The sequence below is a fragment of the Podarcis pityusensis genome (assembly GCF_964106645.2).
Source record: "Podarcis pityusensis genome assembly, chromosome: 12".
NCBI classification, from domain to species: domain Eukaryota; kingdom Metazoa; phylum Chordata; class Lepidosauria; order Squamata; family Lacertidae; genus Podarcis; species Podarcis pityusensis.
This window is the reverse complement of record NC_138037.1, coordinates 20764217-20908395: the sequence shown is the minus strand read 5'-3', so window position 1 is coordinate 20908395 and position 144179 is coordinate 20764217. Positions and strand designations below refer to the sequence as shown.

Here is a 144179-nt window from a genome sequence, read left to right as displayed (position 1 = left end):
ATAGGTTTGAAGTGCACATTGTAGTAACGGTTTCATAATATTTGACATGGCAAATCACAATGTGTCCATGTGCTATGTAAAAAAATGTGATGTGGGAAAAACCATGAAGCCGGTCATCGCTTCTCTCATGATTCCTGCTACCCCTGTTGCTCTGTACTGTAAAATAAGAGTTGTAACAATATGCTAAAGGTAAGTGAAAATATATCAGTTTTAGAAGCCTTAGTAGTTGCAGTTGCCAAGACAGTTGCCTCATCGCCTCCTAATAGTTACATCCTTATTTCAGACATTGTGGTATATCAGGATATCACAATGTTTTCCTGGTGATATATCACAATGTTGAAAACAGACCAATCAGCCCTGCCATAGGGGGAACTAGCTCACATGCACAAATCAAGCAGCTTTGAACTCCCCGTCAATCAGCTGATGCATGGGAAGTTCAAACCTACTTAACAGCTGCAGGACCAAGGTACATCTCAACCCAACTCAGATTCTAAGAAATGTATATGCAATAAAATAATTATCAGTATATAATCAACATTTATTAATCAGTTATTTATTAATCATTTCAATCATTGTGACTCTTAGAAGTAAAATAAGGAAGTTAAAAGTAGTGAAACAATACTATTCTTTTTATCTTCTCTAATGAGATGATTGGGCTTTTGAATATTGGGCTGTAAGTTTGTGGATTTGAGCCTTAAGTCACAGCATTGTTTGACATTCAGCCTGTTTATTTGTTCAGAAGAGCACAAACATGGCTGAACCCAGCTTTAGCCATGCATGATGTTGGAAATACCAGCAACAGAGGTTCCTTATTGGCAAGGGAAGTGCACAGTGTACATGCTCTTGCCCTTTGTTCCTGAGGCTCATAGTTCCTATTAAAAATTTTTTTTGTACTGTGCCTCATAAAATTCTTTTCTACCTCAGGCCCTTTTTAACCCCCTTTCAATCCTTTAGTATTTATTTGCCCTCTGCACAGTTCTACTGCCCTCAGGAGGATCAATATTGACCACCTTGGGAAACCCTGCTATAGAAGAAGAAATGGCTAGATAAGGTCTATAGCACATGGAAGGAGGAACTTTGTGCATATTTGTTTGTAATGGGCAAATAGAATTGTATGTCTCTTGCCATAGGCTTTCACATAGTAAAGACCTGCTGTACTCTGCACATGACACTTTTGTAGAATCCAGGAACTGTATCCTGTTAAGCTTTGGCGTGAAAAGGTTTGCAGTCTTGAAGATGCAAATCAGAAAGTTCTTTCTAGGTGAAAATACAAAATATCAGGATGCATGCTGCCTGTTGTGGGATTTGCAGGAAAAATCTGTTTAACTATGTCAAATCAGTTCTCAAAATTGTCTGAATTTTTTAGGACACTGCAGGTCAGGAACGGTTCAGAACGTTAACACCCAGCTATTACAGAGGAGCACAGGGTGTTATATTAGGTAAGCATGCAGCTGGTTACTGCTTATCTGTACATTTTCTGGTATAGGGCATGATACTGAAACTCTTGGCCTCACTGTAATTTTACCATTACACAGGCAAATGGGTGGCAAATTAGAAATAAGAACTGTGGGAATTGCTGGAGGGTGGAGTTCTGTAGGTAGCTCTTGCTGTTTCTCTTCCTTCCCTGTCTGCAGGCTTTATTTTACTGGGTGAAGAAGCTGCAGGTGGTTTTTTTCCCAGATTGAGTGCAGGGTGATGTTTTTCTCCAGCCACTGTGCTCCAGTTCCCCTCCCCAGCTGCTTTTCTCCCAAGGGACAAGATACAGGCTCTGGAATTTCTCCCTGTGTGTGCTCGCATGTAAAGCAAGTGTGGAAGGAATTTTGAGCAGGCACATGACTGACAGGCTCAGGGTTACACATCCTCTAACTGCTATCTGCTCAATCTGATGACACAGGCATCTGCTTCACTTAATAAGAGAGGGGAGAAAGGGAAGCTACAGTGCATTTCTGGGCAGAGTTAGCTCTTTCATAGAAAATGAAGGAACATTCCTCCAGGTAATCCTTGAGGTGCTTGCTTGGGAACCATCTCCAACTTGCTGTAGTAGTACATTTTAATAGGTTCCTCCATATTCGCTTCATTATCTACCCCAGGGGTGAGCAGACTTCAAGCATTGTGTTTTAATAGTACCCTGAGATCCACCAACTGGAGGCAGATTCAAAAGAAGACATGTCTATAATTAAACCATTCTGAGCCCATGAAGTTGTGTTGAATACCAGATCTGATCTGAATGGAGCTTGTACCCCATCTACACAAAATCCACTCCCCTCAATCAACATAATTTAGAGGGGGAGGAAGTAATTTTTTTGCCAATATACCTCAAATCACAGAGAGAGTTTTTGTGCATCCCTGATCTACCAAAGGTTCACGAACTTACAGCTACTGAAACCTTTTGTAAACAATATTGCAATTGTGTTGGCTTTTCAATGAGGAATAATGCAGTTAGGTTCTCAGTGAGATAACTACCTGGATTGGAGGCCGGAGCCATCCCGTCAGACTTCTTTGTCTAAATACATCACCTGGGCTGAGTCCCTTATAAGAGATTAAACAGTTGTCTAGTTGTCAGCAGCTACTTAGCTTTGATCAGTCAACGGCTGGCAATTCAGAGGAGTCTCAACCTTGCAAAATGGACTTCTGGTTCTATTGTTTATTGTTATTAATAAAAATATTTGTATACAACAAATTGATGTAAAATGCCAGGTTGTTGTACAACAACATATACAATAAAATACTATAAAACAATAGAAAATAAACATTAAGAAGACTGGGTGGTAATAATAATAATAAGTTTGAATAACTGCATAGGCCTGTTGGCATAAAAAGGTCTTCAGGTGACAGCTGAAAGTCAGTAGCAAGGATTACAGTGGCTGATTGCAGAAGAGGACTCAGAGGTAATAATAAGGGAAGAGCCACAGATCAATAAGTCATTTACTGGTATCATGGCTCTGTCTAGTTTCTAAAGTTTGTTGTCATAACTAAATTCAAGGCCGGCCATCTCATTAGACAAGCCCCTTCCCTGAGGTGGCATGGGATAGGTGGAGGATTGGTCCCACCTGCAGATCAGGCATTTCCAGAGCCCTTTCTCGGTGCTATGGTGGGGTAGGTGAGTGAGTTTTGCAGTGCTGCAACTAATTTGGCAAGAGAAAGGGTTATAAATTTGAAGGTGAAATGTTTGTTTTGTTCTTAACCTTGAAATACATGCATCACTGACTGCTATTAATTCTTGATTTCAGTTTATGATGTCACAAGAAGAGACACTTTTGCTAAACTAGACAACTGGCTAACTGAACTAGAAACATACTGCACAAGAAATGATATAGTTAAAATGTTAGTAGGAAACAAAATCGATAAGGTGAGTAGCCCTGAAATACATTTCCCCCCTGTGATTCATAAGCTTATTTTTATAAGTGTCTGACAGTTCTGCTTGTTGTAGGAAAACAGAGAAGTTGACAGAAATGAGGGTCTCAAGTTTGCCCGAAAACATTCCATGTTGTTCATAGGTAAGTCCTTAAAAAGGAATGCAAAGTGTGGTGGAATGTTCTGTTTAGCTGCAGTTGTTGTACTACAAGATACAATGGCTGGGGTTGTGGTGGTGCATGTTTTGGAGGATCAAGCTGTATTTTACAACAGCAGGATTAATGTAAGCTAAGTAAAGTTGTGGAACTAAATTTGCAAAGTATATGCCACTGTATTGTTACTTTATGTAGGCCATGAAATATGACAGCTGTACAGCTGATGTCACATTGGTTCTTATTTGGATGCCAGGATGACCATCCACCAGGCTCTGTTGCTGTCCTTTTATTTCAATGAACTGTGCAGAGGAATCTCTCATGGGTCCCATTAATGGGCAAAGGTGGTGAAATGATCGCAGTTGCCTTGATTTAAATACTGTTACATTACCTTCTGCCGGCACGCAGGTGGCGCTGTGGTCTAAACCACTGAGCCTAGGGCTTGCTGATCAGAAGGTCGGCGGTACGAATCCCCACAATGGGGTGAGCTCACGTTGCTCGGTCCCTGCTCCTGCCAACCTAGCATTTCGAAAGCACGCCAGTGCAAGTAGATAAATAGGTACCGCTCCAGCGGGAAGGGAAGGTAAACGGTGTTTCTGTGCACTGCTCTGGTTCGCCAGAAGCGGCTTAGTCATGCTGGCCACATGACTCGGAAGCTGTATGCCGGCTCTCTCGGCCAGTAAAGCGAGATGAGCACCGCAACCCCAGAATCGTCCACGACTGGAGCTAACAGGGATCCCTTTACCTTTTTACCTTTACATTACCTTCTAGCTTGATTTCAAGTCTCCCATTTCATGCACAGCCCTTTTTTGCTAAGAGAGGTAAAGATAAATCTGCTTCTCTTTCTGCATCCCTCTTCCCCGAGGATGCAGTTTCAAAGAGGAAGGTGCCAGATGCTGCCAGTAGCTCCTGTGGGAGTTTCAGTGTGCTTTTCAGCAGAACTGGTATTGCTGCTGTTGCCTCCTCCAGGCACTGACACCCTCCTTTCTTCTGACATGACTTCAGTTAGCAATCTGTCTCCCTGAGAAGGCCTGAGACCATGTTTGTTCACTTACAGCTTGACAGTGTGTTCGTGTGTACCGTTTGATGAAATCTTCACGAAACACAAATCTTGGGGATGAGAAACTCAAAGAATATTCTTCTTTACTTGCTGTGATGCAAAATCCTTTTTCCAAACTATCAGTTTCACTAAGCTAAGTCTTAAAGAATTTTGCACCTACACTGGTGTGCAAATGACAGAGCCATGGTGCTGTCTGCTTAATGGTGCACCCATGGAAGAGGAGGTTGGGACAACACACAGTGACACATGTCTAACATTTCATCTCTTCTCTCCCCCCCCCCCCCCACAGAGGCAAGTGCAAAAACATGTGATGGTGTACAGTGTGCCTTTGAGGAGCTTGTTGAGAAAATCATACAGACTCCAGGACTGTGGGAAAGTGAGAGCCAAAACAGAGGTGTAAAGTTGTCAAACAATGAAGAGGGCTATCGAGGCGGCTGCGGTGGCTACTGTTCTGTGTTATAAACTCCAGAAGACTTATTCTTTGGTGTATTTAAATGGATAGTGGTGTCCTCTGTACATAAACTTACATCTGCTATTTTAGGGACCTTGCGGTTTGCACATATTTGTGTATCACGGCAGTGAACATTTTTCTAGGAAAATGTGCTCTGCAGCTTTTCCAGTTGAGAAGTGTTATGGTTAGCATGCCTAATTTGAAACGTATAGGTTCTTTTTATATGTAGCATAAGAACTTGTTGCAGGAACAAAGACACTCAGATTTCATAATTATCATGGAATTACTTGGGGAAATATTTCAAACACATGTTGGCTTCATTCTGTTTAACTCGGGTCTTTATCTCAACTATGGCACTGTTTGAGGCACACAAATCTCAAATGGTACAAGTCGATACATGTAAAATTTGCACAATTTTATTGGCAAAGGCCTTTTCTTACCAGTTTAACAGCATGGATATACAATCCCTTTTTAGCTTTAAGCAACACTTTTTCTAGCTTGTAACTAATCCCAGTTAAAATCTGTGATCTTGAAAGAGGTGCAAATTACTTTTGGCGGGGGTTGGGTGAAAAGAGGAGATTTTAAATTTTTTCACTTCAGTGAATACTATGATTGTCTAATTGGATTTTTTTTTTTAATCCTGAATGTGTGTGTGCGTGGCACTCTTGCACCATGGCATTTATGATGTAGTGTGCTATGGACCTGCAGGAGAATTTTTTTCCTTTAGGTTACAGGCTTAATGGAGTCTCATTGTGAATCACTTTGCCAAGCTTTGAATGCTTGTTTCTAAATGTTAGCAATGTAATTTAATTTCAGTAACTCAAAACTGTTGCTCATATGTAATTTGAATGGTCTGAACCAGATGACTGCTCAACTTGTGGCTGTTGGTTCTGAAGCTTAAATAATGTTTAAAAGCTCTGTCTTCTGGGTGTGTATGTGTAAGGCATGTGCTATTTCATTGGAATTTGCTGTAACAAACAGCCAATGAATTGCTCGTTTCAGAGAACTTGTATAGACTAATAAATTTTTTTCACAGTATTCACTTTTTTGTAACATCTTCCTCATGTACAGGTGAATTTTGTAAGACACAATTGAAGATCTCTTGGACTATTGATCCTGTAATAGACAACACTAATGACTTAAAATACTGTGGGGTACTGATATTTCGCAGTATGAGCTACTGTGCAATTTCATGTAAATATATACAGTAAACTGAAATACCTTTATAATGTTGCTTTTTTGTACACTTAAGGGCTACACACCATCTGGTCTTTCACCAAGTATATGAGCTGTTGTCACTTTAAATACATTTTACTTAAACCTTTAATTTCCACTTTTTACACTTGTTGGGAAACTATTAGAATTTTGAAGTTCTGTAGCCAAACATTGTAAGTAAAGGTTCACACTTCTTAGGCTAAATGAACAGTTTTCAGATGTATGCCGCCATTTTAATACATGGCACATTTGCTGAACTGCTTATTGCCCAGTGTAAAGATGGCAAAATGCCTCTTGAATAGATGGGAGAGAATCATATATTATTGCAGAGAGGTGTGTTCCTAACTACAGAATAAAGACTGAAAAGCATCTGCCATCTTTTTATCATAGGATATGTGCTTAAGTTTTGTGTGGTGTCTTGTTCTCCGTATTCCTGTTCTTCAATAACCAAAGGAACCTTTGCATTTCACTTGGGATGGAGGCTGAACTGATTAACTGAACTGGTTGTTGTATTTGCAAAGATAAGAGGAGTGGTCAGTGCACATCTTTTTTGGAGGCCATGCTGTAACATCAAACTTGCAAGCACCCAAAAGTGCCTCATTTTGAATTTCTTCTAGCTTTTCCCAAAGTCCATCTTAAAATTTATCTTATGCAGTCATGAATGGCTTGACCGATATGAGCATACCACTTTATTTTGACATTTTCCTTGGCTTAATAAAGGCATTGCCCTAATGTGGACCTAGAATTCTTCTTTGATAATCTCTAGCCACTTGCTTTCTGTTTGGGTTAAACTTTTTTTGATCCCCACATTTTACTAAGGCAAAGTGGAGCAGAAACAAGGTGCCAAGAGTTGACTTTTCCATATCAAAGCAAGTGCTAGGCAAGTAATAAAAAGGTAAAGGGACCCCTGACCATTAGGTCCAGTCGTGACCGATTCTGGGGTTGCTGCACTCATCTCGCTTTATTGGCCGAGGGAGCCGGCGTACAGCTTCCGGGTCATGTGGCCAGCATGACTAAGCCGCTTCTGGCGAACCAGAGCAGCGCACGGAAACGCCGTTTACCTTCCCGCTGGAGCGGTACCTATTTACTTGCACTTTGACATGCTTTCGAACTGCTAGGTTGGCAGGAGCTGGGACTGAGCAACGGGAGCTCACCCCGTCGCAGGGATTCGAACCGCCGACCTTCTAATCGGCAAGTCCTAGGCTCTGTGGTTTAACCCACAGCGCCTAGTTGGTCACAAATTTTCAGCTTGCATCACACAGCTTATCCCTTTGTGGATATGTTTTGGTATTGCACTTACTGCAATGGCTTTTACAGTTGATGAAACTGGATCAAGTAGCTGCATCAGTTTACTTTTGGCACTTATCCAATTCTCTCAACCATTCCTCATAAGGCTTAGTTTTCAGACTCTTGATCATATTGTCGCCTCTCACACATTCCAGCCTTTCAGTATGTTTCTAAATTGTGCCCAGAACCAGACACAGTACTCCAGGTGTTGCTAAGGCAGAATAGAGTGGTACTATTGCTTCCCTTGTTTGGGAACCAATACTTCTGTTGATGTAGCCTAGAATAGCATTTATTTGTTTTTATTTTTTGCTGCAGCTCCACGCTGTTGACTCATGTTAAGCTGGTGGTCTACTGAGACCCCTCAATCTTCTTCACATGTACTACTGGTAAGCCAGGTGTTTCGCATTTGTGCAGCTGGTTCTTCCTGTCTTAAGTGCAGAACCTTACTTTTGTCCCTAATGAATCATAGAATCATAGAGTTGGAAGAGACCACAAGGGCCATCGAGTCCAACCCCCTGCCAAGCAGGAAACACCATCAGAGCACTCCTGACATATGGTTGTCAAGCCTCTGCTTAAAGACCTCCAAAGAAGGAGACTCCACCCCACTCCTTGGCAGCAAATTCCACTGTCGAACAGCTCTTACTGTCAGGAAGTTCTTCCTAATGTTTAGGTGGAATCTTCTTTCTTGTAGTTTGGCTATGGAGTGTGTTTCAAGGGATCCAAGATGGCCACCGTGTAAGTTTCCTCCTTCCAGTTCTCTCCGACCTCTTCTCCTGACTTGGATTTTACAACCGCTGGAGTAAGCTATTTACTTTAGTTTTGCCTTTTGCTAGACAAGTAATTGCTGGACTCTCCACTGGTGTGATGCCAGATTTTAATTAAGTTTGACGAAGGAGGATTGCTTTGGATTGATCTGGGTGGTGCCAAACTTGTGTGCTTCATAGAACAACGATCCTTCAGACCTGCACCGCCGGCACGAAGAGAAACTCCCCTGTTTAAGGTTTCTTATTGCTAAATGATTTTCTCTTCTGGGGGACACTCGGACAATTGACTGAGAATTGTAAGTAAGCAACGAACTTTACCTTATTTTTTCTTCGCTCACCACTCCCCTGCCTCCTGCAATACTCTCTAAGGTGCATTAAGATAATTCCAATTATTGCGGATATTTCTCCTAATCTCCACTATGGGCCATGGCAAGCGGCCAAGGGACCTGGATGAGGCACCCCCGAGGCCCAAACAGTCTAAGATTGATTCTTTCTTTCTTAACTGTAGCAGAAATAATGAGGAAGACAGCTACACGGTTGAAACTCACAATCGTTTTAATCCTTTAATTGACCTCGCACCCGATATAGAAGTGGAGGGGGTGAACTCGAAGGCAACGAATAATGCTAATGATAATGACAAAGAAGTGAGAGTCACCTCGAAGGGGGAGTCCGAGTTGGCCCTGGGCAATGGTATGGGATTCGATCATTTCCAATTAATAACCAGGACCCTGCGCTGCATCTTTAAGAGCATAAATGGGATCTCCATGCAGGTGAATAATCTCCACCAAAAGCTTGAGGCCCATTTGCTGGAGCTGCAGCACAACCTCACTCTGCCTCCGAGGGATTTAAAGGGACAGTGGTGTACCTCCCCTGTTAGACATGAAAGTGGTACTGGTGTTCACCTCTTAAAAACTCAACTGGACTTTCAATCTCTGATCTTACAACCAAACAAAATATGTCTAACTATACGCAGCAGTGACCCCAGGTCCCCAAGGTGGAATAATCCGAGAGAGGTCAAAGATCATCTAAGGCAACTCCTTCAGATTTGGCCTCCGCTAATAGATCTCAGTACAGTGAAACTTTTATACTACCACCATCGGTTCCAAAAAGTACTGCTCTCCTTCCAGTCACCAAAAATTCCCTCCATACTGGTTAGGCGTAAAGCGTTTTTGGCCACCTGGGGCATCTTCCCAACGAGAGTCTTTAATGACACCAGGATTAAACCTCTTTTCCGTAGCATCGTACAAAAAGGTATCCGCTCGCCAGACAGGCGCGACATAGTCTTGAAACTCAAGCTGTCCACCCAGGAACCTCACCCTCCCTCTCAGCCCAAGCTTCCTGGTTTATCTACCCCAGCAACAGAGAAGCATGACCAAAGCGGGCCCAGTCATCTGGCTGCCTCAGAGGAGAGGGACCTTATTTCATCCTATGGCGAGTTGCCATTAGTAGAACAGCAGGAAGTTATAAACAGGCTTGATACACTCAAGCAGCAACTTACACATGTACTTCAAGAGAAAATCTCCTCAAAACCTGGTCATAGCAACCTATTAAATCAAAGGAACGCAGTCGTGAAGGGGCTAACACCCCAGAAACCCCTGCCAATCACTGGGACTCCAATAACGGATGATATGGCAGTCTGCCTGGCGGAAGCTCCTCATACACCGTTGCAACGCAGACCCCCTTCACCTCTACTAATAGATCTGCAATCAACTACCTCGTCCTCCGCCTTAAAGAGCAATACGCCAAACACCCCTCATCCTGGTAATCTGTCAATGTCCTATTCTTCTATGCCTGACCTGGAGTCCTCATCCAGTGCGGTCCAGGCAGATGACTGTATATCCTCGTCCTTTGCCAGTCAACCTCTTTTGGTAGAACCTCATGTATCCGCAACCTCTTCAAGCCAATATATAAACGTTAAGGAAGCCACTGCGCAAAGAGACAGCTCAGGCTTTATTGAAGACCCTGCTGGCCACATCAATCAAATTACCACCCCTTCGATACCTTCGGCTGTATCACGCCTGGCGCTGTCTCAGACCCTTGGCAATGCTTCTTCCACCAGCAACCAGAGTAACTGACTAGCACATAGTCCCTCCTCAAACTGCTTCAATGTGCTATCCTGGAATGTGGCGGGATGGACGTCCAAACAGGATGGCGGGGATATGATAGAGTTTTTAGCGAAATTCCAGATTATGGGTATACAAGAGACCTGGTGCTTAGAATCGTCACCCCCCCCTTCCCTACTGGGCTATGACGCCTTTGTGATTCCTGCGACCAAAACACATTTGTTTGGGCGCCCTAGTGGAGGCCTGGTAACATTTGTTTCGCAGGAGCTTCAACTTAATATCTCTCCTCTCTTTTGGTTAGAGAGTAATTGCATTCAAACTTTACACATCACTAACAGCCCGGTTGGGGACTTCATATGTGTAAACTTGTACAATCCATCTACCTACTCCTCTTCTCATTCAAATCAGCTTTGGGAGGATTTAAGATTTATCCTCGATAAATCTGTGGCTGAATATCCAAAGTCAGAGATCCTTATAATGGGGGACTTTAATGCCAGAATCGGAGCAGATATAAGCTCATTCACCGATAAGTCGCAATTATTCATAGAAGAGGAGTGGTTTCCTACGTGGAATTCACATGATAAGACCATTAATAGGGCTGGCATCATACTGCTGGAGTTTACCATAAACTGCGGGCTGCACAGCTTGCATGGCACACCCAAAGACTGGTCCGGGGGATTCTATACTTTTCTAGGATCTAGAGGGGCAAGCGTTATAGACTACATCTGGTCCTCCTCGGCATTTAATGATAAGGCATATTGTTTCAATGTGTTCAACAGAACCGAAAGTGACCACCTTCCAATCGCCATCTCCTTCCTCCACACACAGCTGGGGCTTCCCAGCTCACTCCACCCCCAGGATCCACTGATCTTAGCTCCCGGACGTAAGAAGTGGGATTTCTATCTGGAGCAAGACATAAAAGTCCTCCTAAATTCCCCTGAGATCCTAGCCCTGAAAGCTCAGCTGTTAACAATGAATGTGAATCATTTCTCAACTTTCCAGCAAATTCTAGCCTTCTTGCTTCCTTCACTTACGAAACCTTCCCGTGCGATTCTAACCTGGAAGAATCAAACTTGGTTCGACCAAGAATGCAAACAGTGCAGAAGTAGGCTTAGATTTCTTCAGTCTGATATGAAATCAGACAGCACCCAGAGCAAAATCAGGGAGTTAGCCCAATTCCGTTCATACTACAAGAAGCTGCTCCATCATAAGAAATTGTTCTTTGCGAAAGAACGCTGGACAGCACTGTCAGTGGCCATTAAAACCCGTGACGACAAGAAATTCTGGAATTTAATTAATGCAGGTTTAAGACCCCCCTCATTCATCGCTAATAACATCACAGCAGCCAGTTGGCACTCTCACTTTGCTCAGCTGTATTCCGCCCCAGATCCCGAAGTAAATGTTGTCTCCACTCTTCCAGCATCTGCCTTGCCCACCTGGGAGCCAGTCTCCCCAGAGAGATGTATACAACTAATCAGCACGCTTTCAGGGGATAAATCCCCGGGGGAGGATATGATACCACCTGAGGTATTCTTATCGAACCAGACGTGGTGGGCCCCTATTTTAGCATCTCTCTTCACCACTATTAATGTTACTCTTAAGATTCCACCTAATTGGAAACAGAGCATAGTCATCCCAATACATAAAAAGGGGGACCCACAAGATCCGCGTAACTATCGACCTATCAGCCTGCTGGACATATCATACAAGGTCTACTCTAGATTCTTGCTAGAGAAATTAATCGAGTGGGCAGAAGAAACAAAGCTATTCCACCCGGAACAGGCTGGCTTCCGTAAAGGTCACAGCACATCTGGCCAATGTCTTGTTCTATTTACCCTGATTGATAAATACCTAAACAGGTTCAACTGCAAACTACACGCGGCTTTTGTGGACCTGACCTCCGCCTTTGACTCCATCCCCAGAGATAGGCTATGGCAGAAGCTTAGTTACACTAACATAGATAAGAGACTCCTCCACCTTCTTATGGAAATTCATAATGACATATCGGCCAGAGTAAAATTCGGCTCTCTGGGAGCTCTATCTGATCCTTTCCCTCTGAATAAAGGGGTCAAACAGGGCTGCCTCTTGGCCCCTTTTCTATTCAATTTCTACATCAATGACATCGTTACAACCATGAAGGCCCTAAATCAATCTGCCCCCTCTTTACAACAGCTCAAGATCCCCATATTACTCTATGCGGACGACATGGTGATACTGTCTTTAACCAAGCAGGGCTTAAACAACATGCTCAGAGGGCTCATGACATATTGTGACACCAACTCCCTCAAAATCAATTTCGCCAAAACCAAAATTCTTACTTTTGGCATGAAAACTCGGAAGCCTTTCTGGAATTTTGAGGGCCACTCTATTGAATATTGTTCAGCATTCAAGTATTTGGGTATCACTTTTCAGCATGGGCTTAGCTGGTCAGCTCACCTAAATATGACCATCCTGGCTGCCCGTAGAACCATCAAAGCTTTGGAGAAATTCTTCTATGCAAAAGGCGGCCAGTTGGTTCCACCAATCAGAAAAGCATTTATCAGCAAAGTCCTCCCGATGTTACTGTATGGGGTTGAAATCTGGGGGTGGAATTTAAAAACACTACAACGGCTGGAGATTCTGCAAAACTCTTTTGCACGAAAGATACTGGGCCTCCCCAAGGGCTCAGTTGCTGCACAGTTAAGAACAGAACTGGGCCTCCCCTCCATTGTTGCGAGAGCCCACATTAGAATCATTAGTTTTTATTGTAAATTAATCAATGCCCCAGGTTCCCTACTAGCTAGGCAAGCCTTTTTAACTTGTTCTCATACCAACAAATGGTCCAAGGCCATGGAGACTATTACTGCACGCTACTCCCTCCCAGATCTCGACACGCTGTCATCTTGGGACCAACATAAAATCCGGGCCTGGATTCTTACAAGAGACGAGGCCATGGACCGGGCACAGTCCACTACAGCTCGCCTCTCCATGTGGCTCCCTAAAGTGAAAGTGGTAAGATCACTTGCCAACTACTTGATAGACCTGACGGAGCCCAATTTGAGAAGAGCGTTTACTATGGCCCGTTTCCATTCTATACCCACGGCCTTCCTGCAGGGGATTTACTCTAAGACCCCTATTACTCAGTGTTTATGTCCATGCACAATGAATGAAGTAGAGGACTTCATACATTTCTTTTTCTACTGCCCTATTTATGAGCCAATAAGACCTAAGCTCCTCCTCTTGATCCCGTCCACCATTACATCTAAGGAAGACTGTTTGAAATCGCTTCTTGTGGACGCAAATCCCCAAATTTCACGTGGGGTGGCAATCTTTATAGTGCAGGCTCTGAAACTCAGGGCTACTCTGACTGGGTAGTGTGTCCTAGACCTGGACCTGTTTTAATTCTTTTTATTACTTTTTCAACCCAATGTGCCGAGCCTATTTTGGGGCCATTTTATGTTTTATATACATCCGCACTTTAGATTCTTGGCGCTGGCAACTAAATCTTTACATTATTGTCTTAGGGTAATTTAAATGTCATTACGCCAGTAATATCGCTTTGAATTTTGTTTGGTTGCTTGTCTCTAGTATTTTTGTCTTATTTTGCTATGGCTGTATGCTAATGCAATAAAGGTTTTATTATTATTATCTTGTAGTTTGGATCCATTGCTCCGTGTCCGCTTCTCTGGAGCAGCAGAAAACAACCTTTCTCCCTCCTCTATGTGACATCCTATTATATATTTGAACATGGCTATCATATCACCCCTTAACCTCCTCTTCTCCAGGCTAAACATGCCCAGCTCCCTTAGCCGTTCCTCATAAGGCATCGTTTCTAGGCCTTTGACCATTTTGGTTGCCCTCCTCTGGACACGTTCCAGTTTGTCAGTGTCCTTCTTGAACTGTGGTGCCCAGAACTGGACACAGTACTCCAGGTGAGGTCTGACCAGAGCAGAATACAGTGGCACTATTACTTCCCTTGATCTAGATGCTATACTCCTATTGATGCAGCCCAGAATTGCATTGGCTTTTTTAGCTGCCGCGTCACACTGTTGGCTCATGTCAAGTTTGTGGTCAACCAAGACTCCTAGATCCTTTTCACATGTACTGCTCTCAAGCCAGGTGTCACCCATCTTGTATTTGTGCCTCTCATTTTTTTTTGCCCAAGTGTAATGCTTTACATTTCTCCCTGTTAAAATTCATCTTGTTTGTTTTTGCCCAGTTGTCTAATCTGTCAAGGTCGTTTTGAAGTGTGATCCTGTCCCCTGGGGTGTTAGCCACCCCTCCCAGTTTGGTGTCATCTGCAAATTTGATCAGGATGCCCTTGAGTCCATCATCCAAGTCGTTGATAAAGATGTTGAATAAGACCGGGCCCAAGACAGAACCCTGTGGCACCCCACTAGTCACTCTTCTCCAGGATGAAGAGGAACCATTGATGAGCACCCTTTGGGTTCGGTCAGTCAGCCAGTTACAAATCCACTGAGTGGTAGCATAGTCAAGACCGCATTTTACCAGCTTCTTTACAAGAATATCATGGGGCACCTTGTCAAATGCCTTGCTGAAATCAAGGTAGGCTACATCCACTGTGTTCCCTTCATCTACCAGGCTTGTAATTCTGTCAAAAAACGAGATCAGGTTAGTCTGACATGACTTATTTTTCAGAAATCCATGCTGACTATTGGTGATCACAGCATTCCTTTCTAGGTGCTCACAGACTGTTTGCTTAATGATCTGCTCCAGAATCTTCCCTGGTATTGATGTCAGACTGACTGGGCGGTAATTATTTGGGTCCTCTCTTTCCCCCTTTTTGAAAATAGGGACAACATTTGCCCTCCTCCAGTCTGCCGGGACTTCGCCTGTTCTCCAGGAATTCTCAAAGATGACTGCCAGATGACATGAAATTCATGTTAGTTTGGGCCTTGTACTCCAATCTGTTAAGGTCATCTTGAAGTCGGATTCTGTCTTGTGGTATTATCTACCCTTCCCAGTTTGGTGTTACTTGCAAATTTAATGGGCATTGCCTCAACTCCATCCAGGTCATTTATAAAGACATTGAACTACAATAGCCCCAGGACAGAACCCTGGGACACCCCACTTGCTCCCCTTTTTTCCAGGATGATGAGGAACCATTAGTGAGCACTCTTGGGGTTCAGTCAGTCAACCAGCTACAAATCCACCTAACCGTTACCTCACCCAGCCCACATTTTACTGGCTTCTCTGCAAGAATACAATTGGGGGCTTTGTCGATATACTATGTTCACAGCATCTCCCTGATCCAGCAAGCTTGTAACTCTCTCAAAAAAAGATTCATCTGACATGGCTTGTTTTTGAGAAACCTATGCTTGGTCTTCGTAATCATAGCATGCTTTCTAAGTGCTCACAGATTGACTATTTGTTCTAGGGCCTTCCCTGGTATTGATGTCAAGCTGACCAGTCAATAGTTACTTGGGCAATCTTTTTTTGGTGGACAATAGACTGAAAAAAATCATTTTCTGTAGGCATCTTCTAGGATGTGTTCTCAGTTTATGAGAAGCTGTCAAGCAGCTGGTTGTTGCCCTGCCAAACAGTGCTCTAGAAAATATCCCATAATCCTTTTTCTGTAGTGTAGGAACTCAGTGGCCTGAAGCGCTGTGTAAAAAGGACTCCCTTTAAGGCAGACAAATTGGAAACACTGAGCTATATAGCATTGTGCTCTCCCGAGAGAAAGACTATGGAGACCTACAAGTCAGTCACATAAATATGTTCAAGCTTTTTGGGTTTTAGTTTTGTTGCCAGAGTTCAAAAGTTCATAATTCATCAACAGTTATTGTAGCTTGCTCTGTTCCGTTGGAGCAGAAACTACCAATTGATATGAAAATACATTAGGGGAAAACATAACTTGGCCCCACACGGAAATGCATTTAGAAGAAAACAGGCAACTCTAATTTCTCTGGCAGATGTGGAGTTGAATTACTAGTTGTTGTTTTTTTAAAAAAAAACCCCACACACATTTATTTTAAATTCTAATTTGAAGAGGACTTCTACTTATTTTGTGCCATTTTTATCTTTCATCTGACAGGAAAATCTGCCCTCCTAATTTGAACAACTTCCCTTCCCCTCAAGATTATAGTCTTGTCAACACTATATAGTTGAAACCACATTAGAATGGTTGCTAAAAATACATTATCAGCCACATGTAAGTAATTAGCATTAGTGCAATGCTTAGTATGGTTGGCGAAAGGTTCCATGCCTAAGTTGAAATAGTAGGAAAAAGTGATGAGAGCAGGAATTGCTCGGCTGCCCAGCCCTCTCCAGCCACCTGAGGCTCAAGATACAGCGCTGTTAACAGTGGTGTTCACCATCTTGGCCAAGGTGTATGCGTCCATCATGCAAATCTTGCATAATATTTACAAGCAATGAGCGCTGGGTTTTTCTCTTTTGATTTACAGTTATTTTGCAATTTGCCTCCTTAAAAAATTAACTAGCATTTAGTACAGCATGGAAAGGTTGGTTTTGTTTTTGGCATATCTGTTTTTGGGAAGAAAAGAGCTGTTTGGTGGGCAATTCCTACACCCCATCAAGAGACCTGTTTCCCCAGGATGGTAGCGGTGGCTTCTTCAACCCACCAGTCTATTTGGGGCTGCAGCTTTCCCTGCCCTTATTTTCCCCCTCCAATGCATTCCAACAAGACCTAGTCTCTCTAGGAATGTATAGGGATAATGATGGATGACAGCCCCCAAAGCAGGTGAGGAGGGAAAGCTTTCCAAGGAGCCTTTTGTCCTCCCCACAATGTCCTTGGCAGGGGTGTGCTTTCCCCCCCTTTACCAACCATTGGGGGGGGGGTTACTGTCCATTTTCTCTCCCCCCCAACCAATTAAACCCCTGTGCAATCTACTGAAATGCATAGGGGTAAAAAAGAACTCACTGTTGCACTGAAGTTGATCCCAGCCTCACAATGCAGTGTGGGGTTGCCAGGGCTGTGTAAGGAGCAAAATGCAGCCCCCAAAACTATGCCTGGGGTGATTGCCCCTTTGCCCCCCCCCCCCACCGACACCACTGAACCCGGGACCTTTTCTGTGGTAGGAGTATGGTCCTCCATTGAACTATGGCTCATCTCTAGGAAGCAGCGAGGGCAAGACAGAATTGCAACTGCAGAACTCATTGCGCGCTATGCCAGAAATGAACTGATCCATTGTCAGGGTTTATTTTTACAATCCACTAAGTGTGTGGCAACTGCCCTTTTCAGCCTGTTTGTACTAATATCCATCTGCGGTGCGCTAAGCTGAGGCCTCTGTGCATGCTGGTGCCCCATGCAGAACTTTGCACAAACGAGCCGCTTGCACATCACCCACCGCCACTTGAGAAGTTGCTCATTTCATGCAGCAACATGCAGAAAGATGATCTGGAGTCCTGCTATTTATCTAGGCATTTCTACGCTGCACAGTCAACTGGGTCCTCTGTGCAGTTTGAAACTTGAAACCCACTAAATGCAAATGCAATCAACCATACTCAAAACAATAATATTCCTTCTAGAAATTGCAGAGACTCCCAAGCCATTCTTCCACTGGCGCTCTTTTCCCATTTGCTGCGGAACAAAAACCGGAGAGGTGATTGGAAGCCCAACAAGGTTTTTCAGGTACAGGAAGCCTGTTCATGGGCTGACATGGGGAGTGTCCATCTTCTCACATAGCACTTCAAGAGACACAGGATTTTGATCACGCTACCTGGATTAATTAGCTGACTGACATCAGGCTATTTGTGCTATCTGTGACTGTTTCTTGCTAATGCTTCCCTGCCCCACTACAGGTATTAATAAATACTCTCAGTAACACTAAGTAAATAATCTCCAATCTGCTGCAAAGAGGTGTACCTATTTAACATCCATTTAAGGTCTACCAATCACGACTGTAATTTTTGCTGGTCAGTTCCTACCATACAATGTTCTCCTTTATATACCTGCCAACTGAGCTTTTACTTCATTCATCTGATGAAGTAGACCTGAATCCAGGAACACATTTGGTGGGGGGGAGTGTAGGGAATCGAACTAGATTTATGCACATTTGAAATTGTATTCCAGTCCTGAATAGAATGTGACAGAAAGACCCTTCTGCTGTTAAAATGCCCTAGAAGACAACAAGGGGCAGATCCATATGCTTGGCAGGCTCTTCCAGATGTCCTCTTTGTGAGGAGCTTAGATGATGCTGTGCCAAAGCACTTGCCAGTGCCTTGTCCTGTCATTTTCCTCATCATGAGGAGTCTGATCATTTGAGGAGACAGGTTTCTTGTTCAAGAGTTCTCAATACCACCTATAAGTAAGTGCACAACCTGAATTTGCAGGCACGCGATGGGATCTTACCTGAAAACAGCGATGGTCTGGAAGTGCCCTGACTTGGTCTGTCTTTAGCTTTGTGTTCTAGCCTCAACTCTACATTGGCTGAAAGCTAGCCTGGACATTGTGGAGAGCTGAGCATGGCTGGTATTTTATAGCCCCCCCCCCCCACTATTATTCACAGGCATTTGCACATTATAGACAAACCTACTCATGTCGTAGTGTTTAAAGTAGCTCTGGGAGACGTGTGTTTGTGTATTCTTTGCTTTTTCTAGCCCCAAGCCTCTGGAACCTTTCATGCAGGCTTAGCTTTGGCCATTTAAGCTTGCCAGCAGTCCTTGCCTCTTTTCATGCTTTTATCTTTTAAAGGGAACAAACGAAAACATACCTCTGTGGCTGTGTAGCACTGATTTTTTTTTTTATTTTTTTTATGAACTCCTGTCAAATCTCTTAATCCCATTTTGGTGCTCTGGAGCAATTTATTTCTGCCCCCAAATCCCCCTTTTCTTGTCTGCCAAAGAAAACACTGGGCACTGTGCAGCCCATTTCAAAATGAAGTTGTTGTTCAGAGAAGTCTGCTAGTAGTAAAGTTAAAAAGGACAAATTCAAACCTGTTTTTCATATCTTAAAAATAAAATAAAATACAAAACCACTCAGTTTTTAATGCCCATATTACAAAGCCTAGGTGGAGCTTGGAACTGAAATTGATTTCCTTACTGAAATTTTATACAGCTTTTTAATACTGGCCCTTTTCTTTTCTTTTAAAAATCTGAATTGAATGCTATTTAAAATACTGTCACACATGAATATGCTGTAAAGTGCATCTAGATTATCGGTGAGAAAATAACACTCCTCCGTTAGTCAAATTTCCAGTGTTTGAAGCCAGTGGCTACTACAATGTAAGTCACACACACAATAGTCAAGCAAGACAATGCAAGAGTAAGTTAAAGTATATACAGTACCTCTTCAGAGCTGCAAATTATCAAAACTTAAAATTGTAAAGTTCCCCAAATCTTTTAGATTTTTTAAAAATCCTCTTTGCAGCTGGCACTGTTGGGGGTCAAAAATGAAAATGAAAAAGTACCCTGTAATTTTCTCACTGCTAGTGGCTGTACAGCTATCCTATAGATAACACCAGCCAGCAACCATCTAATTTTGAAATCATCTGCTTAACCTAGTCTATTCTGAAATACAAAGGGAAATCTATCCCTGAATTATTTAAAGCATGAGACCAGATAATAGTGCACAAATTTGTCTAGCTGGCCTGCTCCAATATGCAAAGACAATGAATTTGTAGCTTTAAAGGTAAAGGACCCCTGACCATTAGGTCCAGTCATGACCGACTCTGGGGTTGCGGCACTCATCTCGCTTTACTGGCCGAGGGAGCCAGCGTACAGCTTCCAGGTCATGCGGCCAGCATGACTAAGCCGCTTCTGGCAAACCAGAGCAGCACATAGAAACGCCGTTTACCTTCCCGCCAGAGCGGTACCTATTTATCTACTTGCACTTTGCCATGCTTTCGAACTGCTAGGTTGGCAGGAGCAGGGACCGAGCAAAGGCAGCTCACCCCGTTGCTGGGATTCAAACTGCCGACCTTACGATCGGCAAGCCCTAGGCTCAGTGGTTTAGTCAGATATTCTGTGGATATGGTTTGAGATATAATTGTCTAATTTCTACAGATTAGATTTAATCATAAAGATTCCAGAGTGCTACTTCTTCAGTTTAGGAAATAGCAGCTGCCTTGGAATTTGTGGAAGGGAATTAATGGGAATCCAGATGGGGAGATACGAGTGACATATGTATCAGCGTTTTAAAATGCCAAATGGCCAGAGTTTGGTTCTTGGGGTGCCCTAATGCTCAGTTGAACCCACACCGAAGGGAATCCAGTTGAATGAGTGGAAGAAGTATGCACAGGGGTCCCTATCCTGTTTGGACTTTTGCAGCCCTTTCTTTTCCTTTTAATATGTATAAACAGTATTTTCAATTTGCCAAAGACAGTGTACGTAGTATTTACAAAGCTGGAAAAGTGAAATAAGCATGGAATTTCCTTTCTCTAAGATCCACCAGCCGCCCCCACCCTTGCCATAAATTAGAGGATACGCAGGACAATGTTATTTTTCATTGTTATCTTACGAGCAAGATCAGAATTATCTTAGAAGGATAATTATCCCAACAAGGCAGAGCACAGCTGTTTTAAAGAAGAGTGTTTTTCAAAGGCACTTCCATAAGATGGCAGCAATTCTTTAGGTGAATTCAAGAGACAGGCGGCGAAGGAAGATGTCATAGGGAGGAGAACTGCTGAAACCCAAAAGAGGCGTTTCATTTTCATGGGCTTTACTTTCCTTTGCTTTCTGACTTTCCTGCCATCAATCAGTCAGGTATCTGACTTATTTATTTCACCTCTTTCCATTTTCATCTCTTTCTGTGTGTAGATAAAAGAGTCAGGCGCTTTTACCATACTATTTTTTATCAGCTGTTGTTGAAGTTGGTTTATCAGCTTTGGGAGAAAGTGACAGAGCAGAACGATTCAAAATATTTGATTGTATCGAGGAAGAGTTTCTTTTGAAATAAATACTGATGCTCGCTATATAACAGCATTATAAAAATACACAAACATATACCAAGGTGAAATCTGATGGTAAAATTAATGTTTCACCAATTAAAAGTCATGTTTAGAGTTAAATATTTTTAGCGGTGAGCTAAAAAAAGGAAACCTTGTTTTTCAGCCACAGAGCATTTAAAGATTTGTTTTCAATATTTCCTTTTAATTTCCCTGTGTAACATTAACCACCCACACAGGCTAGTTCAACACTTATTTATATGTGGATTCATTGCCTTTAATTAATTTGAGTTTGTTCATTTCTTTCAATTTGTTACATTTTATTATTTAATAAGTTATATAGCTTCCATAAAACAGCTGGAGGAATGGATATTGATCTAAGATTAGAAGATTGTGCTCTTTTTAAATTTATGAAGTGCTTGTGAAGAGGTCATCATATGGCAGGCACCTATGCAGAGGGAAAGAGAGGCATGAATTTAAACAAAAAGCAGCCACCATTTTTTAAAGGATAAGTCCCACTGCAATGTGGGTGATTGCAGCCTTAGCCTTAAGGATGGGATGGATAAGAGCCAGCATTTTGAATGTTTCGAAAGTTTCTGGTGTTTTTTTCCTTTAATTTACTAGCTGGTTTTTAATTGCCTCTTCTGGTTTACAGTAAACCAACCTAGCAAATGTACAGGAATCAGTTTTAGAAGTTAATTACGAAAGGGAAAAGTTGGGAATGGAAAGAGACACTTAGAATGTGTATTACAGATGAAGCGTTGCCATTTATTTTGGGAAAGGATCCAGTCCACGTTATAAGCATAAATCTGAAGGAAAACCATTTCAAGATTTTATGTCAATGGCATCAAAATGACATTGTGTATATATGTAGCCTAGTTGTGGTTCAGCAGATTGGAAGGATGATATGTTTAATGCTGGTGGTTATGTAATTGGATTACCTTATAATAATAATATTTTTTCAATCGCTTTCAAACAGATGCATTGTATTGTACAGTGGATTGATTTGGAAATAATAGTTTATGTATCTTAGATTACAAGGCCCTGCTTGTAGGCATGCAATATAAGAAACAAAAAGATAGTCAAAGGGCATGCGCACAACAGGGAAGGAAAAGCTATTTGTGGGTAAGACTTGCAGTATATTTAGAAAATTTATATATATGCTATTCCTATACTCATGCAGTTACCCAGAGACTTGAAAAGCAAAGTTAGATTACAAATCATGAATGTAGTGGTGATGCAAATGGATATTATAAGATGCCTTTATATCAACAGCTTTAAAACAAACCATGAAATGACATGGAAAAGATTTTTAAAAACCCAAGCAAATGAATGCAGAAGTATGATTTGGATAAAGAGTTTTAAACATTTTTTGAAATGCAGGTATATAGTTTGACAGACTAGATATGATATTTCTTTGAACAAACTTGTGATTGTGGCTTTATGTATTTTGTAAGCCTTTAAGGGGAATTTTTGTGTGTTTTAACGCCGCCTCTTTCTTTCCCTTAAAATACATAACGCTCTATGGAATTTTAAAGCAAATGCACAGATATCTAAAGCATATTTAGGAGCTGATAAAAACATTAACATTAGAAATGGTCACACTCCAGCCGTCCACGATCAATCCAAAGTTAATGAGACTGAAAAGCATCAAATTTCAATTGGGAGAGTTAAACACATGCTTAGAAAGTTTCCGAATGAGACAAATGAGGGTTAAGAAGGCTCTTGTCACGTTTAATATCTGATGGGGGCTACAGGCTGTTATTTAGTGGTTTACCAATGGCATTTTCTTTGAGATCTGAATTTCCAGTTTTTAAGGGATTTTCCTAACAATGCTAAGTTACCAAAATAACAATGATGCTTTCCTAATATTTTTCTTCAGTTCACGGTCTGGTTAGCTTTATTAGGATAAGTAGCGCATTTATTTCAAATTCCTGCAGACCGATTACTCCTTGTGGATAACCAGCCCAAATATCAAATAGTATCTATTTCTGTGGCACGTTGTGGACTGTATAATACTTTCTCTAACTGCATGCCATCTTCTAACAGTAGTTCCACCGAATCACTACATAAAGACAATGCTGTGTTTAGCTGCCCCGGTAATTATCTCCCACGTTTTGAAGAACATGAAACAGGCAAGTTTTGATTTTTAGGATCGCGTCCAAAGAACTTGATTGAAATGTTAAGAACACACCCTTGCCGGGTCAGGCCAAAGGCCTATCAGTGGCCAACCAGGTCCCCTTGAGAAGCTCACATGATGGGAGAAGAATGCAGACAGCATTGCTCAGACCACTGGACCAGCTTCAGGGTTCTTGCATTAATAGACATAGCCCCCATTCCTGACCTTTGCATATTCTGGCTGGGACTGATGGGAGTCAAAGTTGAACAACATCTGGAGACCCTATCTCCCTATCCCTTATGTAGACAGTCCTGGGGAGAATCCAGAGATGAAGGACTTGAAGGCAGGAGTAGATGTGTGAAAAATGCCTTCACAGATCTGAATCCACTTTAATGGCAATGCTTTTCAATGGACTCACATGTTCAGGCACTGCTGTGATAAGGCATCAGGTGGTGTCTGACACTTGATTTGTCAATCCATTTACAGGCTGATGCAACAGGGGATGTGAAGGATTAAATGGCTCCTCATCTCCCTTCCAAACAAGGCACATTACTTCAATAAAACTCTGCTTCTTGCGTAGTTGACGGCAGTAATTTTGTTCTCTTAAGTCACTCCGGCAGAATAAAGGACCTTAAGCAAACTGCTGTTGTACATTACCACATGTTACTTACAAATTTGATTCTGAGGTTAAGCCGCAAAAGGGGCGCCTGGCAATTTGAGGTTTTGATAAGGTCCTGTGATTTACTCTTGATGACAAGTCTGGGAGACAAAACTGCATTCAGCGAATACGTATGTTCTTTGGTGAATTTTATGCTTAGTCCAACGCGGTGAATGGAATTGAAAGCTTGAATGTCATTCTGAAAGAATGCGTACACACAGCTTAAAAAGAAGAAGAAAAAGAAACAGACCATGGAAATAATTTGTAATTTAATGTGATCATAAATATAGAGCCTCATTATATGATGCCACAGCAGTCCTTCACTGTCTCCTGCAAACCCTTTTAATAGGGGAAATTCGTATTCCTTCCTTACTACAACACACAGGCTCTCTCTCTGTGTGTGCATGTATGTGTATACATATCTTTTAAACTGCAGTAAGGGCCTTGATTGACGTGGTATTCATTTCATTAAAAAGAAACAGCAGATGTGGAAGGGAAGTCAGTACAAAGCCAAATTTCTTTGGTGGGTTATTTGCACCAAGTATGCAAGCCACAAGGGCATTGCTCTTCTTGTTCTTTTGGTTGAGATTTGGAGAAATAGAGGAGGAGGACGAGAGAGTTTAGTGTCACTGTATTTGGGCCTTTCTTGTGAATGAATGTATTCTCCAGTAGCACCTTTCTGATCTCTATTTAAGGTGCTGACAAATAATAAATACATAGCGCAAGCAATATGCTAGGTTCTTTCTGTCCTCCCAAGTGAATACAGTACCATGTTATGCATGCTTACTCGGAAGTAAGTCCCACTTTGTTCAGTGGGGCTGGCCCACAGTTAAGTGTGCTTAGGACCTGAATCTGTATAAATGCATCTGTTCGCATTTGTCTCTTGCTAGCCTTGCCCTTCTTCCCCCACCCTTTGACGACCCCCTCCTCCCAGTCTAAATTTTGATAGTAAATTCTTACAGCAGGAAACTCTCTCCGTTTTATTGCTTTGTAGATGTATACCAAAGATGGTGAATCTAGGATTCCCTCACCACTATAAGACATTTGATCTGATTCATTGAACTGATTCTGTTCCTAAAGAAATTAATTATGCTTTATCTCTGAGTCTAAAAATAGTCCATCCAGCTGCATGATCTGGGATAACTAAATAAAATTAGATCATAATGCAGCTGCCAGAATTCCGATTAGAGCTAGATGAGATGTATATCATATTATACAAGATTTGCTGATTGCCAGTTTCATTATGGACTCCAATCAAGGTGCTGATTTTAACCTTTAAAGCCATATACAATTTGGAGCAAGAACATCTTAAGAATCACCTTCCTCCATATCAGCCAGCCAGCCAATCTGCTTTTTGTATTTCGATGAGCAGCAAAGACTGATTTATTTGAGAGAGCTTTTGTAGATTATTGTCCTTTGATTGATTTAACGTCAGAGCAGATTTGGGGGGAACACAGGGTGACCTGTAGGGTAGAGGATTGTGGTTCATGTCTTCCCAAACCAGCAGTGGGAGCTTGCTGGATGCAGAGTAAACAGGAGTGTTGTACACAGCCATACTCATGCATCCATTAACTTCAATTGGTCTCCTCTGACTATGACATTGGATATTACCCAATGTTATAGCCACCAAGCTTGACAATAAAGGTAAAGGGCTTCTGACAGTTAAGTCCAGTTGTGAATGACTCTGGGATTGCGGCGTTCATCTCGCTTTATTGGCCGAGGGAGCCGACGTTTGTCTGCAGACAGTTTTTCCGGGTCATGTGGCCAGCATGACTAAGCCGCTTCTGGTGAACCAGAGCAGCACATGGAAACGCCATTTACCTTCCGGCCGGAGTGGTACCTATTTATCTATTTGCACTTTGATGCGCTTTCGAACTGCTAGGTTGGCAAGAAAGCTTGACAATAGTGCAGCCTAATGCAGCACAATACAACAAAATTTTGGACACAATCCATTCGGAGTTTTCTCTGCATTTAATGGATGAAATTTTTTGAAAGCAGCACATATTTTTCACAGCTCTCATACATTTCAGTGGGTCTTGCACAAAAGACATTCCCAATTGACTATGTCCATTGTTGTATACAACTCTGATAATATTTTTTTAGTATAGTGCGAAGAACAAGGTTAACAAGCAAAATGGAAACATATATGATCTCTGCCTACTGTACTGAGAGAGCATTGCTGCTGTTTTTAACCACATACTCATAACTGTCTATCCACGTATAAAGATGGGAGTTCCTTACGGAATCCACGTATGGCAATAAAAATCCAATTTATGTACCCCAAATAACTACATATGTTACATAATTAGAATACCTGTGAGGACTCTTGAAAAGTATCTCGGCTATGGCAAGCTTTTATTTGAATGTCGTCTCTTCAGATTGTGAAGTGAAATGTAGCTCTCTCTATGCCGTGTTATGAGAACCATCTGGAGAGACTGGCAGACTGCTTAGCTTGACTTTAAGAACACTGCTGGGTGCATATTGTGTACCTTTCTCTGATACTTTAATCCAAGATAAAGACAGATGGCTCACTTTTGCAATATTAAAACCATATTTATTAGCGATAACCTCTCTCAAGGAGGAAAGAAAGAAAGAGTAAGTCTGAACAGAGGGAGGCATTCAAGCGTATTTCTTTGGGAAGAACTGGTATCAACAGAGTTCACTTAGCTACATATGGTTAAGATAAGATTGCTGAGCCACCTAATAAATTCATTGGAGAGTGGAGCTACTCCAAAACGTTACATATTCAAATAGTAGGGTGATGTATTGCCCTGCTGGGAATTTTGCTTCTCTTTCCTGATATCTGATCAAGATTTAGCTAACATAGATAAAACTTATATATTCCTGTGAGCCTTAGAGAGAGAAAATATTTCAATTTAATTCAGATAACTCTGCCATCTCCTTATGATTAATGCGTCTTGGATTAGCAGAATTGGTTCTAATGCAGTCAGAAAGATGGGATTTTAAGACTATCCTGGAGATATGTGTGTGTGTGTGTGTGTGTGTGTGTGTGTGAGAGAGAGAGAGAGAGAGAGAGAGAGAGAGAGAGAGAAATACTATAGTTAGTATATATAAGTACCGGTATATATAATAACTATATATTTTAAGAGATATTTTTATTTTTATTAATAGATGTATATTTTTAACTGCTGATTTCGTGTATACTTGAAATTTTGTTTAGGTCTACTCCTTTTTGTCTTCTGACTCATGGATAATTCTAATGTATATAATATTTTCTGTGTAAATTGCTTAGAGGTTCTGACAATTGAGTGGTATATGAATGATAATGAATAAATAAATATTGCTACTTGATAGAATGCCAGTTGAAGTCAGAAAACTCTAGAAGAAAATGTGTTATAAAAATGCTTACACATCAAAATTTTCATTTTGTCCTGGAGGGAGAACATTCAGAGGGTTGTGAACTAAAGTAAGAAACCAGACACTTACTAAAGAAAACTGTACTGATAATTAGAGAGTATTGTAAGCCAATGTTCAAAGCCTTTATTTTTCTAGTTCAGAGTCTTCAAATGAATTTTTAAATGACATTTTATGTTTTTTGCATGGGCGAGACAGATTTTTAAAAGTAAATAAATAGAGTTTATTATATTTAGGAGGATTTTGTGTGTGTGTGTGTGTGCATGTTGCATTCTTCATTTGACCACATGTGATTTCTATAAAAGTGCAAATTAACTTTCTGAAATAGATTTATCAGATAATAAACAGTATCAGGTAAAAGGGGAACATAAGTACTGTTTCTAATTAACACCAAAAGAATCTGTTCTCCAACAATGCTGAGGTGATTTATTTATTCAAGGTTTCCAGCATTTTTCCAAGCAACTAAATGAAGTTTAACAAAGAGAAAATCAAGCATTGAACTGTCAAGAGTGGAAATGCTATTTGCAGCCTTTGGGTGGGGGGGAAGGAAATACAAGTGCTGGAAAGGTTTAATATCAGGGGACTTCCACTTCATTTGATATCCGCGAGGTATAGATTCTATTCTTCAGAGAGTGCAGAGGTAAGAACTGAGTCTGTTCATAGAAGCTGCCAGACCAAATCAGACCATCTAGCTCTCCATGGACTGGCGGCATAAACAAAGGAATCTGCCTTCTAGTGAGTCAGATCATTGATCCACCTAACTTAGGACTGCCTACACTATCTGGTAGCAGCTCTCTAGGATTTCAGACAAAGAGCTTTTCCCATCCATACCTGGAGATTTTGGGGTTTGAACTTGGGATTTTTTGCATGCAAAGCAGATGCTCTACCACGGAGACTTTTTTTTAATAAAAAAAAATATTTTCTTCGGTTTGTGCTCTTGTAATTTTGACATTTGAAAGAAGGTAAAAAGTGTCAACAGAACCTTTTGTTTTAAGGTAGGGACTTTTTTCTGAAGGAAGTTTTTTCTTTAGGATTAGCAGCACAAAACCTATTGGGACTGCATCTGCATCTAAAGCAGTGTTTTCCAATCTTGGATCTCCAGCCACTTTTGGACTACAATTCCCATCATCCCTGACCACTGGTCTTGCTAGCTAGGGAGGATGGGAGTTGTAGTCCCAAAACAGCTGGAAACCCAAGTTTGGGAAACACAGGTTCTAAAGCATCACCCTTTGTCATCTGGGGACTGCATCCTGCAGAATATGCCTGTCCCCATATGATCCTTTTGTTGTTGAAATCACCTGTTGGAGTCTTGCTCAAGTGTCCTGAAAATGATGAGATGGAACTGCAGATATAATGGTGATGGACCCAGGAATCTGGATTTTGCTCCCTGTTTCCACTAGCCTTTGCCATTAGGAAATTATAGAAAGCCTTTCTTTTTCCAGAGGCATAGCTCTGTAGGTCTGCTGCAGCAAAAGCAGCCATGTGGCACCTTGAAGACATAGCACCTTTATTATGGCAAAAGCTTTTATGGACTACAGTCTACTTCATCAGATGCAAGAGGTGTTATCCTGAGTTGCAGAAACATTTTGTTTACATAGGGTGATTCTTTATTTTATTTCACTTTAGACGCAAAGACAGATTTGGGACTCATCGAGTAGCTAAATTGTTAAGGCAGCTCCATTAACAGACAGAGAGCTTGAAATCTGGTATACACATAGTTCCAAGTAGCCTGATCTGAAAATACAACCATTTCCTTCCTATGTTTTGCTCAGAACTTGAAGCATGGGATTAATCAGCTTGTTAATAACAGCAGAAGCCAAGCCACTCATGCAATGGAACAGGTATTCTTTCCTTCTCACACACTTTAATAATAACACATTCATTTAGGGGGAAAGAGGTTTCTAGACACATCTCTCTACATCGTTCTATTATTACAATGCAAATGTGGGGCAGTTATTTAGACAATGGTCTTATGACACCTGTCTATACACCCTAATTCATTTTACTTTGTGGTAGCCCTCCTGTAGCCCTCTGCTGAGTGAGGTCCTGCCCTCTGCCCTGAAGTCCTTCTCTGATGTCCCCACTGCACAATTAATGTAGCTCATGAACCACCATTCGACAATCCCAACTGAAGAAGAATCTGTAGCAGCGCCGAAGAGGAGGCCCATACCACAAACAGTATAGTTATAGGGTTTTTTTTAAAGGGGGGAACAGTCTGGATGAAATCTGGCTGCTGCTGGAAGCTGGAGACAGAAAGAAACATCTTATTCTGGGTTACTCAAGAGCTGTGGTTTGGGTTTCTCTGGAACCCTAATAGGGAATCAATAACTGGTGGGGTGTTGGGTTCTGTGAGCTCTTCCATCCTATGCTCAGGTTGTATATAAGTGTAAATAAAACTATATCTCCTAAAGACATCACAGTCGACCTTCATTCCAAGGAAGCCAAACCCAAACTCAGAAGTCTCTCGCTGCTTGGAGATCAGGGTGCACGCAACAGTATTTTGAATGTGTGAGCAGAAAGTAAAGGATACATTTCCAGAGAGAGGGAGAGAAAGAGATTTACTCCTGTCATCTATATCCTTTTCTTTGGGTCCTTTATAGCTTTGGCTGAAAATGATATCACCACGGCTCTCTGCATACCACATATTTAAATGTAGTTGTTGATGGTGATTGTACCCAACATCTCTGAGGTTTTGGAGCGTGACTTTGTATTTTGAATAAGTGATGCTGTTCCATGAGATTTCTAAAAACTTGTCAGCTGTTGTGGATTATATAAAATAAATAGATAGATAGAAGGAAATATCCGTTGACAATGCACCAGTCTAGAAACATAACCCTTCCCTGGACCCCGTGATTATGAATAGAGAGGAAATACTTAGACTGTGGTGCTGAATGAACTTATTCAGAAGTGCCAGTGTCTTTGATGGTACTTCCAAGGGAATAGAAAGCTGCAAGATCACAGGATAAGTATTTTATTTATGTGGTTGTCAAAGAAAATCAGTATCTCAGCCTTAATACAAAAGTGAGTGCAAGAATTCTTGAAGAACACTCTAATACCGTATTAGAGACTCCAGTAGTAAACCTCAAGGCAACACAACATCACTGTTTATTTGTAAAAAGGTGTTGTTGTTGTTGTTGTTGTTGTTGTTGTTGTTGTTGTTGCATTTAAATCCTACCTTTCCACTCAGGAGCTCAAGGTGGCATACATGGGTCTCACCCTCTTGATGTTCTTTTTCACAACAAAACTCCCTGTAAGTAATGGGAAATCAAGAGAGTTCAAGATTATGGGGATGTAGAAGCTGCTCTCAGAGGTTTGTGGTGTAATGGCTTGTGAAAGGGCTTTCTTGGTGATGGCCCCCCAAACAGGGAACTCTGTTCTCCCAGAACTTCATCTGCCACCATCATTACAGCTTCCACCAGTTGCTGACAATGCAACTCTTGGCCTTTGAAAACAGAAGAATTGATTTTGGTGTTCTCCTTGTATTGTGTTATATGCATTATTGGGGGTTTTTTGGGGGGGGTATTATGGGAAGGAGTTTCTGTTTTCTTTTGCTGTTTTAATTGTGCTTTTGTATTTTGTAACCTGACCTGGGACCTTCTGGTGGAGAGCAGGAAAGACTATATTAATTAATAATAATACCCGTAACCTTATAGGAAGAGAGGGGAGCATGTAATGGGGAATGATGCATTTATCTTAACACCTTATGCTCTCTAAAAATATAGATGGTCTGTTTCCAGTCTTAGCGTCGGTCATGGAAAATAGATCTTACCGCTTTGATTATGTCAAAATCCAGTGTCTTTGGGATGAAGGCAGGATTCCAGCTTTCTGATTGACTATAAACATCACCATCATGGCTCACCCACAAGAGCTGGCACCCACATTGGGTAGAGCGATTAGGCTTTTAGCGCTTGCAGCTTACTCCGACGTACACAAAGTCGAGAGTCCCATTGGAAACATTGGCTGTTTCAGGAACCCGTGGATAAACATGGGGTCTTCCAGGAGCTGGCAAGCCTTCCTCTACTGCTTGTTACTCTCTTTGTCTCTCCAGCTCGACCTGTAATTGAAGACAACTGCTTTGGCGGCTCATTTTCGGCAGCTGTGAGATGAAGTGGAGAGTGAAAGTTTCCAGACGTGGCACCCAGTTGCCAGTTTTATTCCCCTCTTTACATTTTTTTTAACTGACCAGCTTGGAAGGCATTACTCTATGTCTGACCTGCATGGCCTTCTTGTCCTTAGTCGCATGCGAGTCGGAGACTGGCTCTGCACCTCTTCCATTCTTCTCTCCTCCTGGACCTCCTCTCTTCCTCCTCAGTTCCTTTCCTCTTCATCTTATCTGCCCCACTGAAGAATGTTGTCCTGGCTGGTACCAGCCTGCATTACCTAAAAGCATAGAATTGCAGCATTGCAAAGTTGGAAGGGAACCAAACAGATATCTAGTTCACCTCCCTGAAATGCAGGAATCTCAGCGAGAGCATCCATGTTGCACCCCACCCCACCCCTGGACACACTGAACCATGAAAAGCCCATCCATCACATATAAAGGGAGTCAAATCATTTCAGAAGTCAGCAATCTTTCTGGGCCAGTGAGTACATTTGGGATTTTGAGGTAGTAGTGTGGGTGCTATCACAAGATGGCTGATGCAGGGAGTCATGGACCGGCTGGATCCCAGGAGAGATGGGAGGCCAAGAGGCAGAGATGAGTCAGGCTGGTGGAAAAGCCATGGCGTCTCCCGCTCCTGCTGTGACAAGCTCAACCCCCCCCCCCCGGTCTCCCAGGACCAGGAGAGGTATGAAGTGGGAGGAGCAAAGACAGGTGTGGCAGAGTACTCTCAGCTTGTTTGGGAAAGATCTGGGAGAGGAGGAGACTTAGGTAGCTGTGGAAAAGCGGGGACCTTCAGTCTCTGCAACTGCCTCATAGGGGCAAGAAAAGTTGCTGTGCTCATTAGGCCAGGCATTCCTGAGCAGAACTTGGTTCTTCTAATATAGAATTAATTTCACTTATTCCATGTGATTTATTGCTGGCTCACTATACAAAAAATGGCTGCTGCAGAAAAAGAAACAGGACCACAAAAAAGTAAAGAAACAGGACCACAAAAAAGTGAAGCCCCTACATCATAACCCCTCATATTATTATTATTATTATTATTATTATTATTATTATTATACCACCCTATACCCAGGGGTCTCAGGGCAGTTCACAGAATTAAATCAAGATATAACAATACAAAATACACAATAAAAATAAAAGCAACAACCCAATAGCCCCACCCCCACATATCAGTGTGGGGCTGGGAAGACCCATATATCAGTCACCACCACACTTGTTCACACAGAGCGGAACTATTTGCACCTTGCCTCTGTTCAGATCAGAAGGTAAGGTGGGTGTCTAATCCCAGCAACTGATGAAATGGGGACACATCTCAAGGAAGCATGTTCAACGTAGGAGAGGCCAAACCACTGCAAGCTGAGCAGGAGAAGCATGCAGTCTGTCATGGATTGTGAATTTTTAAGGGGATATATATATATATATATATATATATATATATATACTGTAATGTTTCATATATCCCACAGGATATACCAGTGGGCATACTGGCAACCATTTATTCATTCATTTAAAATATTTATATCCCACCTTTAATCAAAAGCTATTGGAGTGAATAGCAATAACCTCCTAAAATAATACATCACTCCAATAAAATCAACAATATATGAAGCATCCTATGGCTGCACATTAGTGGCAAACATTAAAAGCCTGTATAAAAAGCCATGTTTTACCTGGTGCCTAAATGTGAAAAACAGGTGCCCACTGAATTTCACGGAGCAAGAAGTTTCAGAACCAGGGTGCCACTGCTTGGAAGGCACAACTGTCAATATATTTGCATCCAAATTGCCCTTCTAATTTCAATGGCTCAGTATGACTGACTTTCTCTGGATTGAGGCCACAAAGGCTAGTTCCTGGGACAAATGTCCCATTCATTATATAGGTGGGTTGACCCTGGCTGCACTTCCAGCATAAATGCAGAGGAAAATCCCATGTGATGGTAAAATCCTCTTAGAGCACGAAACATCCCAGCTCACTTGCTTGCTTCTTAGCAAGTGAGCACCATATTCGAAGTGTTTGGTTTACTTCCCAGATCTCAAGCCCTTGGCAATTGTGGGAAATTGCTGGGAGCTGGAAGAGTCATCAGAGACTCTGCATACGAATGAACAGTCTGTGGATCCTTGTCTTTGTTCTGAATCCTCATGCAGTTTCACCCTGACATGGGATGGTTTTCATTTGTGCTTTAAATAGGGCAGGGTTGAAACTCCATGTTGATATTAAGAGGCAGAGGGACAATCTTTCAAATGGCTTCAGGATGCCACAGAAAAAAAAAGCTGCAGATGGTTTAATAACTAAATAGCAATGATTTAGCTGGAGAAAAGCAATAAAAAAACTGGCAGGGTCATCTGGGAATGAGGGTGGTGGCAGCAGTAGTCAGCTGGATATAAATGGGTTTTGGGTATTGTTGAAAAGCTATACACAATGCCCAATCCGTTGTGAATATGTTGTGGAATTTTTGCAGAATAAGACACATAGATGGTTGGGGGACGCAGTCCTGAAATGCATACAGATACTGAAGTGGGAACTGAACATATGCTAAAAGAAGACAGTTTAGTATGGATGGCCCTGATGTTGCAGAGTTTTGTACTTGTGCCACATGAGAGGCATTTATCGGGTCTAAACAGTACCATCAGACCCTCCAAGTGTCCCTATTTTCCAGGGATAGTCCCAGATTTACAGGAGCAGCCCCAGTTTCCAATTTAATCATGAAATGTCCTAGTTTTCCTAAGGATGTCCCTGTTTTCATCAGAGAAATGTTGGAAAGTATTTACCATGTGCACAGTTGTTATGGCAAATACAGCTCTCAGGAAACCTAGGCTCTTGGGCTGAGTTTGCTGCTTGGGTGGGTATGGTTGGTGCAACTCTAGGATCCAGGGACTGCTGGTTCGCTGCTGGAACAAGGGCTCCTGGAGGTACGGGAACTTCCTTGAGTCATGGTGGGGGAAAAGAAGTTGTGCATCAAGGAGCTGCTGAAGGCAAAGACACACCAAGGTAGGGAGAAAGGGACTGGGTGAAGAAACTTCTGGTCCCTCTGTACCTCAGGCCTGTAACGAAAGGAATGCTTACCATGGTACTTACCTGACCTGATGATTGTCCCACCTCAGGGCTGGAAACATTACATGACCCTAGAACAGCTTGGTGAGCCATCCACAAATATGGCGCTCCTATTTGTCAGAGGACAGCCCTGTATCTGAAGGGCTGTCAAGTCTAAAGAGAAGGAACCATCAGAAGGCAGAGCACCAAGAGCCTTGAAGACGTTTATCACCATTTATCACCTGGACAGCAGCAGCAGTTGAGCAGCCACACAGGTCACCTGTGGGATGTTACTCTACAGAGGTACCTCAGGTTAAGAACTTAATTCGTTCTGGAGGTCCGTTCTTAACTTGAAACTGTTCTTAACCTGAGGTACTGCTTTAGCTAATGGAGCCTCCCGCTGCCGCTGCGCTGCCGGAGCACAATTTCTGTTCTCATCCTGAAGCAAAGTTCTTAACCCGAGGTACTATTTCTGGGTTAGCGGCGTCTGTAACCTGAAGCGTCTGTAACTTGAGGTACCACTGTGTTTCTGTGTGAACTATAGTTATTGTTTCTAAATTTGCATCCCTAAATGTACATTAGCATTTCTGTCTCATCTTTTGTAGTCCTTTTGGGGAATAATGTTTCCTCTTTTGTTGGCATTGTGCAAGTGACCCCACCCTTACAAAGCTCCCACAATCCCCCACTGGCAGCAGCCACCGTATTTCTAGAGTGTCGTTTCACATAATTGAATGTGCATTATTGTCTGTTTCCGAACAACAACAACAGCAACAGCAGCAGCAGCAAAAAGACTTCTTCTTTTTTTCAAATCTGTTTTTGTTTATGTGAATATTTGTGCACTTACTAATACTCAGCCATCTGACTTATTCAGTTCTGTTGACATGGCCTGATTTGTTGTTGAGAAGGGCGTGTTCTAATGTGTCATCAGCTACTTATTGTGCGGCTGGGTGTCTGTCTGCAACATGCGACATTTCTATTGTTTTCTAGTAACCAAATGTTCAGATTGGAGGATAACGTGGAAATACAAATATATAACTCAGCAATATTTGTAAACATACATTTGCAAATAAAGCACCCAAACCATCAACCCTGCTTGTTTCAGTGAGGTTTTGAACATGTAAGTGTTCTCTGCTACTTTCCCGGTTTCCTGATTAATACATTTCTTAAATTAGGTGTCCACCATTCATTATGGATGGTAATGGTAGCAGCTGTTCCCTGCCCTGCTCCCTAACTGGAGACTTTTTGAGTTGCGGCCCAGCTGTTTAGCTAGCTGTTCCCAACCCCAGTGGTTCCTAACCTTCCCCCACTCAAAGACCATTGAAAATTGCTGAAGGTGTTAGCAGACCACTTCATGATTTTTCTGCTTGTCGTAGCAGTTGTAATTCTATAAAATACAATATAAGAAATAAAAGAAGCAATAAAAATTGCAACTAAAAATCAATAGGACTATTTAATGTGATGGATGTGCCATCTCCTATCTTCAACCACAAATTCCAGGTAGACACACAGTAGATGCCTTGCAGGAATCCTGAGGACCACTGGATGTTCAAGGTTTCCTTTCTCCTATAAAGTAGCTGCTACTAACCACGCTGATGGCTAGTTTTAGAGTGTTAGAATCTCTGAATTCTATTAGCTTTTGGGGTGGATTAATCTGCCTGTTTTGGTTTCTCTCAATTTATCCTTTTTCCAATCTAGATCTCCACACATCTGCAGCGATTTGCCATTTCCTCATATGCTGTTTTGACTTATGTGCACATTTTGTGCAAGCAGTTTCTCCCAATTCTCCATTTTTGTATGCTGTATTCACTAATATATGCATCTTAATGCAAATTTCTCCCAAACGCATACACTTTTGTACACGGTGTTTGGTTGGGCAATCACACCACAAAATTCAGAGAATAGTGAATTTTGAAGGGCAAGTGTATGTTGGTTCATGTGTTAGTTTCAAATGTGTGATAAGATGGGGCTTAAATTTTTTTTTTTAAGGCAAACAAAATAAAATTTCCCCCCCTTTCTTAAGTAACTCAGATGTAGTTTTGTATATGGTGATCATCACAGGCTATGACTCCTAAGTTGCAGTGGAGATCATTGGCCCAACTCCTTTAAACAGCACTTTGCATCAGGTCCTCACCCCTCACCACAATTTTGCACCTGGCTCTGGCTGGTGCACCTTGGGAGTCTAGTAAAAAACAAAGCAGGTCCCACAAGCTTGATGTCTAGCCACTTCTGCTCCAGGCCACTCAGATAAATGAGGCTTCGCAGTACTTTCTTTGGATCAGAAACTAATGTTGTGTGACATTATGCTGTCTCTAGTACTAGAGGAGACCCAATGAAATGAATAAGGTAAAGGTAAAGACCCCTAGGGAACGCGGGTGGCGCTGTGGGTTAAACCACAGAGCCTAGGGCTTGCCGATCAGAAGGTCGGCGGTTCAAATCCTTGCGACAGGGTAAGCTCCCATTGCTCAGTCCCAGCTCCTGCCAACCTAGCAGTTCAAAAGCACGTCAAAGTGCAAGTAGATAAATAGGTACCGCTCCGGCGGGAAGGTAAATAGTGTTTCCATGCACTGCTCTGGTTCGCCAGAAGCGGCTTAGTCATGCTGGCCACATGACCCAGAAGCTGTACGCCAGCTCCCATGGCCAGTAAAGTGAGATGAGCGCCGCAACCCCAGAGTCGGCCACAACTGGACCTAATGGTCAAGGGTCCCTTTACCTTTACCTTTAAAGGACCCCTGGACAGTTAAGTTCAGTCAAAGGCAACTATGTAGTTGCAGCGCTCATCTAGCTTTCAGGCTGAAGGGAGCCAGCATTTGTCCGCAGACAGTTTTCCGTGTCATGTGGCCAGCATCACTAAACCACTTCTGGCGCAACGGAACACCATGACGGAAACCAGAGTGCATGGAAACATTGTTTACCTTCCCACCACAGTGGTACCTATTTATCTATTTGCACTAGCGTGCTTTTGAACTGCTAGATTGGCAGGAGCTGGGACAGAGCAATGGGAGCTCACTCCATCACATGGATTTGAACCACTGACCTTCTGGTCAGCAAGCCCAAAAGGCTCAGTGTTTTAGACCACAGCGCCACTCACGTCCTCAATGAAATTAATAGACCTCAGTTCATCATGGTCATTAATTTAAATGTGTCTATTCTGACGAGGAATAGCATTGGATAAAGATAAAGGGACCCCTGGCCATTAGGTCCAGTCGTGACCGACTCTGGGGTTGTGGGTCATGTGGCCATCATGACTAAGCCGCTTCTGGCGAACCAGAGCAGTGCAAGGAAACGCCATTTACCTTCCCACTGGAGCGGTCCCTATTTATCTACTTGCACTTTGACGTGCTTTCGAACTGCATTGGATACAGCCCCTTATATTATTCACCTCACATACACACAGAATCATACACCCCCCCCCCCAACACCCTTGGTTAAAAATGCAGAGATATTATTGTTTTGTGAACAGCAATTTAAAACAACGTTGAGTTTTCATTATGAGGAAGAGACAGAGAGCTGTGGTGTGGCTTTTCCAATAACATCTTGAATGTGTAATTTTGCAATATTGTCTGTATGTCATTAATGGGATCCTTATTGTAGGCATAGCCTTGAAGTAGAAAATGGAAAGAGAAAGGCTGCTGTCTCAGTGATTTCTTGACCCTGTGTTCTTCATTATGCTCTTTTGTTTTGTTTTGTTTTTCATAGTATTTTCTGGGGCAGCTCATCATGCTGCTTGATGATCAGAGAGAAGGCAGGTTAGGCATCCCTGCTTCGTCTCACTCTCAAACATTTCAGCCGTGACATTGCAATGTCTCAGTGGAAGCAGAAAAGTGCCTCAGATGTACAAGGCCCGCTCCTGTGTCTGAGGCGATGCATGCAGATGAAAGCATTCTGCTACAAATATTTGATGCAGAAATGCTAAATGGTTTGGAAGAGACTACAAAGAGCCACTTACTGGAATTAGTACCAATGCCAGAGCTGACCTAACAAAAGCAAGCGTTTTCCGTGGCTACTGGCCGGTTATACAGGAGAATGTGGCCTGCATTTATAGTGCAATCCTGTACATTTCTAGTAAGTCACATCTATTTTTCTATTTTTGTGTCAAACATCCATATTTTAGCTTGAGTGAAAGCTCTTTCAAAACAAAACATTGCTACACATCAGGGTTGGCTAACTTGAAGGCCTCCAGAAGCTGTGGACGCCATTTGCCCTCAGCCACGCCCAGTCGTAAGGGGTGTTGAGAGTTGCAGCTAAGCAACACCTGGAAGGCCACAGATTAGGCAGTGTGGCCTAGTGGTTAGAGTGTTGGACTAGGACCTTGGGAGATCAGGGTTCAAATCCCTACTTTTCCATAAAACTCATGGGGTGACTTTGGGCCAGACAGTCTCTCCATCAAACCAGCCTCACAGGGGAGTTGTGAGGATAAAACAGGGAGGAAGAGTGAGTCCCACCTTTTCCTGCGTTGCAGGAGGTTGGACTAGATGCCTCTTGGGGTCCCTTCCAACTCTACATTTTTATGATTCCATACACCGTATATTTTAATCAGTGTTATACCTCAAACAGTTGTGAGGAATTCTGGGAAGGGTGGTTAAAGGGCGCTGGGAAATGTAGTTCTGTGAGGTCAGCACCCTTAAGAAACTGTTATGTACTGAGTTGAATAGGATCCAAAAGGCAGCAGTCTGATTGGTCCTAGAACAATAGGGTCCAGAATGCAGCAGTCTGATTGGTCAACAGGAACCACCCAATCCAGCTCCAGGTGGAAGTGAATCTGCAACCTGATTGGCCTACAGGTGAATCCTGGAATTAGCCAATCACGTGGGGCCCATTGTGTAAATAATGTATATAAAGCAGACATTCTGGGGGAACTTCGATTTCTTCCTCACCACTATGAGCTGATTAAGGAGCATGAAATCCACTCTCGAAACACTGGCAATTTTGACTCCTGTTTTCACTGGAATTCTCCATGAACCCTACACTGAAAAAAACCGTGAAGGTTATTGGATGTCACCCTTAAAAAACAAACAAAAAACAACAACCTGCATCTCAAATAGGGACTCTTTGTCCAATCTACCTAACATTTGGCATGCATGGTGCTCCAAGAGAGCATCTTAAAGCATACAAATTTTATTCCGCTCACATTTGAAATGCCAATGTTATAGGTAGCAGAAGTCAGGCTGTAGTTCCCATCAAAAAGAATGATTCCTGAAAAATGCATAGAAGCCTGAAAAATAGATGAGCGTGTTCTGAAAGCACTAAATGCAGAGGAAAGTTTTATGAAATAAATACGGTAAGCTATAAAAATAATTTTTAAGGCACCCGCCACCCCAGTGCATATGCTTGGCTGACTCACTGAGGAACTTGTAGCCGTGTAGCTTTTCCTGATAATTTTGTGTTTTAATGTTGTGACCCTGAGCTGGGATCTTGGAGTAAAGGGCAGGTAATAAATAGATAAATAATAACAGGGAAAGGTGTTAATGACATTGTAGTACGTCCGGCACAGAAGCTGATGACTTCTTTCTCTGGGAACAGAATCACAGAAGAAGAAGAAGAAGAAGAGTTTGGATTTGATATCCCGCTTTATCACTACCCGAAGGAGTCTCAAAGCAGCTAACATTCTCCTTTCCCTTCCTCCCCCACAACAAACACTCTGTGAGGTGAGTGGGGCTGAGAGACTTCAGAGAAGTGTGACTAGCCCAAGATCACCCAGCAGCTGCATGTGGAGGAGCGGGGAAGCGAACCCGGTTCCCCAGATTACGAGTCTATTGCTCTTAACCACTACACCACACTGGCAGCATTTGTGCAGGTTAAGGCAGTCTGTAGGATCAGGCGTGTAAAAATATACAGTGCTAGGATAAGCATATTAGAAGAAGACAGATAGGTGACAAGACTTCATCAGAAATGGCACAGAAAGTGCAGGGTACCAGTCAGACTTCAGGCAGGCTCACAGTCAAATAGGTGCCCGTCTACGATTTCCCCTTTCTCTTTGCTTCTCGAGTATATGCTAAACTACACAAACCCTGCAGTACATTTGCAACTCAGACTGTTTTACTGCACATTAAGGTAAGAGTGTTTATTTATGCAACCTCACTTCCAATAAAAGCTGAACTTTACAGAGCATTATATGGTGTGCGCTGTGGATGCTGTGTATTGCTAGGTCACACCATAGATCAAGCCTGAGCTGCCAAACACCCAGCGAGGAACTTTGAAGTAAACTCTCGCAAGAGGCGGAGAAGAAAATGGAGCCAGAAACAATACAGGTTAGAAAAATGTTTATTTTAGTTAGCAAAAGAAGAAAGAGTTGGACTTATTAGATGTATTTTTCCTACTGTATTAATTCTGGGTTATGTTCCTGGAAATAATGACTGGCTCAGGACTTCCTGGAGTTAGCCCAGTTCTGTCCTCAGATCGCTGCATGCCATTAAAATGGGCTAGTGGCTGTGCTGGAGTGAGGGCCTGTTTATAGGGTTCTGCACTGAACTCTCTCCTTCAGTTCAGCCAACCTCTGGTCTGTGGTAACACACATACATTGCGCCGGGGCGAAGGTGACAAGTGGTTCCTTCGTTGGGGTGAAGGTCTGTTGCAAAGTGAAAGATTTCACTAGCTCATAACTTGGCTGGGACTTTCCATCCAAGTGGAACAGAGAAAAGTTAGGGGAATCTAGCTCTAGAAATGTCTAGAATAATCAGACTCTCACGAGACACCTCAAGACAAGAAAAGGTAACAAGGTAAGTGTATTGTGTGAACCAGGCCATGATGGGATCACTGACCGAAAACCCCACAATCTTAATCTAGTTGTGATAATTGTAGCATTATATTTGTAGGATAACTAGCCTCATATAACCGAAATGCTTGAGTCTAATTAATGCACGTGCAGGTTTATGCCATAGAATAAGCTGTCCTACCAGGCTTAGCTAGGCACCTTGGGAGAAAGGAAGTCAAGTCTATTGTTCCCCTCCATCTACCATGTGAACTCAGGCATGTAAAGAGGTCTGAGCTGGTTGCTCCCAGCTCAGACCACATAGCTTTCTTATAAAGCCATTGTTGTGTTCCTATACAAATAATTTAGGAACATTCACCACACTGGAACTAATGTAAGTTTTACAGCCTATGTTTTCTGACTGCTGTATGGAAAAGCACATGAACCTGACCTTTGAAGAATTTGTAAGTAAATTATTTTTAACTTACCAAATGTGTGTTTTTTTCTATGCGGAGGAAAGAAGGGAATTTTGGAAGGAACTTAGAAGGACATATTTTAAAGGTCTAATAGCCTATATGTCCATGCTTTACTTTGCTGTATGTTTTGAGATTTTAAATCTCTGCTGGGGTTCTCTCACCGAAGAGTATCTGTCCCAAACCTGGATTTTAATTATCCAGGAAATTCTCCTTTTATACCTATTTTTCTATCCCAACCAACAATATTTGCTATAAAGAATGTCATGTTTGTTTTTTTACACATAATTCAGAGGCAAAACATATGCCTCCTGCCAACACCATTCCCATCCTTTTGCTCTCACTACTAACAGGAGATCTTTCCATTAATCTAGTAAGTGTGGTCATCTGCTTTAGCCAGTTGCTCACGAAATGAAGGCCAAGTCACATGATCACGATGAGTCCCATGCTGTGATCTCATGAGAAGTGAATGTGAGTCACATCTGAACATGTGGCAAAGAGGTCGTTTGATCACTTTGTCACTCATGCAGATTGCTTTTCCGTGTGTGATAAAGTGAGTTCATTTTTCCGCTCACCTCATTACGCACTAAACAGTGATCTTAGTGGGGAATGGAGCAATCAGTGGTGAGAGTGACAAGAACTTCCAGGTACTGAATACTGGCTAGACATAATAGACTTCTGGCAAAACATTCACATCTGACTTTCTGGTGCAACATTATGGGAGTTCCAGAAAACCATAGGTCTAATCCACTTTTGTCATTAAGAACAATCAAACAAGCAGATTTGCCACACAATTTGCTTTGGTAATACATTCTCTTCCTCTGGGTTTTCCACATGTTGACAGTCACATTTCCCTTCTTTTCACTGTCCTTGGGTCAGCTGAAATTTATGGAGGGTGTCACTGTTAGCAACATTAAACATGAAGCATAAAGCTAGCCTAGTATCAGGGTTTACATTTTGATCAATAAGTTCAGATATCTTTGTAAGGGTCTTACTCAAAAATATTGTGACTATTTTGTGGGTCCACCACATATGAGAACATGAGCCTTTTGTTTTGCAAATTTTCCAGCTTACTGGGCTAACTATTTTGTTAATGTGGGACAAATAAAGAAGGGTAAGGATTTTGTTAGTTTTTTCCTCTGATTTCTGCTGGCAATTATTGTAAGGGTTCCCACCACATAGCTGCACATATTTCTGGTTGCATCCCACAGCCCTCTGTCAAATAGTTCCTTGGATTTTTAAGGCTGCACAGTTTTTACAATGACCTTTTTTTACCAGTAGTTGATAATAAATAAAATGGTGTTCACATGAGAAGTGAGCATGAGGCTCATCTGCACATGTGGCAAATGTGATAGGTGAAAAAGGCATCTCATGGAAAAAACACCACACTGTGTTTCTGTCATATGGTGCTGATATATTGACTTTGTTCTAATTTTTGTCTACAATTGAGTTTCAAAGTTATTTTTTTTTTTTTTTAAAGTGTACAACTTTAAAAAAAGAAGTAAATTAAATGGCTTCTAGTTAGCTACTCAATAACAGGAAGGGAAACTATGGGTTGTAGACAACCAACAAACCTTAGTTAGATATCTCCATTAATTTCATGGGGGGGGGTCTAAATAATCTTCATAGATAAACACTGGATACAACCCCATGTTTCTTACTGAGGATCATTCAATGACTACCTCAGGAGGAAAAGAGGTACTTGGATTTTTTTTTAACTGCATGCTTTCAGAACCACCATCTCTCTTGCTATGCATAGAAACATAAGAAGCTGCCTTAAACCAACTCAGATCATCAATCCATCTAGCTTAGTGTGGTCTAACATTGACTGGCAGCAGTGCTCCACTGTTTCAGGACACATTCCCATGCCTACCCTGGAGTTGCCAGAGATTTAACCAGTGACCTTCTGCATGCGAAGCAGTTGCTCCCTGGCTGAGCTTGGGCTCATTTTCAGCACTCCATATCTTTTAACGGTTTAGGTAAGCACTCCACAACTATTTCACATTTCCATCTGTTCAGTTCTGCTCTGATCTAATTAGCTGAAAAATAGCATATCATATTCTCCCCTCAGGTTGAGTTCTTGAGGATGTGTGTGGCATGTTGTCTATCATTTGTGTACTTTTCACATTCTCGTCTCTTTCATAGTTATCAAATGTGCTGTGTGGAGAAATATGCGCTTGCACTCATCTTCATGGCGGTGTCACAGCGGCTAATGATGGCATTTCCCTCTCAGTGTTGGCCTTAGATGATGACATGCACATGTCAGCAAAACCGAACAGAATGGTTTTTGTGAAGAAGGAATCTTGGTTTGGGGTTGAGTCTCATACCAGTTCCACGCAGCTCTTCATTAAGATGCTGCACACATTCAGCAACAGAAGAGAAAATGTTTGTCTAATTCTTGTGACATAATGTCATGAAAAGAAATTGTTTCCATAATACTCTTTTTGTTGATCTTTCCACTCTTGGAAATGTGAGGAAGCACCATCACTATACTTCTGCAGTCTTCTAATGCTGCAATAACTGAGTAGTTTCTCAAAAGGAAAACTATGATATGAATTTGGCTGAAACAGTAAAAAAATAATAATACAGGGTACCTCTTAGGCTTTGAGTTATTTTCAAGCTCCTGGGGTGGTAGGTCTCAACAACCATGCTGTGGTAGCTTGTAATATTTTGTCCTTCCCAGCAAATTCACACTACGGATTGTTTAGGACCATATAAGTTTGCTGATGGTAATGGATCTGGTCTAGTGAGTTTTTTTGAGTTTGGATTTGATATCCTGCTTTATCACTACCCTAAGGAGTCTCAAAGCGGCTCACATTCTCCTTTCCCTTCTTCCCCCACAACAAACACTCTGTGAGGTGAGTGAGGTTGAGAGACTTCAGAGAAGTGTGACTGGCCCAAGGTCACCCAGCAGCTGCATGTGGAGGAGCGAGGAATCGAACCCGGTTCACCAGATTACGAGACTACCGCTCTTAACCACTACACCACACTGGCTCTCTTTTAAAAAGCAGTTTTAAAAAGCAGTCATTTGGTCACGGTTCCCAACTCTATCAATCACGAATCCTTTAGCATCAGTAAACCCATCCTTGAATTTCAAATGTTTGCTAACGTCTGATTTAGGAATATGTTTATTAAAACAAAACCCAGATTCCTTAAGCACAGGGGGGAAGAACCTGCAACCCTCCATATGTTGCTGGAGGACAACTGCTCATTGCCCCTAACAGCCACCTGTCTAGAAACATCTAGAGCAGGGGTCAGCAAACTTTTTCAGCCGGGGGCCGGTCCACTGTCTCTCAGACCTTGTGGGGGGCCAGACTAATTTTTGGGGGGAAATGAACGAATTCCTATGCCCCATGAATAACCCAGAGATGCATTTTAAATAAAAGCACACATTCTTCTCATGTAAAAACATGCTAATTCCCAGACCATCCGCGGGCCGGATTTAGAAGGCGATTGGGCCAGATCCGGCCCCTGGGCCTTAGTGTGCCTACCCATGATCTAGAGGGCCACAGATTCCTCACCCCTGCCAAGTGAGTGAGCAATGGCACATATTAGAGGGGGAAATGAATAAACAAACCCAGAGCTTAGTTAGGGCACATGTATGAGAGTGGGTCACTCTATAGAACAGAACAGCACAGCATAAGTGCATACATTGGTCTCCATGTCTTGGAGCACAACCTGACTCTTTGCAATGCCCAGGCCCTGTCCCATCATCAGACCACAAATGCTCTCTGCCACATGAGATATACATGCTGTAGGTTAGCCCCTCACAGCTTAGCATATGACTGAAATTCGCACGAGGACTTTGCACAGGCCAAGCAACCTGCATGCAAAGATTTGCCGGTGTATGTTGACATGTTAAGTGTGCGTCCTTTGTCACTGCACACATTGTTATCACTTAGCTGGCTTAATTTGGTTGTGAAATTTTGTTTCTGGAATATAGTAGTTTGGTTCTAATTGTCAGGTGTTAGTTATTACTTGTAGAGCTTTGGAAAGACTGTGAAAACTGGCTGCGCACAAGGCTTTCTCTCGCCTGCTCGTTTCTGGCTGAGATCAGGTTTAAGGCTTATTTTCATATGAGTGACTCCAAAGAATAGCTTGAAAAGCTTACATTGTGGCATATTTTATTTGGATTTATGGACACAGTAGATCTATTTACATGTGAGTATGTGTCTAGAATATGCATATGACAATTGGATTGTCCTAGTAAAATTCTCAGTTCGTATCAATTTGCATGACACAACAGTGTTGCTACATTACAGCTTCCAGATGTGGAATAGAAACAATAAAATCACACGTCATGTAAGTGTATTTAGTTTCAATTTGCAAGCTGTTCAAATGCCAGCCATGATCCTTAAGAAAAAGCAAATCCTGAAACAGCCAAAGAGGGGAAAAATGAGCTGACCTTATCAATTTTCCATTTCACCCTGTTTGCCTATACTTAAACAACTTCTACCCACTAGCTCCACTACCAATTTTTTTAAAAAATGTAAAATGTATTATCATCTGGACTTTTCTCAGATTTTTAAAAGCAATTAGTACATATGGAAATAAGCCCTATGCTTGATCATAGCCAAGAGAAAAGGATTTCTGATCCATCTGAGTAGCCAGTTTTCACAGCCTTTGCTTCCCAGTTAATAAATTACACCTGACCACTGATTGCTAAGTTGGTAGGATGCTTCCTATAGCTTGGTCATGATTCAGTTTGACTGTGCAAAGATTGAAGATCTGGATAGGCTGACAGTGGATTTAGTTGCAAAGAACACTAACATTTTTGGTCGTGTTTAGAGGTCTGATATTACATGGAATTTTGGGAATGTGTCTTGTCTCATGATGTCGCCCAGTGTATTCCTGTCTTTAAGAAAACATCTCACAGGAATGTGACTGATGCCTTACTCTTTTGAGTAACTCTACCAAAGGTGCTGGAACATAACTCAGTCCCCACCACCAGCACAGTAACAGCCATGTCAATCATTTTCAGCACCTATTTATAGGAGAAGATGACCTCTAGCTTAGATGCATTTTTTTTAAAGGATTAGGAGTTTCCAGTGGAGCTAAGAGGAGGGAAAATGTACTTTAACCGACTACCCAGCAACATGAGTCAGGATTGCCCTGTCAGTCTATCAGGGATTAGTCAGTCAGTCAGTTAGTTTGTTTGTTTCGTTTGTATACTCCCCTATACCCGCAGGTCTCAGGACAGTTCACAGGATAAAATCACAATATAAAAACACAAAATACATACAGTGGTACCTCAAGTTAAGTACTTAATTCGTTCCAGAGGTCCGTTCTTAACCTGAAACTGTTCTTAACCTGAAGCACCACTTTAGCTAATGGGGCCTCCCACTGCCACTGCGCCGCCGGAGCACGATTTCTGTTCTCATCCTGAAGCAAAGTTCTTAACCCCCCCCCAAAAAAAACATTTTAAACATAAGAGCAACACTGATGGCATCAGTGTGGGCAGATTAAGTCTATTCAAGGCAAGGCATGCTGGCTTTGGCTGTGTATACACTCTAGCTGAATGTCACCCCAATCTCAAAGTAGTGAGAGATTCTAGGGTTTCCAGCACTTATCCTGGGTTTGATTTCCTTGGAACGAGGAGCAGCAGAGACTTTCGTGTCTTTAGGATATACGGTTTATTTACACATATCCACAACTCGAGCCTAAGATGGAGGAGTTCACAGCATTAACACCCCAAGAGGGCTTTTCTCATAGCCACAGGTTGGATTCAGCAGAAAATGAATTATGTCTCTGTGTCCCAGCTCAGCTCACCCGCAACTGTCCTGGTTATTGTGGAGTGAGAGGAAGACGCACACATTTTCCCTCTAGCTCAGAGCAACATCTTTGGTTATACTAATGAAGGTACTTAAGTGGCAAGCTAAGGCTATCTTACAAGTGCTGAATTAGCAATAGAATCCTCCATTCGTTTTTACCTTAACTGGGTACAGGTTACCAAGAATTGGAAAGGGACTCAGAGCATCATGTAGACCGACCCCACAAACCTATACTTTTACAGCACATTCGAAGCACATTTTCTCCCTCAAAGAATTCCGGGCATTGTAGTTCATTAAAGGTTGCTGGGAATTGTGACTCTCTGAGGAGTAAACTACAGGGCCCAGAATCCTTTGAGGGAAAGAATGTGCTTTGAATGTGTTTTAAAAGTATAGTGTGCTTGCAGCCTAGGTGAATAATTACATCCCTTTTGGGAGAGAGTCCTTTTCACAGTGACCAAAATGTCCATGAGAATCCTTTTAGGATGATATTAACTAAATATTCTCAGTTTAAATAAGGTTTTTAACTGACAGTTTATATAAAATGGTTAAACTATTACTTCACTCAGCCTCGTGCGTGGGGCAGGCTCGAAATTAAAATAAGCAAATAAACAGATTATAGCTCTATCAAATGTTTTCTTCATTGAGTGGCTGATGTGGAATCGGAGCAAAATTCCATACATGGCGATAGGCTAAAAGGCCAGAAGGTCAATCCTTTATGCCAGGCTAAACATGGATATTCTCCGAATCAGAAGTAACTGGCTCATGGAGCAATGTTTATATCCCACCTAACCTCAGATTACTCAAGTCACAGCCACTGCCAACCACAACAGCTCAGCCTCCTCTTTTCTAAATCATGAGCTGCCACTCATCTCTGTATTCCAAAAGACATCCAGGAATTTTCTCCTGGGCGTGTTATTTAACGCTGAAAACTGGTGCAAACAGTCACCCTGTTTGTGGATGCTGCGGTTTTTTCTATGTGTGCCCCTGGGGTGGCTACCCCTTGCTCTTAGCCAATGAGGGTGCTCTTTGTGAGCAGGCAACCACTTGGCAGATCCTCCTCAATGTGGGAAGTGGGCAAAGTCGCAGCTTCTGCAAATGGAAAGTTCACCAGATGCCCCACTGATCAAAAACAGCAGCATGGATGTTAACCACAAGCAGAGAAGCTGTGCGCTTTTAACTATCTTGGACATAAGTAGCAATTCTATCAACCGATACATCCACAGATTCTGGGATGGGCTCAGGATCAAAATAGCATAGCAAAGACAGCCTTGGGTGTCCCCAAACTTTATTTTGATCTTGAGTCTGGAATCTACGCTCTCCTCTGAAGGAAATTTGCATGGCACAGTTCTCTTGGCTACCATGAACCAAAGATATGAATTGGATTGGCCCTAGGTAGGTGTCATGGACTGGCTGGTTACAGAGGCATGGTAGGAGGAACCAGCTGGGGATCCCCCAAAGGAAGAAGGCTCAGAGCCTGGGAGTGGCAGTGGGATGACAATGGGTGGTCAGAGAGAGAAGATGGAGAAGACTGGGGGGAAGTGGTGTTGGAAGCTAAAGAGATAAAGGGCTGAGTGAGCAGGGAGAGTCTGTGGCAGAGAGAAGTCTAGAATCAGAAGGAGGAGAGGAGGGAGGCCCAGAGGCAGAGATGAATCAGGCTGGTGAAGAAGCCAGGCTGTCTCCCCCTCCTGCTGTGACAAGCTCCCTTCCCCTCTTATCTCCCAGGAGCAGGAGAGGTATGAAGTGGGAGGAGCAAAGGCAGGCATGTTGGTGTAGTCTCAGATTGCTTTGGAATGACCTGGGAGGGGAGGAAGACTTAGGCAGTTGTGGGAAGGTGGGGACCTTTAGTCTCCAAAACTGTCTCAAACAAGCAAGACCTACCAATAAGAGTTGTTCTGCTCATTGGGCCTGGCCCTCCTGAGCAGACCTTGGTTCTTCTAATAAAGAGTCAACTTCATTTATGTGGTTTATTTCTGGTCTTCACCTGACAGCAATGAGTGCTCTCAAGGCACCTTATCAGTTGGTGATATTTGACTTTTACTCAATCATTAGGATTCCACGAATCAACAGCCACAAAGTAGATGCAGTTTTCCATCCACAGTGTTATATTTGTTTTTCCATGGTCATTCTATATTTTTTTTGTGAAATTTATCCAAAGCCAGAAAACTATTTTCCAGTATTAATAGATAGCTTATGTACAATAGCAAATATTCTACTTGGAGAATGTGCAAAGAAATAATCAGGTTTCGTACTTTGAAATAAGCAGTTTAAGCAATACGGTCCTCTTGCTTTAAACAATACAGCCCTAGTTATTACATTACAGACAAAAATTACTTTCACAAGGTCAAAATCAGCACCAGATTGGCTGAGTGCAGAATCACTTTAAAGACAGATTTGTGCCATGTGGAAATTACATGTCAAAATGGCGATCAGGAGACACACACATCATGTTCCGATTTTTGTAAAGCAATTGCCCAGACTCCTCTACCATCCTATTACCATCCTGACTAATATCCTGCACATGGGATGAGTATATATGATATGAAATGGAAGACAGTATGGCCTTCATTCATACTCAACCAGGGCAAAGTTTGAATAGTGCCATCTAAGAAATCTGTGGCAGTTTGTATACCTTATTAAAACAATCTGGTCATTGTTGTGTAGACAGTGTTGTACCAAGCCCTGTGATGGAAATTATTGAGAGTTCTGCAAAGAATTAGTGTAGAACAATGCCCAAATCATTATTCCCTCCAACAGTGAAGTAAGGTGGTTGGGTGCCAATCAGGTTGGAACTGAAATTAGGACATCCCCCACAATATGCAGTATAGTGGCTTCTACATATTCAGGCCTAGACACATAGTGGCACATAGGTTTGTGGATTAAAAGAAACAACTATAAACTGCACCTGATACGAATCTGAGCTAGAGGAAAGTAGGAAGCTGATCCAAAGAAACTGGGGGTCAGGCAGATGGTGTAAATCTGAGGGAATTGCCCACTTACTTCCTCCCCCCCTCTTCTCTCTCTCCCCACTTCTCTTTCCCCCACAACCCCATGTTGTCTATAACAATAATGTCTCAAACTGAATGTCATTGTCCTGTGTGAAATACTCTATGATTTGAAAACAGAGACACCGAATGTACTTTTGTTACTCGTTAAAATCTTTTAACAAAGACATATTTAAATCCGGAGTGAATTGGATGCAGCAGATCTGTAGGGAGCTGGAGCGGGATACTTCCATATCCCTGTCCCTCATACTCCGCAGGCCACGTTTTGCAAGGAGGTGCAGTCTCCCGCGTGTCAACCAACTGACATCTTAATGAGGTCAGGTGATCCATTTTATTTTGCCCGCATGCTTTACAATCAAATTGCACAGGCCAAGGTCCAGTGCTTTATAGGCACCAGCAAACAGCTGATTCTCCATGCTTCCAAAGCCCTATACTTTTGCAAGCTCCTATAACCACAGCAGCACATAAAAAGACACAGAGCTTTGCAGGCATCACCATTCAGATATTTGGTGGTGTTTCTGCTAGACCTTGATTTCAACTCAGTTATATCATTACAGGCTCCACACCTGACATCATTTATCATTTACCAAGTTGGTGTGTGAACCGAATGGGCTAGCTATAGCCATGGAATCTTCTACATAACTGGCACCACGCGCTCCTTTTTCTTTCCTCCATTTTGTGGTTAGTGGGACCATTCTGTTATTGGTGGGTTTGGGATGCAAGGTAATAATTTGTTTCATTTGAATTGGTTCTCAGCTTCTTACACATTTCAAGGTGGTTTTATAATCCAAAATTCCAATACTACCTTCAGCTCAGGAGAAGAGAGAAGGGAATGAAAACATTTGGGAGATCATTACTGATAAGTGGATGACTGAAGAAGAAGAAAAGTTGAATGGCTTCTTCAAGCAAGTATCTAGGGGCAGACACCTTATAAAACGCAAGCGGCAATTCGTCCAATCCACTTTGACAGCTTTTCAAATATTCTACCTTAAATATGTAGCAAAATGATCTCACTTCAGTCTGTGTGTTTTTAAATAACTTGGACCCTGAAATCCTCTTAATCCTTCCTTGGAATAGCCCAAGCAACCAAGTAGCCAAACTGGTAGTCACCGTATTGTGATGCCACTCAGGCTTGCAGAATTCTTGTGCTTCTTCCCCTCTTGGATCGGCTGCAGCCTAAGTCACTTTCTATTAGCTCAGCAAAGCACAGAAAATCATAACAATAAAAATGTTAAATGTGCTGTGGAATTTCATTCTGCTTCTATAATGAGCTTAGCAAACCCCTAAAGCAGAAAATGCATAATCTCAACCAGATTTTAAAGAGCATTTTTGCCTGCTTTCTTGGAAGAAGAGCCAGTCAAGCTGGACCAGACATTTTCTTCAGAAGCAAAAGCAGCGGCTTTATGGGTCTGCTGCAACAAGGCCCCAAGAGCCATTGATTCCCATTAAAGCTATAGGCAAGTCCACGCCATGCGCAACTGCATCCAAGAAGAGTAAAGTTAACAAACCGCATGTGTGCTGTTAGCCTTTAGATATAGCGTAATGGTCTGGATTTGGGTGGCAATGAATGGAACTCTTGGTACTCAGACATGGAGACGGAGAGCTGGACTTTGTAGCAGCACCAAGTTCTGCTTTTTATTACTGGATAATACGCAGCCCAGCAATAACTCTTGATTTCAGTAATGCCTCCACCAAGTTCCCCTTTATTCGCCTTCACTTAAAGTGCCTCGCTTCCCAGCTATGGAGGTAGCTCTCTCCATCAAATTCTCCAAGGAACTTATCCCATGAGAAATTGTAGTAGTCCTCTCCTTAATTAACAAACCTTACTGTGGAAGCTGTGATGAAGCTTTTCAGTTTCCCCAAGATGTCATAAGTTTGCAAAACCACAGGTGAGAAAGGTGTTGAATGAGGAAAGGATGGAGAAGATGCTAATCAATATCTCAGAATGAGTGTGTGAAAAGGGTTTTTTTCAATATACATGATCTCTGAATATTGAGAGAAAAAGCTTACATGGTGTAGAAAGAGACACTTTTCATGTGAGCAAGTTAGTTGCAGTCATCTTTGAAGAATTATCCTTCCCACCTCTTCCCTCCCTTTTATCTATCTTTATCTTCCTACATATCTGATTCAAAACTGAAGACCGTATTTCCAATAATTCTATAGAGGCCGAGCGCTGCATCAACAAGGACATAATTTAATTATTCTAAGCTTTGTTTCTTCCCAGTAGTTTTGTACCACCCAAAGGAATGGCATTTGTTTTTCAGATCCACTAGCTTTTGTTCGATTTTAAAGGGGGGAAATATATTTCTTTGAAAAGAAAGGCAATATACAATTAATTTAATCAATTATAGTTGTATCATTTTCTCATTTATTGCTGTTACAGGTACTGAAAAATCTTAATAAACTACTGATCTGATCTCTGAAGAACTTGACTGTCTTTGCACAACCAATAACTTTCAAGAAGAAAGATGAAGACTGCCTTGGGAACACCTGTTTGGATGCTATCTGAAGATGCCAGAATCTGACAATAGTTAGTCAAAAATTTGATTGGATCAAGCAAAGGTCACTTTAGGAAGAGGGGACCTGTTGCACAAAAATACTTGCACATGTGCCTAGAACAGAAAAAGGCAGTGGAGAGAGGGCAAAAGTGGCTGAGGGAAGGAACAACTCCTTCCTCCATATGCAATCCTGTCTAGCTCCCCCTATTGGTGTGGATGACATGTGAACAGCAATGACTATCCTAGGCTGGAGAAAAAAATGGGAATGGAGGAACACCAACGTCCCAAACACATACACAGAAAAATCAGGTCCAAATATAGGCCACTTTAGAAGCACCCTGAGTCTCTAGTCCACTTTCTCCTCCAAGTGAAACTAAACCTGATCACATTGGCATTGCAACCCCTCATTGTCCAGGGTTGCAGGGAGAATCAGACTATTATTTTGCCTTCAGCCTTGGTGGATTATGCAACATCGTTGATAGCAATTGTTTCTTTTTCCATTCATTTTGGATTTATTTTCCTTCATATCCAATACAGATTTTTTTGGATACATTATTTGGACTACCTTTTCTTTGTAAAAGCACAAGGGCACAGCTGATGTTGTTATATGTTAATAGTATTTTTTCACAACTAATTCAAATAATTTTAGTCTATGATAATTTTAAATAAATAAATGTGTGGTTATTCCATTTGGGGTGCATTTTACTTTTTTTCTCCTCCTAAAAACGTATAAAAGAAACGTATAAAAGAAAGTGGCCTGAGCCACATTTTGATCCCCATTTTCAACCTGACCCACTTTGCTGCTGCTCTAGCTGTGTATACACCATAAAAGAACATTTCCCATCACTTCCAAATAATCCTGGGAACTGTGGTTTAATTAAGGAGCCAGTGTGGTGTAGTGGTTAAGAGCGGTAGACTCGTAATCTGGTGAACGGGGTTTGCGTCTCCGCTCCTCCACATGCAACTGCTGGGTGACCTTGGGCCAGTCACACTTCTGTGCAGTCTCTCAGCCCCACTCACCTCACAGAGTGTTTGTTGTGGGGGAGGAAGGGAAAGGAGAATGTTAGCCGCTTTGAGACTCCTTCTGGTAGTGATAAGGCGGGATATCAAATCCAAACTCTTCTAAGGGCACTTGGCATTGTAGCTCTGCAAGATGTAGATTACAGTTCTCAGGATTTAACGGCGGTGGCAGGGGAATATGTGCTTTAAATGTATTATGTGAAACAGCCTAAGTCTCACAGCAACATGTGCACAATATTTTTCTTAACTCTTTGGTCTATTGAAGGTATCAGCTTACCAGCCCTACCAATGGTGCGGTGATTCTATGAATGTTGTGGGGATGCCATATGACCACACCCTGATATGTAAAAGACCCAGTGTTTGATACTACTGACCCAGGAATAGGTTTGTTGTTTTTTTAAGACGAATGATTCTGGAAGGGCTAATGCCTATCCTGTTTTAGATTTTGCAATGTAAGGAAACAGGGACCTTCATTAAAATGGTGGGTGCTTGTCGTTCTTGGCCATCTCCCCAAGACCCAAGCCAAAAATGTAGCTTCCCTCCAACATTTCTTCAGTGAAAATAAGAACATCCTAAGGAAAAGCGGGACATCTCTGGAATCAGAGACTGGGATGTCTTCTGTAAATCTGGGACTGTCCCTTGAAAATAGGGACTTGGAGGGTCTGACCAGTGCCCTCCTTGTACTGTGTGTGAAGATATCTGAAGTGATAGAAACTATGGTGATAAGCAGTATATAAATGATTAGAATAATAAATAGGTGGAGTGCCCATCTGATAACCTTAAGAGAAATGTCCAAAACAGTCGTGTTTTTTAAATGAAGAGGCTCAGTTGTGCAGCGAGGCTTCCCACTTCCTCTGGTGCTGCTATGGGCCTTACTTGCCATGTGGTGCCAGGAACATCCTCTCTGTGCAATTTGGTTAGCTGCCTACTTGCCTGTGGAAAAACAAGAGACGGGCAGGGCCTCCCACCTGCCAGACATCTTGACAGAAAGCTGGTCTACATGTCATTTTCTCTCTCTCTCTCTCTCTCTCTCTCTCTCTCTCTCTCTCTCTCGGAAATAAAGATCTGGAGCCCATTGAGATTTCAAAACACAGCAGCCAGGCTTGCAAGTGGTCCAGGTGATCTGTGCAGCCAACCTTCCAGTTTCTGCAGTGAAAAACTGGCTTCAGCTATGTGATTCTACAGATGGATGAACCTCTAGGCATATTCTTGGTAGTTAACCATCCAAGCAGGCTCATGTGATCTGCTATGCTGATTGCCCATTTAATTAGTACCATTATCCCCTCTTTAATGGCCGAGAGACGGAAAGCCAGCTCCATTTTTGAGCAATAGAGAAGTATTACATTTTATTTAGGCACCACTGTTTCCTAGACAGGCTATTCCAATTAAGTCACCATGGGTGGTCACGATGAGATTTCCCTTGTTGCTTTTCATTGGTCTCCAGTCTGTTTGTCTTTCTTTTCATTGGTCTTCAGTCTTATTTATCTTTCTTATCTTGCCCTGCTCAGACATTTTGAAACTCAAAATCATACACGCTCCCACTGAGCTTCGGTTCTCTCTGAAAACAGAAACAGATACAACAGAAATAAGCTGCTTCTTTTTGTTTTTAATACAAAGGGTCAAGCTGTGAACGCAACACATGAAACCAATAGTCTGCTTCATGTGAAAAACTCTTGTCTGAAGAGAACCTTTCCACTGCTGCTGTTCTGTACAAGGATGAGAGATTAATCTCCTTTCCTCCTTTTTCACCTTTCACATTGATGCTTTGCAAATGGCATCACACTGATGGATGAAGTTATAAATATACTACAACTGTAATATCAATGCATTAATCACCCAAATTTAGTAGTTTTAAGATGATAGAATGCCATCCATTAGCTGCAGGGTTGACAGTTTGCAACATACCTGAGAGCAGGCCTCATCTTTCCTTTTTTAGGCCATCTATTTCTTTTTCAACAGGAACATCTGGTCATTTCAAAACTGTAATTTGCAAACACTTTAGCTCACAATGGAATGTCAAAAAGCTGTTCTGAAAAGCTGAGCTCTTTTCTTGTGCCAAGCTAGTTGGACTAGAGTGAGCAACTGTTCTTATAAATCTGCCTTTTGCTTTTCCAACCGCTCTACAAATGATGAAATCAAATGCTCCGCAAGGCCTTGTTAGCGACTGGCACAGAGCACTATGGCAAGAGAGGTTAGAATACCGACACACCTAGCCGCATGTGCAGCAGCAATTGGGTGCGGGAGAATGAGAAACCAGTTACATTTTATGTAATCAGAAAAAGAAGCACACGAAAGTTCCTCTGCAGGACTCAGTGAACAATGCAGATGCTCTCTTTCCTATGGCCTCATCTGGCCTTCAGGCTAAGCAACTGAACATCTTCTCCTGAATGTCCTAACCATATAGTGAAATTGCAACATGCTGCAGCCACAGACTTTTCATGGATTTGCTTCTTCCATGTGAACTGTCCCATGTATTCCAGTCATCTGATGGGACCTGTTCTCTATGTAAATCTGCATTCTGAATTTAGACTTCAGACCACAAGGAACAGGGCCTTGTTTATTGTGGTGCCCTTTTAATTATGGAATTCCTCCTGGGATGGTCACAAGGTTGATTTCTTTCGAGCTTCACAAAGCTGTCAAATACTTTTATAAATTAGTTTGGAAGGCCTTTATGGTAACAAGCTAATATGGCGGAGTAAATTTATTATTGTGCTCCCTTTTCTGCTGTTGCTGCGTGTGTTTTCTGTTCTGTGTCGGCTGTTGTGTCTGAAATGATTGTAATTTATATTATGAAACATACTTGTAAATTACACTGAACAGAGTCTGCCTGGACTATAAAGCGGAGAATAACTTAGGGAGCATATTTTGATGGTAAATGTGGGAAGATATTCTTTTATTTTTTGCTTTTGAACGGTAAGTAAACAAAGTTTAAATTATGTCTGTGTTCTAAAAGAAGTGCGCTCTGCTACTGCCGTGGAGTTTGGGTTCCTGGCCTTCATTTCACTGGATAAATATGCAGTTTTTAGAGCCAAGATTTACGTTTGTTCCCCTCACCCCCAACGTCAGACTGCTTTACAAAAAGATTGCATGTGTTGCTAGACTTGAGAAATGAACAAATTACATTTGCGACTGTCTTAAAAGTAGGCTGTTTTATTTCACTAACAGAAAAGATACTCTGGCTTTCTCCCCAGTAATTCGCAGGGCAAAACTTTATTAATCCACGCTGTGCAGACGCTTGTGTCATCCTATGAGCAAATTGCAGATATTTCACCTTTTTAAACACGTCCTGGTGTGCTGTCATTTCCACTAAGAGGCAACAGTTATGCTCTGAAATGTCACAGCAAGAATGGATTGTTTGATACCCATGGAAAGGGCAGTCTGGTGGGGAGGATTTGTGGTGTGATGGTTCCACTTCTGGCTTTAATACTGTTATCAGAAAGTGGCTTTAAAGGACTTCTGCTCAGACCCCTTGACTTTTTGATAGTGGTCCAAAAGTCCTCCATGCTGTTTTCCATTTACATGGAACTGGTAGGAGAGTTAGGCCAGGAAAAGTTTAATAAGTACAATGATGATATCCAACTCCGCCCTCTTGTACCATCAGGTTGGTACTGCTGGACCACTGTCTGGAGGCAGTAATGGGCTGGATGAAGAACAATAAATTGAAGTTGAATCCTGACAAGATGTACTGTTTGTGGGCAGTCATCATGCCTACTCCAAATTTGTGCAGGGTTTATTCCTTAGCCTTTTCTTTTCCCAAAGATATCCTGCAAGGCAACAGAGGTTTAGGATAAGAGTTTTCCTTTCCCCTAGATGGGCTACATTCCCAGGTTGATGAGCTCCATGTGCCCCTCACTCCCCTCTATAGCATATACACAGACTCCCTTCTTGACCATCGAACCCACTATTGGTCTCATCCCAACTCACCAAGGGTTTGAGACCCATTGGCTACCCTCACCTGGTTTAGCAGGTTAGTCACAGCTCTTCCCAGGGTGTGTCTGCTGCCAGCTTCTAGAAGCCACAGGTGAGAATTGAGTGCAGAATGGGGACCAAATGTCCCCCCACCAGAGGTACTACTCCTCCGCCCCACATACGCCAATATATGTGTGTGTATATAAATGAGCTTCTTATGTCCCTAAGGAGCAGCGGCAGGCTAGCTGGAAGAGGAGAGAGTGAGAATGCTCACAGTAACATTTCACAAGTCAGAAAAATTGCTATGAAATTGCTATGGTATGCTGGTTTGACAGCCATGGACAGAAAGTCCCTACAGAGGGTGGTGAATGTTGGGATACTGCCGGGGAGACAGGGGCATTTGGCAGGCCCCCCGCTGGCTCCAGCCACTGGCCGGCAGCCGGGCGATCTCCAGTCCTCAGAACAGCATCAAACAGCGACACAAGCCTCAGATACCTTTAGAGACTTGGCACACACTAGTCAGCAGAGTGAGTAACGTCTCACAACGGAAGTGGCGGACAAAGAAATGTGTAAGCATTATTTACAGGCGTTTATTCAGCATAGTTCAGGAACAAAGGAAAAAACATGTCTGCTTCCCTTCATGTCCAAGCAAACAGCAAAGCAAAAGCAATATACAAACGGAAGTTCCCAGCAAGCCTGTGCTGGAAGTAAACAGGCATGTGACACACAACAGTCATGCCTGTTCCTTTTAAGGTGGAACGGAACGATATCCTAACAGTGAAGACAGCACACGATATCACGGGCTGTCCTCTGAGTCTGCTAGATGTCATTGCAGGAGACCGTTGCCTCAGAAGAGCGAAGAACGTTCTCAGGGATGACTCACACCCTGGCCAGCACCTTTTTAATCTCCTGCCCGAGGGCAGGAGATATAGAAGCATGATAAGCCGCACCAAAAGGTTAAAGAACAGTTTCTACCCATGGGCTGTGAGGCTGCTGAATGGAAGACAGCAACATTGCAGCTGACGTTTGGGGCTGGTAGTCGTATGACAGCATACAGAGTGTAACAAGGACTGGGAGATTGTGGGAGGGAGGGAGCGGGGACTCGTTTAATCTCACTGTAGACAAGTGGTACAGTGACAATAAAGTATTTCTAGTAACTACAGTCATACCTCGGGTTACAGCTGCTTCAGGTTGCGTTTTTTCGGGTTATGGACCTCCGAAACCCAGAAGTACCCGAACAGGTTACTTCTGGGTTTCGGCGGTCGCGCATGCACAGAAGCACTAAATTGCAATCTGCTCGTGCGCAGACGCAGGTTGTGAACGCTGCGGGTTGTGAACATGCATCCTCCACAGATCATGTTCGCAACCCGAGCGTCCACTGTATTTCTAGAAAACACCAAAGTAGGTACAGCATGAATGGGGAGGGGGAGAGGTGGCAAGTAGATGGAGGAGTGGGAGCACAAGAGCAGACAGGAGGAGTGTCTTTTACAGGTTCTGCCCCAGTTCATTTAGCAACACCCTGGCATGCAGGGGTTGAGCTGCTAGAGCATTGTCCACCAGATATTCACGCTTGGAAAACGTTTCACCTGCTTCATTTGTTAATAGCACAGGTGCAGGGACAGGTTTTTGCCTTAAAGGGGCACACCTAAGTGAGTGCCTACCTACCGAATAAGTATCAGCCAGGCTGATGCACAGGAAGAATTAAAGCTCACCAATCATATACAAGCAAAAGAAACAAACCTTTCTTATTGGCTTGCCTTCAGCAGCCTCAAGGGTTCAGTAGCTGCCATGGCTATTATTCTCTCCCCCTCTCCCCGTGACATCTATAAAAGGCTATATATTTTAAATCTGCTATATCTTGTGCAGACATATGGATGGGAAGCACAAGTGCAAACAGATGTGGCCAGACAGACGAGTGGAGAACCAGATGTGTGAATTTCTTTCAAACAAGGGGAAAATTCACCCACCCATAAATTTTCACACAGTCATTGAAAACAGAAAGGAGTGAAAACTTATCAGGTGCATTTCTTGTTGATTCAGACATGCATTTAAGCCATCGGTTAAGTTTACTGGGGTTTATTTTCTCCTTTTAGGGCTTAAAAGGTAGAATGCAGCTTATATTAGGATACACACACACACACACAGATCAGATCAGCCACCTGTCAGGGGGCGGGGGCTGTATTTGAAATGCCAAGACAAGGAACTCTGTTAGCCAAACAAAGCAGCCTGAAATGTAGAACAAACTTTCCTCAATCTCCACCACTTTGGTAATCATATACCTTGGGCCTCATCCAGCATGCTTTAATGAAGTGAGTGAGCCAATGTAAAGTTTTCTCTTATGTGCTACTAATGGTGATCTGACACATGTCAGATGAAAGAGAAGAAAGGTAATATATTAGATGATGATTATGATAACAACAATAATAATCTGTTTCTTTGGGCATTAGTTTCCAGACGTTCTTTCTACCTGTAGTAGTTTCATGAAATACCGTACTTTTCCGTGTATAATTTTTTTTTTAATTAAAAAATTATGTTCAAAATTGTGGGTAGTCTTAGACATGGATACAATCTCCCCCCATTTTCTCAATTTGGAGTCCCCAAAAATAGGGGGCGTCTTATACATGGGGGCATGTTATACATGAAAAAATACGGTACTTCTCAAGTTTTCCCCATTCTTATAGCACCGTGTGCTGTATTTATACAAATAATAGATTGATCTTATAGAACTGCTGTTGCAGCCCAGGAGTGAGTGCAACATGGGGAGGCTGTGGTCTATTTTTTTGTTAATTGACAATTTATGCAAAAGAGGAGAAAAAAATTTAGCCCCAAGTTACCACTAAGCTGTGGCATTATTATATTATATTATATTATATTATATTATATTATATTATATTATATTATATTATATTATTATATCTGATATAAAGACAATCCTATTTCAAAAGGGAAGGCTTAAAATGATAGTGTTGGACAATAAAGAAGGGAAAGGCTGGAGTAGAGAACAATCTAGAAAGTAGCTAGATTGGCTTGATCATTCTAACCTGGCAGCCTGATAGGCCATCTACACAGGGGGAAATTGTACAGCTGTTGCATTGAATTAACAAAAGTTTGATTTTCTGAGGTCTGAGAAAACAAAATGGAAGCTGAACAGGGGAAACGCTAGTTGAAAAAGTGGGATATAAATAAATAGATGATAGATGGATCATCATCGTCATCATTTTTTATTTGTATGCCAGTGTGGTGTAGTGGTTAAGAGCGGTAGACTTGTAATCTGGTGAACCGGGTTCGCTTCCCCGCTCCTCCACATGCAGCTGCTGGGTGACCTTGGGCCAGTCACACTTCTCTGAAGTCTCTCAGCCTCACACACCTCACAGAGTGTTTGTTGTGGGGGAGGAAGGGAAAGGAGATTGTTAGCTGCTTTGAGACTCCTTCAGGTAGTGATAAAACGGGATATCAAATCCATACTCTTCTTCTTCTTCTTCTTCTTCTTCTTCTTCTTCTTCCACAGTTAAAAACAATGCTCAAGGTGGCTTACAACATGACAAGATTTACATAATTACAAAAGTCATAAACAATAAATAAACCACATCAAAAAAATACACAACCAAATGGAAAACAATTTCCACATAAATCAAAATCTAAAACTAAGAATACAGCATTGATATCACAGTTTAAAATGACATAGGCAAAAAATAACAGCAATTTAAACAAAAAAACCAAACAAAACAGAGCCCTCTCTGCCCAGCAGCAGTCCTTTATAGAGCCCATCAGGCCCCACCCTAGGCCGGGTGTTGAGTGGCAGGTCTGGGGCCCTCAGGCGCTGAGCAGGGGAGTCCTAGATAGATAGATGATAGATAGATATTGGCTCAACAGGGCCAGCCCAAGGTATTTTTGCTTCCTGAAGCTAACCAGACTAGATGCTTGAATCTTGTTTCCACACAGGCACCAGAACAGTGTTGTCTGCCTCATCTAAGGGCCACAAGCTAGCTTAGATGGTGCTGGACAGGCCTTGAAGGGGACACCCAGTTCTGCCCTCCAGCACCTCAACACAATTCCCTGGCCCCCAGCTTTTGCCGCCTGAGGCAGTTGCCACACTGTGCATAATGACAGGGCCAGCCCTGCTTACCAAGGCTCCTTTTCTAACAGAAGCAAAACACAGGTTGTATTATCAAGAGCAGTAAATTCACGCTTCACTACAGAGAAACTCCAGTAGCTTAGGAAAACAATTTTTACCTGGATGTATTTCCTGTTATTACTGGTTTCTGTAATTAGGGTCAAATAAGGGGGTAACTAGGGGTGGTGCCAGTGCCAGGTGTAGAAATAAGATGAATGAGTTTAAGCAGACTACCCCCCCCCCTTTTAAAGGGCTATTGAAAACACAGCTCTGAAGTGAAATAAATCTACCTGCTTTACAAGATCCACACCTCCCTATTTTTCAACAGGGACTCTGTGGTGATTATTGCCCTTAACCTGTTTTTTTCAGAGGCTTGACAAAGGCCAACAGATTTATGTTTTTGGAGAGTAAGCAATTCTGCAGAGATTCAAGAGTTCATAAAAGCAAAGTTGGTATGACCTAGCTTCCAAGTGATTTCTTAAAGTAATATAATGCTAATGCAATGTAAACAAATGGGAGCACCTGTTGTGCTTCAGCAATGAGAAGGGCTGAATTCTGTGGTAATGCATTTATTGGCTGAGGTAAGCCAACCCTCTGTTCTTTGCCTAGATATTAGAAAGGCATTTTCAGAGCTGTAACTAGAGGTTCCTGTGCCAGAGGTGAGTCCCTACTTTAGCATATTGTTGCTGTTGTATTTCAACCTCACCTTCGAAGCAGCTGCACCCTGGCCCAGTGCTACCCAGGCTGCTCCATTTGTTAAATCTCACTTCTCTTTTGAAGAAGTACCGTAAATTGTCTCCAGTCCAATGGGAATGGATGGAAAGTATAGCGAACTCTGGGAACCAGTGGATGCTTAAAAAACAACAACCCAGTACCCCTGATTTACACATTTAAAAGACTCACATACTATAGTATTCTCAGGATTATACAATTTCAAAAAACCAATGGGAAAGTTAGTGCGTTTATGACAAACATTCTAGTCCAGCCTGCTTTCAGACATGCAAGTTTTCTATAAGCAGGGCGTTTTTCAAATTGGGTAGCTTTCAGACATACAATCTGCAAGCTAAAGTTGTATAGGAAGGACCCCAGGCCTACTCTGAGTAAAACTTAGTTGAATACTATGTTACATTGCCTCCTTGTCTCATGATACCACAGCACTCATCACTTTTTGTTTGTTTGTTTGTGTTTCTACATGTTGTTGGGCTCCATTATCCAGCAATGGAGATCACATCTAAGCCCAAAGAAGATAATAAATTCTGATAATCTTACTTCTCTCTCCATTTTCTATTTAGGCCCCATCTGCACTGTGCATTTAAAGCAATGCCATACCACTTCCGATAGTCATGGTTTCCCCCAAAAGGTCATGGGAAGTGTAGTTTATTCACGATGCTGAGAGTTGTCAGGAGACCCATATTCCCTTCACAAATCTACAATTCCCAGAGTTCCCTGGGAAGAGGAACTGATTGTTAAATCACAGTGGGAACTGCAGCTCTGTGTGAAGAATAGGAGTCTCCTAAAAACTCAAAGCATCATTAACAAACTGCAGTTCCCAGGATGACACACCCTCCCGCATTGCTCTGGTGAAAACAGGGACGTCCTAAGGAAAAGTGGGACATTCCTGGATTAAATCAGAAACCAAGACTGCTTCTGTGAATCTGGGACTGTCCTTGGAAAATAGGGACACTTGGAGGGTCTGGGATCATGTGGGGAAAGCCATGGCTGTCTAAAGTGGTACAATACTGCTTTAAATGTATAGTGCAGATGGGACCTTGGTCAGCAGAAGTACATCCCAAATGCCTTTACTGGTCTTCAGCTGTTTGGGCTTAAATGCTTTGGGTATTAGAGAGTTGCTATGGTGCTGTGTGAGACGTCTCATGAGCACTTGTGTCAGATGAACATAAAATGAGTTTACTCCACTCCCCTTTGCACAGGTGCAAATTATGGCACAAGATGCAGTGGGACCCCAGGTCTTACACTTAGATTATGTTAGCCAGAAACCCTATCATGTGGTGGAGCATGAAGAATCTGTTGTAAAGGCAGTCGATGGAATTTCCCAGTGGGAAAGACTAATGGAAAGTCCATGTAAGAAGTGTGAATGAAATCCACGAGCTTCGTAAAAAGCTTTGGCTGTAACCTATCAAATGAGGAGATGCTTAATTTATAAAACATCTTTACTTGGGCAGGGGGTTATTTACAACACGGGGAAGGTCAATTGCCAGTAGAGAAGCAGGAGAACGCTTGGGTGGTTATAGAAAGGCAAGTGGGTTTGGCTTCTGTACAACATATTTCTAAAGATCAAGGAGCTTATGGTTTATGGGTTGCTAACGGCTGTAGAAACATTCAAGGCAAGGGGACTGGTTTGTCTCAGAGTTGAACAGAGATGTTGCTACCATCTTGTTGGCATTTGCAGGGGCTGATGGGAAATGAAGTCGTGGTCTTGGCCCCAGACTGCTAGGAAACTGGTGGTGTTGGCAGAGGAGCCAAGAAATTGGTAGCCACGCAAGGCAGCAACGGGGAAGAACTGCTGAAGCTGCCCAACATTGTGCCTCTTTGGCAATTTGAGGTATGTACACAGTAAAAGGCCAACTTATGTTATATCAGTTTAGGTCCATGGTGCAAAAGGACAGAAAGAATGCCATGCTTTCTCTGCTTTGTTAGTGAAGAGCCAGCTATGTAGACCAGGCTTCCTCAACCTCGGCCCTCCAGATGTTTTGAGACTACAATTCCCATCATCCCGGACCACTGGTCCTGCTAGCTAGGGATCATGGGAGTTGTAGGCCAAAAACATCTGGAGGGCCGAGGTTGAGGAAGCCTGGTGTAGACTATTCTGGTTATGCTGATCATGGGATAATACTGCTGTGTGCTGGGGTGCCAGTTATGTGTGAGTGCAAGGCATTCATAATACTTGGATTTAGTAAAGGTTGCTTTCTGATTTGCGTACCTTTGGGAAATTGGACAAGGCAACTTTAAATTAAAATAAATGCATTAGTTCTGCTTAATGAATGATAGAAATAGTCAGCTAATAACTGCCACACCATTCCCTATCACTCCCAAGCTATCCAGAGTCGGAATGAACCCTTTGAGAGAGCATGGACTGGGTGATCTTTATGAACCTATTAAAAAGTGTGAAATCTGGGGAAATAAAGCTTTGCTTTGAACCATTACTTTTAAATTAAAATGGAACAAGCCCAGGTAACACCTTATGCTTTAATATTCTTTCTAATTCTTTCCCTCATAACTGGATAGAGATTAGTTTTTTTAAAAAACGAGTTTCTTGTGTGTGGTTATAGGGAACGATAGTTATCACCCAAAATATTCCGCGTCAGAGGTGTCAAATTAATGGAGGAGAGCAACCTTTCAGCCCAACCATGTGTGATAGCTGTGAAAACAAACCTAGGGAGATGAACATTCCTCCACCTGCAGCAAGTTAATTAGGCAAGGGATCTCCTGAGCCAGTTTCTAGAAGGGGAATACTTTCTGCTTTTAGCCAGGGTGGGATTTTGATCAAACTCTTGGAATTCTCCACTGCCTTGGGTGATTTGCTGTGCAGGTTGCTGCCAGCTGGACGGTCTGCTCTTCTTGCCATAGAAAAAGCCTCATCAGTCATTCATAGTGTTGAATGATGCAAGAACCAATATTCTGCAGGTGGCCTTTCCAAAAGGAGAAGAAGGTGGGGTGGATGAAGGCCCATTATTTCTGGAGTTTATAGATACTGTGACAGTCAGAGATGCTTCTAAACTTTCTGTTGAGATGTTCAAGTTTGCAAACAGGGGGAGGGGAACGTCGTTGCAATATTCATCTGTTCACTGCTGTCAGTTGGTGGGATTGGCCAATTAAGCTTGAACGAAATGTCTGCCTGCTCTTAAAAAAAGTTCCAGTCCTTAACATCAGCGACAAAGGCTCTGCTCATTGTCCAGCTCATTTATGAAATTAGGTGGATGAATACAAGAGATGGAATTATTTCTGCAGCCAAACTAAGACTGTGGAATTTCTTACCATTTCTGCATAATTCCCTCTCTGTGCGTTTTAGACATTTGATTAACACTTTTGTTTTGTTCCAGTTAGCTTTTAGAGTTTGACACCCATTTTCATTTGGGCAGTGCCTGCTTTTAATACCCGCTTGTACTTTGCATTTTGATTTGCCTTGTTTTAACCTTGCGTTTATTTTTGTGACGTGCTTTAACTTTTTTTATAAGCTGCTTTTGATGCTTTGTACAGAGAAGTGATTTAAACATAAGAAATAAAATAAACAGACGAGAGCATACCCTCAGGCTCAGTTTACACCTTACCTGGAATATAATGGTTGTCACACTCACTTTGGTTGGTCACACACCCTTCTCTGCCCACATTGTTGGGGCACAGCATGTGGCTGGTAGTGAAGGTTGAATAGATCTTACCATAATTTATCATTTGCTCACCGAGAGCCAATGCTATAATCTCAGACCAAAGTTCCCTGTTATTACAAGATTTCAAAGTATCTTCAGATTTAAAATTATAGTAACGCAGAGTAGGCCAAGAGCTCTTAAATCATTTTCTTAAGCTTCCTTAAAGATAAAAGCCTCTCTAAGAGGCCAATAAACTGGACTCTTGCTGCACACTTTCTAGTGCAGCTGGAATGGGCATTGTGTGCTCACATGATGTCGTTTCCAGGGACTGTATGGGGGGGGGGGATATGACTGTCACTGCATCATTACACGGGGGCAGCCATCCCTTCTGCATTCAGCACCTGGAAGCAATGTTGTGGGATAATGTAGTGCTACGCCTGTTTCTGGCAGGAGGATTCATGCTTCCTAGCCTTTTGGAAAGCCTCTTATCTTTAGGGAAACTAGATAAAGATGAAAATAGTTTTAAAGTCCTCAACCACTTTGTATTACTGTAAGATTACAATGTGCGTGCACACACTATGCAGGCCACGGAGGCACAGAAAATATAAAATAGCTATAATCAGTCTTGGTTGGAATGATCAAAATATTAAAATTCGAATATTAAAGTTTGCCAAGGGACACTTCCAGGCCATCACTCTTTTCAGCTGGAATTGAATTGCATACAAGCAAATTCAGGTGCGTGCCTCCTTTTCATGCCTACGGTAGAATGCAATGTGCATGAGCTCTACTGTGTTCCCATTTGTAGCGTAGAAATACCTCAACTGAAATAGGAAAATATGATCTGCTGTTTTCTGGAACAGCTCTCCAGAGTCCAGACTGACCATGGTGCATTGGCTGTGACCCAGACCCTATGGCTGACCCTCCAGCAGTATAAGACAAAACAGTCTTTTAGCAGTAAGAACACCAAGTTAATAACACACTGTTTCAACTATGATGTAACTCATGTTGTGGATATTCCTCTTCAGAATTCCCTTGTATTTGTGTTAAAATTTGTCTCTGCAGTACTCTCTGCAATTCTTCATTTGTTTGTTTGAAAGGACTATGGAGAAGTGTGATTTTTTTTTAAAAAAAAAACAACAACACAGATCCTGGCACTTCTTTGTGTACCTTCTATTTTAAAAACAAATGGAAGATCTGCTTTTTTCGAATGATGTGTCTGGGAAGTGCATAGATGTGTTGCCCATAATATGCCACCAGACGGTGTAATAATTTCCACACAATTCATCAACACCTTTAGTCTAAACCACTATGTACAGGATTCCAGGCAACATGTGTTTTCCATGTGTGTAGTGTTCCAAACAACGTGTTTCAACTTGTCGTAATATAATCAAAGGTCCTGCTAATTACTTCAGCGTGCAGACTATGGCACTCCCGGCTCGTCATATAACCACTCTGAAATAATTTTATTAGGGAGCAAAGCGGCTCAATAACACTAATTAATTGTGTTTCTTGGACCACTGAAAATGTGTAAGTGGAAAGAGAGTAGTTCTGGTACATTTCCCACCAGGCTGACTTTTGCACTTTTGAAACATGCTTCTCTGTCATGGTCATTATAGCAAACGAGAGAGAAAGAGAGCTGGAAAGGTGCAGTAGGAGAGCATTCCAGACTTATGATTTGAGGCTGGAGTTGGATATGCAATGCTGGTCAGAAATTCACACTCTGGCAGATACGTATGCCTTTTTAGGCTGTTTGCCCACTAAGTTCCAATGGGGGTGGGGTGGCGGGTAGAGACAGACTTGAGGGGGGCAGAGAATGCCAATATTTATGTACCAATAGGTGATTCTGGGGTCCCTTTGGTGTGGATGACATGGGAGAATGACCATATTAACCAAATATGAATGTTGATGTAAACTGATTGCTAAATGTTTGTGCCAATGTAACTACTAAGAGCGGACAAAAATTGCCCGAGACATTTCAACAGGGCTTAGAGCTCCTCCAGACAGCCTGTTTATTCAGATTTCATCCTGATTTGCTTGCACAAAGCTTAGACGGTAGTTAGATTATGTACCTTCTTGATCAAGCATTCATCCTGATTAGTTATATGCCAATGAGTGTTCATCTTGATTTGCTTGTGGGGTGTTTACAAAGCTTTCCACTCATTCATTCATTTTGCACATTTAAATGCATATCCTTATCACGTTCCAAACCACAAAAGTCTGTGTTTCATTTTTAAGGTGGATTTGTTGCCATTGAGCACTTGAATTGCACAATCCTGAAGTTCTTGTGTGCACCTGAAGCCCTCCTACAAAACTCTTTTAGGGAGGAAATTTCCAAATTCATTTTCAGTTTTGTTTCCGGTGATACTTCCTGGGGCAGTTTTTCTATCTGTAAATGCTCCATACCATGTTAGAGTGGCTTGTGAAAATACTCAGAATTGTACAGTATTATAATTATTAATTAATTAAATTTCTTTACTGCCCTTCATCCAAGCCTCACAGTGCAGTTTGTAATATAAAAACACAAAAATACATAACATGGTAACAAACAAGAACAATAAGCCACCTACACACAGTTTAAAAGGCCATAGATTGTTTAATTAGCCAATGGCTAACTAAAATATTTAAAAAGAATCAGATAAGAAATAGTCCTAATTATGAGTTTCCCTCTGTTGATACAAAAGTGGTGATATTTTTTTAATTACTGGATCCAGAATATGAACTTAAAATGAATTTGCCAGTGATGTTGTGAATCATTTCATTCTGCTGGGATCTTACGTCTCTTGGCTTTGAGGTTGTGTGCTACTTTTATTTTGTTCTTCCCCTTCTTTATTTATTTTTTGTACTTAGCATTTAATTCTTTTCATTAAACAAAAATACTTGAAAAAAGTGTTAATGTTACCTATCTTGTATGCCATTTGTAACATGGGTTCTTTGTCCCATCTTCCCAAAAGGGAAACATTTAAAAATAACCAGGAAGCCATACCCATGTTTTAATTAAAAGTCAACAATTTTCAGCCTGACCTACATGAACCAGCATAAGAAGTATTGGGTTCAGGGATGAGATAGCTATATCAGCACAACCAACAAGATGCTTCTGCAGCATTTTCTTTCAGCTTTGGATGAAGATAGCAAAACTACCACGGCAGTTACCTGAAAGCAAAATTCAAAATCAATGTGGAGATTCTTCTCTAAAAGAGTACAAGGTGGCTTCCAGACTGTCAGTATTTTGTGAGACGGATTCAAGTTCATATTCCCAACCCATCCCATCATTCTTTGAATTCTGAAAAATTTGTATAGAGGTTGTATAGATTAGAGACCTGGTCACTGTTTTGCATTTTGGGGATATAGAGTATGAGAGCATTGGCACACTCTTTCACAAATAGTGGCTGGATAATCTAAATGAACTGCAGAAATAAAGAACCCAGGAAGTTCATTAGTGTTTTATGAGCCTCCAGTAACCTGTAAAATTTCACAGGGCTTCTTCTTGGTTATGTGGAAATCTTCAGTGAAGCTTCCACCAAGTGTGTTTGAGGAGAACAGGACCAGAACACAAACTGAGGATCTTGAAGCACAAAACCTTATTTATTACTCTGACTTTCTTACTTCAGAGCTGGTGTACTACCTGACACTCATTACAGCATAGCTGAATGTTAACCTATAAAGTAAGTAAACCACTTGGATGTTTCTTATTAAGATATATGGCAATTAGTCAGCCAGCTTCCTCACTAGGCTGCTTTCTTTGCTATTCCATAAAAAGGGCCTAAAATGCTGTACTTGGCACAATTCTTCTGCACTACCATTTTGTTGCTGTAATGGGAAGGCAGCAAAGGGTAGCTAAGTATAAATTCACCTAATAATGTTTCCACATGCCCATGTTTAATGTCCAGTTGTAAATCCCTGCTCCACTAAATGCCATTTTCATGCTGGTACATGTCACGGTGAAACAGATACTGAGGTATATTTTATAATATAAGCTGTAGATTAAATTCCCACCTCTGTCGCCTGTGAGGAAACTGTAAAACGAAGACTGCTGCCTATATTTTTGTTTCTGAAGGGCCCCCGCATAATGCTGCTTAAGAGTACATCTAATGTTGTGTTTTATTTATGACTGATGATGTGGTAAATGCTTTACTCTAAGCTGTTGTGGTTAAGATAGCATTAGTGGAGAAAAACTGCTTTTTCTAGGAAACTGAGAACATAATGGAAAGTTTTGTTTAAAAGGCAATCCATGGCGTGTAAGCAATCGGCATCTAACAGCTTACCATGTTATACCTTTCAGTGAAATGATGAGAACTCAGAACAGTTTCTGTGGAACAGAAGGTTCCAAAATGGTCACATGTGTGCCTTCCTATAAAAGGAAGTCTTTCGGGGGCAGTTTGTATAAAGCCTGGTGAACTGGTCAAACCAGTTATTTTGCTGAGATAATGGCTGCTTCCCACATTAAATGGGGGGCGCCCTTTGCGTGGTCGTGCGCAGCTCTCCGAACCCTATGCGGCACCATTAGCACAGGCTTGGCTTCGCCTTCCCCAGGTGGGATACCTGGAGGTCTCCACCTACCTCAGCCAGTTGCCCAATACCGCCTGGGGAGGCGTTGCCAAGGTGATCAGGCCAGGTAGGGGGAGGAACCACCTGCCCACACAATAGGGGGAGGATCTGTTGGAGTTGTGATGCTATGAGCCCTTCCATCCAATGATCTGGTTGTATATATGGGTAACTAAAACCATATATTGTGAAGTCACCATAGTCTGTTGACCTTCATTCCAGGGAAATCAAAGCCTGGGTAAGTGCTGGAACCCCTGAGTCTCTCACTGCTTGGAGACAGGGTTTTAAAGGTTTAAAACATTTGTTTGGAAACTCCAGGACATGTTGGCTTTCCTGCTAAGAAGAAATGGAACAAGTATGTTGCTACCTGGCTCTGAAACATGAGCAGATGAGGGCAACAAAGATGGGAAAGGGCCTGGAGACTCAGTCCAGTGCAGAAACGTAGAAGGAGCTGGGTTTGTTTAGCCTGGAAAAGAGATGATGAAGAGGTGATATGGCAGTCATCTTCAAACATCTGAAGGACTGGCAGACAGAACAGAGGTAGCTAACCTTCTTGGGGTTTCATTATGGCCAAGTCTCTGGATGCTATATGTAAAAGCTCTCAAGGCTGCCTTCCAGAAGGTGCTGCTGTTTTAATTTATGTTATCATTCATTATTAAATTCAGTAATATAGACATGGACAAATTTGGAGGGGGGGGAAGGTCTTGCTTTTTGGCATCACAATAACAAGGGACCTGCAGGAGCAGTCAGTAAAATATATACTGTATTTTTTGCACCAAAACACTCACTTTTTTCCTCCTAGAAAGTAAGGGGAAATGTCTGTGCATGTTATGGAGCGAATGCCTGCGGGTGGCGGAGGGGATCTGCTGCAGTCGTGAGCAGAGGATCCATGGTTCCCCTTCCTTCCCTCCTCCGTGGCTCGCTTTGAAACAGCAAAGCGGGAGAAGAGCCGCAGAGTGGGGAGGAGAGAGGGACAGGGAGCCTGCTTCTTTAAAGGAGCAAAGCGGGAGGGGAGAGGAGCCTTCTCCCCTTATACCCCTCTTCTTCATTATTAGCAGCATCCTTCTCCACCCACCCCACGCGTGCTTCTTCTCCCCTTAAACCCCTCTTCTGCATTATTAGCAGCATCCTTCTCCACACACCCCACGTGTGTTCCTTGTCCCTTGAGTGCTTTTCCTTCCTTCCCCACTTAAAACGTGGTTACAGAGCATGGATCCACATGGATCCTCAGGATTTTTGCATTGGGCTACTCCAAACTCACTGTCAGATCACATGTTCGTGGCCACAGCATGAACCACAAAAATCATATATCCACTGTTTCATTTAGAATATTTTTTTTCTTGTTTTCCTCCTCTAAAACTACGTGCGTGTTATGGTCTGGTGCGTGTTATAGAGCGAAAAATACGGTATATATATGGCATGGCATGGCATGGCAGTATCACAGCAGAGGACCCACAGGGGTGAAGGGATTTCTGTGCCCAATAGGATTTTTGTGTGTGATGTTTGATTTTAAAATGGCAAACACATTGAGAGTCCTCCCTGCTTTAATTTGCAATGTGGCCCTCATGACTAATGGCTCTCTCCTCCCTAAAAGCTTAATTTCCTTCTCAACTTACTTCTGCATAAACATGCAGATGATTAGGTTCTACTGGAGGTAATAATATTGTAACAGTACACTTCCTTTTTTCCTTTCCTGTTACCTATGTCAGTTCATTTTTCCACTACAGATTCTTAATGAAGAACAGTGCAAGTGACAATGCTGATTTGGCTAACTTGCATTTCCTTACACTAATTCCCCCCCCCCCAGGCCAGTGCAGTAATAGCCCCTGAGGAATTGAACCTTTTCCTTGGAACAACAGCACCAACAAGCAACAATGCTTAATCAAAGCACGTGCCAGGCATTGCTGCTTTTGGAGACCCTCCCACAAATATTTCAGACTCCCATGGAGCTGTTTGCCATGTAGCAAACACAATAGGGTAACTTATCCCCAAGAATGTACATGGACACTGAATTTCCATCCTTGGAGCAGACATGGAATTTATACCTAAACCATCTTCATTTCAGAATAATCCAAGGAAGATTTGCAAATTATCCAGGCCTCATAGAATGCAAACCTGAGGAGGGAAGGAGGAATTTCCTTCAGGTCACAACAGCAAGGAGAATAACAATGCTTTCTTGTAGCTTCATAAATCCTCTCCTTGCCAGTTGATTAAAACAGTACTGCTTCTTCCTCCTCAGTTCTCTCTGTTGTAGCGCAAATATTTAGGTTTGGGGAAGGGTCCTGCCTCAGAGGCAGACACCTTCAGGCACCTTCCTTCTGAAACTCTAGAGAGCTGCTGCCAGTCAATGTAGTTAATATTGAACTAGATGGATAATTTGTCTAATTTTAGTATATAGTTAAAGATAAAGGGACCCCTGACCATTAGGTCCAGTCATGACCAACTCTGGGGTTGCGGCGTTCATCTCGCTTTATTGGCCAAGGGAGCCGGTGTACAGCTTCCGGGTCATGTGGCCAGCATGACTAAGACTAATTTTAGTATATAGAATCATCTTATTCAGAATGGCATAGGTGACAGGACAAGATTAACTGCTTGTGAAGTCTGCATACTTAGACTTGGGCAGTTACACTAGCGCAAGAGATGGTCCAGTTCACTACATGAGCAAACCTCCCCCATGTGTATTATCCTCTTTTGAAGGATCACGCTAGAAACCTAGAATTGTACCGCTGGAAAAGGACACCAAGGGTCATCTAGTCCAACCTCCTGCAATGCAGGAATTTGAGAAATCCATAGCAAGACCTTTGAAATTTAGGAACCTCCTAGCAGTTCTAATCCTAATCATTCAACTCTCTTCGTCATCCTACTGTCAGCCTCTACTGAACATTTGAAAATGTGCCAGGGTTGCTCCACCCTTGTACGTTACTACCCTCAAGCATGTTTATGAGCACTGCAAATGAGAGAGAAGTTGGGCGGCAGATGTGCACACAGTTGAGATCAGCTGCCTCCTAGGCCCCAGTGCAGTCTGGTAAGATTCAGATAGCATTGTTGTTGACAATCATAGACAAAATAGCTAGACGCCAAATTGCTGCGAGGGACCAATGCACACTTGTAAGCATCTTGTTGCCTCAAGGCTTCTTTTACTTGGTGCATTTTATTATCTGCAACCAAAACTGTCTATTTAAAATTCATCTGCTGTGGATAAGAATACACAGCATGGTTCTCTCTTAATTGATACTCAGTCATTTTGCATGCTGCCAAAGAGGTCCTGCACCAACTATCATCCACTGGGTCCCAAAATTTTCTGGTTTTCATTTACTTTATTTTAGGTACTAGTCACCAGAAAAGTTCTGAAAAGTCTGCAGAGAGACAATGACTCCTTACATATAGTAATGTATGTGGCCCAGCAATATGGAACGTTTGCTGGATGGGTGAATGGGAAATTCCTTGCTGTTTGGCCAACTTCACAGCACTGAAGCAGCTAAAGAAGCCATAGCAAGAGGCCAATTTTTCAGAACCTCTGGTTCACTAACCCCACAGTGTTTCACAGCCTTCTTATATTTAGGAACCTCAACATCTGAAAAGTCTAGTCTCTACTGCATATCACAAAGTCATATTTATATTTGTTTGAAAGAGAAAGCACTTTGCACAGCTACCTCAGAAGTCAATCACAGAACCGGAAATAAATTCCAGAGCTTCTCAAGAAACCTGTCATTCCTCCCCCTCAAAATAATGTAACATTGTGATATCATAAAAGAAAGAGATGTCCCTTATTTGTGGTTATTTACGGCACTGTAAATCAAGTATGTACCGTCAAGTGCCAATGAAAATTGTTTAAAAATCAGCCTTAAATAGCTAAACTCTTAGCAGCAGCTCATAAAATGAGTCTTGGCAGGTCTTAGGTAGTTATGGTTAGAATGACAGTCCTTTAGGGACTTAAGATAGCCAAAAGCAGTAGTAGTTAAGTACAGAGCGATAGATGAGGGAGTCTGCCGGTCGAGGCAATTTTGCAGCACACTCTTGAAGTCTTAGCACCTCCAAAATTGTGCTGTGTTTGTTAAGTCCAGCAATGTAGAACTTGACGTGGGAGGTGGGAGAAATAAACACTGTCACCTGCTACATCCGTCTCTGTTCCTGTGAGGTAATGACAGTGAAAAAGGAAGTGGCCTTTACTGAGGTAAAAAAACAAAACAAAACCCTGCACTCCCAGAGAAGTAACAGGGCAGTATATCACAATGAGAGTGAAGACAGACACACATTTTAATAGTAGTCACAGTAGTGTGATTCTGTATTTGCAGTTTGCTTTATAGACAAGCATATCAGCAGTTCATCTTCTGCTTCAGTGTTCAGTTTTGCTTCTGCACTCACATATGGGCTGTGTAGCTTTTTAAAAATATAGACACAGTTAGATGTGTATATTTTCTCCTTCAGCTTATTCTTTTTTTATAACCTGCCTTGGTTATCATGGAGGGAAGCAACTTGAGGTCAAAGCACTGTCTGTAGCCAGTTTGGGTCAGTTTATCCACACACTGAAAACTTGCAGACCTGATAATTCAGAGTGTGTTCTGGGGCAAAAGGAGGATGTTTTATCTTGAACATCTGTTAAAACATGGTGCCTACCTTTGCTCCGAGAGGGCAAAAGACAATCAGCCAGCGAGAAACACTTTTAATTGTTCTGTGATAAAAGTGAGCGGAATATCATCTGGTGTAAATAACCCGCGTATTGTAACATTCTCTCCAGGAAAGGGGGGGGGGATGAAGTGGGGTGGAGGGATCATGTCCAGAAAAAGTCTGAACAGGAAAGTAAAAATATCTGAAGAAGGAACCAACAAGACAAATAAAAGAGAACATCCATTAAGAAACCAGACCTCAGCTGCTTAAAAAGTCAGGTGCGTGAGTTATAGTTGTCTTGAGCCAGACCTAACATCCACTGCCAACAACCACATCCACTGCCAATAAGCCAAGCTGACATAACAGTTGCTTTAAGAGAGTTTGGGGAGGGGAGACTGAGGGTGGGGAAGGGGAGGGGGGCGGCGGCGAATCTACAGCTTTACGTGTCCATGGCCTCTTTTCTCTTTTAGTCATTTTTTCCTCTTAATGCGTATTTTCATCGTGGTCCTCTTTCTGCTGCCTTTTGGAACAGGAGGTGTTTAGCAATGTGCCCAAGGGTTGGTTTTTATTATTTATTTAAGGTCGGTCTTACAATCACTGATGTCTGGGGAAAGCCAAATATTCAGTTTACATTTAGTTTTTCTAGGTGACCGTCAATGATGCTCACCCTTAATCTGCAGACTTTGATTTATGGAGGGATGTCTCAAAACCTGAAGCATCATGGTCTGGCAAGGCACTCCATAGTATCTGAATATTTCAACTCACACCTCCACATACCCCTAGCTATCAAAACTGCCCCCCAAACCCAGCAATGTCCAACACTAAGAGCTGTCTGACAGTAGAATGGACTCCCTCAGATGGTGGTGGACTCTCCTTCCTTGGAGGTTTTTAAGATGGCCATCTGTCATGGATGCTTTAGGTGAGATTCCTGAATTGCAGGATCTTGGACTAGATGACTCTCAGGATCCCTTCCAACTCTGCAATTCTCTGATTCCCTCTGTGAGAGCCAGGAAAGGTCAGGAACGCATTATAGGCCCATGTTTCAAAACTGCATTTCGTTTCCTGCAACAAAAAGCTTCTGGAAAACGTATTCCCTTTAGGGTATGTTTGGTGTAGCAGGTGCAGTGGTAGCTCTGGGGCTGATCGGCGCTGTTCGTTGGCAGCTTTTTAAAACACCCGGTGATGAAACTGAACTGACAGTGAACTTCTGAAGGCAAACAGTGCGTTATCGAGCCAGAACCAAAGACATTAAACTCGAAGGTCGGAATACAAAGCATATGTGCTTATGATCCTTTTAAGCAGCCAAAGGACCTGGCACAGAATTGCTATATCATAATACAGACTATTCCCTGTCTTTTAAATACTTGAGCACAAATTAGATGTGATCTTGCTGTGCATCTGTTATCACGACGATACAATCAGCTACCATGTGCCAGATCTCTGCAGCGAGCCGCTGCCTCCTACTCCTAGAACAATTTCTGTATCACATTCCACATAAACTCCTGGGCAACAGTCCAGTACCAAGTTAAACCTATTGACATCAATGGGCTCAAGCGTGCTTAACACCCTTTTGGATTGTAGCCCTGAGATATTGAGCAACAACTTAATGCGAACAGAACATGCATATGAAATCTATGGCCCAAGGAATGATCATTTATTTCCAAAATGGCAAACTTGTTTTTTATTTTTATTATAAATAAAACCAAGTTACTTATTTTATTAAAACGGTTACATATGTTGAAACAAAGACCAGCCATTTTAATGATGCTTGGTTTTCTACATCATAAATAACTGAAACTCTGTTAGTTGTTGGCTCACCACTGAGCATGCTTCTTGCGTTTTTAAGAAAACTTTAAATCTGTGTTTCCAGAAACTATGCAGCAACAAGAAGACTAAATTAAAGTAAAAATGTAACAAAAAAAACAAGGACAAGTGTCTCTTAAGTTTGAAACTCGAGGGTCTAATTGAATGTTTGCTATGTGTGGAAATCAACTGGCAGTCGCAAGTGTTTACAGCTAACGGGCTTCAGGAGTGTGTGGTTGCATACTCTTGGCACAGAAGGGAATTTGTGTGAATAACACCAGCCTGTCCATTTGCAATGCATTATGAACCCACTGGATTGGCCAGGCTTCATAAAAGTGCTAGCCACCTGACCTCCTGCCCTTAGTTTGACAAAGAACAGTTCCTTCTGATGAGTAATGTGTGGATCCCCCAATTCTACACCAGAAATAATTTGGGAGATCCTAAATTTGTTGCTGAACTTCCTCTAGATCAGTGTTTCCCAAATTTGGGTCTCCAACTGTTTTTCAGCTAAACCCCCCCCCCCCCCATCATCCCTGACTACTGGTCCTGCTAGCTAGGGATGATGTAGTCCAAAAACGGCTGGAGACCCAAGTTTGGGGAACCTTGCTCTAGATCAAGGTTCTTCAGTCTTGGGCTCCAATATGTTAAGCTACAGCTCCCATAATCCCTGACCATTGGCTAAGCTGGTTGTAGAAAATAGGAGTTGGGAGTCCAACTTCTACAAACCCATGTTGAAGAACGCTCTAAATATTGGGCAACGTTACCTAGGCCCAAAATTAGATTCAGTCAGTACTGATCAACCTCACTCTGCCCCTGTTGGTCTCTTCCATTTCCCAAACCTAGACAATGTGACAAAGAGAGCTCCTGGTGGATGTTGCAGTGGACCCCTCTTTAGACATAGCATTTGGGGCCACAATATATTATGTGAAATGCAGTATTCATTGTTCCCAGAATCCATGTGTACTGCCCTCTCCCCATGCTAGGTTGAACCATAATGGATGACTTGCAGTAATATCAAAGTACCTTGGGAGTCACATTTCCCATATTTTCTGGCAGCCCTAGATACTGCTATGCATGCTTACAACATGTTGTTGTTGTTTAGTCGTTTAGTCGTGTCCGACTCTTCGTGACCCCATGGACCAGAACACACCAGGCACTCCTGTCTTCCACATGCATAGCCTAAAAGAAGCCCCATCATGGTGCCTGCAGCAACCTCACCCTGTGATCCCCTCACTGAGGTACGGTTGCGAAAGGAAACTGGCGTTGAGGAGGGCTCCAGGGAGGACGTTGCCCTGAAACAGGCACATTTTGATTTGGGCTCTGGTGGGCTCTAGGCTTGATACTAAATAGACCTGGGGAACAAAATCTGTGGTTAGAAACCTGCATTTGCAGGCTGTCCCACAACACCCCTTCTGTCTGTGGTGCTTGGGCTCCAGAGCCCATCTCAAGGCTCAGCTCCAACAGGTTAGATCCCTGAACTCAGGGACTCATGGCTGAAAATCACGCTTTCCAGGTCTGCTCACAGTTCCAGCCCGGCCCTGACACCGAAAGGATGGACCAAAAATATTTGCTACCCCCAAGTGGCTGCACGGCACAATCCGAGATGCTCCATGCACTCTGGAGAAACATTGCACCTCTCAGAGTACCTGATTTTTCATAGGTGCCCCTTAAAAAACAACTTACACACATAGCAAGTCCTGTGGCTTTCGTTCTTTTCAGTCCGATGTCATTCTGAGTAGGCATGGTTAGTTTTGTGCTGTTAGTACTTCCGTTTTGTTGCCAATCGCCCAAATAAAAAGCAGAGAGAATATGTCTTACAGAAAAGTTTGGCAAGACAGTTTATTGTCACAAAATAGTTAATAGAATAACTTATAATAGTATGAACTAAAGTGAAGTGTTTACTCTGTTTTCTTTAAAAACTCACATTGTTATGACAAAGTCTAGTTGGTCAGGTCTGAAAGTCACTGTTGTGGGGGGAGACCTCTTTTGCACGAAGATGCAAGTCAACCAGAAGTATCCTTCAACTGTTCATACAGTCGTAACATATATTTCCTGCTTTTTATGTCAATGCAAAATAGCAATTTTAAAAAAGTAAAAATATATATATTTATGTACAAAATATTTTTTCATATCAAATCATTTTAATTGTACACTTTAAAACAACAACAACCACAAAATGCTATGTTACATCAAGATGCGTTCTACATGTTACATCGAGGTTTGATATCTGCTATCTAGATTATATTAGTGCAATTGGAACTGGCTATGCTTGAGCAACGCGTTGCATACCTGAAAGTCAGCTTCACCAAGGGTTTTGATCTTCCTCACTATACGGGAGTTTGCCATATATGTCAAGTAAAGAAGGAATGGGCAGCTTAGAAGTTCACTGGGTCTTATTAGAAGCAGAAGGGGTAGGAGTAAAATTCCAATAGGTTACCCAAACAAAAAGACCCAGTTCAGATTTTAAATCGAAATGTAGTTTATTTTGCTCTGGCTGCATTGCCTGATCCTCATTATTGTATTGCAAACTAGCAAATCTACAAAGACATCCAGTTCCACACTGTGTCTTGTGCTGATCCATGCATGTAAGGTCCTGAAACTATCCCTCTTTCTGTATCTGGATAGCTTTTTCCACCGGAAAAACTGAACTCACCCAATACCTGCATAGAAGATGAAATGGATCAGGTTCTAGGCATTTTGCTTAATGATCTTTGCTGTGACTCTGCCCACCTCAAACAGGGTTTGGTCAATTTTTTTTTATGTAGCAAACTGGGTTGAATATAAAAACAGGATTAGCAGCTTTCCTGGACTGAGAACTCATTTCCAAACTAGGATCTCTAACTAGATTTACAGATTTACCCTGGATACTGTTATTCAGATGCAGTGGCGTAGCGTGGGGGGTGCAGGGGGAGCCGGCCGCACCGGGCGCAACATCTGGGGGTTAGGGGGCGCAAATCCACGGGTTAGGGGGCGCAAATTACTTGCCTTGCCCCGGGTGCTGACAACCCACGCTACGCCACTGTTCAGATGTAACATTAAAACTGGGTTAAGGAAAATAAGCTAGGTTTCCATTTCCCCTGAACTGGACTCTGGACAATCAGCTCTTTTCCCAGTTTTATTTTATTGACCCGAGTATAAGCTATATTTGGCTTTACTGTTGCTTATTCAAGAGTGTAAACCTGATTAGAATATTTTTGTATGGTTGGAGAAAAATATACTTGCTTTAGTCAAATTTAGGAGTTTAAAATGGTGTTTCTAATGCCCAATTTAGCATCTACTTTGACTTTAAATTGCTTCAGTGCCACAATTGTTTGGTGTGTTGTGTGTGCCCCATATGTTTTTAATTCCAATGATTTGCTTTATATAATATATAGATTTCATTATGCCTTCTTTTCCCCCCTTCATTGAAATGGGGATTTTCTTCATTTGATACATTCCATACCAAAATAAAAACATTTTGGACGCATTAAGGCAATAACAGTTTCCGTCGTGGAAAGTTATTGAGCTCCAGTATAAATAACAAACTGAAGCATAGGTTGATTTGGTACCAGAAAAGTGATCTGCTTTGTTTATTTACATAAGTTTCAATAAGTCAGAAGGAGAGCTTAAAAGGAAGGAATCCCAAGTGGATTTACTGATGGTTTCATCATTGGGACAGCGACTTAAACTATCACAATGAGTCTTTTTATAGTTAAACATTTGAACTACATAAAAGAATCAGAGCGTGTTCTTATGTAAGGCTTAAATCCCCTTTGAACTCTCTATTATTGTTAACCTCCAATCTTTGTCAATGTACTGACTAGGCAATCTGAGGAGAGGCATTCTACGTAATGTGAATGACCATTCTGGTCAACGTACATTTTTCTTCACATAAAACACACACTCAAAGGCAGCCCTTTTAGTCCATATGAAAGAAAAAGCTCTAGGACTGGGCAATTCCATTATAATGGTTTTTTTTTTTTTCCTTTTTACATTCACATTGCAAAGTAACTGAAGCAACGGCTTTAATGTACGTAATCAGGATTCTCCTTGAAAAAAGATGAGACTCTTCCCCCACATACAGTATTGCACTTATGAAAGGAATTATTCTTTGTATTTTTTAACATATGGCAAATGCAGTCGGGGGGGGGACCCATAGAGGCATAGCAACGTTTCCCCCATTTGAATAAGAAAAACCCCACATTACTTGTTAACATAGTGGACTTTTCCGTTGTAAAATGTCGCAATTTCACCGAAGAGATTTATTTAATCCATACAAGCCAAATGCTCCAGGGCTTTTGAGAAACGTCTACCCTTTTTCTGAGGTCAGCTTTAAACTGATCAGGATGCATTTAGAAATTACATGCAAAGGTTAAGCGTTGTGGCGTTGGCACACTTTTGAGGCACAGTTGTATTGAGCTATGCCCACGTTCTAGCTTATTGTACGAAAGCAAGGCACTTATTGTTATAGCAATGCAGCGCTTAATGTGCAGTTTGATTAATACAATAAAATAAGTTAATAGTTTTGACTTAAAAAACAAACAAACTTGGGAGGCTTCGCCACCCATAATTTACATGCCCTTTATAGAACTGCTTTTATATTTTATTCCAGAAATCAAAATATTTTAGCCTGAGGGAGCATTTGTTTATTGCCATCGTTGTGCATAATTCATTGGGAATGTCTCTTGCACAAGCAACACTGAAACGAATGGGAATCGTACGAGAACACGCCCAGGCTCTTGAGAGATTGCCATTGATTTCAAGCATGCCTGCATGGCGAGAACTTCCCATTCTTATTTTTACTGACCGTGCTACAAAAGGAACCTGGTTCTCAATTCTTGCTGCAGACCTCTCATTCTGATCTTACGGGGGGAAAACCAATGGCATGAAAAATACATGTCCACATGTGTTGGAAAGAAAAGCAACAACTCTCTTTAAAACGGTGGTACTAGTGGCACTTTTACAGTCTTTACTTCTGATATGTGTGACGATTTCTGAATGATGCAGCTGGTTGTCCCCTGGAGTTTGTCCTTTCCTTGTGCAAGGTTTGTTAAGGCCATCGCTGCGTTGATCTCCTTCCAATAGGTCTCATCTTTGTTTGATCTCTTTCTGTTAGCTGCACTAGAATCAAGCAACAAAAAATGTTTCCGTGTCTGATGATGATTCTTGTCAAGTACTTAGAAAGTGAGGCAATGCATTTTACAGCATTTTCATTTTTAAAGAAGTCTTCTTTTTTTTGGCCAAGATAAAACAGCAGAAGGCAAAGAGAGAGAGATGGAGAAACTGAACTACAGTGACACAGCCCACTAAAATTATATAAATATTATATTATATTAATTAAACAATACTTATTTAGATTCATTTTATTAATATTTCCAGTACGCCTGAGAAGAACACCCCACATAAAAACAACAACTTGGAAGCGAACCTTGGAGCAGACAATAAGTTTCCCCAAATTCCCATCTTACTGTCCTTCATGCAGCAGTTACAAATTCATTTCCTGCACCTTTTTTGCACACAATGAGGGCAGGATGCACAGGGATGAATGAACTGTCTAAGATAAGGGTGTGTGTGTGTGTGTGTGTGTGTGTGTGTGTGTGTGTGAAATAGGATACTTATTCCCCCAAAGTTAAGGGATTTCCCCTCCCCTCCTTTCCCACGTCTCAGCTTGCAAATGGGGAAGAGTCGGTTTCTGCACACGTTCTCTTTTATTACAGAGGAATCACTTCTTATGTGAGGGCTAGGTTTCGAGGATTAAGCTAAACCGCACCTAGCCCAAAATAACCCTTTGAGCCACCCTGCCTTCTACAGGCTGGCTAGTGAGGGGGAAAGGCCTGCTTGGCGCACCCTGCTAGTGGCGCATCTTTGGCCAGCAGCACAGTGGCTCTGGGAGTTGTGGGGATGCTCCCTTTAACTGAGCACACCTTGCCTGGGAAGAAAGGCCGAGAGCTGAAAATCTCTTTCCATGCCAGGCCTTGACCTTTGGGCAAGGCCTGCTGGCGGTGTGCCCTGTGAGTGAGCTGCCTTTGGCTCTTGCATGATCTCACGGCAAATCCCCACCAGTCCCAGCGCCATGGTGCGCCACTGGCCAAAGTCACCCTACTTCCAGGTGTGCCAAGCAGGCCTTGCCTGGAACCTCCGGTCCTTCCCCGCACCAACCCACCTTCAGCCAGGTATGGTTGAAATCGTGTAAGTCAAATGCACATAAGATGTGGGTTTTGCAAAGCCCCTCCAGGCTTGCTTGCCAAATACCTGGGGTGTGGCTGGGGAAACTCAGCCAGATGGGCAGGGTATAAATAATAATAATAAATAATAATAATTATTAATAATAAAAATAATACCTGAGGTGAACAGGGCAATGTTTGCCCATCCCCACTCCTTGCACCTTACATAGACTTCTGAAATAGGCATCTGGCAAAGGTAACTTTTACTCACCTTTCACACTTGCTAGGTCCATTTTCCAGAGTTTCTGAAAGGAGATAATAATCTGGTTAATCCACCATTTTCATTCATTCATTCATTTTTAAAGCAGCACTGGATAGCATATGGATGGCAGCCCTAGTTTCAGACACATTTTTGCTCCCAAGGTCAGATCTCTGATTTGCACAACACTGAAAATGCATAGTTTAATGGAGAACATTCATATTCAGTCTAGAGCAAATGAATATCCCCCCCCCCCACTACATCCCTGTTGAGAATTAACGTTCTTATGCTGAATAGGAACAACAATGCAATCTTGAAGGGACCTCCAGAAGAAGGAAGAAAAAACACCACCACTGGGATTCACTGTCATTAGAAGATTCTCGCTGAAACACATTTGCCTTGATCCAGGTAAGTCACACTGCACCTAGAGTCATTATCTAGATCTGGCCTGAGGTCAAATGGGTTTGTACACTTTGCGAACTTATCTTCTTAATTGGTACCAGCCTTATTCAAGGGTTGCGTTTCTCTTTGTGTCTTATAACCTCAGCAATGAAGGTGGTCATCTAGATGTGTTTAGCATCTGCTGTGTGAATGGGCTGTTAATCTGTTTTTAAAGCAAGATACGTGCAGTTTTTAATTCATAAGAGCTACATGCTATTTCATTTCAATGGGGGAAAGAACTATAAAATAAAAGTGAGTTGAAAAAGCAAGACCAGACTAAATATTGCAACACAGGAAATGTTTTGTAAGGCCACTGGAGGGTGCATTTGTGGTTGCAAAACTCTTAATCATTATTCAGTATGCACCATGAAAGCTATGACTTCACTTCGCCAAACCTTTATTAGGCATTACAAAAAAGCTATGAAATCTAACAGTGAGGACAGTGGACACCGTCCACTCTGTAGACCAGGCCCAGGCAAACTCGGCCCTCCAGATGTTTTTGGACTACAACTCCCATTATCCCTGACCACTGGTCCTGTTAGCTAGGGATGATGGGAGTTGTGGTCCCAAAACATCTGGAGGGCTGAGTTTGCCTATGCCTGCTGTAGACCAAAAGTATGAACAAAGTTGATGAACTGATGCTTCTAAGAATTGGTCACCTTCATGTCTCATTGACTTCATTGCACTGTAGTTTTGACTACCCAACATGTTTCAGAGTGCAGTCTCTTCGGAAGACAGAAAGGTCATTTTCAAAGGTGGCACCATTCATCATTGATGGAGGAAGTGATCACTTCCTAGAGTCCTTGAGGATGAAAGACACTCTTATGCAGTAACTGGTTGCTGGCTGTTTCCCCCTCCTGCTTGTCTCCAAGACTTCATCATTTCATTAACACCAGGGGAGTGCTATTTTTCTGGTTGGTTAGGAAGGCCTCATCCTGTTTCCATCATTTGCCTCCTGCCTATTGCTTCCAAGAGGATTATAAATCTCCTACCATTCCGAGTTCTTCACCCTATTAATAGATGTTTTCAGCATGTGACAATACTAACTCTGTAGCATTCAGTGCCCAGAAATTAGTCATTGGTCAATACTAGCTCTGTGTTGCAACATGCTGTTTTTCAGTACCATATATTTATTATGCTAAAATTCACTCTGAGTGCCGCAGATGCACACTAAGGTTACAATACTACTATTACAGCCAGCTATAACAAATTGGGAAGAGGTGCTTTATAAAGATAGGCAAACCATCTCTGGTGCCAACTAAGGGGGCCATTTATCTTACTTCACACATGGCAGCCCCCTGCAGTTAGCGTCTGGACAGCAAATAGAGGGCTTATCCACACCAGAGCAAAATGTGGACCTCATCCCAGTGTCGTCCCAGACCTTTACCTCATTAAATGTGGTCCGTCCCCCGCCCCCTCCCCGCAATCCTGGCCACTTTGGACTTTACAATGATTGAAAAGGGGCAAAGCTCTAGGACAATACTAGAGTAGGAAGGTTGCCATGTGGACACCCTTAAATTAACGGGGAGACAGGCAAGTGACGATCCACATTTTGCTCTAGTTCGGACAAGCCCTGAATAGGCACACAAGTCAGCTAGCAACCTGCATGCTGGAGATGTATACACACAATGGAGAAATGTATTTCTATTTACATTATAGCAGCTGTTCCTAAATTTGCATCCTTTTGTACAAACCAGCACATGGAAATTCCATGCTAATCTGTGTCCTCTTTTGTACCCCCTTCCCCAATTTTTAAAGATAGTCCTTTCCTATTCCTATCTAGTTTGGAAAATTAAAGCGTCTGTGTTGTTTTCCAAGGTGTCTGCAAATCCAGATGATTTGCAGATGAAAGCAGAGCTTTATTAGGCCAGGGCTGAGACACTGAACCTTGGCAAGGGTTGATCATGGCAATAACCTGCTTCGGTTATTGTCGGCAAGTCCCTGATGGAGGGAATAATATTTTTCTGTATCTCCTCAGAGTCCAGTAAGCCCTGGAGCCTGTCCAAATATCCTGAGAGGGATTCCAGAATCTGCCACTGAAATCTAGGATATTCCAAATTTTGTTAGCATCCTCATTTATATGGCACCCAGCTAAAAATCTGCAGTTCCCATTTAAAACATACTCTTATTCTGAGATATTGTGTGTAAGAACCTCCCAAAGAGAGCTGCAAAAGAGAATTGGGAAGGGACTCTGTACACAAAGAGGCTCTTATGTGTACAAAGCACAGCAGAAAGGGAAGGGGAAAGCAAGCAAGTTCTTTTTTGGGGGATAACTTTCCAATATATTTCCTTCAGTAAATACCAAAACCCAAGACTTATCACTCACGTCGCCTCCTGGGAACACAGCACAGTGCTTATTTTGAGAGTTTTATGCATTGCACACTACTCCAAAGAACACTAATGGTGTACAAAGAAACAGTGGAATTTTGCAAAAATTTAAACAATGGAATAATCCTGTCTTGAATTATACCACAGCTGAGTTAAATAATGCAAGTGTTAAATAAGTCACTCATCCACAAAATTATACATTTCTTGGTGTACGTTAGGCTTGCCAGATGTGCCTTGGCTTGTTTTTTCTCTCTGAAAAGGACCATCCTTTTAACAAAGCAGGATATCGCTTGCTGGGTTGCCTCTGTTCCAGCTCTTCTTTTTGCGAAATATAAACTTATTAAAGAATATGTAATCTTACACACTATGCTGCTAAATAATATTTCTGTATTTGTGATTCCTTTTTGAAAAGAACATCAAATAAAATATTATTCAGATGCATACACACACACACACACACTATCTCAATTTTTTTGCAGGCACATATCAAAGTGATGTATTCTATTCAGCTTGGCATCCTGCTCCCGTATGCAACTGCACAATTCATGCACTAAGGCCCTACTCTTCAGACCAGACTTTGCCAGCTTGGTGTCCTTCAGGCTGGTTGGGGTGGGGCGGAAGAGAGTTGTGGCCCAAAATATCTGGGGGCATCAGAGGGTGGTGCTTTTCTGTGGCAGTGCCCCACATTTGTGGAGGACTTCCCCACTCTGAGACATGTGCATTGTGCGAACCTTGTTGACCAGCTCAGGGCAGTTTTCCTTTTTTGGCTTTCTACTTTATGATACATTGTTCTGTCTTGACTGCTGTCACTGCATTTTATGGCTATGATTTTTATTGTTGGAAATTTGTTTTATTAACTTAATGTATTGCTTTTGCTTGAAAATTTTGATGTTTTTATTGGGTTATTGTAAACACTCAAAGTTTGCTGTTGGAGGAAGTTATTCTCCTCAGTAAAATGGCTCCCATTTCTGTTCTTTTACTGTTTTAGCTCATCCACCTCCACATCTGCAACAGGAACAGGTTTTAGCGCAATAAGGATTTGCTTAATTGAAATAACAACATTAACTCTTTTGAAATGGGGGACACTCTAAAAATATGAAGATGGTTGTTGAAAGACTCAAGTATATGTCTATTTTGATGTTTCTGTCGGTAATGACATCAGAAAAGCAAAAGGCTCCAGTTGAGTTAGTTAGCCGTGACTATGTACCTTTAAAAACAATAGTACTTGTTTGAACTTGTTTCATTTCTACTGGTTGTGGCTAATTTTAGCTGCACCCAGGGTCAAAGTTTTCTGGCAAAGCTTTCCATTGCTACTCCCTTCAGTGTTTCCTGCTGTCTGCCATTCTGTCCTTACAGATCTAATGCTCCACCTAATGCTATATATAATATATGGAATCTAACCCTACTGCCCTGCTCTGCAGGGGCTCACAGGTGAACAGGATGCAGTGCCCAGAGCTCCTTCTGCTACAGGCCTGGCAGTTCAGGACCTTGGGCAGCTCCAGGCTCTCCTAGATGCCCTATGGAAGATGTTCTCTCAGAGGCTCAAAGGAATCCAAAGGCTTATGAAGGCTCTTCCAACAGCTCTATGCCCCTTGGAGAACTGTCCACAATTCTCAAAGGGCCCACAGCCAGTTTTGCACCCCCATGCTCCTGCATGGCTGTGGAGCAGGAGAAGCTATAGGGGAGTTATCTTTACACTCTGAGGATCATGGGAGAGCCATGCCCCCAAGACAGGACATCAGGCCTGTGATGGGTGGGGGTGGCTGGGTACAGTTGCCCCAGGCCTTGGGGGTCTAAACTGGCAGGGGGTTGGGGGGCCCACCAGGGATTGGCTGCATTTTTGGTGGGAGTTTATAACTTTATTCTAATAAAACTCCTGCCCTGGGCCTCATACAAGCTCTGTATGGGACTGCAAGACAGTATAGAAGAGGGTGCTGAGAGCTGACCATCCCCAAGTGTGAGTCCTCTGAATCAGAAACCTCGTTAAGACAACACTGGGATTGGGATACAGGGGACATAACACCTCTTGCTCCAGTATTTGGGACATGGTAAAAATACTATAGCTATTTATTTTTTAAAAAATTATATACCACTTGGTTGTAGGAAACAGTTTACAAAAAGATAAAACAATAAAACCCTCACTAAAAAACCCACAAGCATAATTTAAAACATGCAGAAAGTTAAAACCACAATAGACACACACTTTAAAGGTAAAGGCAAAGGGACCCCTGACCATTAGGTCCAGTCGTGGTCGACTCTGGGGTTGTGGCACTCATCTCGCTTTATTGGCCAAGGGAGCCGGCGTACAGCTTCCGGGTCATGTGGCCAGCATGACTAAACCTCTTCTGGTGAAACAGAGCAGCACACGGAAACACCGCTTACCTTCCCGCCGGAGCAGTACCTATTTATCTACTTGCACTTTGATGTGCTTTCAAACTGCTAGGTTGGCAGGAGCAGGGACCAAGCAATGGGAGTTCACCGCATCATGGGGATTCAAACTGCTGACCTTCTGATCGGCAAGTTCTAGGCTCTGTGGTTTAATGACACTCTCTCCCCCTCTCAAACACACACACACACACACACACACACACACACACACACACACACTTCAGAGAGGAGCCACACCTTTCAGTTCCCTGGTCCAAGAACTGCTCCTCTCCAGACTCAAAGGACAGACTTCTCAGCCTGTTTCCTCTGGCAGGTCTCCCCCAAGCCCTTTGGTATCTTCCCCAAATCAGCAACACCAGGCTAGAGCAGCTCACATGCAGGGGTGGCTAACTGGTGGCCTTCCAGGTGGTGCTGGACTACAACTCTCATTATGCCAGATCACTGGCTATGCTGGCTGGGGCTGGTTGGAGTTGGGAGCCCAACCGCAGCTGGAGGGGACCGCAGGTTAACCACCCCTTGTCTTAGGGCATGTCACCTGGCTTCTCCTAGCTTTCAGATACTCCAGTCTTCCTCAGCCTCCCCCAAGTTGAACCTTGGAGAATTACTGCCATGCGACTGTGCAGGTTCATTGTTCGCTCTGCTATACTTTATTCAAAACATTCAACAAGTAATTGCACCCCAACCTAGCCCTCCTTTGCTGGAATGACTACAATTAGGCCAAAGGCTGAAGAAGAGCCAAAATGTGGACCTTGTCCTTGCAAACACTACCAACGGGGCTGTGTTGGACCAAGGGCTCCACACCACCAAGGATGGGAAGGTGGCAGGGCAAATTTGGAACAGCAGTGCCTTCCACAACCCTGCATTCGTTTCTTCTAAAAACTGGAATGAGAACATTAGCTCAGAAGTAAAGACAAAGTAAAGTACAGAGTGTATGTTTGGCAGTGTACTGAGCAATTCTGATTTTCATATCAAATCTGGCATAGGCACGTTCAACTATTTCTCTTCAAATCTCGTGTGAACTGGTTTTTGTTACTTTTGGAGATGACTGTGTTGACCCAGATTTTCCAGATAACCTGAAGCAGGAAAGAGTGGGAGGAAGAAAATAGCAAGGCAAGGCTCAACAGCACACACAGCTATGATTTAGTGTAGTTTTCTAGGTTATGTGCAGTTCTCCCAAACCACAGTTTAGAGGCACAAATGAGGTTTGCATGCATCATAAAGTTTCACAGTGTTAACAGCAAAGGGCAAAGCTGGGTGAACTAGAGTTCATAAAATCATGTTGTTTCAGAAGAAATGTCACAAATGCTCATATGGATTCCAAAACCAAAGTCCACATGGAATTTTACCAAAACTAAAATATGGTTTAAGATTAATAACATCTGAATGAATAACGTTCTTTTGTTATATTCAAGTTTTAGGCCACCCTGTTTTGGGGGAATGCTTGGACTTGGAATCTACAATAAAACAATAAACAGGGTGGCGATACAATGGCTACTGCAATAGGCACAAGATAATATCACCAAGGCAACTATTTGCAAACAAACAGATAGTTTGTTTCCAAAATAGATTTTATCTTAAATAATTGCAAATGCAGTAAATAAAGAGTCCACTTGTGACGTATCATTTGTTCCGTGCTCAGACGTCACTCCGCTAATTAGGCGTTTCATCCCCAAAGGGCTTAGTTATCAAGCTTTGTAGTAAATCATATACATATATAAACGGCTTAAAGCAGGGGTGTATCTGTCCCCATCAGCATGTTTCCATTGGGAGGAACATAGAAAGAGGACAATGTCCTTCAGTTCATTATTTACTGCATTTGCAGTTATTTAAGATATAACCTAGGGCACAAGGAGAAGGGGACGGCAGAGGACGAGATGGTTGGACAGTGTTCTCGAAGCTACCAACATGAGTTTGACCAAACTGCGGGAGGCAGTGGAAGACAGGAGTGCCTGGCGTGCTCTGGTCCATGGGGTCATGAAGAGTCGGACACGACTAAACGACTAAGCAACAACAATAAGATAAAACCTATTTTGGAAAGAAACTACTTTTGACATTTTTACGGGTGTTTATTGTTTGTTTACAGATAGTTGCCTTGGTGATATTATCTTGTATCTATTGGACTTGGAACCTGGCAACTAACAGGGGGAGGGCATGACATGGAGAAGGCATCCCAGGTTCCCTTTTGATCCTAAATTGATACTGAATGATAATGAAAGACATTAGCTATCCTGATTTGGGATTGTAATGGCACAGTCTGATGTTCAGGTATGATGGAGGTAGTGATGGCCACTCACCTTGCCCGATTTGAAATTGGACTTGGCTATTTCTCAAAGTAGGGACGCAGGTAGCACTGTGGGTTAAATGACAGAGCCTAGGACTTGCCGATCAGAAGGTCAGAGGTTTGAATCCCTGTGACGGGGTGAGCTCCCGTTGCTCGGTCCCTGCTCCTGCCAACCTAGCAGTTCGAAAGCACGTCAAAGTGCAAGTAGGTAAATAGGTACCGCTCCAGCGGGAAGGTAAACGGCATTTCCGTGCGCTGCTCTGGTTCGCCAGAAGCGGCTTATCATGCTGGCCACATGACCCAGAAGCTGTATGCCGGCTCCCTCGGCCAATAAAGCAAGATGAGCACCGCAACCCCAGAGTCAGCCACGACTGGACCTGATGGTCAGGGGTCCCTTTACCTTTTATTTCTCAAAGTATTATAGAATTGCAGAGTTGGAAGGGATATTGAGGACCTTCTAGTTCAATCCCCTGCAATAAAGGAAAATGCAGCTGTCCCTTGCGGGAATCAAACCTGTGACCTCGGTGTTATCAGCACCATGCTCTAACCAACTGAGCTATAAGGAAATGTCAGAACCGCCCCCCCCCCAAGCCTGATTCTAAACTTCAGACACTGGTGTGTTCCTGCAGACATCGTTAGGGCCACAATGGATCCCTGAAGCCTCCTCCAGCATAGGGCCCCTGCAACTTGCTCTGCCTCCCCACTTACCTGGTAATAAAGTGGGGTCTTCCTCACTCCTTGACACTGTGAATCATTCATATGTCATTTCCCAGGACATCTGAGTCCTTAGTGTAGGTGCCAGGCACTCAGCAGAACCCCAGGTATTAAGAGAGTGCCTGACGTGCTTGCTAAGAACTCGGGCACTCCAGAAAAAAAATTACATTTCCCTCAGTCCCTGTCACCATTACAATATTCAATACCAGGAAGTACATGCTCAGATTATTTTCCAGCCTGGACAAATTTTAATGGGGATACTGCACTTACTCACAATGTGGTCAAAGGTTATATGCTAAAGAAGCTAATATACAAGCCAGATACTTATAAATAGGGGCTTCACTACTAGATGGAACCAAGTTATTTAGAGCTTTTAAGTCCATTACTGATAGGAACATATCAAAATAGACGTTTTCTTGGGTCTTGCTACAGTTAGAGAGCAAATGAAACCAAGTAAGTGAGGACTGGTTCTGATGCAACATCTGACATTATGGGCCAGTTTGTAGGCCTGGGAAAAGTACATCAGGATTTATTATCTATGACTTGTAGGCCACTGACAAACCCACAAGAAGAATTGTGAGAACATAAGAGCATAAGATGAGCCGGCTGCTTCAGGCTAATGGCTCGTCTAGTCCAGCGTCCTGTTCTCAGTGGGCAGCCAGATGCCTGTGGGAAACGCTCAAGCAGGATTCCAGCACAAAAGCGCACACACACACACACACACTTCATTTCCAGCAACTGGCATTCAGCAGCATTGCTGCCTCCCATCTAGGTGAAGCTGGGACAAATAGCGTACCTGAAGGAGCATCTCCACCCCCATAGTTCAGCCCAGACACTGAGGTCCAACTCTGAAGGCCTTCTGGCAGTTATCTCATTACAAGAAGTGAGGTTGCAGGGAACCAGGCAGAGGGCCTTCTCGGCAGTGGTGCCCACTTTGTGGAACACCCTCCCATCAGATGTCAAGGAAACAAACAGCTACAGTCAAACCTCGGGTTACAGGCGCTTCAGGTTGCGTGTTTTTGGGTTGCGCACTGTGCCAAACCTGGAAGTACCGGAACGGGTTACTTCTGGGTTTCAATGCTCAGGCATGCGCAGAAGTGCTAAATCGCACTTTGCGCATGTGCAGAAGTGCCGAATCACAACCCGTGCATGCGCAGACATGGCACTGTGGGTTGCGAACATGCCTCCCACACGGATCACGTTCACAACCCGAGCATCCGCTGTATCTGACTTTTAGAAGATATCTGAAGGTAACCCTGTACAGTATAGGGAAGTTTTGAATGTTTTGTTATTATTTTTTATATGCTGGAAGTGACCCAGAGTGGGGTACAATTATTATTATTATTATTATTATTATTATTATTATTATTATTACTGGTGCAGACCCTGTTTTAAGAGTGTGAGCAAGTTGCAGAGTGGATCTCCATTAGAAGCCAAGCCGGTGCATTCACTCCATCTCAGCCAAGCACTTAAAACTTTTCTAGGGATTTGCGTAGTGCCTGGTCATGATGGAAGCACACAAGTGGGATGGCAGCACACCTGGCACAAAGGTGGCAGGAAGCTTTAAGCCCTCTTGATCACGTGCATCACACACAACAGGGATGGCTAACCTGTGGCATTCCAGACACTGTTGGACTCTGGCTGCCACTAGCCCCTGATGGCCTGGCCAATGGTCAGGGGTGATGGGAGAAGCTGTCCAGCAACATCTGCAGGACCACAGGTTTCCCATCCTTGATATGGATCATATATTCCAATCCCTTCAATGGGATTCTTTATTTTTATTATGCTAGGGGCAACCCACTTTGCAACTTGCTCTGCACATACCATGATTGCACACAAGGTGTCAAAAACTCTTTTTTCACTGATCGGTTGTACATTCATATATCCTGTCTATTCTTCAGTCCGCTTATGGTAAAATCAATAAAAACATCCCGAAAACAAAGAAATTCAAGAAATGCAGCAGCCAATTTCTTAACTCCAGCTCCTGGTGGTTGAGCCAAGAGTCACATTCTCTCCTCCTGTATTGTTTTAGAAAACTGGAGCAGAAAACTTTTAAAGTGTAAAAGGGAACTAAGAAGAGTTAAGAAGTTAAAATTCTAAAATACAGCCAGGATAGGCACTACTATATACACACCTGTTGCTTTTTGCTTTAAATCGCAGGGGGAAAGGATAGATTTCAAAGCCATATTTCATCCTTAATGCTGACATTGTAGCAGTAAAATATGATTTAGTTATATTAGCTGGATATGGAAGCAGGTATTCTCCATAACACACACAACCAGGTGATTTTAAGACTTCTTCACACATAAAAGAGCTGCAAAGTAAGGGGAATTGCTCTAATTCTCTGCTTGTCTCTTACCAATGTACTCCAATAAAAAGAAACAGATTATTCAAAACTGATTGCTTGCTCCATTTAAAGATTAATGCCATAATTCTACTGGTAATTAGGCCCACTGAAATGAATCAGCTCATGCATGCTCAACTCTGCTGGATTGCATCCCAGATGCAAAATTGCTGGGTCTGGGGCTGTGTGTAGTTAAGAGAGCTGCATTAAATAAAAAAAACCTCAAACCATAATGATCATTGCAGATGAGGTCCTTCTGGAGTGGAGTCAAGGTCAGTGATGAGCAGGAGGGGAAAGAGAGACCCCATGACATATTTTCTTCCATGGGGCCAAAATGTCGCTTAAGGGGCCTGGCTGCTCCCAATCATCTTCCTTACACCATTTTTATTCATGCCAAATTGCGCTGTCTAGACAGTCCCCTTTGCAGCCATGTGTCAGACTTCTAGTGCACTGGTTGTAAATTTCTTGAATGATTTGCTTCTCTGACACTGACTAATTAGACCTCTCAAATGTCTGAGAGAATATACATGTTGCTTATTTCCCCTTCCCCCATACATTGTAAATGAATAGGAAGTTGTGCTGTCTTTAAATCTGTTTCTGGCTGAAAAGGACAAAACACTGTTCATTGATGCGAGGACTTGAGACAATGGTAAGTCAGTCAAAGCATATAACAAAGGCTTTTCTCCTTTGGCAAAACATGTGAATGTGGTGGTGGATGTAATGCCTATTATTATTATTATTATTATTATTATTATTATCATCATCATCTATTTAATTTGTATACCGCCCTTCATCCATAGATCTCAGGGCAGTTCACAACATAAAATTAAAATATGAAACCCACAAAATACATAGTAAAAATAAGAAAAACAACAAACCAATAACGCCCCCCCCCCCAATAACACATTTAAAAGGGCATCCAGCCAAAGACCTGGTTGAAGAGGAATGTTTTGTCTGGTGCCTAAAGGTTTATAATGAAGGCCAGCAAACAAGGCGCCACTGCAGAAAAGTCATTGTTCTTGTGTTGCCACCCACTGGACCTCCTGTGGAGGAGGCACACAAAGAAGGTACTCAGAAAATGATCTCACTCTACAGAGAGAGGTGGCCCTTGAGGTATTGTAGTCCTGCACCATTTAAGAAGACTGGGCAAATTTTTGCACTGAACTCCTCATCAAAAATGAGGATTTGAAAATGGATGTTAGCCTTTCCGACACGTGTACAGATTTTGCAGAAAGTAGTTGGCTACTAAATAAGTCTTTAACAATGCTGGCAGCAGTCTATAAATCTTTAAAGCCTACTGTGTTAAATGGGGTTATATTCTGCGAGTTTGAAATAAGGTACTGATGGGGAAGAGCAAAATAGCAGTAAATATGAAAGGACAGGAAACACAACTGAGATACACACAAAATCTATGTACACACCTAATTGAGTTTTTGTGGGTTACATATTTTGATGTCCTTTGAAGAAAATATTTTCGAGACTGAAAAGAAGCAGCTGTTTTGTTTTTCAAAATTGAAACTTTCACTGCACTTGTATATTTAGCAGTACTGAATAATACCACTCCAAAAGCCGGGCAATGAATTGCTGAGGAAGAACATTGTTGCAAAAACAGGTTGCTTCTACTGAAAATACAGGGGCTTCAAAAGTTTTCCATTAGTACTTGTTGGCTAATATAAACATGCAAGTTCTGTCTTCCTAATCTGCCTGAAATATGGTTAGAATTTAGGTGAATTATCACATCTAATCAAATACATGTAAAAAGCAGCTGAGCAGTCAGGACTGGTGTCAGACTCTCTCTCTCTCTCTCTCTCTCTCTCTCTCTCTCTCTCTCTGTGTGTGTGTGTGTGCTGGACTCAGTGACCCCCACCACCCCAACCAAGGTATGGCCAAGTCATGCATGTTTTACTCAAATTATAGATCAAGAAAACAAATACATTTCATAGATCCACAAACTAAGGGATTGCATCTTGGGAAATTTAAAATGGTGGCTGGCAATGAGAGCTAAGCTTGGCTCTCATTCAAAACCAGCACCGCCCTCTGGGTTGGTCTGGTGAGGTGTCCTTCATCCAAGTCCTTGGATTCTTGAAAAGTGCACAAATTCTGGTGTTAGACCTATGAGTAGCACCCAATCCTATGAATTGCTGCGCTAAACAAAACTCTGTCGCTTGCGATAAGATTTTAAGTGGGGAGCCACAGTGCAAGAACACACTATTGATTAGAATACAAGCAGGTGGGGGGGCAGAACTATGATCAATAAAGAGCTTATGGCTCTTTTTGTAATTGCTTGTAGAGATGCCAGTGAAGTTCTCCTCAGTCTGCAGAGGAGCAGTGGGGTGGCTGGGTGGCTGGGAGCTTCCTGCCCTCTGCAGCTTTTGCCCTTGAGGTTTTTTTATGTTCCCCCTAACAGTTCAACATTGCTCCATTATACTGAATGGGGGTATATAAGAATCTGAGAGCTGGGCCATTTTTGTGTGCCTTGGCTTGGGGAAATGATCTGAGATCTTCAACATTTTGAGGAAAGATCTCACATCATTTCCAAGTTAATCTGAGGTGAGCTTGGAAGAGTCACCCATTGCTAATTGCTTGGGCCTCCACAGAGGACCTAGAAGCCCTGGGGCTTGTTAGTCTGTTGGTCTGGATCCATTTAAATGAAGCTTCTTGAAAACTTTTGGTCCTCTGGTAGCTAATAAAAAAAGAAGTACACCAACAACTTCAACTTATATTCAGCTGTGTTGACGTAGCTGTAACTTAACAAAGTCTGCCTCTAATTATACATGGCAGTCATCTGACCACAGATAAACAGATATTACACAAACCTTTGGAGGGAATAATATTTGGCTACTATAACTTTTGGAATAATTTACTCCACATCCTGACCTTAAAACACCAAAAATGATTCATAACGTTTTTGGGATCTGAGCATAAATATTTTTACTGAACAAAGAGATTGGCCTCCCTGACCTCCATGGGGTTTACACTACGTGCGAGACTCACGAAGAATAATTCTTTGTTTAGGGGCATCGTAGTACATTGGTGAAAGATGGTGGCTGGAGGATTTGGGCTTCAGCCTAGCAAATATCAATAGTGTGTCTCCCACTGGCTTTCATGGGCTCCCACCCAAAAAACTGCAAAGCAAATAGAAAAGAATGTCACAAGAGTGATGGCTTTCACTCCTTTCAGAAGGAAACTCTCTGTATCATAACAACCCTCATGTAACTATAAATTACTCAGCTATCTCCCGAGAATGGAGCCCAGACTGAAGCCTATGTTAATGATCAAAACCCAAGCAAATGCACCTTGCTGTGCTCTAATTACAAAATCTATGTATTTTAAGCAGAAACTTATTTACTCTGCTGGCAGATATTTATACAGTGAGAAAAAAATAGCACATATTTCTTGCACTATTGGATGATATAATCTAAACTAAGGTTTCTCCTCACACTAGGCAAATGTTGTTTTGAAGCACACTGGCACAGGCAGTTGCCAGCTGCCTCATAATTGGAAGCCGGCCAGTGTTAATTTGTATACATTGGTTCACAAATGGCATATACTTCTAGGAAGGTAAAGCAAGTTTTGCCTAATAGCCCTGGAGACCTCAGGATTGGCAATCAATACACACAAGAAGCTGGAAATGGCGGTGCAGGGTCAGCATGGCGACAGTCTGACTGCTACTGGAGTCACCAAGCACAATGAACCTGAAGAGTCTCACAAATCACAATTTGCACATTTAAGGAAAGGGTGGGTTGATGTCAATCTTGTGTGCTCTCTATTTCTCTTTCTCTGTGTGTAATACTAAGATCCCTATGGTCCCCAAATGTGTTTTAAATTTCTAAACCAAGGGCGAATATTGGATCTTGTAACTGTTAATCCATTGGTGTTAAGTGATCTTGAGCGTATGCACTCTTGCTTAAGAATGTAGGCACTTTGCTGTATCAGGATCATTTCTCCACAATATTCACAACTTTTAAAACATGCATTCTTCTCCCATCCTCCCCACCCTGCCTTTTTCTAAAACTATCAAACACCTCAAGACTTTTCATCAAATGGAAGATGTTCCACACCTTTGTCACTTCCACGAAGAGCAAAGGATGTCCTCTAGATGACTCCAGAATCAGAAGTCTAATCCCAATGGATCTTTCTAATGAGAGAACTTTCTCCATTGTCAACCTGGGCACCAGTTTCAGCTAACAAAGAGGTGGAACTTATCCAACAGTTTAATTCAGGAGAGGCCCCTAAAGTCGATTGTATCCCAGTAACTCAAGAAACACTGGTGGACCCCTCTGCTAGCAGCTAAATTAGTATTTACTGTACTGTTTGTAAGCTGACTCGATATCACTTTCACAGTGGCAACACAGGCTAGGAATTTATTAAACAAATAAACACCAATTTTCAACATTCTGTTCTCTAAAGCAGTCCCTGAGGAATGGCTTAAATTTAAAATGGAATTAATGGAGAAAGAGGTTTATATACTATAAATACACCTATTGATTGGCTACCTTGTTTAAAGGTAAAGGTAAAGGTACCCCTGCCCTTTCGGGCCAGTCTTGCCAGACTCTAGGGTTGTGCGCTCATCTCACTCTATAGGCCGGGAGCCAGCGCTGTCCTTGTTTAAACAGATTTAAATAATATAGGAACTAATTAAAATAAGTATAACTACAGGCACGTGGCATGCTGAGGTTTTATATGGAGGGTCAGTCCAAACCTTTTTGCATATGCAAGAAACCATCATTGAACACTCACTCTGCCAACACCTTTACCATTCTCACCTGTCCCTGAATATCCACACCCATAGGCTGCTCACCAACTGCTTAGCATGCCTGGAGCTACTGACCTCCAGTTGTGGTCATTCATTCTTTCACTTTACAAGAGATGGAGACCAATACTTTCAATATATAAGCATCACAGAGATAAGTAAGTGCTGAAAATTTCCCCTCTCAGTCTCTCCCCTGGGCCTCCTTTACAGAGTCTAGCACAAGCCCCACCCATTTCAATGAAGAGAGCACAGGAAGAGCCCCCACAGATATAAAATCACCCCAAATTCTAAGCAAAGACTGCTTTGGTTTTTCCAGCTAAACTTCTCCCATACTTGCACAAGTTGCAGCAAAGGGTCAGTATAGCTCCAACGTCCTTCCAGCCCAAATCCGGTGTTCAGTCGTATGCAACTAACTGGACTGACTTGCAGACAAATTGCATTTTCAGATTTTTCAATAACATACAAAATTATTCAATCAAAACAAGAGTTTTGCACAATCAGCAAATGTTTTGCAAAATATGCAAATTCAGCTGCCCAGTTTTGGAATATAACAACAACACCCCCTAAACATGTACAGCCCCAGACAAGGTATTGCAGGGCATCCAAACTGTAAACTAGGTTTGTGGCAGGAATTCTTAATTTCTGGCCTATGGGTGTCACAGGAATTTTTGTACTGACAATAATAAACAAGAAATTAAAAGCACAGGAAATGTAAAATTAAGGGTGCTTGAGGGATTTGATCTTTGTGAATTCATAGATGTGTTGCCCTGATCCATACCTCTCAGACTAATCTGTAGATCTGAAGTCATTTAGAGATATTATATTTCCCAAATGTTTGGACATACTTCTTAGCACAAAAACTGTACCAAGACGAAATTTAAAAATTCATGTTTTGAGGAGGGGGGCACGCTTAGAAATGTGGATGATGAAAGAAAATACGTTTAAAAATACATATTTAAATGCATTTCTTGTGCAGGTTTTTAAAAAGTTTTTGTAGGTTCATGTGGAAATAGATGGAAACAGGACAGCAAACACACAAGCAACATGGGCTAGACAGAAATAGACAGAGTAAAATATTCCTTCAGCATTTTATCAGAAGTAATATGCAGTCTAGCACAAAACTCCATTCGCTTTTGGAAGTAATTAGTAAAAAAATTCTTTTGCACACTTGATCCTTAAATTTCAAAAATAAAATAAAATTTAAAAATACCAGGAAGAAGACGTTACTCCCAGCCAGACTTTGACCATAAACACTCAGACTTCCACTTTTCTTTATATTTCCAAATAAAATCTAAGATGACAACTGAGCTGGGGAATTCTTTTTACAACAAGGATGAAATCTCCACTAAAATATTTAGAACAGAAAAAAAAATTATCTGCTTAACCTTAGAGAGGCCACTGTGGTTCAGACATAAAGTGAGGGAGGATAAACCCCACACACTGAACAAATGCAACACTGGAAACTTAATAGGGCAAACATTTAAGAATTACTACTACATATTTCACTCCCTCTCAGCTTAAATCAAGATTGCTTAAGCAAGTGAAATCTGTCTAGGGTCTACTCGGAATTGTTTATCTCTTTCCTCTATTTTCTTCCTCTTGCTTTTTATTTAACTCCATTTTGCTTCCGTATTTTGCATATCGATTGCTATTCAGTACCTCAGACAAGGAAACATGAAAGGAACACAGAGGAGAGAATATCTACATAATTATCTTATGGAGACGACAACACTTTGTTATATACAGGGTTTAAGTCATTCAAGAACAGGATCCAAGGGGAGGAACAACTCTAGAAAAACAAGCTTTCTTGTCCGGTTGACTGGCATTCAGAAAGTCAGTCCCTATTGCCCACAGTAACAATTTGTAGTCTGTTTGGCAGAGCGAGGAATCTCACTGCAGTCTCCGTGGTTTAAAGAAAATGTATCTACAGCAGCTTGGATCCGAGTTTTAAAAATGTTCCATGTTATTTTAGTCCAAGGCAAGCCTTTTAAAATTAAAAGAAAATGTTGCCTTTAATTAAAGATTAAGCAGTGAAAGTTCTTTTTAAAGGAACGCGCTTTTCTCACAAAGTAGAACAGTGAAAAGAAAGTAGCTGGATTTTGAAATCTGCTGCTCTCTCCACAGAAAGGCTACCCTCTCTCTCTCCGGCCCTCCCTCTCTCTGAATGCTTTAAAGCAAAAATATGTGAAAATCATTCATTTGTGGAACAATATTTCGGATGCTTTTGCCATTGCCGTTGTGGATATTTGGCACAACCAGACTTTTTCCAGAATTTTAGCAGCGAGGCTGGAATGAGAAGGTGGGGCAGAGATACACATTACGCTCCGCTAAACGCAAGCCCCTCGCCGGAAAATTTACTCCGTTTTGCTGGAATCAAATGATTCTCCGTCAGGTATGTGCAACGTAGCACATTTCACCACTGAGCAAAACGAAAATATGGGGCTTTCTCCAGAGCCCCACTTTGGCAAGGTGCTGAGGTGCTACAGCGGGAGAAGCGGCTGCTCTCGAGAAGATTTTCAGCAACAATGGGCCATCTGAAAATCATTACTGCACAGCAGTGGATTTTTCCACATGTTCATATGCTGGACAAGCAGGTTGCCCTTGAAGTATTGTTCCCTGGGGGGAGAAGGAAAACCCAGAGAAAAGTACTCTAATGTCAGATCACTGTTTAGCTAGAGCCAGACAAAAATATGGGCCAAACGATCTTTGGGCCATGCTGCTGGCAAAACTATAGGGTGAAGGGAACAGAGAACGCTAATGGAGAAGAGAAAGGAATGAGGTCTGTGATGAAGGCAGGAATGGCAGATAGGAGGGGTTTTTTTTTTAATGCCGAAGAGAGAAGTAAATATAGAACTCTCTTGTCTTTCATTACTTCTCACAGTAAAGACATCTATGTTCATAATGCCAAAGGACTTAGAAAAAAATTACTCTTTCTCCCTGCGTACAATCTCTTGCCTCTGTTTTTGATACAGCTGTTTAAAAAAGAAACTGTTGGAGTGACAGAAAATTAGGTTCAAAAGGGAGAAAGATAACACATGTATGGAATTTGCTGTGCAAATTTGCATTACTTGGGCTCAAAGAAGGTAAATAAATTGTCAGAAATGTGTAGGGTTATTTGTATTTATTCAAGGGAAAATATTTTTTAAATGAGTTAAACTAAAAACAAAGGCAAAACAGAAAATGTGTATCTACGATTCTGAAATAAAACATAAAAGCAGTATACATTTGCACTCCAGACATATTTCAGAAGCATGGGATTAATGTCAGTGATGCCAATCATACTGTTATTATCATTACTGATGTTGTTATAAGTAACAAATACATATTTTCACAAATTGAATTCTTGTGCTTCTGTCTATAACTGCATGGGCACAGGATCGGACTATATGATCCTCGGGTTTCCTTCCAACTCTACAATTCTAAGATTTATGACATTTTGTGTATCGGGGGACTCTGATATGGTGTTTTCTTTTTTCTTGGTTTCCGTAAAAACCTGCAGTTCATATTTTTACACTGAAGTGATGTCACTGAAAGAAAAATGGAACTATTCCTAAAAGGTTTGACATGTGCATATTGTAGCACAACAAGATCACAGAACAGATTGTGCTCTTTTGAATTTGTAGAAGCAAGACAGATTAAAAACCCCCCCGTTATGTCTAAGCAAGCAAGGATGTTCACACCAAGACATGGATAAAGCTCACATTTTTATAGAATGTCTAATTTTGCACATAATTTACACAAATGAATTTTCCACACTACAAACTCCAAGCCTTCCAGTTGTATAAATCTATGAGTTACAGCACATAACATCTAGTTATGTGATATGAAGTTATCATACCTTTCCACTTAATACTGGAGCACAGCCCTTTATACTATAGAGACCATCACATTTTCTATATTGCCTGGCACCTCCTGATATGGACCCAAAATATTACTGCAATCTGCTACAACAGAACCTAGATCACTGGACAATCAGAAAGAGACAAGGTTATCTATCATTCAAAATGAAGAGAATAGTGGTGTTAAAAAGCACACAGAGAACATCTGAACCACCAAATTATTATCAGTTCCCCTTAACCACATACACAGAGTCCTCTAAACATAGCAGCATCTGAGCACAGATTTTAATGTGGGGTCACAGGAGCATAGGGAATGTACAGAATATAGAATACTAGTGCAATATAGGTCACCTCCACACCATAAATGCTAGTGCTAGTGCAATATAGGTCACCTCCACACCATAAATTTAAAGCACACTGCTTTCCCCAAAGAATCTTGGGAACTGTAGTTTTCTCCCTCATAGAGCTACAATTCCCAGGACCTTAGCAAACTACAGCTCCCAAGATTCCTTGGGAGAAGCCATGTGCTTTAAATGTATGGTGCGGATGTGACCTATGGTCACCACAAAAAAGACAATTTGCTTCTCCAGAGACAAATGATGAAGTACCAGTCTCACTCTTCTTATAACCTACCAGTTGGCCCAGATGCCAGTGTCTTACAGTGAGTGAAATAATGTATTCCCCCAAAACAGCAGCATCTAAACTGTATTCCTTCCTGGAAACCTTTGGCTGTCAGGTAATCCTCAGTGAGAAGATCAATGGGGGGGGGGGGGAAGCATTGCTATTTAAATTAGAAATGGTTAGTGAATGTCTTCATCCATATCTAAACAATGAAGACTACTAAGGATCAAAAGTCCTGCTCCTAAAAATATTACCATTACAATGAAAGATTTGAAAGAAAGAATTCTTTTACACTTTGCTGGGAAATATGAGAGCCTCTTCAATTAAGGACTAAAAACAATCATTGTATTGAATTTGGAGGGAAAGCGTTAAAAAATTTTTTATTGCAGGCATTTGGCATTTCTCCCTAGAAAGTTGAATATATAATGTGGATATCCAAAATGGTTACCAGTCAGCTAGCTTCCTAGTTATATGGAGGGTTTGTCCTGTTTCTTCATTATTTGGAGAATAACTGTAAAAGCTGAGTAACTATTCATAAAACCTGTGCTACCTTTTAATAACAGATTAATTGACTGCTGCAAAAATTATCATCACAAATAAATGACATCAAATGGTTCTTTTTGCCACCTATTTTTTGGGGGAAAGCTTTTGGCGAGGTTGTTCGATTTCTTTGGGCTGCTCTGACTCAGGCCAACTCTGTTTTCAAAATACTGCTATTAATTTTATCACTGCTGGAAATGAGGTTCTCTATTGCGGATTGATGTCAGTTGTCATTATGTTCTGTTTATTGTGTTTCATTATTATAATCTGCATCTTCTTGTATTCACTGTCAACAGCTTTATGTATTTATAAAGAAAAGTGGGATATAAGTTTATATGAAAAGACCTCAAAAAGTACATCTATGCAAGGAGTTTGTATATTTATTTAAAAGCATTTCCAAAATGCTTAAGACAGTATTTAAAATCTCTTAGCATTTACAAAATGAAAACAATCCAAAAACACCCCCCCCCCAAAAAAATCCCACAAGCAAAATACCTTTATGGACGCCTTTGGAAGGAAGGATGAGATATGCATTTAATTAAGTAAGTAAGTAAGTAGGTAGGTAAATACAGAGACAATAAAGAGAGAAGAAGCAACAACGGTGTCCAATCTTACAGGTCATGAAAAACCTGAACAAAAAGACATAAGATGTCTGAAGCAACTGGTGGATGATGCTTCATATGGTGTTCCATAGTGAGGGCAATATCAGAAAATACCCATGAAGAGATCACCAGGCTGTGACATTCTGTAGTGTCAGGTGCCACAACTAATTTTCTCTCCTGATGATCTAAGTGATCTTACAAGGTTAGTTAATCTGGTTCCAAGTTGTTCAGGGCATCAAATGCAAGTCACAAAACCTTTAACATGGCCCAGTGGCAGCTGCTGCACTTCCGCTCCACAACCTAGAAATAGCATTCTGCACCACCACCAGCTTCCACACCACTTTCAAGGGGAGCCCAACACAGAGTACATTACAGTAGTCTAATCATGAGTTTACCAATGGATGAATCATGGTGGCCAAGTTTTCCCTGTTCAGGAAAGAGTCTACTTGGCATATCAACCTAAGTCAAAGAGGTTACCTGGCTTGCCAGTGACACAGATGCATCTAGGAGCAGCCCCCCACCCAAACTATGTAACTGTGTGACACCAATCCAAATTAACCAGAGCTGGGAGCTGCTCAGCCACAGAGTCTTTGTCTTACCAGGATTCTGTCTTTGTCTGTTCGCCCTCCTGCAGCCCAACAATGCACCCAGGTGCTGATTAAGTACAATCACAGATCTCCAGATTCAGATGTAAGAAATACCGTTCAGTGTCATCAGAATACTGATGATAACATGCATCAAATCTCCTAGTGGCATTGAAGAGCACTGGAGACAAAATAGCACTCTGTCTGTGGCACCCAACTGCCTGAGGGCAGATGCATAACCCCCCAGTGCTATCCTCTGAACCCAACTCTGTAAGCAGGTGCCACCATCTCCCAACTCACAGAGCTGGTCCGAGATGGTAGTGTGGTCAACAGTAAAATGACTGAGAGATCAAGTGAGACCAATAGGATCAAACTCATCCTTTCTCCCGAAAAAGGTAATCCACCTGGGCAACCAAGACAGATTCTGCCTCAAGCCCAGGCCTACACCATCAGTATCATCAAATTCCTTCAACTGTTTGCAGATGTACCACGGATACCCTTTTAAACACTTTATCAAAAAATGGGTATTTGTGACCAGGGACATTACCACCTGCTACAAACCACCAGGCACCAACACCTCATGCAGATACATGTCAACCACTCCCTGAACCATCTGGCTACACCAGGCTAGCTACACCACCCATGGTGGTCAAGAAGCAACAGAACATATTGTGCTGAAACCACTACCAGTACGTTTCTGAGCTCAATTCAAAGTGTTGGTGCTGACCTTTAAAGCCCTAAAGTCCTGTATACCTGAAGGAGCATCTCCACCCCCATCATTCAACCCAGACACTTAGATCCAGCGCCAAGGGCCTTCTGTTGGTTCCCTCATTGCGAGAAGTGAGGTTACAGGGAACCAGACAGAGGGCCTTCTTGGTAGTGGCACCCACCCTGTGGAACGTCCTCCCATCAGATGCCAAGGAAATAAGCAGCTATCTTATTTTTAAAAGACATCTGTAGGCAGCCCTGTTTAGGGAAGTTTTTAATATTTAATGCTGTGTTGTTTTTAACACTTGATTGGGAGCCACCCAGAGTGGCTGGGGAAACTCAGCCAGATGGGCAGGGTATAAATAAATTACTATTATTATTATTATTATTATTATTATTATTAGCACCTTATCCACATTCTCAGACCTCACTGGAACCCAGCTGGTGTGCTTGCACTTATGGAAGGACTGTTGACCCCAGTGGAGGTGTCCATTAACAGATGAGGAGGGAAAGTGATTTTTCCTATTTCTGCCATCCCAAAAATAAGTCCTATAGAGCTGGGGGACCCTCCGAAACAAAGTGGAAGGTAGAATTGGGGGGGGGGGGGAGTTGTAGAAGGAATAAAACAGCTTCCCGCTTTTGTTAGCTGACACCTACGCTGGATCAAGAATTCTTCCATGAATGCAAGAATACGCGTTGGACTCCTTCCACCCAAAACCTGCAATATTATGCACACTTGTTTGGGAGTCTGAACATACCCTTTTGGAGCACAAGGGGTTGGTGGTGGTAATTCTGTTTTACTCATCTCCTTTCAAGACAAATCTGTTGAAAGGTTTCACAGAACTGGTGAAGTATTGCCAATTAGAACATAAAACTGAAGGTGGCTGGGATAAAAAGACCCACAGCTTTATGGTGTGTTAAAATCAGTGAGATTTTATTTTCTTTTTGCTTCACTGGAATGCAGATCCTACCCTAAGCGCTCCTCAGAAGATCCACTGATACATGCTAAAGAAATTCTGGTTTCGCTCAGTCAAGCGCTTCCATCATGGAGTCTCTCTGCTCTTGCAATTATGGCCAAATGGCCAGTTTCAGCAGAATGCGTAAATCAGTTCTTAAAATCATGGTAGGTAAAACACAAAACCTCAGATCTATAAAGGGACACAGGATTTGCTCAAACATGAGGATATACTGGTTCATCAACTCTGGCATTGCATGAAACAGTCTATGAAGTCACAAAGAACCTAACTCAGACAGGTAAGTTAGGAAACTGTTATTAGGAGTGAAGAGTATTAGCTTATAAGAACATTTTTGACCCTTTTCAAAATCCACTTGGAAAAGGTACTCTTAGGGGAAGCCCTCTTGTAATTCACTTTAACCATCAGTCACAATCCTTTAAAATGGAATGTGACACAATGGTTATTAGAAAGAAACTGCAGAAGTCCAGAGATACCAAAACGTTTGCAAAACAAAATGCTGTTTATTTCCAAATTCCGATTCAATTTATTTTAACAAATGATACCACCAGTAGCCTGGAAGCCCAAACAGCTTCTCTGCCTGTGAAGGGACAAAGCCAACAGTCATGTAGCCGCACTTCCAGCAGCTGATCAGTACTGGCCCTTGTTGCCACTGGGGAAGAGGTGAGGTATCTGGACTCAATCCCAATGCCCTCTTACTCTTCCCAGGAGAGACTGGGTGCTCCTGTTCCAGGAGTACAAACCCTGCATCAATGTGCGACCACTGTTTGGTTGAACAGTGGGAAGAGCCACTATTTGCACGAAGAAAGTCTTATGTCCAATCCCTGGCATCATATCCAGGTAGGACACTGGAACACAGGTGAGAGCTTTATTAGAAAGCAGGGGACACACAGGCACTGTCTAGTATTTTTAAAGAGCAAATCTGGTAATCTGATAATTTGGTAGCAGAAATCACAACTAAAGGTGAGGGGCTGCGATGAAATGGGAAATGGCCCACGTAGACAACAGCTACAATCCGACTAAAACCAGAATAAGGGGAAATGTAACTGGCTGAAAAACGCTGCACTTTTAGAAAGTAAAAAGCTTTTAAAACCCCCCATTTTATACCAGGTCTGCCGGGGAAGCTATTATTTCTTTTTCAGGTATGTCTACTCTCTGCAAATTGCCTCCAGTTTTATTTCCCCCTTCAAAGAGCAAGAGATTTGCAAGTGCATTAATGCACAGACAGATATCATTGAGAGGTACCTGCTTAAATCCATTCAGCACAGATGGGAGAATAAGTCCGGTGCTTTGCCAAGTTTCAACCCAGACTGAATTTTTACAGCTGGATTATAAAAGCTTGGCTATGTATATTTTAAAAAAGGGTTTTGTGGAAATACTGATACAACCTTTAAACGCAGTGGTACGAACAGCACCATGATAGCCTAATTTTACACAAGGGGCATGGGTTGATCAGACAGAGGCACAGGCAGAATTTAACAAATTGTTAGTCGCCATTGTCTTATTTACATCAAGCAGTAGCAATAGACTGGAACCTACAAAAATACCTCCCAGGTATAAGGTTTCAAGTCAGACATTTTTCCAGAAAGAAATGAAGTCTTTACGGGCTCTCCTTTCCCTTCATATTACTGCCAAGAACTACAGTCTCCCCAAATCTAACTCCCCCTCCACGCTACTGTAGAATTAACATTTTGGGCTTTCCGTTAATCATACTCTTGCTTCCTCATAAGTATGTATGCGTGTCACTTCCATTCAACTGAGCACTAAAGCTTTACTTCAAACATGTGCTCACACAGGGTGGGTGGCGAATGGTCGGGTGACAACATTCTCCTGCAAGAAAAAAAACCCTGTTAAAAGAGAGAGCTCTGCTCCTGAAAATTATATTTTAGCCATATGCACAGGCTTTAGTGTACTAAAATGTACACACACACACACACACACACCCCTGTCCAGAGGTCACAAGGAGGAACTGGAACGCTCAAACCAAGCACAGCAGAAGGTAGATGATCAACACAAAGCACTAATTGAAAAATAGCTTAATCGTTTTCAACATTTAAGCTTTGGGCATGCAGTATTAGAAACCAAATAGTCTTTCAGAAAGGATTTAATGTGTGCAATTTCAAGGGCAGTTCTTCAAAGTGAAGACATGACCCCTTCCTGCATATACTTAGGGTCAAACTGCGCATGACCCTGAACATGTCAACTACATCAGTATTTTTAAAAACTTTCACTGCAGGTGTAGGGGCCTCCATTTTGGGGGGAACTTCAGCAGACAGGGAGAGGACCACATGCTGCAGTCAGTTCCAATGAAAATCTGGGAGGCGCAGAAGCTATTAAACATTTCTCAAAACCGATGTGGTTTCTAGTGGTGCACTTAGCATCGCATGTCGTTTGCCCATCATGCTGCTGCTAGACACTTTACACAGAAGCCAAAACAAAACAGTATTCACCACAGTAAATACAATGCAAAATGAAGCGGATTCCCCATGCACTCAATAGCCATATACTTTGGGAGCATATACTTGGGAGGCCCATAGGGACGCAGGTGGCACTGTGGGTTAAACCACAGAGCCTAGGACTTGCTGATCAGAAGGTCGGCGGTTCAAATCCCCACGACGGGATGAGCTCCTGTTGCTCGGTCTCTGCTCCTGCCAACCTAGCAGTTCGAAAGCACGTCAAAGTGCAAGTAGATAAATAGGTACCGCTCCGGCGGGAAGGTAAACGGTGTTTCCGTGCACTGCTCTGGTTCGCCAGAAGCGGCTTAGTCATGCTGGCCACATGACCTGGAAGCTGCACGCTGGCTCCCTCGGCCAAAAAAGCGACATGAGCGCCGCAACCCCAGAGTCGGCCACAACTGGACCTAATGGTCAAGGGTCCGTTTACCTTTTTTTACTTGGGAGGCCCAGCCAATGGCGGCTTGCACATCTCCCCTTCACACCTCATGTGCAAAGATTCCACAGAATGTGGCTTTCTCCATCTTCTGTATTTTCTCTTCAATTAGAATCATGGCGCTTTCTTTGCACACATACATTTTCCTACACATCCATGCACAGCCAGGGTGAATAATGCTGTACATAATTACTCCAGTGCTCATAACCAGGCATTGGCTGCCCATACATTACCAGGCCAAGTTCAAGCCTTTCTTCTTCATTTACAAAGCCTTTAACAACTTGGGTCCAGGATACCTTGAGCCCTATCCCTTATATTCCTGCTCTATCACTACCGTCTTCAGGGGAGCGCTGCCCCATGACTTGGATGCAGAGTATCTACCAGGAGCAATTCGTTTGTTAATGTGGGCCCGATTTTATGGTGCTTCCTTTCAGTTGAGGTCAAACTGGGCCCCTCACAACGGAACTTATTATTTTATTCCAGCAGGTGTTTTGATTGAACTCTGATTTTACAGTTTAAACTCATTTTTAGCCTTATTGGGTCACCGCTTAATGACAACTGTGATTAAGTGGTATGCAAATTGTTGGAATAAATTGCAGCTTCAACTCATAGCAAGGTCTGCAAGAGGCAGCCACTTCCACTGAGCAAGCAGGTTGCATATACTGCCCCCTGAGTCACTCAGTTCGAATTTACTTTCATAGGGAGGTAGCCAAGTAGCTGCCCACTGGGCTTTTAAATTGTCCTCCCCATGGGACTATGAAATTAGTGGCATCTGCTTGTAACAAAACTGAAGTGGATTGCACCAAAGCCCCCCCCCCCCACTAAGCTAAGAGGAAACTTTTCAAAATTTTGCAAGCTAGGTGAGTGTGAGTGTAATGTCAGTAAGAAATACGATATGCGACCCATATATATCCAGTGGGACATGAATTAACTATTTTAACCCACCTGGCCTTAAAGAAGATTTAAAATTAAATCAGCAATTTATTGTTTCTTCGGGGTCTCGTTTTCTTTTCCAGGTTTCACACTCTTTAAATATGCTATCTTTAAAATGGTGGCTTTCTTACAAAATTTGGTTGGCCACAATCCTAAATGGGGACCAGGTGCTGGAAGAGTTTCACGGAGGCCAGAATAGCCAGAAAAGAAGTCTTCTTTTTTAATATCGCCCAGATCCTTACACACCTTAACTGGATGGAGATTAGAAAGCTTCTTGGCCCCAGTACAGGAAGAGTGAAGTCATGACTAAGCCCCATTGGAGCAAGTGTGTTGGGCCAACCAGAAGGAGATGGAGACAGATTTGTGGACTCACCCCAGTCACACAGCAAGGAATGTCAATCCCTTCCCCGCCCTGTAGCTTCACTTCTCCATTATAGTCATCTAGGCTACCTATCCTTAGCCAAATGTTGATGCCAGAAGCAGTGGCATAGCGTGGGTTGTCAGCACCCGGGGCAAGGCAAGTAATTTGCACCCCCTAACCCGTGAGCCAGGTAGGGGCAGAGAGCTACGAGTGCGAGTGCACCCCCCCGATGTTGCGCCCAGTGCGGCCAGCCCCCCTGCACCCCCCACACTACGCCACTGGCCAGAAGTGTGCTCAACTAAAAGGAAGGCACTTCTGCAGACAAATGAACCTGGATTTTTGACAAGGTGTTGCCATCAGGGGGAGGAAAAATGGCTTTGGGGTCCCTCCTTTTGCTTGCCACTTCTTGCTGCATCATCATCCTGTACAAAACCTCCCACAGTGTGCCAACTGTAGCAAGAATACTATTAGCCCAACGATGGAAGCAAGAAGAACTACCAACAAAAGAAGACTGGCAGGTGAAACTGATGGACTATGCCGAGTTGCCAAAATTAACCGGGAAAATTCGGAACCAGCAAGACCAGACTTTCCTGAAAGATTGGAAGAAATTTATGATATATTTGAAAGACAATTGTAATCAGGTGACATCGCTTGTAGGGTTGCAAGAAGTTTTGTAAGGGGAACTATATGAATTATTGCAAAAAAGGCCTAAGAAGGAGTTTATTTAGTGTTTGGATTTTATAGCAATAACTATTAAAATAAAATGTAAAATCAGAAAGAAAGTTAGAAAACCATTAGTCGAGGTTGACGGAAGTCCTAGGCTGTGATAGCCAAAGGTTTGTTATATTGTATAAGATGGGATGTTATGTTTGGAATACGTGTGCAAAAACAAATAAAAATTATATATATAAAATCTCCCACAGTGCTGCTTTGCTGTAGAGGGTCCCCTCAAAGTCATGGATCTCTGCTGTGTCTCACCTGTTCTGTTTCACCAAAGCACAACCAACAGTGGTTGGACTGGAGGCGCCATAGCTATCTATTTCCCTATGCTCAAGAGCATCCTGAAATTTGGGAGATGAGATCCTCTGATATTTTCTGTCCCTGGGGTGAGTAAGGAAGACAGTGGTGTGTGTGTTCAGTGATAGGCTGCAAACGTTTAACATCACAGGATTATAAAAATTGAGGGGGCTTTTCTGAAAAAATACTTACCATTGCCAATTCTGAGCATGTATGTGGGGTTGTGAGAAGCAATTCAGCAGCTAAAAACTAGCAAAATTATCTTCCAGTGGGTCTTACGTTAAGCAGGAAGAAATAATGTATCACTAGATCAAGGAGCAGGCATGATGGGGTAAAACTGTACAACCTGTTCTATCTTAACTCCAGGTGACAATGCCGACTTGGTCTTAGAGGAACCCCGACAATTATTTTAAGTGCTACCTTTTTGATCCAAAAGATTTGGAGAAGAAACAGAAAAGGAAATGAATAATATGAAAACAATATAATGTGGTAGCTGCTCACCTTGAGACTTAATCCCAGTTCTGGGGTAACAGGAAACCATGGTTTCCTGCTAAAACAGGGATGGGGATAATCTAGCCTTCCAGATGTTGCAGAATACAATTCTTTGCTGGCTGAGGCTGTAGTTGTTGAAGTCTAACAACACTTGGAAAAAAATTGTAGTGTTCGTTATTATGTTAATGTAGATATATACACTATATTATGAAGTATTGCAGCATAGATATATCATTGTGTCCACTGAACCTATATGTTTATTATTTCTTGTGAACTCTTCAGGGCATAATTTAGGATGGATCTGAAAATGATCCTAGAACGTTGTCTGAAGGCAGAAGAGGTCCCCATTGGGTCCAGTGCCTGGGTGGCAGGCTGCCTAAGAGCCACATGTACATCTCCTTGGATTGCACGGTGGAAGAAAGGCAGGATTATAAGTGCAAGATAAAAATAAAATAAATAAGATGACTAATAAGCAGCTGCAAGCCTCTGGCTGCTGCTTTCCCCCATCCACACACCAGGAGGAAGAGATTAAAAGCATCTGCTTCTTGTTTCAAACCAACCACACTTCCCTGTGATGTTGAAACCCTTTACTTTAAATGATAACTTTCACCAAAAAAAAAAAAAGACACCTCAGTTTGATTCTGTAATAATTGTTTAAACAATCCACAATTCCAAGCTCCAGCATCACAGGGAACTGTGGTTAGTTTAAAACCAGAAGCAGAAGCTTCTCATCCCACCCCCCAGGCATGGAAGGAAAAGGAGAGAGGAGCATGTATTCACGTAGCACGAAGCCAATGTTATCTGTTACGTCCGAACCCAGGCATCAGCGACAGGGCAAGAGAGAAATGCAAATAAGATAAGTGCATTTCAGCACTACCTTGGATGCATGGTCAGAATACTTTTTATAAAGGGAGGAGTCGCACATGCATGTATCATCTTTTATATTGCCAAGGAGCAGGTTATATTACCAAAGATAGTAGATTCCTATCCATTCCAAAATGGATAAATCTGACTGACGTCATAAATGGTTTAGCTGACTCTATAGATGCATTTAAAAAAAAAAAAATCAATAGAAACTACTTGGTTGTCACTTGCCCTAGAAGCCACCATCAGTATCATTAAGTAGTATCAAAATACAACCTGTTTTCAGGACCTGTGATAGTCATCTTACAGTGGCAATTAAAGCTAAGCGTTTAAAAAACAAGAATGCTTTAAAACGCCTTTTAGCCAACTTCTTTTTTTTACAAATATCCCATAAATATTACACGTCCTTTACATATCAGTAATGTGAATTCATGCTTTATTTGATATTCTCATTTTCCTGCTGCATGAGTCTGGTTTTGCACTTTGTAGGGGCGGGCATTTGACGATAATGCCCCTTTCCTTTAGAGAAATCTACAGCACATTTCACAAAAATGCAGTTCAGATGTTCAGGAGTGGCTTGAGGGTTTTGGGGTTGTTGTTTTTTGCAAGCCCCTGAATGGTCCTGGAAAAAAGAGCAGCACTTATTGCCCTTTTAAAAACCAAAATAAAATAAAATACATGTTATGTTTTGTAAAAGTTAACTAGAAACAACAAAATTTGGCAAGGCAGACAAGACAGTATACCTATGAATCTGGCCTCTTCTGAACAGTCTTTCAGTTAAGATGTAGAGCACTCTGACTTTTCAGAAGAACCACTGGGAATTGTGGTGTTGCATCTATTGCTACAGAACATATTAAAGGTCAAGCGCCATAAATAGAGGGGCAAAAAGGGAAGTCAATAAGAAAGTGAGGAGAGATCCAAAACCCACAAATTCCCCTCAATGTAAACACCTAAAATAAGTAATAGTCTTCAAAAACAGCCTTTTCAAGATCTCCCCATCTAAATTGCTTCATTTTTAATTGCTCTGGCTTCCCGACCAACACAAATGCAAATAAAATCAACGACGGCCCCATCTTTTCAGTTCTCCTTTGTTCTGTTGTCCACTGCTCTTAATTTCTCAATACGATCTGGAGCTGCTGCTTTCAAATAAGCTCTGGACTGAAGTTCTTAAGAGTTCAATTTCTGTTAAGACGAAGCCTGTGTATACACTACATCTTTGAAGCGCATTATTTTCCTCAAAGAATTCTGGGCACTATAGTGTACACTCATGACAGAATTAATAATTCACAGCAACCCTTAACAAACTACAGTGCCCAAAATTCTTTGAAGGAAATAATGTGCTTTAAAGAGGCAATGTATACCATCAGGCCCTAGAGCTCAATTCAGCTCAGACGTGCTGTAGCTACTCGGTGGCTATGCACTCTGTGCTTTCACAGAGGCATTCACAGCTATTCTTACTTGCTATGTTCCAGGAATAAGCTCTGGTATCAACACCAAGTGCTGGCCCTGAGATCCAACACCAATCAAACCCAAATACAATGCATTTCCCATAGTTACCACAATCTGGGTAACGCAACTCATACATTCCAGTGAGGCGAAAGCCACAATCTTCCCACTCAACACTACTTGAAACTTCTGAGTATATCTTTTACATGTACCAACCAGCTGTCAAGCAAACAATCCATCTTGGTTGTTATAATCACAGATCCTCCGCTAAATTGCAATCAAACACAATTTTTATTGCGTACAGGCCAGCAAAAGTCTACAGTGGTACCTCGGGTTAAGAACTTAATTTGTTCTGGAGGTCCGTTCTTAACCTGAAACTGTTCTTAACCTGAGGTGCCACTTTAGCTAATGGGGCCTACCACTGCCGCTGTGTGATTTCTGTTCTCATTCTGGGGTAAAGTTGTTAACCCGAGGTACTATTTCTGAGTTAGCGGAGTCTGTAACCTGAAGCGTCTGTAACCTGAAGCATCTGTAACCTGAGGTACCACTGTATTTGGGAAAGCAGCATAGCAAAGAAGCAGAACAGTGCTGGCTGCCCAGCCCCACTCCTTGCCCAATGAAGCCTTGCTCACTGGGGTTGCGTGGCTCCAGTGGCAGCTTCCAGTGAGATGTCATGTGACTGCAGTGGCAGCAGGGGCAGGTGGGATGCCCGCAGGGGCACTGCCCCATAGGATTCCACTGCCAGCAGTGGCTGGTTTGCTCTGCCTCATGGGCAGCATAGCCCTGGGGTGCCACATTACATGCTGACAACTACACTAAATTGAGATGTTGGGTGGTAGTGTGGTTGGTTCAGAAGCTTTAATCGTCTGGTTCTTAGCAAGCAGTGCTGATGCACAGAATTTTGCCACTTTGATTTGCACACAGACATTAGGATGAGTAGAGAGCGTGCTACAGCTCTATATTCACACTGTTTGGTGAGTTGTGAGATGGAGATGGCATAACCCTCTTAAGAGAACTGAGTTCAGAAGCTGGCTGTGCAGAACGTTGATTGGCTGGCCCCAGTGGCAATCACTCCGAACAATACAGTCTCATTGCAACAATTATACTTGGGTTAAGATGAATGGCCGGAGAACAGTGGGGAGTCTCGTGTAACAGCAAAGTATAACAAATATATATATATACTTGGTATGGATGCTAATAATTGTGATTTAAGATAGCTTGCACAAACCAACATTCCAAACTAACACTGCAGGATGTAATTAACGTGGCAGAAACTGACTTGGAATACCAGACAGTTTACGTTATCGCCAACACCTCTCTCTTTCTTTCTTTCTTTCTTTCTTTCTTTCTTTCTTTCTTTCTTTCCTTCCTTCCTTCTTTCTTTCTATGGTTTCTATTGAACCATTTTGCACAGGCCACAGGAGAGGTTTGCAATAGAAACAAACAGACAACAAAATCCAGAAAAACACACACAATCCATTTAGAATTTACAACAAGGAGCCACAAAGTGGCAATTAGGTCTCTCCTCCTCCAAATGCCCTCTGGAAAATAGGCTTTGTTAATGGCCGCTAACTATTTTGCTTTTTACATAATTGCCACTGTCTGTTCTTTTTGCATTTCATTTCCTTCTGACCTCACTCCCCCGCCCATCCCGTTAAATGCCTGCCAGTTTAGGATTGCATTTCATACATCTGATGAAGTGGGCTTCAGGCCACTCAAGCTTATGCCATAATAAATGTGTCAGGCTTTAAAAAGGTGCCACAAGACCTTTTTTTGCTGCAACAGGCTTATATGGCTCCCCCTCTGGAAAATGTTTTTGGTTCTGTAATCCAAACTGTATGTATGGAAAGAGGTCAAAATAGCCACACGCTGTTAAGTTCCACTAGGGTTTTTATATGCAGACGTTTCGGAAGACCTCAGAAAATGATAATACATTGTTGAGGATTTAAAAAGAGAGAGAGAAAAAAGAAAGATGCAAGTTATCTTCATGGCATTTACGGAACAGACTGATCCAAGATGGCCAAGATGTTTATAAAAGATAGTAGTAAAATAAATTCTGGAATATAATATATTTTAGAAGTAGATGCAAGGGCTCAATACAACACCACGCCATGTATAAAATAAATTTTGTTCTTTCAGTTTTAGTATGTGCGGGGTGGGGGGGAACCCACTAGAATTGTTTGCAGCTATGAACATGCTATGAATCTACCTCTTTGTTGCTTTGCGCTTTGAATAAAAAAAGTGTTGCAGTGAAAGGTAAGTGTGACTGCATGCTAAATAGGAGAGGTTCTGCACACATAAAAACAGGGAGATTAGAGCGATCGTGTAACAATTTGTAGCTTGTTTTTCCAAATGCTCAGCCCGTTAATGCTGCAGCGGTTATCGTACAGCTGCCGCAGCCTATTAAAAGAGCCTTTTTTCCCCACTCAAAGCTAAAATGCTGGCAGGCAAGAGACAGAGTCCAGTAACAATTTGATTACTCAAGATTATGCCCGTTTTTAAAATTCCAGTTGTGTAAGTATAGAAAACCAGAAGTTTACTTGTCTTAAGTTACCGTGTGCTCATTTGAACAACACTCATTTTAAAACTAAAATTTGGCAGGCGATTATCACATAATGTAGACCAAATGCACTTGGAATGTTGAAAAATAGCTTTCGAAAAACCAAGAGATTTCACTTGGAAAACACTAACTATGCAACCACAGCTCCTACTCTACGCAAAATGTTTTAGAGCACTATGTTATACTGCACCCAGCCAACCTCCTCAACTCAAGGTGTGATCATTTAGTCTTCAAGTGGAAGACCTGCTGAAGTTCTGGAAATCTTGAGGATTAAACCAAACAGAACGTGCATGTCTGAAATCCAGCCAAGCAATCTTCAGAATCCCCACAAAAAGCCTTGAACAGCCTTCCCCAACATGTTGCTCTCCAAATGTTGTTGGACGTTGGCTCCAACCATCATGGCCAGTGGTCAGGGATGATGACTATACAGTCGTACCTTGATTGTCGAACACCTTGCGACTCAAACGTTTTGGCTCCCGAACGCCACAAACCTGGCTTCCGACTGAGTGCAGGAAGCTCCTGCAGCCAATCGGAAGCTGTGCCTTGGTTTTAAAACATTTTCAGAAGTCGAACGGAATTCTGGAATGGATTCCGTTTGAGAACCACGTTATGACTGTATTAATCCAAGCATACCATATATGTGATAAGATCAAACAAAGGATGCCCTGAACTGATCCAGTTTTAGAAAGTTTCAGTTATCTATAGTTTACCAACCCATTCCCCACAGGTCTTCAAGAATGAGGCACTTCTATCTTCCATGGCTGGAATGATTAATACCCCAGCTAAGTTCCTAACTGGTAATTGCTGCCAATCTGTATATGGACTTATCTGAAGATAAGTGTGCAGGAATATTTCAAGATCTGCGGTACCCATTTCAGTACTGGTGGCCTAAACTCAGATATTTTCCACCAGCACCTACTTTCGGTCACACAAACTCTTTTGTGCCTTTCTTGAAGGAAAAAACAGTACAGCAAGTGTATATACACATGCCTGGATACACAAATTAAGAAGACTGTATTTCATAATCTAGTACTGATCATGGCTATCCAAGACAGGTTCTGGATGAGTCTTGGTCACCCATAAAGCCACTGTATTTTAACTGAGCCGAAGTAGATCAACGAGCTGTGTCCTCATGTTGAAACTTATGACTGGTTTTCACATTCAGTTTATCATAGCAACACTTGGGAGGCTAACCAGGTCATTCACTCTCATCCGAAAACATCCATCTGCAAAAAACCCCAGGAAAAACCACAATGACCTACCTCACTAGGTTGCTGATGAGATGGCTGCATTTTCATGGTACTTGCCATAATTAAAAGTGCTATGATTTATAAACACTCTGAGAAGACCAATTAGCACCACCAGGAGCCATAACATTTGTTTCCAGGTTGAATGAATGAACAAAACACGAGAGCTTTGGAAATTATACCCTACCTGTCCGATAGACAAAGTTGCCTTCAGTCTCGGAGGATGACGGAGACACCAGTTCCTCTTCAAATTCATTGGAGCTAAACGAACCCGAATGATTCCTTTGCCTTGTTTTTTCCATCATGGCTGCATTTGTGGCCATGACGTGCCTCAACGAGTCATTCAGGTAGCGGTTCAACAAGCTGTTTTTGTATTTGGGGGGCGATACATAATCCTCATTGGCACTTCCTTCTGGTCTAACTCCAGATTTAATTACTGAGCTTTCAGTCTTAATCACGGTGTGATGAACGGGCGTGTTGTATCCCCCTTCATTCATATGGCTTCTGGGAGGGTTTTCGCCATCTGAAGAGAGAAGACCCATCAGAGAACACCATTACCTATGTATCTTTTTTAAAAAAATATTTTTATTCATAATTCATCCTTTAGAGGATAAGTGAGATCAGACTAGATTATAAGAAGGGCCATTTTGAAAATACATAAAATGCCACCAGTCACTTCCCCTGCCTAATCTAAAACCAGTTTCAGATTATTTCTTCAAACTAGAAGAAGGGGTAAGGTATTTCTTGAGCATTCTTTTGATCTTCAGTACGAATTACATGGAGTGATTTATGATCAGCATATGTTTTATACGCTGAACAGGTCGTGAAATTAAATTTGGTCAAATGGTGTGGTGCACCATTTGAGAATTGCTGAAATCAAATTGTTGATGGGCATCTATCGATGACATGCAGGAGTGTTGCTGACGTTCTGTCAGAGTGATCGCCACCATTATTTTAAGGAGTAATGTAGCACAAGAGCCTAGATGGACCTGACTTTTTGGGGTGTCTGTGGCAGCATTATACATCTCATTATATATGATAAGGCTATTTTTAGCCATCTCACACCTTGCTTTTTCCTGTAAGACCAATTGCAGTCATTAACAGTCGTCAACAGGTTTACCACACCTATCAGCCAATCACCCATTCCCACCACCCTTCTGAGTAATACCCCTCCCCACCCTCTCACTATATAGAAGGGTCTGGTGACTTCTGTTTCAGTGTATCTGAAGAAGTGTGCATGCAAACGAAAGCTCATACCAATAACAAACTTAGTCGGTTTCTAAGGTGCTACTGGAAGGAATTTTTTTATTTTGTTTTGACTGTGGCAGCAAAGATAGCCCTAGGAATTGCAGCCCAATCTGACAAGGGATAGTTTCCATCTTGCAAAAGAGAAAACACAGTGGCTACCTAATACAGTGGTGCCCCGCAAGACGAATGCCTCGCAAGACGAAAAACCCGCTAGACGAAAGGGTTTTCCGTTTTTCGATGCGCTTTGCAGGACAAATTTCCCTATGGGCTTGCTTCGCAAGACGAAAATGTCTTGCGAGTCTTGAGATTTTTTTCGCTCCCCCCCTTTTTCTAAGCCGCTAAGCCGCTAATAGGCTTTTAGCCGCTAATCCGCTAAGCCTTTAATAGCCGCTAAACCGCTAATAGCGCTAATCCGCTAAGCCGCTAATAGGGTTGCTTCACAAGACGAAAAAACCGCTAGACGAAGAGACTCGCGGAACGGATTAATTTCGTTTTGCGAGGCACCACTGTATTCATTCTGAGGAAGTGTAGGCAGATGGCAAAAGAATTCCTTGAACTGCCAGCATCTGACCAAAATGGAGACAAAATGGACCAAGGCTCTGATGCCTAGCAGGTGCTTCCACAGAAGTCCTAAAGCCATCAGCTGCCTGGATAGCCAGTCATAAAAACATTGTAAAATGAAATAAAAAGTACAGAGAGTAGGGATCACCTAAGCCCTATGGCTTCCAGGATTTCATCTTCCTCAAAGCCAGAATGGATGCTTCTTAAATTTTAGCATGCATATGTGTTGCAGCTTGCAAGAGCACCAGCTCCTTGAGAATTGTCGGCCACTTTCAATTTTACTGGCTTTGCTTGGACATCTACAAAAATATATATTGAAAACAAACCTTCTGAACATGAATCATCGCTGCTTACACTAAGTCTTTCAGCATTTCCTTGAACATACTTGTTGTACAGCTTGATTCGCAAAGCCCAGCTGAGGTCTGGTTGCCGGACAGTATTTTTAAGGCGGCGTCTTGCATTGGCAAACCAGTTTGACACCTAAATAAAAGACAAAACGCATTAGTTTTCTCCCTCCTTCAAGAGAGAACTGAAGAGTTTTCTCACTGGCGTGTGTTTTGTGACACGTGAAAGAGAAACAATCAGACTGTTCGCATTTTTATTTCATCAAAAGCCAAAATGAAAGAAGTATGAACACTGAAAATATTTAGTACTTAATCTAACTTTATTAGAAGCCACCTTTATGGTTTTGAGGTAAGCAGCTTAAATATATGCATAAGCCTTCATCCCAAGGCCACGTCTATATCATCTTGCACTTCTGTTGCTTCAGAGGAACAAGGAAGAACAAAATACTGCATTGTCCCTCTTTCCGCAAGGAGGATGCAACAGGTTGCACTTCCTGTGACAATACAAACATGAAGCAGAGCTGCAACTTCAGGGGTTCTGAGTTCAACACTTCCAATTTCTGCAGCCCAGCCATGCAGTCGTGACCTTCCGCTGGCAGTGGTTACTGATCAGTGCCATACCCTCCAAGCATCCTAATTTTCCAGGGACAGTCCTAGGATTACGAAAGTCACCCCAGCTTCTGATTTGATCCTGGAATGTCCCTATTTCGCTTGCCAGTGCTGCTGCCGCCGCCAAGCTCAAAAAGGAGGATGAGCCAGCGCTTGTCCTGAGCGATGGGGAAGGAGCATCCCGTTACCTCTCCTTGGCCCTGGGCAACTTGTAGCGGCTGCTGGAGAGCAAGCAAGGAGGAGCGGAGCGCAAAGAGTCTCGATATAAAAATAAGAATACTTTGTGCATCCATTCTGATCTTGCCCCTTTCTAAAATGTGTTTATTGGAGTGTGTTTTTCTTTTTGCACATCCACCAAAGAATAGAGTAAAACTGGAATTAGGGGGTTTTCTCAGTACGATGGAGGATGTGCCTCATTGTTTTGTTTTTGTTTAAATTGCTGCTATTTTTTATGTATGTCATTTTAAACTGTGATATTAATGCTGTATTCTTAGTTTTAGATTTTGATTTATATGGAAATTGTTTCCCATTTTTTATATGGTTTATTTATTGTTTATGACTTTTGTAATTATGTAAATCTTGTTATGCTGTAAGCTGCCTTGAGCATTGTTTTTTAGCTGTGGAAAGGCGGCATACAAATAAAAAATGATGATGATGGTGTAGTAGTGGTGGAACTCGCCCTTCTTCAGATAGGAAATGCTCTGCGTGGGGGAGGGATGGGGGGCAAGTGAGAAATGCTCCTATTTTCATATGAGGAATGTCATAGGGTATGCAATTCATACATCTGACAGAGAGGATTGTGAGGCTAGCACAAGACCCTGTAATCTGGAAGTCACAAGCACCGTCTGACACCAGGCAGACTGACCAGCTTTCCGACTCTGTCTAAGACCATTCATATGCTCAGCATCCCAGTGGGAGACTTTTAATGTCTGCAGCAGTTGTCAAAGGCAATGCATTCGCTTGCCAAAGAGCAGCACGGAAGCATACCTTGGCCTTATCAGACTGCCACGTGCAACAACAGAAAGTAGGGTATTATCCACAGAGCTCTTTACAACAAGCAATAAAAACGAGTGTGATTTATGTGCGTGTGCTACTATTTGGTTGAAAAGGCCAGCAGCAAACACCGCACTCTCAACATTTCCATGTCAACCGCAAGCATTATTCATGCGAATATGAACAGCTCCTCTTTGAAGCATTCCAGGAGAATGAAAAATCTCACAAATAAAATAAGATAGCTGTTAAAAACAAGAATACCCAATCATTTTAGGTTGGGGGATCAAACTTCTCTATGGGTTCCAGAGCCCCCAAGGAGGGAACTATATCCTGAAGAGTAGCAACTGTTAGTAAACAGCCAAGTTTTGACAATCCCCCAAAGAAAAAAACAACAGCCCCCTGGCCAACAAGGACAGCTGAAGCATGAAATATATCCCTATTATATAATGTGACAGACTAATATGTCTCATCTTAGTTGGCCATAACCCAGCATCATGCAAAATCAGCAGTGGGTTGTTGTATATAGTTCCAGACCCACAGCAGCACAGTCAGATAGCTGGCTGTAGCACCAATCATCTAGTTGGGAAAGGGGGAAGAAAGGGATGGATTCAGCTGCCTGCTCTCTTCTCACACAAATAATTGGGCATGCAGCCCTCACTCCCAGAATGGGGCTTTCCGGGCCTGGGAAGCAAACACTCAGTAGCCATTTCCACACACGGTTTCTTAAACAGCAAGGCATATGCCCAAGATGCAGGGGTAGTGAACATGGTGCCCTCCAGATGTTTGTTGGACTAAAATGCCCATCAGCGGCAGCCAGAATGGCTAATGGTCAAAGTTGGTGGAAGCTGTAGTCTGGCGCCATATTGGCTACCCCCAGCCTAAAGGCATGTGATGCAGCCACTTTGCTGAAGCTGAGCAGCCTCAGGTTCGATTAGTGCCTGTATGGAAGATCTCCACCCAAGAATCCAATGTAATACCAACTTGAGTTTCATCATGGAAGAATGGCAGGATATAAGTAAGTAAGTGGGTGTGCGCACAGAAATGTGTGTCGTGCTTTTCAGGTTAGGGAGATGTGACTAAACTAAGGGAATAGAAATTACCTACAACTCCTGACCAGGAAGATCAGAAATCAAGAAGATAGAAACTTTACTAAGGAATGCGAATTTTTTTTAAAAAATAATTTTATCTTGGAGAACACTGTAAACAACTAAAAACTTTGGCAGGATTGTAACAACACTTGTAACAAGAACTGTGGGAAAATAGGGAATTTCAAGAAAATGGAGAACTTGTAAGATGTAGTAAAAGAAAAAGGGAATGTAAATGGAACCCATGGAGGGGTAGAGGGAAGTTCAAGGATTCAGGGAATCTTTTATGCATATGATTATTATGAATACTATTTGAATATAAATGTAAATTGTAAAAACTAATAAAAAATTGTAAAAGAAAAATTACTTACAACTCCTTAGTTCCTGCTAGTTACTCCTATAAAGTGTTTCCATTCAGCAAATGTGTTTCCTGGGCTTGGTTTCATTTAAAAGTGGCAGCCCCATTTTCCAAAACAGCAAAATAATGTGCCTATCTTTATCTTCTTTGGTTGAATTATAATTATCATCCCATACTACACATTGTTAATAATCAAGAAGGGGACTGTAACTTAAAATACTCCCCCTTTCAGAGTAAGTTGCATCCTATATATGAATGTGAAAACCTGAATATTGCATGATCCTTAGCAAGCCAGAACCAGTCCATTAGTCATACTGTGGCAAATAACTTCATATTCAACAATAAAGCCATTCATATTTCCCCTTCTGGAAAGAATGTTCCTTCATTCCCCCCCCCCCCCTTAAATTCATAGGAATGGCTAAACCCAAATTTAAAATAAAATAAATCCACCCCTACGGGAATAGGGCAAATGAAAACATGACATATTCATTGCAAATTAGCAGGACAAATTGCTAGCCTCCAAATTGGAGGCTAATTGGCGAGATAAATATAGGCTGTGGCTTTTAGACGGATCTGGCTTCCTGTTCCAGTTCTGCTAGTTTCAGGAGTATAAAGTTTCGAACTCTAAAGCAAAACGGGAGGGCTGGCAGCTAATAACTTGTACTACATACTGCTCCATTGGCTTTGCTAGGGTTGCATGAATATAATCAGCATTCAGCCTACTACGTTTAGGCTGAGTGGTTCTTTTCCCAAGTCTTCTCTAGAGGCCTGGGGCCCTTACAAATTTCCTTTCCACCAAAGAATCAGCTTCCACAGGAATAGACAACATATATCGGGCATCCCATCAGCCTGTGTGCTATTGGCCATCTACCCCGGGACCCACCAAACTCTTCTGTACAGGCCATTTGCCCCTCTTGAAAAAAAATTTCCTACTCTCAGCCAGGTTTGTAGCACTGAAGACAAATTAGGAAGCTGCAGAATGCCTTTGCCTTTTGTTTTGTCCTCTGCCATGTGGTCTGCACCTAAAGTGTCCACTTAACACATTGCCAAAAAATAAATAAATGAGAGCATCACCAAAATTGATGACCTCTCTGTGCATATGCCAATTGAGTTGGCGCAAATTCCTATAATTTAAATAGAAATACAGTGCACCTCCCTACAGTTGAGAAAACTGACCAGGTGACTGCTCAGCCCAGGTGGTGCTAACTACTGATTGGCAACTTCAAGGGCCCTCTTGCTCTCTTCTTATAGTAAAGGTAAAGGGACCCCTGATCATTAGGTCCAGTCGCGGACGACTCTGGGGTTGCGGCGCTCATCTCGCTTTATTGGCCGAGGGAGCCGGTGTACAGCTGGTCATGTGGCCAGCATGACTAAGCTGCTTCTGGCGAACCAGAGCAGCGCATGGAAATGCCATTTACCTTCCCACTGGAGCGGGACTTTGATGTGCTGTCAAACTGCTAGGTTGGCAGGAGCTTCTTATAGTACTTCATCTTTAAACCAGACTTGGGCTGCACAGCAGAGGACTGTCCTATATAAAATAGGACACATCACCACCCCCCACCTCTCCCTTTGCCCACTGGCCAGGTTTCCACACCCCACTAAGTGGACCAAGTCATGCAGTTGGTGGCTAGTGGCCACGGGACTCCTTCCATCTACTTGGCTGGGGCTAAGCGAAACAATTTGAGAGCCAACAGGAGCCAAAAATTTTTTACATTTGGCTGGTGAAAAAGGAACCAGGGGGTCTTCCAAAAGGCACACTGTTGGTTTTGGGAGAACTGATGGCATTTTTACAGCTAAGCACTTGTCTGCGTGCTTGCCTAGTCCCCCTTTCCGGGCTTGTACAGTTAAAAGAAATTGATACTGCAAATATGCCATGCAAACATAGGTCTCTAGTACAGCACTTCCTCGGGGGCCTGGATAGCTCAGTTGGTTGGAGTGTGGTGCAGATAATGTCAAGATTGCAGGATCGATCCCCACACGGGACAGCTGCATTACAGAGGGTTGTGCTAGATCAGCGGTTCTCAACCTATGGGTCTCCAGATGTTGTTGGACTACAACTCCCATCATCCCTGAGCTCTGGCCTTGCTAGCTAGGGGTCATGGGAGTTGTAGTTCAACATCATCTGGGGACCCACAGGTTGAGAAAGGCCATGGTAGATGATCCTCCCAATTGTATGACTCTATGATTCCTCATAAACATACACACACACCTCCCTAACTGTAAAACTTCCTCTACTCAGGGAAGTGTGAAACACTATTTTAAATTTCTGTAGGATTTTCCTTGGTGCATGAGAACTGGTTTTGTATGTATGTGTGTTAATGTAGATGGAACTGAAGCAAGAGTTAAGAAAGCAGAAGACAAAAAATAAAAACCTTGGGGATGCAGGGATGATATGGACAGAGGAAACAGCCAAAAGTACTCAGCACAGAAGAAGAGAGGCGAGGCCACAGGCAGGGTGAGAGGAGAGCGCATCTTTTAAGTAGGCTTACTACATTTAATTGATTCAACACCTCTTGATTTGACTAGAAACATTTCCCCAGTTAAGCAGTTTTTAAAAGCCACCATAATGCAATAACAAGACAAGCTACATTGTAAAGAAAGGGTGGCCTTGCATCCTAGCTGATGGATGACAAGTCCTCCATTTGAAGGGTTGTCAGATAATGTTCGCTGTTTGAAGGCCTTGCTCGCTTTGAAGGCCTGTGCAGTCCAGGTCTGCTTTAATGATAAAGTGACACTAGAAGGGAGAGCAGAAAAGGCCTTGAAATTGACCATCAATGGTTAACACCTGGATGGCAGACTGAGTAGGCACACAGGTCACCTGGTCACAATGTTGTATCGGGAACAACAGTAGTACGCACCGGGAATCTCATTTTCTGCATGCATGTATTACATGAAAGAAACACATGCAATTTAGCTGTGATTCCTGCATTGCAGGGGTTTGGATTAGATGACCCCTGGGGTTCCTTCCAATTCTACATTTCTATGATTCTCCACTACGGGAAGATGTATTGCATATCTATTTAATTTACAGTAATCACTTCTAAGTTTGGATCTATGTGCAGGGCAGTATCTAAATAGATCCGCTAGCCCAAGGCTTTCTGCTTGCACATCCTAACTTCTCCCTTTCCAGATGCCCTCCCCAAATGTGCCTCAGAGGACTGGGGGAAACCCTGTAACCAATTTCGGTGTCACCAGGCACAAGGAGAGGAATTTCCTTTGCACAGCCGAAGGCCCTTGCAGTAGTAGATTTATTTATTTGCACACGACCCATATAAATTACCATATACAGATGTTACACAATCTGCATCCTCTTGCAATTTTTTGTTGTGGCATTTATCCATGTCTAAGCAGCCACCCTATTATCTGAGTAACTTTGTCCTGCGCAAGGCAGAAGTGGAAATGTCCCTGAAGACCACACTCACAGTCTCTAAATATTAAAACTATATTTTTTCTTTATATGCGAATATGCGCAGGTGTAACCAGTTAATTAGCTAAAAACTAACTGGTTGGCTGCCCAGCTTTTAGCAAACACTTCTTGAAGTGGTATGCATGGAACAAACAAAGATACTGTGATGAAGGGAAGGCTTGACAGAACAACTTAACATAAAGCTATGGCTCAAACACAAGGACAGCAGGACTGAATAAAAGGAACCCAGCAAGTGTTAAGGAATTGGACAGATTGATGTGAAAAGGAGGAGGCCAATCTAAGCTTCAGGAATGTAAGCCTAGGAAATACAAATCAGGAAAACACATTTTATTTTGGTCTCCTCCAGAAATGTTCTGGCACTGTGTGGTGCTAGATTAAAGCCAGCTATGCAGTACTATTTGATAATCTGGAGTGTGCAGCTTTTGGGAACAAGAAACAATTTTTTCCAAGTAGATGTGAAAACATGACCCAGTTCTCACAGATACATCACTGTCAATCTGAGTCAGTTTGACTGCAGTGGGGCTGTTCTGCAATCACTCTGGTGTGATTTGTGATAGTGCCCCTGCCCGTGTGTCTCGGAGGATCGGTTCTTTGTAAGCAGTAATCTGCTCTGGACCACAACTTCATTCTTTCCTTTCCCTTGAATGATGTGTTTTCATGCAGATGTGAGAGCATTTCTGGGCAAAGTGTGGAAGGAGCATCTGGATTATTATTATTTTAATATTATTATTTTTTGCTTTTGGACTACACGTCAACCAAGACAGATCTGCAGACAACAAAGGAAGTGTTCTTTTACCAAACATGCCATTTTATTTCTGAAGAACATAATCCCTGAGAAGTCAAGAAGGCACGGTTCAAAAAACTTTGGCCCTTAAGTGCTCTCTAACCCAAGTTCTCCTAAAATGAATGGAGGCTGGACAGTGTTTTGCGAAGGGTGTTCCAGAAAGGCTGCCATGAACTTTGTGCTATCATTACCTAGTTGCGGAAGGCAATTTTGTCCTCCAGGAACCCCTCAATCTTTGGCTTTAAAAGGGGTGTGGGGGTACCAGGCACTGTCAGGACTCCCCCAAGAAATTTTGCTGCCTGAAGCAAAGGATAAGTTGGTGCTCCCCATTTCATGTACAGAACCTTGATTGTAATAAAACCTCAAAGTGGTTTACACAAAGAAGAAACCCATAAAATTTGGATTAAAATAACTATTCGAAACATTAAAAAACCAGTCAAACGATAGGCTAAAACCCAGATTAAAACATATGCCAACCTTTTACATGTCTGGATAGGCTTGCCAAAACAAAAATGTTTTTAGCAGGCACTGGAAAGAGTGGAGGAAGCTGCCTGCCTGGCGTCAATAAGCAGGGAGTCGCAAAGTGTGGGTACTGCAGGACTGAAACACTGATTTCTTAAAAATGCAGAGCAGTTTTTACGTGGAATCTGTAACAATGCCAGTTCTGCAGATTGGAGCAGTTGTGTGGGTTTACATGGGTGATATAAGAAGCTGTCTTATACACAGTAAAAACATTGTCCCATCTAGTCTAGTAATGTCAACACTGACTGGCAGCAGCTCTCCAGGATTTCAGGCAGGGGTCTCTCCCAGCCCAACCTGGAGATGTTGGGGACTGAGCCTGGGACCTTCTGCAGGTGCTCCACCACTGAGCTACAACCTCTCTGTTGCATCTTCCTTCAACGTTGGAGATGAGGGAGCAGCCTCCATTGCACCTGAAGGCAGCAGGTTAGCCTAGGGAAGAGAGGCCACGTGATACACACAAACCAATTTCTCCTCCCAAGGCCTTGCTGCCATCTAAGTTGGTCATCTCACTCTGCTTAAAGGTAGGGCTGTCTCTGGGTAACAAGCCTTTCCCTTCATATAACTGGCCTTCTTGCAGTCTCTCTTATCTGAAACGAGAAGTGAGCTGGGTTGGGAGAAAAGGGCCTGGACGAAGAGGCAAACCACTGGAAGAGAGAGCCTGCTCCTTTCCCAAGACATCCCTTTGTTCTGGCAAACCGACATCCTGCAAAGGGAGCCGAAAGCTGCTGTGACTCACCTTTCCTGATCCTCCACCCAATATATGTTTCTCCCACCTGAGCTCCCTTCCAAAATCTGAGCCTGGCCGAGGAGGACGTAGTTTGGGCAGTGGGATATAGGGAGATGCCTCCCATGCAATTATGTCACACCTTGGTTTAAAAACACACAGAACTGCTGCAATCACACCTAGTTTAGCCTGAAGATGCTCAGTACAAGTGGGGCAACCAGGCCAGCCCATCTTCAGAGATGGTGCGAATCACACAGGTAACGGGGCATAGCTCATTCTTACCTGCACCAAAGTCATCTGGGAGCCAAGAGCCAGCAAGATCTTCTCAGTCTTAGTGGGGTATGGGTTGTCTCGGTGCTTGTACAACCACTGCTTTAGCGGCCGTGCCATGTCCTGCAATGCCTGGCGCTTGTGCCTCACTTTCCCACTGTTCTGTCGGGTACTGTACAGTGCAAGGAGAAAGAGGTAGGTTTGAGAAGATTATAGCCAGGTGGGCCTGTCAGCATGCCCTTTTGTTTCCTATCTTCCTTACTTTCAGTACCATAGCACAAAATCACTAGGCAGTCAAACTCCAAATCAGATGCAGGGTGGGGAAATGGGGGATTTGTGAAGGGGAATGTCTTGGGGTGGGGGTATCCTCCATGCCAAATGGAAAAAGATGATGGAGAAAAAGAGATAAATGCAGTAAAAGTCCTGTGCTTACTTAACTCTGGTAGAGGGCACCTGAAGGCCTGTTTGAAGTGGCATGATACTGCTTTAAATATATAGTGCAGATAGGCCCTTAATTATGAACCACTTCAGTTCCATAGCTCTCAGTGGAGCAGATCTGACTTTAGCTAAATGCGGAGTGAAACCTTCTCCCTGTTGATTCAGACGTGAATCCCACTGTGTTCAATAGGACTTGCTCCCAGGATTTCAGTGCCTTTTAGTTAGTGTCTGTTAGTACTTGCAGCTCCCAGATATCCTTACCACTATACACTATTTCCAGCAACCGTTGAAAGCAACATAAAGAACCTGGCCGATCAGACCAAAAGTCCATCTGGTCCAGATGTCTCCAAACATCTCTGAGAAGCCCACAAGCAGACAAGAGTTCTTTCTACAGGGATCTAAAGAAACTGCTGGAAACCCCCACCCCACTTTTAAATTGCTTCATGCATTATAGGAATAGGCGAGAATCTGGATGTGCAAATTATACATAGTAAGTATTTTTCAGGTTTTTCCACCAAAGGTGCTCATTGGTCACAAATAAGCTGAGAAGGACTTGCCTCATCTCTATTTCTTTTTCCTAGCCTGCGTGGAACACCATAATGACATTAAGGAATATTTACGTACGCATTGCATTTGTTTGCAATAAGCAAGCGGGATGCAAGGCCGTTGCTCAGGGGCCAGAGGCAGAGGACCTGCCAAGCTGAAGGCTTCAGTAACTTGAACTGTTCTGCTACTGCAGCTCTGGATCCTGCATATGGTCTCTTAGCATCTTATGAAAACAACAAGCCTTCCCCGAGTAAGGAAGCTGCTGAAATGCTGCCTGACCTTGGAAGAGCCATTTAAAATAATAATTCTTAAAGAGGTAGACAAAACAGTATTTGCTAACAGAAAACACTTGGTATTTGACATAAATAACTCTTTCGCCTCTTCTTTTATGTTGGGCGAGCCTGCAGACTTTGAGGGGGATTCCCCTAGTGAGCTTTGGAGGGGAGAGAGCTGAAGGTAAGTCAGGAGTCAAAGCAAGCAAGTACAGCACAGCTGATAAACTCTCTCTCTCACACACAGGCCATTCCTTCAACTCTGCCTTTTATTATTATTATTATTATTATTATTATTATTAATAATAATAATACTAACAACAACTTATTATTATTTATTATTATTTATACCCTGCCCATCTGGCTGGGTTTCCCCAGCACTCTGGGCAGCTCCCAACAGAATATTAAAAATACATTAAAAACTTCCCTAAACAGGGCTGCCTTCAGATGTCTTCTAAACGTCAGATAGTTGTTTATCTCTTTGACATCTGATGGGAGGGCGTTCCACAGGGCGGGTGCCACTACTGAGAAGGCCCTCTGCCTGGTACTTCTTGCAGTGAGAGAACCACCAGAAGGCCCTCGGCGCTGGACCTCAGTGTCCGGGCAGAATGATGGAGGTGGAGATGCTCCTTCAGGTATACTGTGCCAAGGCCGTTTAAGGCTTTAAAGATCATCACCAACACTTTGAATCATGCTCGGAAACATACTGGGAGCCAATGTAGGTCTTTCAAGACCGGTGTTCTGTGGTCTCGGCAGCTGCTCCCAGTCACCAAGGCTCTCCATCAGTGGCGCACAAGAAAGCATGTACCAACAGAGGCATGGGAAGAACAGCAAACGGCATACCAGCTCCAAGTTAAAATGGATCAGTCCAGCATTATGTGCACCTAGCACTGGGCTGCTGCACACAAACTGCTCTGGTAGACCAATGGCAGCAAAGTCAGATTACTGGTTACGGTTAAGTGCCAATCCAGAGGTGGAAGCACAGGGATGCATTCAGTCCTTTGCATTCTCCTCATCCCACTTGGGGCTCAAGTTCTTGGGTGGGGTACTGTGTGCAGCAAAGCATGCATTCCAGAGCAATGTATACAGCAGCCTTCCCCAACCTGGTATCTTCCAGATGTTTTGAACCATGACTCCCATCAGTCCTCGCCAGCAGGGTTGGGACCATGATGGGAGTCCCACGATGGGAGTTGCAGTCCACAGCACCAGGAAGGCATCAGACTGGGCAAGCAAACCTGCACTGAGGGCTGCAGAATCGGTTTCGATCATTCCCAAGGTGTGGGCTTGTTCGTGGCTCGTCAGAGGAGTGGAGGGGGTAACTGTAACAAATGCAGGGGTCCTGCAGAACTTCAAGGCGCCAAAATAGGGCCAGTCTGACCATAGCCTTCCTCCCGTAGAAGACTGCTTATTGCAAAAATTGCTGGGTGCTTATGAGTTACCAAAAAAAAAAGCTAAATTCCAGACAGAAGCTCTACCACTGTCCCTTTCAAGTCCCCCCAGTTATCTACAATTAATATCAGCACAGACTGTTAGAACAAGAATTTTAAAAAACAGGAAAGGAAGATCCAAGTCCAGCTTGTTTTAGTATTAAAGCCGTCTGAACATCGGATTACTCAACATGTTGCAGCAGTCCGTTTCCCATGCTCCTCTCCAATGCTCCCAAGCGCACATCTGTTTATGGTCTAGTTGCCACGAGAGCACCACCCTTCCTCACATGTCAGGAATTTGCACATCAAGATCAAGCCAATCTTAAGTGGAATTAATTTGGCCTTCACTCACACTCCAGTGATGATAGGCCATTAATATTTTAGCTCTGCTCCAGATAATAAAACACTCATAATGGAAGACGTGATATCTGTTGCCAGATAATGAGCTGTACCTGGAACTTTTCACTGGGTGAAGGAGAAGGTTTTGCTTGATGGTATGAATGCACATTCCTACACCAACAGAAGTCCATCCAATGACAGGTATTAACAACCTTTTTAGACTTCTGCTGGTTTTTCTGGCACATCTCAACAAATGCCAAGCCTGGTCTTAAACATCGTTCAATGGGACTTCTACCCACGTGAGTCTGCATAGGATTTCAGCCATAGTGCCCTAAACAACCGCATGCACAAGTTCATATCTAATCACAACATGATTAGATACAATGGGAAGTTTGTTCCTGACAGAGAACCAACCAAGGATATTTTGATGGCCAAAGTAGAAAAACTACACACACACACACACACACACACACACACTTTAGGCTGAGGCATAATCCACCTGGATGTTCTGTTGCACACAAGCCCTGTTTAAATATCTTCAAGCTGCTCAACAGCATGGCTCTGATTCATTTCACTAGGACCCGTGCAGGATAGCTTCCACGGGTCGGATCTGTCCTTCTCCCATTCTGCTACCCTAATGACTTGCGGCTTGAGATTGTAATACCAAATCACTTCCAGAAGGTGCTGCTCTCAGGCTACATCTGTGGCTTGTTCCATATCTGTCCCCCCCCCTCCCCAAAATTCCCAGTTCTCACCTTTTTTTTTTTTTTTTTTTTTTTTGCCTCTTGGGCTTTTTGCCTTCTAACACTTTATTTGAAATCTAATTCTGCCTGAATCAGCTGGAAATAAAATCTTGATGAAACACAATCACCCTCTTGCCAACCTGAAATGCTATTAGAAGTATGAGCTGATGCAATCTTTTAAAATTGGTAACTCAGCTATAAAATATATTGTTTCAGTCTTTAGCATTCTGGACATCTCTTAAGCACCGTATTAAATTTATCGAGTTATCACTTGACTACAGATGCGCAGCCTGAGCTTACACATGTTTATCCTCAGGCTTCTCACCTTTTGTTCAGTGGAACTTGCATGCAAAAACAAGAGTGTCTAGAATTATGCTGCTGAAAGATGAAATGGGGGCACCCCTCTCCCTTCTGCCTGTCCCTGAACAGGCAAAGTAAAACTGGGTTATTTGGGGCATGTATTTTCAACACTATCCTAACTGTATCTACTGAATTCAGTGTGGCTTTGCTCCCAGGTAAGTGGAGTTGGGATTGCAGCCTTAGTGTGTAGTAGATGAATTCTTGGGTAAAAGCACTTTGTATCCCAATGTGTCAGTCTTTGCTGGCTGGGACTGAAGGGAACTGTAATCCAAAACACGAGGTCACCACATTGAAGAAGGATGCAATAGGTGTTGTAGCAATTAATACAAAACAATCTTACTCCTGTGTTCCATTCTTTGGAAGAAGGCAACTTTTAATAAACTTTTGTAATATACTGTAAACAATGCTTTTGCAAGATACAGGGTTGCCAACTTGAATAAATAATTGGGGGTGGGGTCCCAGCCTAGCCCCACCCTGCATCATCAATCACAAGACATGGCACATACACACCATTTGAATGGTAATGTCCATCAACTGGGGGGTGGAGTGGCCCCCCAATATTTTATTGGGGGAGCAAAGGGACCTCGGCTCCTAGGAGTTGGATCCTATGGCAAAATACATTTTGTATATTTAAAAAACCCCGGCAAGAACTCTAGACAGCAATAATCTTGTCAGTCACTGTTGGTATGTCCACAATCCAATGAACTCTTGTTAGTCAGTTCAGTTACTGTCTATTGCACTGTCCATTGGTGGTTTGCTGCTTACCACATGGCCTGTCTCTTACAATGGGTAATATTTTGCTATAGATTCTAAGTTTATCACTAGAGTTTACTTGCTTCCAGATTTCATGTTTTGGATTTAAATCTACCCTTAAATTACTTAGCTTTCAGACAGCACCCTCTCTAATCCTCTCTTTCACACTCACACCATATGCAGAGAGCAACCGGTTTCTGGATGAAGCCCTAAATTTGATACACTTGTCTGTAATCACTCCAATATTTTTACACCACTATCTGCAATGCCATAAACCTTTTTTTTCTGGGAGACAGCTTCACTGAACACCACAGCGGGATTTTACATAAACCTTTGGACTAGGATCTTACAAACATCAATGGAGGCAAATGCAAATCATGGGGATTTGTTTTCAAGTCGTCATAAGAAGGGTGGGTTCTCTAAAGCTATTTAAAGTGCCCTAGCTGTTCAGAAAGGGAATGTTTGTGGGGCGAAGTTTTACAAAGCCACTAGGTCAGGCCAGTAAGGGCTTGATTGAATTCCTACGAGGCAACATTTTTTTGGTTATTGTTAAAAAAACAAAAAAGAGCCTATGCTTATTGTTATTTGTGAACTGCCTTGAGAAACTGAACTGTTTTCAGGTCCGGCTGAAAAGCGGTACATAATTAGGATTAATCCAACAATGCAAAGCTTCCCACATGATCAGAGTTGCGTCTCTCCCACCCCTCGCCTTCCAAACCATCGGCCTGGGGGCTCCTACCCTGTTCTCCTATGTCGAAGGCTGAGGTTGTCTTTCATGGACGGGCTGTCAGGCATGAGGACCTCCGGGTGGGCGGACACGTCCAAGACCCCGGCGTAAGGCCGGCTGCTGCTCCTCTCCCTTTCCTTGGCGGCGTCTTCGAAGAGCACTTGGCTGCTGAGCTTATTGAAGACGATCGTGTTCATGGTGGCGGGGAGGGCGCGCGGGCAGCCCGGCGGCCGGGGCTGAGGAGAGTCTGGTCAGCCGGGGCGAAGGAGGCGCGCGCTCTTGCGCTTCAGGGGCGCCGAGGACTCGACGGGCGCTGCAAGAGGAGGAGGAGGAGGAGAAGCATCGGGTTACTCGAGGGGGTGGGGGAAGCAGCTGAAGTCGCCGGAGACGCGAAAGCCGAGGAGATCGAGGCCGGCGGGTTTGGCAAGGGAAGGGGGAGCGGCCCGCTGGGGCGGCGCGGAAACGAGCGCGCTTCCCTTCTCAGTGCGCCAGAGCCAAGGCGCACGGTTTGGGGGCAGCAGGCACGGGGGGGGGGGGAGTAAGGTGCATCCCCATCTGACTGCCCCACCTGAGCAGGACTCCAAGCGCGCCGCTTTTTGACCCACTATCCAAAGAGCTGCTGTTAGAGCTCGGTCTTAGAGGATGCGTTTACAAGAAGGGAAGGTCTTTTTAGAGCCCGATGGGTCCCAAGCATAGCTGTCAACGTTTTCCTTTTTTTAAAGGGAAATTCCCTTATTCCGAATAGGCTTGCTCGCAAGAAAAGGGAAAAGTTGACAGCTATGGTCCCAAGCCATTTCGGTCCCCGCAGATCAAGGGGTGGGGTGGGGATCCTGCGGCCCTCCAGATGTTTGCTGGACTCCAGTTCCCATCATGCCTGACCATGGACCGCGCAGCCTGCGGCAAATGGGAGCTGGAGCCCGGCAACATCTGGGAAGCCACAGGTGGGTGGCTTGGGGTGTCAGGACCCAACCTCAAAGGTTGCCCACACACACTGAACTACCCCGACATCTTTCTTTAAAAAAATGAACTCGGCCGTTTCTTGAATGGAGCTTTAGCCCACGAAATTTAAGTGGTATCCAAGTTCGTTTTGCACACACGCAATGCGAGGTGGGTGGGAAGCCAAGCCTCCATTTCCATTCCAAGTCCAAAGTGCCATTTAAACTTCGTTTTTAAGTGATGGCCCTGGTCTAGCAGGTGTGGAGTGAGCGACCCTTACTGCAACCCTCCAGCGTTCCTGGATCTTGGGGTTGGCGTGGTTGTCTCCTCTCTCAGCCTAGAAAGCTGCCTTATATCGAGTCAGACCATTTGGCCCCTCTCCTTCTGCATGGTCCCACACAGCCAGTTTCCAGGTTCCAGTCCTGCGTGAGATTGAGCCTGGGATATTTTGCATGGGAAGCAGATGCCCTACTACTGAACTACAGTCACTTGCCTTTAATGCAGAAGGGGTGGGCGGGATCTTGTTTTCAAAAAGCATCCCTTGAGGTTTAAAGCCCAGGGTTGGCTGGTGCCCAGAGGCGGAGCCAATGACAGGCAGTGACTTTGACTCCATCTTCTCCTTTCCCTACTGAAGGGCAACACTGAGACAACAGAGGAGGAAGCTGGCAGCCCGGTCACCCTCTAGGCTGGTTTTAAGGAGGAAGAGAGGCAGGTGGAGGCTGGCTGGCTGAGGCGAGGGCAGACGGAGTGTCCCGTTTCCCCCGGGGAACCAGCATCCGCTGTAACAAAGCCTCAAACGTACACGTCAAAGTCGACAAAAAGGACATAGGCAGAACATTTCCTCCTCGGGGATCTTGAGGCGTCCATAGGCTTCCGAACTCAAGGTGGGCTGGAAACGAGGAGAGGCCACGGTCCGTTTCCCCTCCGGCCAGGGCAGGGCGAAGAAAGTCAGGCAGAACCGCTGGACCCATTGAAACGGGGTTGTTGAAACGGGGCAAAAAGCGGGGTGGAAAACCAGGAATTAAACGAATGTATCTTATAATAGGCGTTCCAGCTGAAGGATGGAAACGCTTATCATTTGGAGAGGTGTGGAGGCGCTCAGACTTTTCCAAAACTGAGGTGTAAGAAGCCTCTGCTTTATCCCTTTTCTTTCCTATCCAATCCCTTATTAAGGAGCAGGTGCCACAAGCAGCAACCGAGAGGTCTGAAAGCGGGTTGTTAAACCGCAGATGCGTAAAGATCGAGAGGACTTTTTCTATCTGCGGTGTCAAATGCGCCTTGCTGCTGCTGTTTGCGCCACGCGTTGGTAAGGGGCAGTGCGTGTCTGCGATAGCGACACGTGTCTCCAGCGTTGTCTCTCTCTGAAGGTCCTCCGGGCCAGGCTTCTTGACAGGGGAAGCTCAAGGGATAATTTCAGCCTAACGTGTGAAAAGGCGTCCTCGTGAAAAACACATTAGGTGCTCAGAGCAGGCATAGGCAAACTCGGCCGTCCAGATGTTTTGTGACTACGATTCCCATCATCCCTAACCACTGGTCCTGTTAGCTAGGGATCACGGGAGTTGTAGTCCCAAAACATATGGAGGGCTGAGTTTGCCTATGCCTGGCTTAGAGGAACTGCGAGGTGCCGGAGCTTTAGACCAGCGGATGACCCTAAAACCTCCGTCATATGACCCAGGCTGCAATGCATTGAGACCCTTCAAGCGCGTGCGCGCACAGAGCCAACGCTTAAAAAACACCTTCCACAACTTGAAGAGCGGGCTCCCAATTCAACTTGTGCTTTAAATGAGCCGCCTCTAGATTTCAGGGACCCGTTTGATGGAAGGCCATCAAACTGAACGGGGGGGGGGGGAGATAGCGCACAAAAGTGAAAGGAAATATAGGAATGGAGGCGCGCGCACAACTGTCTCAAATGCAGACGAGGAAGACACTGGACCTCAGTTTCTCACCTGTCAAAATGGGCCAACAGATACCCTCTCTTGGGACGTAAAGGAGGGGGATTAACAGTGTAATAACCATATAGTGTACACACAATTGTGGCTGTTGGCATCCGTTTGTCTGCAGTGCGCCTGGCGGGGAGAAGTCGTCAAACTCTTGGAGAGTTCCAGCGCCTGCGGTGGCTGTGAAGACCGAAACGGGAAAGAGCGCAGTGACCAGGAATTGAAGATGATGGTTGGCGGGCATCTTCCAGAGAACCGGACCGGCAGCCACCCGAAGGGGCGTCTCTTTGCTCCGCTCCTCAGTCCGTCTGCCCCGGGCCAAAGCATCCCTTCTCGCGGCGGTGTATTTGGGTGGCTCCCAGATCTCCTCTACTGGCTTACACTTGGAGAGGGGACCGTCCGCCTCTCCCTTCCCGTCTCAAGCCGGCGTCCATAGCACCCTAACACACCTAGACCATTGTGTCCAGGCACAATCCACGCCGCAGGCTGCCTGATTCTTGCGCAGGATGCGGCCGCCCAGCTCTGGCCCCGGCGTCTCCCTTTCCCTCTAGGCCGAGGGTTTTCTTTCCACCTCGCAGCCCGGCGGGATCCGAGCCATCAGCTGCACCACGAGCAGCGGCTCCCCTGCTCCCCTGCAAGATCGGGGCCCTTTTCTTCCTCGGGCTGCTCCCGGCCTCCCCCCCGCCCCATGAGAGAAAGTACCACTTTCTCCGCCAAGCAGCCAGCGCGCGGCCGCTTTTCCTTGGCCGAAAACGTCCGAGTAACCAGAGAAATTAACTTGACGGGCCACTGTCAATATTTGCAAGGATGTCGTTCAGACTCGTTTGACTAGTGCGCAGGAAAAACGAGCAGGGCCCAGATCCTAAGCACACACGCGCGCGCTGCCGGATTCGCCAGGGCCCCAGTCCAAGTCCGCGTGTGTTGAGAACCAACTCTCCCCCTGGACACGCGTGTCTATGAGCGTGTGACTTTGTGTACACGAATGCGTGCCCACTACAAGCGCCTCTTTATCCTGCTCCGCGGGGTTTTCTGCCCGCCTTTTGGATCGCACCCAACCACAGAAATTGTCCCTTTGTAAGGAAGGCTCCTTGCTAACGTTTGTAGGAAGGTGGTCCCTTTTTCCATCCTTGTTTTGCGAGGAAAAAGCCTCGCCCTGCCCCTCCCCGTCCAACACCACCGTCGCTTAGGTTTAGCTCAGGAGGGGGGGCGGGGAGAGGGGGGCTCCCACGTTACAAGCAGCGGCGTAGCGTGGGTTATCAGCACCCGGGGCAAGGCAAGTAATTTGCGCCCCCTAACCCGGGGCAAGGCAAATAATTTGCGCCCGCTAACCGGGGCAAGGCAAGTACAGTAATTTACTCTCCCAAGCAGCAGCAGCAGCAGCGAGGCTTCTCTTTCCCCCGCGCTCTCCTGGAGCTGCCTCTTTTCTTTCCTTTTTTCCCTTTCTCCAAGGCTTTTCGCTTTCTCTCCTTAATTGATTCCTCCTCCACACCGCAGCGTTTCCTAGCTGCTCCCCCCCCCTTCCCCTCTCTCTCCTCCTCGCTCTGCTTGCCTTGCCCTGCACCGGCAGCAGCAGGCGCAGCCAGACCCCCGCCAGCCAGCCAGCCCGCCCGCCCGCCCACCCGGCTTCCTCTCCTTTTTTTGCCCGCGGCAGAAGGCTTCGCTCTCCCCCTTCCGCGACCTCCTCGCCAAGCCGAGCGAGCGCGGGCTCCCTAACCCGTGGATTTTAGTAGGGGCAGAGAGCTGCTAGTGCGAGCGCGCCCCCCGCCCATGTTGCGCCCGGTGCGGCCGGCCCCCCTGGCACCCCCCACGCTACGCCACTGGTTACAAGCCGTGTAGATAGAGACCACGTAGGAATCCGAGGCAAGGACCACAGTTGTCAAAAGGGAGAATCCCCACTCTTTGGACATATGATGTTAGAAGAAATCTATTTCAACCACGCTGATAATAGGAAAGGAGACTGATGGAAAGCAGTCACTAAACTGCGTCTCAATGAGCTCTTACAAAAACATAGGAACCAAAAGCGGCGGGAAGGGGGAGCGGAGCAGGTCCTTAAACCAGCGTCAGCGGCAGCAACCAGACGTCTCTAATTCCTCGTTAACACACAGCACGTCGGTGCCTACAACGCGTATCCTAATTTATGGGTTTTGCAAACACACGCGCGCGCACAACTCGAACTCCAATGCCCCAGATTCCCGGGGACTCGGAAAGGAGCAGAGCGCCACGACCCCGGGATGCCTGCAGAGAGACCTGCTTCCCGCAAAGGTCGTCGCTCCGCAGAAGCCTCTGGGGCGCCATCGGCAGGCCGGTCACATCCGCTCCTCCGGCGCCGCAGGACAGCAGGCGACCGACCACGCAGCGCCGCCCGCGCCACGAAGGGGGACAAGCAAGCGAGCGCCTCTCTTGGGTCGCAGAGGCCCCGGAAACCCAGGGCGGCGCCAAGTGGACTCGCCCCGAATGACATGGATCGCTTTTCACAAGACACCGCGCAGGTATCCAATGAGAAGGATGCGCGTCTGGGAACGCCAGCGCGCTCGAACGGGCTCCACACCAAAACCAAAACCATTCCGGGGCCGCTTAAAACACACCACCGAGAGAGTCCCTCTCTCTTTTCAAATCGCTTTAAGCGGCCGCACCTCCTCCTTCCCGCCGAATTATGCCATTTCAACCCAGTTTAAAACGCCCTAGTTACCTTCGCGCGTGCCCAGCATAGGCGTCGCGGGCCGCAGTTACACGGGCGGGCGCGCGTTCCCTCAGGGCTCCTCAGCGCCGACAGCGCTTTGCCCGCTCCCGCCGCCCCTGCGCGGGGCAACTGCACGCTGCCCTCTCGCGGCGGCGCTTTTTACAAAGGGGCAAAACCACTAAGGACCCAAAACGCAGGGGAGTAGAAGGGAGCGCGACCAAGGAGCGGGGGCAGGAGGGCACGACTCTGTATCCGGGGCAGTGGCGGTGGTGGTTGGCCTTGCGCGAGCGAGTGTGGGAAGGTGGAGAGGTCAACCCCCCCCCCGGCCTCCGGCGTCCTTTGGTTTGGTCGGGTTCAGTCAGACAAATGAGGCGCGCGCACCTTCCCCCCATGCCCGAGGCAGGGTCCCGGGGCTGTACCTGGCGCCTGCGGCTGAGGGTCGTTGCTGGTGGTGGAGGTGAGGTGGGTCCGGGCTGCCGCTTTCCTCGCTTCCTCGCTTGCCCGGCCGCTCCTTCTCCCATCCCCGCTCCCGCTGCCCGTTTTCAGCGCGCGCAGCAGCCCCTGCGAGCTCCTGAACCACAAGCTCTGACCGCGGCCGCCGCTCGCCTTTATTGCCCAGGCAGGAGCTGCCGGGCCCCGGAACGTGAATAGCCGCGCCTTCTCATGTTTCCCCTCTGGCCAGCTCAGCCTGCGAACATCCTCCCCCTGCCGTATCCAGCTTCCCGGGCAGCTCCGGCTTGGAAAGCCCGCGGCGGTGTCTGTCAAGGGGACGGCGAGGGGAGGGGGGGAGGAGCGGGGCCAGGCTCGGCCTGCCGCCTTCTGCTCCTGCTTAGTGGAGGGCAAGATGCACCTGAAGGCCCTAAGAAGAACCCGGGGCGTAAGAAGCAAGTTAAGGTCCCCATTGTCTTCTAGGAAAACCAGAGGGCTCGAAGGAGCCTGGAGACCTCTATTCCTGTCTGATGCCCAGTGAGAAGTAAGTTAAATGCCCCATGTATAGGATCGCAGTCTAAATCCATTGTGCTCACCCGGATTTATTTCTGAGTAAACATGCTTCGGCTTGTAAAGTAACTATCCCAGGTCTCCACATTTGTGTAAGCAAAGTTCCATTGGATACGCTGGGACTAAGCTCTGAATATACAGGTGCAGTATCTGGATGCCGTTGCCAGGGAGAAGCCCTTGTCACTGACAGCGCCATCCTAAACATGTTCAGAAGTGAGTGCCAGGATGCTCAATGAGACTTGCTCCCAGTTACATGTTTGCATAGGGTCCACAGCCTGCGTGGTCTTGTCACTTCCTTGGAAGAAGCTGGAGAAAAAGAAAATCACTTCTAGATGCTTGGGGAAATTATGGCTGCTTCTGTGCAGGTGTCCTGCCAACCTAGCAGTTCGAAAGCACGTCAAAGTGCAAGTAGATAAATAGGTACTGCTCCAGCGGGAAGGTAAACGGCGTTTCTCTGGTTCACCAGAAGTGACTTAGTCATGCTGGCCACATGACCCGGAAGCTGTACGCTGGCTCCCTCAGCCAATAAAGCGAGATGAGCACCGCAACCCCAGAGTCGGGCACGACTGGACCTAATGGTCAGGGGTCCTTTTACCTTTTTACTGTGCAGGTGACTTCCAGGTCTTAAAGGAATAAACAAAATTCTGCACCTTTCTTCCCCTTTTACTCTTTTGCTTTCCCATTAGCCAATCACTTCTTGATACATAACTTGATGCACAACTTCTTTTTTTGTAAACCATAATGAATTGTATCTATTTATGCAACAAAGATCAATCTACATCCCCGCAGGTGTGCCTGAAACTGATGCTTTTCCATTGGCAGCTGAAGACTTTTTGACAAGCGCTTGGAAGGGATTTAATCTCTTGTAAGTGATATGTCAGTCATATCTTGTATTGCTGCTGTTGTGTTGGTGCCTGAAGCAGGACTGTTTTGTTAAGTTAATGCTGGCTTGTATTTTAAAGGGTTTTAGATGCTGCTGATACGCTGTACTGTTTTATTTCATTTTTATGATATGTAACCTGGCCAGAGAACACCCAGGGAAGGGCAGACTTCTAAATGAATCCATCAAGTCCATGTGTATTTTGAGCTACGGTTGTTTTAGGCAGCAACATAGCCTATTATACATGTGCAATATATAGCAGTTTCTTCCTCTTACCAGGAATTACTTGAGGTTCAAAAGGGGGGTACACAAAAGGGCATTTGGGGTGGGGGAAGAGAGAAGAGCCTAACTGCACAAATATGCTAAACATATTTCAAAATGTGCTTTAAAAGTTTCTGTTTATTAGAAGTACTTGTTAGTCCCAAGCAACGGATGACCATTCTCTGCATCAACACTAAATTGAATGCTAATAAACCATTTATCACCTGAAGAACAATTTCACCATGCTTCATACCACCTAACAAAGCAAGGCAGAGAAGAGGTTGCAGTTCTGTGTAGACTTACGTGTGCTCCACAGGATCAGGCATCAAGTGGATTTCAAAGGCACAATTACTGCGTCACTCCCACATTTAAATTCTAAGCTTACATACAATTCAGTGCTGCTCCAAAGGAGCACTGCACACATATGTTCCTGCCCTCATCAAGATAAGAAATATTGCCCCAGGGTATGGTCTGTACAGAGGACACACAATGCACTAATTTTGCTGAAGCCTGTGCCTCGATACTTTAACAACAAAACTTCTTGGGTCACCTTAAATACTTCATCACTTTACTATGGCAAACTTTTATGAACTGCAGCCCACTTCACCGGATGCACGAAGTGCATAGCTGTCAACTGTTCCCTTTTTTAAAAGGAAAATTCCCTTATTCCAAATAGGATTCCTTTCAAGAAAAGGGAAAAGTTGACAGCTATGATGAAAGTTGTGCTGAGTTGCAGGAGTTGCATGTATGTTTGGGTGTTATAAACAGTGCAGTCAAAAGAAGATGAAATGCAGAAAAGTACAGATAGTGATAATTACATTATTATCTGTGACCATTTACAAAAAAAAAAGTCATTGACAGCCCAGAAAACCCTAGTAAGCCAATTAACACACGCAGCTTTCTTAGTAGTCTGGAGTCTTGGAAAATGGCCCCAACACGAGCAGCAGTAGCAGTTTTGCAGAAACTTAAGGGGGGGGGGAATCACTTATATGATTAATTGAAACTGCAGTTGTATACTCAGCTTAACCAGGAATAAGCACCACAGAATTCTTTGTGGTTTACATCTGAGGATAGGATTATGTTGTTATGCTTTGGAAGACATGATTTGATAAATTGTTGCTGACTGGTTTTACCTCATTTATTCTGTTGTTTTATTTGGTTTGGTTGTTGTTTTATGTTTTAAGTATTGTAAATAAGATTGCAAGTTAATATTGAAAAGCAGGTGGTTGGTGTTTAAATGTAAAATAAGCACATGGCTGGAGCAGGTTAACCAAGCCATCTATGCCAACTTTTCTCTGTCCTGAAAAAAGAGGGAAATGTTTCAGTGTGATATAGATTGTATACTCACTGGAGAACTACATGATCTCAAATATTTACACAGTACCATTTATATTT

At 43.1% G+C, this 144179-nt stretch overlaps 2 protein-coding genes and 1 long non-coding RNA gene across 6 annotated transcripts in view; 2 read left to right on the top strand and 1 right to left on the bottom strand.

Moving 5' to 3' along the window:
• The window catches only part of RAB18 (RAB18, member RAS oncogene family), a 12668-nt gene extending 6433 nt beyond the window's left edge, over positions 1-6235 (top strand). Inside the window, exons 4-7 of the mRNA XM_080975246.1 lie at positions 1367-1439; positions 3231-3349; positions 3431-3497; positions 4856-6235. Coding sequence (XP_080831372.1) covers positions 1367-1439; positions 3231-3349; positions 3431-3497; positions 4856-5028 — 432 coding nt within the window. The 3' untranslated portion in view covers positions 5029-6235. The remainder of the gene's footprint in view (positions 1-1366; positions 1440-3230; positions 3350-3430; positions 3498-4855) is intronic.
• Positions 6236-64371: 58136 nt separating this feature from the next.
• LOC308459715 lies at positions 64372-86759 on the top strand. Its single transcript, XR_013978291.1, has 3 exons — positions 64372-64518; positions 83933-84043; positions 84792-86759. It is a non-coding gene; the product is annotated as an uncharacterized lncRNA (long non-coding RNA).
• On the bottom strand, positions 82147-141920 carry MKX (mohawk homeobox; the record flags this gene model as incomplete). 4 transcript variants are annotated; one of them, XM_080975312.1, is made up of 7 exons in its annotated part: positions 141064-141915; positions 135104-135404; positions 129499-129658; positions 120697-120850; positions 118749-119084; positions 83648-83681; positions 82147-82333 (listed from the first exon to the last, which is right to left on the bottom strand). In XM_080975312.1, the coding sequence occupies exons 2-7, from the start codon at positions 135286-135288 to the stop codon at positions 82147-82149; spliced, it is 1056 nt and encodes a 351-aa protein (XP_080831438.1). In that variant the 5' UTR covers positions 135289-135404; positions 141064-141915. The 4 variants fall into 4 exon arrangements, 3 of the variants coding, with proteins under 3 accessions (XP_080831438.1, XP_080831439.1, XP_080831440.1); XM_080975313.1 differs by lacking the exon at positions 141064-141915 and adding an exon at positions 138057-138335; XM_080975314.1 differs by having other exon boundaries at positions 82159-82328; positions 141064-141919.
• Between the last annotated feature and the right edge of the window lie 2259 nt (positions 141921-144179).